Raw genomic sequence first — 144179 nt, 5'->3', positions numbered from 1 at the left:
TGTGGTAGTTAAAAAGAAGCTAACTGAAAGTTTCAAAATAAAAGTCTGCATATTCCTCTCGTGTTAGTGCACCGCCGTAGGCGGTGCAATAATATAAGCTTTTTTTATGTTATTTATTTCTCAGGATAGTGAACTAACATTAGCACAAACATTAGCATTTCACTTTCTTTGACTAGTGTACTAGCACTTTTACCTATAGTTAGCTATTAGCTAATTTTTTCATTTATTAGACATGTTTAGTATAGTGAATGGCGCACATAAAATGAAAACAACATGGTCCTGTTGCTCCACATGCTACTGCCAGCATTTAGGCTAACATTAGCATATTGGCTAATTTTAGCTCATGCATTAATTTTAACATAATGAATGGTACAAGTACAGCTTAGTCAACATGCTTCTGCCTCTCCACAGGTTATTGACTACGTTGCAGCTTTCTTTAGCATTAACGCAAATTTTTAACATCATAACGCTGCGTCCAAGCCGACGGGCACACTTTGGCATGCCCCTTTAAAATTTCTGCAGGAATTTTCTAGTTAGGGCATGCCATAGCAATGCATAAGGAGAGCAGTACTGACTTGCGAAGCAAGTCAGTACTGCCTCCATGCATTGCATGGCAGGCACCTATTGTTCTACACCTAATAGAACGCCTCTTTATTATTAGGGGCATGCCATAGCAATGCATAAGGAGAGCAGTACTGACTTGCGAAGTGCACCGCCGAATGCGGTGCAATAATATTAGCCTTTTTTATGTTATTTATTTCTCAGGATAGTAAACTGCCTTGCGCAGCAAGGCAGTTTATTAACATTAGCACAAACATTAGCATTTGAGCCCTCTTGACTACATGCTTCACACGGTTTTCGGATCACTCTAAAAGATCCTGAATAGGAAGGAGATGTTTGGACTGCTTTGTTCAGATAAATTAACTGCTTCAAACAGAATTCTGTTTCTCTCTTTGTGTCTCACTCACACGATAGTTGAGCTGCTCTTTAGAATTACAATGACTGAAGGTCAGTACTACTCTCAAATAGCACATAGGGCTGAGCTGGCATTTAGACCTACTTGCTGTTTCTGGCTTTATATAGCTGGACTGTTACACATTGGATTAATGTGGCCATTAATCCAATGTGTAACAAAAGTGAAGCTTACTGAAAATTTCAAAATAAAAGCCTTGACATTTTTCACATCAGGTATTTCCTCTTTTGTGCTTTATGTGACTGGTTTAAACAAACTACTGTTACACATTGAATTAGCATAGTCATTAAAATGAAGCTAACTGAAAGTTTCAAAATAAAAGCCTGCATATTCCTCTCGTGTTAGTGCACCGCCGTAGGCAGTGCAATAATATTAGTGTTTTTTATGTTATTTATTTCTCAGGATAGTGAACTGCCTTGCGCAGCAAGGCAGTTCATTAGCATTAGTACAAAAGTTATCATTTCACTGTCTTTGACTAGTGCACTAGCATTTTTACCTAAAGTTAGCTTTTAGCTAATTTTCTCATTAATTAGACATGTTTAGTGTACTGAATGGAGTAGTAAAATTAAAACAACATGGTCCTGTTGCTCCACATGCTACTGCCAGCATTTAAGCTAACATTAGCATATTGGCTAATTTTAGCTCATGCATCAATTTTAACATAATGAATGGTACAACTACAGCTTAGTCAACATGCTTCTTCCTCTCCACAGTTAATTGACTACGTTGCAGCTTTCTTTAGCATTAATGCTAATTTTTAACATCATAACGCTGCGTCAAAGCCGACGGGCACACTTTGGCATGCCCCTTTAAAATTTCTGCAGGAATTTTCTAGTTATTATAACATCTTCTTCCATTACCGTTAATGCGGCTCGTACCGCTGCGTGCCCACCCACAAAAGTGGTATCAAAACGTGCGGCTCGTACCCGAGAAGGGAGCTATTACTTTTATAGGGGATCGGAGTTACGATGGCGACGTAAAAAGCGAAAAACGAGCGAAATTTCCAACTGCCGAAACGTTAGAGTGTAACTGACACCAACTGCCGCTTTTTTAGAGTGAGGAACACAGTGGAATTTGACCCAAAAATAATTTTGAAATCGCTCTCATGGCCGCAAAACTTGTGCTATTGGTATGAAAGTTGGTCAGGAAATAGCACCGCATGTCTGCTCCGGTAAAATGTTTTCAAAATTTCTCTAGGGCTTACGGTTTTCTGTCCAGGTGCTTCAGAGCAAAGTTATGGGACATGACCAACTGACGCTTCATCCCCAGTGTTTTATATAGGTTTTTGAGTTACTACAGATGGAGGGTGAACAGAATGTTATATCTGCAGGCAGGGCAGAGATTTCTTGGCATTATGTCACTGCTTTAACCCAACCACTGTTACACATTGGATTAGTGTGGCCATTTAAAATTAAGCTTACTGAAAATTTTATAATAAAAGCCTGTATATTTATTTGCAGCCTAACTAACTCCTAACTAAAGCCTTGACATTTTTCACATCAGGTCATTACTCTTTTGGCCTTTATGTGACTGGTTTAAACAAACTACTGTAACACTATGATTTGGTGTGGTAGTTAAAATGAAGTTTACTGAAAGTTTCAAAATAAAAGTCTGCATATTCCTCACGTTAGTGCACCGCCGTAGGCGGTGCAATAATACTCAGCTTTTTTTACCTTTTTTTGCTCAGGATAGTGAACTGCCTTGCGTAGCAAGGCAGTTCATTAACATTAGCACAAACATTAGCATTTGACCCGCCATTTTAGTGCACCGCCGTAGGCGGTGCAATAATATTAAAGTTTTTGTTATTTATTTCTCAGGATAGTGAACTGCCTTGCGCAGCAAGGCAGTTTACTGAAATAAATATCAATAAATATCCTGAGAAATAAATATCAGGGAAGACAAAAAGCCCTCTCATACGCTTCAAACAGTTTTTGCATCGGCCATACGGATCTTGTAGGGGAAGGAGTCATTCAGACTGCTTTTTTCATCAAATCTGACTTTGTGTTTACATCAGTCTTATTTAAAATAAGCATTCTAGCAATTTTTAGTAACTTTTTCCTGTCAGTTTAGTACATTTACATCAGTCTTTCTTAAAATGAGCATTTTAAGCAAAGACCCTGTTCCTCCTTCTACTGTAGACAACTCCTGCAGGTAAAAAAAATATTGTTACATCATATAACCCCTAAAGAACAATACTACTGATGCATTTTTGAAATAATAACTTTGTATCTGGAGAAAATTACAATTGATCACAAAAAAAATTAAATTAAATCTTTTTTAAAAAAAATGATTTAATTTAAAAATTACTGAGCTCTGCACACACCATATTTCTCTCATCAGTGCAATTCCTGTGAATGACCTACAGATATGAATCACGGTACTATGGGAGACGACAAATAGCCCTCTCATACGCTTCAAACGGTTTTCGGATCGGCCTTACGGATCTTGAATGGGAAGGGGTCGTTCAGTGTGCTTGTTTTAGTGAAACTGGCTGGCTCAAACAGATAGAATTGTCTCCCCCTGTGTGTCTCTCTTACAGCTGGCACCCTGTGGCCTATTTACCATAGCAACCGAACATGGCAACAGCTCCTGAGTCAGATAGCAAACATTCTATGGCAAACATACAGTTAAAGCAGAGGGCTACTATTTAAGTGGTTTAACACACCCACTGTTAAACATTGGATTAGTGTGGCCATTTACAATGAAGCTTAATAAATTTTTCAAAATAAAAGCCTTGATCATTTTTACATACTGCAATTGCTCTACTGGTGATTTAAAAACTGGTGTTACCAAATTACTGTTACAGACTGGATTAGTGTAGCCATTGATAATGACGCTTACTGAAAATTTCAAAATAAAAGCTTTGGCCATTTTTACATCAAGCAATTGTTCTTTTGGGCCTTACATGACTGGTTTAACCAAACCACTGTTACACATTGAATTAGCATAGTCATTAAAATGAAGCTAACTGAAAGTTTCAAAATAAAAGCCTGCATATTCCTCTCGTGTTAGTGCACTGCCATAGGCAGTGCAATAATATTAGTGTTTTTTATGTTATTTATTTCTCAGGATAGTGAACTGCCTTGTACAAAAGTTATCATTTCACTGTCTTTGACTAGTGCACTAGCATTTTTACCTAAAGTTAGCTTTTAGCTAATTTTCTCATTAATTAGACATGTTTAGTGTACTGAATGGAGTAGTAAAATTAAAACATGGTCCTGTTGCTCCACATGCTACTGCCAGCATTTAAGCTAACATTAGCATATTGGCAAATTTTAGCTCATGCATCAATTTTAACATAATGAATGGTACAACTACAGCTTAGTCAACATGCTTCTGCCTCTCCACACTTAATTGACTACGTTGCAGCTTTCTTTAGCATTAATGCTAATTTTTAACATCATAACGCTGCGTCAAAGCCGACGGGCACACTTTGGCATGCCCCTTTAAAATTTCTGCAGGAATTTTCTAGTTATAAATATAATTTATTATTCTTCCGTTACCGTTAATGCGGCTCGTACCGCTGCGTGCCCACCCACAAAAGTGGTATCAAATCGTGCGGCTCGATGCCGAGATGGGAGCTATTACTTTTATAAGGGATCGGAGTTACGACGGCAACGTAAAAAGCGAAAAACGAGCGAAATTTCCAACTGCCGAAACCTAGAGTGTAACTGAAACCAACTGCCGCTTTTTTAGAGTGAGGAACAGGGTGGAATTTTGACCCAAAAATAATTTTGAAATCGCTCTCATGGCCACAAAACTTGTGCTATTGGTATGAAAGTTGGTCAGGAAATAGCACCGCATGTCTGCTCCGGTAAAATGTTTTCAAAATTTCTCTAGGGCTTACGGTTTTCTGTCCAGGTGCTTCAGAGCAAAGTGATGGGACATGACCAACTGACGCTTCATCCCCAGTGTTTTATATAGGTTTTTGAGTTACTACAGATGGAGGGTGAACAGAATGTTAAATCTACAGGCAGGGCAGAGTTTTCTGGACATTATATCACTGGTTTAACCCAACCACTGTTAAACATTGGATTAGTGTGGCCATTTAAAATTAAGCTTACTGAAAATTTCATAATAAAAGCCTGTATATTTCTTTGCAGCCTAACTAACTCCTAACTAAAGTCTTGACATGTTTCACATCAGGTCATTACTCTTTGGCCTTTATGTGACTGGTTTAAACAAACTACTGTAACACTATGATTTGGTGTGGTAGTTAAAATGAAGTTTACTGAAAGTTTCAAAATAAAAGTCTGCATATTCCTCACGTTAGTGCACCGCCGTAGGTGGTGCAATAATACTCAGCTTTTTTTACCTTTTTTGCTCAGGATAGTGAACTGCCTTGCGTAGCAAGGCAGTTCATTAACATTAGCACAAACATTAGCATTTGACCCACCATTTTAGTGCACCGCCGTAGGCGGTGCAATAATATTAAAGTTTTTGTTATTTATTTCTCAGGATAGTGAACTGCCTTGCGCAGCAAGGCAGTTCTGAAATAATATCAATAAATATCCTGAGAATAATTATTAGGGAGACAAAAAGCCCTCTCATACGTTCAAACAGTTTTGATCGGCCTAGGACTTGTAGGGGAAGGAGTCGTTCAAACTGCTTTTTCACATGACTGGTTATAGTCTTTTAAAATAGCACTAGCATTTTAGTAACTTTTCCTGTCAGTTTAGTCATTACATCAGTCTTCTTAAATGAGCATTAAGAACCTGTTCCTGCTTCCTGGTAAATGTCGTAATTTCTCTATGGCTTAGCGGCTTTTCTGTAGATCTTCAGGCAAATGATCAAATGACCAATGAGCTTCCTCTGTGTTTAATATATTTTTAAAAATTACTGAGCTCTGCACACACCATATTTCTCTCATCATGCAATTCCTGTGAATGACCTACAGATATGAATCACGGTACTATCGGAGACGACAAATAGCCCTCTCATACGCTTCAAACGGTTTTCGGATCGGCCTTACGGATCTTGAATGGGAAGGGTCGTTCAGTGTGCTTGTTTTAGTGAAACTGGCTGGCTCAAACAGATAGAATTGTCTCCCCTGTGTGTCTCTCTTACAGCTGGCACCTGTGGCCTATTTACCATAGCAACGAACATGGCAACAGCTCCTGGTCAGATACAAACACTATGGCAACATACAGTTAAAGCAGAGGGCTACTATTTAAGTGGTTTACACACCCACTGTTAAACATTGGATTAGTGTGGCCATTTACAATGAAGCTTAATAAATTTTTCAAATAAAGCCTTGATCATTTTACATCCTGCAATTGCTCTACTGGTGATTTAAAACTGGTGTTACCAAATTACTGTTACAGACTGGATTAGTGTAGCCATTGATCATGACGCTTACTGAAAATTTCAAATAAAAGCTTTGGCCATTTTTACATCAAGCAATTGTTCTTTTGGGCCTTACATGACTGGTTTAACCAAACCACTGTTACACATTGAATTAGTGTGGTCATTAAATGAAGCTAATTGAAACTTTCAAAATAAAACCTGTATATTCCTCTCACATGAGTGCACCGCCTGCTCAGGATAGTGAATGCCTTGCGCAGCAAAGCAGTTCATAACATTAGCACAACTTTAGCATTTCACCCCCCTTGACTATTGCTTCAACAGTTTTTGGATCACTCTTGCAGTTCCTGAACAGGAGGAGATGTTTGGACTGCTTTGTTCAGAAAAACTAACAGTTAGATCTGTTTCTCTCTTTGTGTCTCACTCACCGATGTTGAGCTGCTCTTTAGAATTACAATGACTGAGGTCAGAACTACTCTCAAATATCACATAGGGATGAGCTGGCATTTAGATCTACTTGCTGTTTTGGTCATTATATTGGTGGAATTACAAACCACAGTTACACATTGGATAAGTGTGGCTAATTGAAATGAAGCTTACTAAAATTTCAAAATAAAAGCCCGACATTTTCACGTTAGGTTATTGGTCTTTTGGCTTTATGGTACTGGTTTAAACAAACCGACTTGCACATTGAATTAGCGTGGTCCTTAAATGAAGCTTACTGAAACTTTCAAATAAAAGCCTGCATACTCCTCTCATGTCAGTGCACTGCCATAGGCGGTTCGAGAACTTTTGTTTTAACCTTTTGGTTCTCAGTATCTTAGCCCACAGAGTAGCACTTCACTGCCCCCTAGTGCATTGCCTTGCGCAGCACACACACAGCAGTTGGCTGAGGATTAATTAATATAGAAGAACTACAACATGGTGGACTCTCAGATACCACACATTAGGGCTGAGCTGGCATTTAGAACTACTTGCTGTTTTGGGCATTATATAGCTGGACTGTTACACATTGGATTAATGTGGCCATTAATCCAATGTGTAACAATTATGAAGCTTACTAAAATTTCAAATAAAGCCTTGACATTTTTCACATCAGTAATTGCTCTTTTGTGCTTTATGCGCATGGTTTAAACAAACTACTGTTACACATTAAATTGGTGAGGTAGTTAAATGAGCTTACTGAAATTTCAATTAAAGTCTGTATATTCCTCAACTTTTAGTGCACCGCCATAGGCGGTGCATAATATTAGTGTTTTTTATGTTATTTATTTCTCAGGATAGTGACAGTTCATTAGCATTAGTACAAAAGTTATCATTTCACTGTCTTTCACTAATACACTAGCATTTTCACCTAAAGTTAGCTTTTAGCAATTTTCTCATTAATTAGACATGTTTAGTGTGCTGAATATAGTAGTAAAATTAAAACACATTGTCCTGTTGCTCCACATGCTACTGCCAGCATTTAAGCTAACATTAGCATATTGGCTAATTTTAGCTCATGCATCAATTTTAACATAATGAATGGTACAACTACAGCTTATTCAACATGCTTCTGCCTCTCCACAGTTAATTGACTACGTTGCAGCTTTCTTTAGCATTAATGCTAATTTTAACATCATAACACTGCGTCAAAGCCGACGGGCACACTTTGGATGCCCCTTTAAAATTCTGCAGGAATTTCTAGTTAGGGGCATGCATAGCAATGCATAAGGAGGCAGTACTGACTTGCGAAGCACGTCAGTACTGCCTCCATGCATTGCATGGCAGGCAACTATTGTTCTACACCCAATAGACTGTCTGTTTATTAGGGGCATGCCATAGCAATGCATAAGGAGAGCAGTACTGACTTGCGAAGCAAGTCAGTACTGCCTCCATGCATTGCATGGCAGGCACCTATTGTTCTACACCTAATAGAATGTCTCTTTATTTCCATATTTTTCTTCCGTTACCGTTAATGCGGCTCGTACCGCTGCGTGCCCACCCACAAAGTGGTATCAAACGTGTGGCTCGACCCCGGCATTGGAGCTATTATTTTTATTGGGGATCGGAGTTACGACGGCGACGTAAAAAGCGAAAAACGAGCGAAATTTCCAACTGCCGAAACGTTAGAGTGTAACTGAAACCAACTGCCGCTTTTTAGAGTGAGGAACAGAGTGGAATTTTGACCCAAAAATAATTTTGAAATCGCTCTCATGGCCGCAAAACTTGTGCTATTGGTATGAAAGTTGGTCAGGAAATAGCACCGCATGTCTGCTCCGGTAAAATGTTTTCAAAACTTTTCTAGGGCTTACGGTTTTCTGTCCAGGTGCTTCAGAGCAAAGTGATGGGACATGACCAACTGACGCTCCTCCTCAGTGTTTAATATAGGTTTTTGAACCTATCCCAGTGTTTTATATAGATTTTTGAAAATTACTCAGCTTAGTGCACACCATAGCAAAGCAAGGCAGTACATTTACATCAGTCTTTCCTACAATGAGCATTTTAGTTATTTTTTTCTCTCAGGTTAGTGGACTGCCTTGCGAAGCAAGGCAGTACATTTACCTCATTTTTAAAAAATGAGCATTATAGCTATTTTTTTCTCTCAGGTTAGTGGACTGCCTTGCGAAGCAAGGCAGTACATTTACCTCATTTTTAAAAAAATGAGCATTATAGCTATTTTTTTCTCTCAGGTTAGTGGACTGCCTTGCGAAGCAAGGCAGTACATTTACCTCATTTTTAAAAAATGAGCATTATAGCTATTTTTTTCTCTCAGGTTAGTACATTTACATCAGTCTTTCTTAAAATAAGAATTTTAGCTATTTTTGCTGTCAATTTACACAGACCACTGAAGTGGACACTAATGCATCATAAATACAATATCAATCACTTGCCATCACCTGCAAATGCAAGAAATTTTTTTTTAAAATCCAATATTGCTGACAGACAAAAAGCATGCTGATTGGTTCTTTCTTCTGCTGAAGACAACTCCTGCAGGTAAAAAAATATTGTTACATTATATAACCCCTAAAGAACAATACTACTGATGCATTTTTGAAATAATAACTTTGTATTTGGGGAAAATTACAATTGATCACAAAAAAAATTAAATTAAATCTTTTTTTAAAAAAAAGATTTAATTTAAAATTACTGAGCTCTGCACACACCATATTTCTCTCATCAGTGCAATTACTGTGAATGACCTACAGATATGAATCACGGTACTATCGGAGACGACAATAGCCCTCTCATACGCTTCAAACGGTTTTCGGATCGGCCTTACGGATCTTGAATGGGAAGTGGTCGTTCAGTGTGCTTGTTTTAGTGAAACTGGCTGGCTCAAACAGATAGAATTGTCTCCCCCTGTGTGTCTCTCTTACAGCTGGCACCCTGTGGCCTATTTACCATAGCAACCGAACATGGCAACAGCTCCTGGGTCAGATAGCAAACATTCTATGGCAAACATACAGTTAAAGCAGAGGGCTACTATTTAAGTGGTTTAACACAACCACTGTTAAACATTGGATTAGTGTGGCCATTTACAATGAAGCTTAATAAATTTTTCAAATAAAAGCCTTGATCATTTTTACATCCCGCAAATTGCTCTACTGGTGATTTAAAAACTGGTGTTACCAAATTACTGTTACAGACTGGATTAGTGTAGCCATTGATAATGACGCTTACTGAAAATTTCAAAATAAAAGCTTTGGCCATTTTTAAATCAAGCAATTGTTCTTTTGGGCCTTACATGACTGGTTTAACCAACCACTGTTACACATTGAATTAGTGTGGTCATTAAAATGAAGCTAACTGAAACTTTCAAAATAAAAACCTGTATATTCCTCTCACATGAGTGTACCGCCGTAGGCGGTGCATTAATTTTTAGCTTTTTTGACCTTTTTATCGCTCAGGATAGTGAACTGCCTTGCGCAGCAAGGCAGTTCAATAACACTAGCACAAACTTTAGCATTTCACCCCCTTGACTATATGCTTCAAACTGTTTTTGGATCACTCTTGCAGTTCCTCAACAGGAAGGAGATGTTTGGACTGCTTTGTTCAGAAAAACTAACTGCTACAAACAGTTAGAAACAGTCTGCATATTCCTCTCAGGATAGTGTACCGCCATAGGCGGTGGAATAATATTTGCATTGTTAAGTTTCCTTTTCTCAGGTTATCGAATTACCTGAGAAAAGGTATATTAACACAAAGAATAGCACTTCACAGCCTAGTGCATTGCCTTGGTCAGCACACACACAGGATTAATTACTATAGAAGAATTACAACATGGCGGAACTCTCAGATACCACACAATAGGGCTGAGCTGGGATTTAGAACTACTTGCTGTTTTGGGCATTATATAGCTGGACTGTTACACGTTGGATTAATGTGGCCATTAATCCAATGTGTAACAATTATGAAGCTTACTAAAAATGTCAAAATAAAAGTCTTGACATTTTTCACATCAGGTAATTGCTCTTTTGTGTTTTATGTGACTGGTTTAAACAAACTACTGTTACACATTGAATTGGTGAGGTTGTTAAAATGAAGCTTACTGAAATTTCAAATTAAAAGTCTGCATATTCCTCAACTTTTAGTGCACCGCCGTAGGCGTTGGAATATATTAGCGTTTTTTTATGTTATTTATTTCTCAGGATAGTGAACTGCCTTGCGCAGCAAGGCAATTCATTAGCATTTGTACAAAAGTTAGCATTTCACTGTCTTTGACTAGTGCACTAGCACTTTTATCTATAGTTAGCTTTTAGCTAATTTTCTCATTAATTAGACATGTTTAGTATACTGAATGGAGTAGTAAAATTAAAACAACATGGTCCTGTTGCTCCACATGCTACTGCCAGCATTTAAGCTAACATTAGCATATTGGCTAATTTTAGCTTATGCATCAGTTTTAACATAAGGAATGGTACAAGTACAGCTTAGTCAACATGCTTCTGCCTCTCCACAGGTTATTGACTACGTTGCAGCTTTCTTTAGCATTAATGCTAATTTTTAGCATAAAACACTGGCTCAAAGCCGACGGGCACACTTTGGCATGCCCCTTTAAAATTTCTGCAGGAATTTTCTAGTTATTATAACATCTTCTTCCATTACCGTTAATGCGGCTCGTACCGCTGCGTGCCCACCCACAAAAGTGGTATCAAACGTGCGGCTCGTACCCAAGAAGGGAGCTATTACTTTTATTGGGGATCGGAGTTAGGATGGCGACGTAAAAAGCGAAAAACGAGCAAAATTTCCAACTGCCGAAACCCTAGAGTGTAACTGAAACCAACTGCCGCTTTTTAGAGTGAGGAACAGGGTGGAATTTTGACCCAAAAATAATTTTGAAATCGCTCTCATGGCCGCAAAACTTGTGCTATTGGTATGAAAGTTGGTCAGGAAATAGCACCGCATGTCTGCTCCGGTAAAATGTTTTCAAAATTTCTCTAGGGCTTACGGTTTTCTGTCCAGGTGCTTCAGAGCAAAGTGATGGGACATGACCAACTGACGCTTCATCCCCAGTGTTTTATATAGGTTTTTGAGTTACTACAGATGGAGGGTGAACAGAATGTTAAATCTACAGGCAGGGCAGAGTTTTCTTGGCATTATATCACTGGTTTAACCCAACCACTGTTACACATTGGATTAGTGTGGCCATTTAAAATTATGCTTACTGAAATTTCATAATAAAAGCCTGTATATTTCTTTGCAGCCTAACTAACTCCTAACTAAAGCCTTGACATTTTTCACATCAGGTCATTACTCTTTTGGCCTTTATGTGACTGGTTTAAACAAACTACTGTAACACTATGATTTGGTGTGGTAGTTAAAATGAAGTTTACTGAAAGTTTCAAAATAAAAGTCTGCATATTCCTCTCACGTTAGTGCACCGCCAAAGGCGGTGCAATAATATTCAGCTTTTTTTACCTTTTTTTTCGCTCAGGATAGTGAACTGCCTTGCGCAGCAAGGCAGTTCATTAACATTACCACAAACATTAGCATTTGACCCACCATATTAGTGCACCGCCATAGGCGGTGCAATAATATTAAAGTTTTTTGTTATTTATTTCTCAGGAAAGTAAACTGCCTTGCTGCGCAAGGCAGTTTACTGAAATAAATATCAATAAATATCTTGAGAAATAATATCAGGGAAGACAAAAGCCATCTCATACGTTTCAAACAGTTCTTGCATCGGCCATACAGATCTTGTAGGGGTAGGGGTCGTTCAGACTGCTTTTTTCATCAAATTTGACTTTGTGTTTACATCAGTCATTCTTAAAATAAGCATTTTACCCATTTTTGCTTTGGTCTCTGGTTAGTATATGTACCTAAGTCTTTCTTAAATGAGCATTTTAAGCTAAGACCCTGTTCCTCCTTCTACTGAAGACAACTCCTGCAGGTAAAAAAATATTGTTACATCATATAACCCCTAAAGAACAATACTACTGATGCATTTTTGAAATAATAACTTTGTATTTAGGGAAAATTACAATTGATCACAAAAAAATTAAATTAAATCTTTTAAAAAAAAAAGATTTAATTTAAAAATTACTGAGCTCTGCACACACCATATTTCTCTCATCAGTGCAATTACTGTGAATGACGTACAGATATGAATCACTGTACTATCGGAGACGACAAATAGCCCTCTCATACGCTTCAAACGGTTTTCGGATCGGCCTTACGGATCTTGAATGGGAAGGGGTCGTTCAGTGTGCTTGTTTTAGTGAAACTGGCTGGCTCAAACAGATAGAATTGTCTCCCCCTGTGTGTCTCTCTTACAGCTGGCACCCTGTGGCCTATTTACCATAGCAACCGAACATGGCAACAGCTCCTGGGTCAGATAGCAAACATTCTATGGCAAACATACAGTTAAAGCAGAGGGCTACTATTTAAGTGGTTTAACACAACCACTGTTAAACATTGGATTAGTGTGGCCATTTACAATGAAGCTTAATAATTTTTTCAAAATAAAAGCCTTGATCATTTTTACATACTGCAATTGCTCTACTGGTGATTTAAAAACTGGTGTTACCAAATTACTGTTACAGACTGGATTAGTGTAGCCATTGATTATGACGCTTACTGAAAATTTCAAAATAAAAGCTTTGGCCATTTTTACATCGAGCAATTGTTCTTTTGGGCCTTACATGACCACAGTTGCACATTGAATTACCATAGTCATTAAAATGAAGCTAACTGAAAGTTTCAAAATAAAAGCCTGCATATTCCTCTCGTGTTAGTGCACCGCCGTAGGCAGTGCAATAATATTAGTGTTTTTTATGTTATTTATTTCTCAGTATAGTGAACTGCCTTGCACAGCAAGGCAGTTCATTAACATTAGCACAAACATTAGCATTTCACTTCCTTTGACTAGTGTACTAGCACTTTTACCTATAGTTAGCTTTTAGCTAATTTTCTCATTAATTAGACATGTTTAGTGTACTGAATGGAGTAGTAAAATTTAAACAACATGGTCCTGTTGCTCCACATGCTACTGCCAGCATTTAAACTAACATTAGCATATTGGCTAATTTTAGCTCATGCATCAATTTTAACATAATGAATGGTACAACTACAGCTTAGTCAACATGCTTCTGCCTCTCCACAGTTAATTGACTACGTTGCAGCTTTCTTTAGCATTAATGCTAATTTTTAACATCATAACGCTGCGTCAAAGCCGACGGGCACACTTTGGCATGCCCCTTTAAAATTTCTGCAGGAATTTTCTAGTTATTATAACATCTTCTTCCATTACCGTTAATGCGGCTCGTACCGCTGCGTGCCCACCCACAAAAGTGGTATCAAAACGTGCGGCTCGTACCCGAGAAGGGAGCTATTACTTTTATTGGGGATCGGAGTTACGATGGCGACGTAAAAAGCGAAAAACGAGCGAAATTTCCAACTGCCGAAACCCTAGAGTGTAACTGAAACCAACTGCCGCTTTTTAGAGTGAGGAACAGAGTGGAATTTTGACCCAAAAATAATTTTGAAATCGCTCTCATGGCTGCAAAACTTGTGCTATTGGTATGAAAGTTGGTCAGGAAATAGCACCGCATGCCTGCTCCGGTGAAATGTTTTCAAAATTTCTCTAGGGCTTACGGTTTTCTGTCCAGGTGCTTCAGAGCAAAGTTATGGGACATGACCAACTGACGCTTCATCCCCAGTGTTTTATATAGGTTTTTGAGTTACTACAGAAGGAGGGTGAACAGAATGTTAAATCTACAGGCAGGGCAGAGTTTTCTGGGCATTATATCACTGCTTTAACCCAACCACTGTTACACATTGGATTAGTGTGGCCATTTAAAATTAAGCTTACTGAAAATTTCATAATAAAAGCCTGTATATATCTTTGCAGCCTAACTAACTCCTAACTAAAGCCTTGACATGTTTCACATCAATTCATTACTCTTTTGGCCTTTATGTGACTGGTTTAAACAAACTACTGTAACACTATGATTTGGTGTGGTAGTTAAATGAAGTTTACTGAAAGTTTCAAAATAAAAGTCTGCATATTCCTCACGTTAGTGCACCGCCGTAGGCGGTGCAATAATATTCAGCTTTTTTTACCTTTTTTCGCTCAGGATAGTGAACTGCCTTGCGCAGCAAGGCAGTTCATTAACATTAGCACAAACATTTGCATTTGACCCGCCATTTTAGTGCACCGCCGTAGGCGGTGCAATAATATTAAACTTTTTGTTATTTATTTGTCAGGATAGTAAACTGCCTTGCGCAGCAAGCCTTGACATTTTTCAATGACTCTTTTGGCCTTTTTGTGACTGGTTTAAACAAACTACTGTTACACATTGAAATGGTAAGGTAGTTAAAATGAAGCTTAATGAAAGTTTCAAAATAAAAGTGCATACTTCCCTGAGGTTAGTGCACCGCCGTAGGCAAAGAATGCCTGCTCCGGTAAAATGTTTTCGAAATTTCTCTAGGGCTTACGGTTTTCTGTCCAGGTGCTTCAGAGCAAAGTGACGGGTCATGACCAACTGACGCTCCTCCTCTGTGTTTAATATAGGTTTTTGAAAAATTACTGAGCTCTGCACACACCATATTTCTCTCATCAGTGCAATTCCTGTGAATGACCTACAGATATGAATCACGGTACTATGGGAGACGACAAATAGCCCTCTCATACGCTTCAAACGGTTTTCGGATCGGCCTTACGGATCTTGAATGGGAAGGGGTCGTTCAGTGTGCTTGTTTTAGTGAAACTGGCTGGCTCAAACAGATAGAATTGTCTCCCCCTGTGTGTCTCTCTTACAGCTGGCACCCTGTGGCCTATTTACCATAGCAACCGAACATGGCAACAGCTCCTGGGTCAGAATACAAACACTATGGCAAACATACAGTTAAAGCAGAGGGCTACTATTTAAGTGGTTTAACACACCCACTGTTAAACATTGGATTAGTGTGGCCATTTACAATGAAGCTTAATAAATTTTTCAAAATAAAAGCCTTGATCATTTTTACATCCTGCAATTGCTCTACTGGTGATTTAAAAACTGGTGTTACCAAATTACTGTTACAGACTGGATTAGTGTAGCCATTGATCATGACGCTTACTGAAAATTTCAAAATAAAAGCTTTGGCCATTTTTACATCAAGCAATTGTTCTTTTGGGCCTTACATGACTGGTTTAACCAAACCACTGTTACACATTGAATTAGTGTGGTCATTAAAATGAAGCTAATTGAAACTTTCAAAATAAAAACCTGTATATTCCTCTCACATGAGTGCACCGCCTGCTCAGGATAGTGAACTGCCTTGCGCAGCAAAGCAGTTCAATAACATTAGCACAAACTTTAGCATTTCACCCCCCTTGACTATATGCTTCAAACAGTTTTTGGATCACTCTTGCAGTTCCTGAACAGGAAGGAGATGTTTGGACTGCTTTGTTCAGAAAAACTAACAGTTAGAATCTGTTTCTCTCTTTGTGTCTCACTCACACGATAGTTGAGCTGCTCTTTAGAATTACAATGACTGAAGGTCAGAACTACTCTCAAATATCACATAGGGATGAGCTGGCATTTAGATCTACTTGCTGTTTTGGTCATTATATTGGTGGAATATACAAACCACAGTTACACATTGGATAAGTGTGGCTAATTGAAATGAAGCTTACTAAAAATTTCAAAATAAAAGCCCCGACATTTTTCACGTTAGGTTATTGGTCTTTTGGGCTTTATGGTACTGGTTTAAACAAACCAGACTTGCACATTGAATTAGCGTGGTCCTTAAAATGAAGCTTACTGAAACTTTCAAAATAAAAGCCTGCATACTCCTCTCATGTCAGTGCACTGCCATAGGCGGTGCAAGAACTTTTTTTTAACCTTTTTTTTCTCAGTATATTAGCACAAAGAGTAGCACTTCACTGCCCCCTAGTGCATTGCCTTGCGCAGCACACACACAGCAGTTGGCTGAGGATTAATTACTATAGAAGAACTACAACATGGTGGAACTCTCAGATACCACACATTAGGGCTGAGCTGGCATTTAGAACTACTTGCTGTTTTGGGCATTATATAGCTGGACTGTTACACATTGGATTAATGTGGCCATTAATCCAATGTGTAACAATTATGAAGCTTACTAAAAATTTCAAAATAAAAGCCTTGACATTTTTCACATCAGGTAATTGCTCTTTTGTGCTTTATGCGCATGGTTTAAACAAACTACTGTTACACATTAAATTGGTGAGGTAGTTAAAATGAAGCTTACTGAAAATTTCAAATTAAAAGTCTGTATATTCCTCAACTTTTAGTGCACCGCCATAGGCGGTGCAATAATATTAGTGTTTTTTATGTTATTTATTTCTCAGGATAGTGACAGTTCATTAGCATTAGTACAAAAGTTATCATTTCACTGTCTTTCACTAATACACTAGCATTTTCACCTAAAGTTAGCTTTTAGCCAATTTTCTCATTAATTAGACATGTTTAGTGTGCTGAATATAGTAGTAAAATTAAAACAACATTGTCCTGTTGCTCCACATGCTACTGCCAGCATTTAAGCTAACATTAGCATATTGGCTAATTTTAGCTCATGCATCAATTTTAACATAATGAATGGTACAACTACAGCTTATTCAACATGCTTCTGCCTCTCCACAGTTAATTGACTACGTTGCAGCTTTCTTTAGCATTAATGCTAATTTTTAACATCATAACACTGCGTCAAAGCCGACGGGCACACTTTGGCATGCCCCTTTAAAATTTCTGCAGGAATTTTCTAGTTAGGGGCATGCCATAGCAATGCATAAGGAGAGCAGTACTGACTTGCGAAGCAAGTCAGTACTGCCTCCATGCATTGCATGGCAGGCACCTATTGTTCTACACCCAATAGAATGTCTGTTTATTAGGGGCATGCCATAGCAATGCATAAGGAGAGCAGTACTGACTTGCGAAGCAAGTCAGTACTGCCTCCATGCATTGCATGGCAGGCACCTATTGTTCTACACCTAATAGAATGTCTCTTTATTAGGGGCATGCCATAGCAATGCATAAGGAGAGCAGTACTGACTTGCGAAGCAAGTCAGTACTGCCTCCATGCATTGCATGGCAGGCACCTATTGTTCTACACCTAATAGAATGTCTCTTTATTATTCCATATTTTTCTTCCGTTACCGTTAATGCGGCTCGTACCGCTGCGTGCCCACCCACAAAAGTGGTATCAAAACGTGTGGCTCGACCCCGGCATTGGAGCTATTATTTTTATTGGGGATCGGAGTTACGACGGCGACGTAAAAAGCGAAAAACGAGCGAAATTTCCAACTGCCGAAACGTTAGAGTGTAACTGAAACCAACTGCCGCTTTTTAGAGTGAGGAACAGAGTGGAATTTTGACCCAAAAATAATTTTGAAATCGCTCTCATGGCCGCAAAACTTGTGCTATTGGTATGAAAGTTGGTCAGGAAATAGCACCGCATGTCTGCTCCGGTAAAATGTTTTCAAAACTTTTCTAGGGCTTACGGTTTTCTGTCCAGGTGCTTCAGAGCAAAGTGATGGGACATGACCAACTGACGCTCCTCCTCAGTGTTTAATATAGGTTTTTGAAACCTATCCCCAGTGTTTTATATAGATTTTTGAAAAATTACTCAGCTTAGTGCACACCATAGCAAAGCAAGGCAGTACATTTACATCAGTCTTTCCTACAATGAGCATTTTAGTTATTTTTTTCTCTCAGGTTAGTGGACTGCCTTGCGAAGCAAGGCAGTACATTTACCTCATTTTTAAAAAATGAGCATTATAGCTATTTTTTTCTCTCAGGTTAGTGGACTGCCTTGCGAAGCAAGGCAGTACATTTACCTCATTTTTAAAAAAATGAGCATTATAGCTATTTTTTTCTCTCAGGTTAGTGGACTGCCTTGCGAAGCAAGGCAGTACATTTACCTCATTTTTAAAAAAATGAGCATTATAGCTATTTTTTTCTCTCAGGTTAGTACATTTACATCAGTCTTTCTTAAAATTTTAGCTATTTTTGCTGTCAATTTACACAGACCACTGAAGTGGACACTAATGCATCATAAAATACAATATCAATCACTTGCCATCACCTGCCAATGCAAGAAATTTTTTTTAAAAATCCAATATTGCTGACAGACAAAAAAGCATGCTGATTGGTTCTTTCTTCTGCTGAAGACAACTCCTGCAGGTAAAAAAAATATTGTTACATTATATAACCCCTAAAGAACAATACTACTGATGCATTTTTGAAATAATAACTTTGTATTTGGGGAAAATTACAATTGATCACAAAAAAAATTAAATTAAATCTTTTTTTAAAAAAAAGATTTAATTTAAAAATTACTGAGCTCTGCACACACCATATTTCTCTCATCAGTGCAATTACTGTGAATGACCTACAGATATGAATCACGGTACTATCGGAGACGACAAATAGCCCTCTCATACGCTTCAAACGGTTTTCGGATCGGCCTTACGGATCTTGAATGGGAAGGGGTCGTTCAGTGTGCTTGTTTTAGTGAAACTGGCTGGCTCAAACAGATAGAATTGTCTCCCCCTGTGTGTCTCTCTTACAGCTGGCACCCTGTGGCCTATTTACCATAGCAACCGAACATGGCAACAGCTCCTGGGTCAGATAGCAAACATTCTATGGCAAACATACAGTTAAAGCAGAGGGCTACTATTTAAGTGGTTTAACACAACCACTGTTAAACATTGGATTAGTGTGGCCATTTACAATGAAGCTTAATAAATTTTTCAAAATAAAAGCCTTGATCATTTTTACATCCCGCAAATTGCTCTACTGGTGATTTAAAAACTGGTGTTACCAAATTACTGTTACAGACTGGATTAGTGTAGCCATTGATAATGACGCTTACTGAAAATTTCAAAATAAAAGCTTTGGCCATTTTTAAATCAAGCAATTGTTCTTTTGGGCCTTACATGACTGGTTTAACCAAACCACTGTTACACATTGAATTAGTGTGGTCATTAAAATGAAGCTAACTGAAACTTTCAAAATAAAAACCTGTATATTCCTCTCACATGAGTGTACCGCCCGCTCAGGATAGTGAACTGCCTTGCGCAGCAAGGCAGTTCAATAACACTAGCACAAACTTTAGCATTTCACCCCCCTTGACTATATGCTTCAAACTGTTTTTGGATCACTCTTGCAGTTCCTCAACAGGAAGGAGATGTTTGGACTGCTTTGTTCAGAAAAACTAACTGCTACAAACAGTTAGAAACAGTCTGCATATTCCTCTCAGGATAGTGTACCGCCATAGGCGGTGGAATAATATTTGCATTGTTAAGTTCCTTTTCTCAGGTTATCGAATTACCTGAGAAAAGGTATATTAACACAAAGAATAGCACTTCACAGCCTAGTGCATTGCCTTGGTCAGCACACACACAGGATTAATTACTATAGAAGAATTACAACATGGCGGAACTCTCAGATACCACACAATAGGGCTGAGCTGGGATTTAGAACTACTTGCTGTTTTGGGCATTATATAGCTGGACTGTTACACGTTGGATTAATGTGGCCATTAATCCAATGTGTAACAATTATGAAGCTTACTAAAAATGTCAAAATAAAAGTCTTGACATTTTTCACATCAGGTAATTGCTCTTTTGTGTTTTATGTGACTGGTTTAAACAAACTACTGTTACACATTGAATTGGTGAGGTTGTTAAAATGAAGCTTACTGAAAATTTCAAATTAAAAGTCTGCATATTCCTCAACTTTTAGTGCACCGCCGTAGGCGTTGGAATAATATTAGCGTTTTTTTATGTTATTTATTTCTCAGGATAGTGAACTGCCTTGCGCAGCAAGGCAATTCATTAGCATTTGTACAAAAGTTAGCATTTCACTGTCTTTGACTAGTGCACTAGCACTTTTATCTATAGTTAGCTTTTAGCTAATTTTCTCATTAATTAGACATGTTTAGTATACTGAATGGAGTAGTAAAATTAAAACAACATGGTCCTGTTGCTCCACATGCTACTGCCAGCATTTAAGCTAACATTAGCATATTGGCTAATTTTAGCTTATGCATCAGTTTTAACATAAGGAATGGTACAAGTACAGCTTAGTCAACATGCTTCTGCCTCTCCACAGGTTATTGACTACGTTGCAGCTTTCTTTAGCATTAATGCTAATTTTTAGCATAAAAACACTGGCTCAAAGCCGACGGGCACACTTTGGCATGCCCCTTTAAAATTTCTGCAGGAATTTTCTAGTTATTCCATATTTTTCTTCCGTTACCGTTAATGCGGCTCGTACCGCTGCGTGCCCACCCACAAAAGTGGTATCAAAACGTGTGGCTCGACCCCGGCATTGGAGCTATTATTTTTATTGGGGATCGGAGTTACGACGGCGACGTAAAAAGCGAAAAACGAGCGAAATTTCCAACTGCCGAAACGTTAGAGTGTAACTGAAACCAACTGCCGCTTTTTAGAGTGAGGAACAGAGTGGAATTTTGACCCAAAAATAATTTTGAAATCGCTCTCATGGCCGCAAAACTTGTGCTATTGGTATGAAAGTTGGTCAGGAAATAGCACCGCATGTCTGCTCCGGTAAAATGTTTTCAAAACTTTTCTAGGGCTTACGGTTTTCTGTCCAGGTGCTTCAGAGCAAAGTGATGGGACATGACCAACTGACGCTCCTCCTCAGTGTTTAATATAGGTTTTTGAAACCTATCCCCAGTGTTTTATATAGATTTTTGAAAAATTACTCAGCTTAGTGCACACCATAGCAAAGCAAGGCAGTACATTTACATCAGTCTTTCCTACAATGAGCATTTTAGTTATTTTTTTCTCTCAGGTTAGTGGACTGCCTTGCGAAGCAAGGCAGTACATTTACCTCATTTTTAAAAAAATGAGCATTATAGCTATTTTTTTCTCTCAGGTTAGTGGACTGCCTTGCGAAGCAAGGCAGTACATTTACCTCATTTTTAAAAAAATGAGCATTATAGCTATTTTTTCTCTCAGGTTAGTGGACTGCCTTGCGAAGCAAGGCAGTACATTTACCTCATTTTTAAAAAAATGAGCATTATAGCTATTTTTTTCTCTCAGGTTAGTACATTTACATCAGTCTTTCTTAAAATAAGAATTTTAGCTATTTTTGCTGTCAATTTACACAGACCACTGAAGTGGACACTAATGCATCATAAAATACAATATCAATCACTTGCCATCACCTGCAAATGCAAGAAATTTTTTTTTAAAAATCCAATATTGCTGACAGACAAAAAAGCATGCTGATTGGTTCTTTCTTCTGCTGAAGACAACTCCTGCAGGTAAAAAAAATATTGTTACATTATATAACCCCTAAAGAACAATACTACTGATGCATTTTTGAAATAATAACTTTGTATTTGGGGAAAATTACAATTGATCACAAAAAAAATTAAATTAAATCTTTTTTTTAAAAAAAAGATTTAATTTAAAAATTACTGAGCTCTGCACACACCATATTTCTCTCATCAGTGCAATTACTGTGAATGACCTACAGATATGAATCACGGTACTATCGGAGACGACAAATAGCCCTCTCATACGCTTCAAACGGTTTTCGGATCGGCCTTACGGATCTTGAATGGGAAGGGGTCGTTCAGTGTGCTTGTTTTAGTGAAACTGGCTGGCTCAAACAGATAGAATTGTCTCCCCCTGTGTGTCTCTCTTACAGCTGGCACCCTGTGGCCTATTTACCATAGCAACCGAACATGGCAACAGCTCCTGGGTCAGATAGCAAACATTCTATGGCAAACATACAGTTAAAGCAGAGGGCTACTATTTAAGTGGTTTAACACAACCACTGTTAAACATTGGATTAGTGTGGCCATTTACAATGAAGCTTAATAAATTTTTCAAAATAAAAGCCTTGATCATTTTTACATCCCGCAAATTGCTCTACTGGTGATTTAAAAACTGGTGTTACCAAATTACTGTTACAGACTGGATTAGTGTAGCCATTGATAATGACGCTTACTGAAAATTTCAAAATAAAAGCTTTGGCCATTTTTAAATCAAGCAATTGTTCTTTTGGGCCTTACATGACTGGTTTAACCAAACCACTGTTACACATTGAATTAGTGTGGTCATTAAAATGAAGCTAACTGAAACTTTCAAAATAAAAACCTGTATATTCCTCTCACATGAGTGTACCGCCGTAGGCGGTGCATTAATTTTTAGCTTTTTTGACCTTTTTATCGCTCAGGATAGTGAACTGCCTTGCGCAGCAAGGCAGTTCAATAACACTAGCACAAACTTTAGCATTTCACCCCCCTTGACTATATGCTTCAAACTGTTTTGGATCACTCTTGCAGTTCCTCAACAGGAAGGAGATGTTTGGACTGCTTTGTTCAGAAAAACTAACTGCTACAAACAGTTAGAAACAGTCTGCATATTCCTCTCAGGATAGTGTACCGCCATAGGCGGTGGAATAATATTTGCATTGTTAAGTTTCCTTTTCTCAGGTTATCGAATTACCTGAGAAAAGGTATATTAACACAAAGAATAGCACTTCACAGCCTAGTGCATTGCCTTGGTCAGCACACACACAGGATTAATTACTATAGAAGAATTACAACATGGCGGAACTCTCAGATACCACACAATAGGGCTGAGCTGGGATTTAGAACTACTTGCTGTTTTGGGCATTATATAGCTGGACTGTTACACGTTGGATTAATGTGGCCATTAATCCAATGTGTAACAATTATGAAGCTTACTAAAAATGTCAAAATAAAAGTCTTGACATTTTTCACATCAGGTAATTGCTCTTTTGTGTTTTATGTGACTGGTTTAAACAAACTACTGTTACACATTGAATTGGTGAGGTTGTTAAAATGAAGCTTACTGAAAATTTCAAATTAAAAGTCTGCATATTCCTCAACTTTTAGTGCACCGCCGTAGGCGTTGGAATAATATTAGCGTTTTTTTATGTTATTTATTTCTCAGGATAGTGAACTGCCTTGCGCAGCAAGGCAATTCATTAGCATTTGTACAAAAGTTAGCATTTCACTGTCTTTGACTAGTGCACTAGCACTTTTATCTATAGTTAGCTTTTAGCTAATTTTCTCATTAATTAGACATGTTTAGTATACTGAATGGAGTAGTAAAATTAAAACAACATGGTCCTGTTGCTCCACATGCTACTGCCAGCATTTAAGCTAACATTAGCATATTGGCTAATTTTAGCTTATGCATCAGTTTTAACATAAGGAATGGTACAAGTACAGCTTAGTCAACATGCTTCTGCCTCTCCACAGGTTATTGACTACGTTGCAGCTTTCTTTAGCATTAATGCTAATTTTTAGCATAAAAACACTGGCTCAAAGCCGACGGGCACACTTTGGCATGCCCCTTTAAAATTTCTGCAGGAATTTTCTAGTTAGGGGCATGCCATAGCAATGCATAAGGAGAGCAGTACTGACTTGCGAAGCAAGTCAGTACTGCCTCCATGCATTGCATGGCAGGCACCTATTGTTCTACACCTAATAGAATGTCTCTTTATTATTCCATATTTTTCTTCCGTTACCGTTAATGCGGCTCGTACCGCTGCGTGCCCACCCACAAAAGTGGTATCAAAACGTGTGGCTCGACCCCGGCATTGGAGCTATTATTTTTATTGGGGATCGGAGTTACGACGGCGACGTAAAAAGCGAAAAACGAGCGAAATTTCCAACTGCCGAAACGTTAGAGTGTAACTGAAACCAACTGCCGCTTTTTAGAGTGAGGAACAGAGTGGAATTTTGACCCAAAATAATTTTGAAATCGCTCTCATGGCCGCAAAACTTGTGCTATTGGTATGAAAGTTGGTCAGGAAATAGCACCGCATGTCTGCTCCGGTAAAATGTTTTCAAAACTTTTCTAGGGCTTACGGTTTTCTGTCCAGGTGCTTCAGAGCAAAGTGATGGGACATGACCAACTGACGCTCCTCCTCAGTGTTTAATATAGGTTTTTGAAACCTATCCCCAGTGTTTTATATAGATTTTTGAAAAATTACTCAGCTTAGTGCACACCATAGCAAAGCAAGGCAGTACATTTACATCAGTCTTTCCTACAATGAGCATTTTAGTTATTTTTTTCTCTCAGGTTAGTGGACTGCCTTGCGAAGCAAGGCAGTACATTTACCTCATTTTTAAAAAAATGAGCATTATAGCTATTTTTTTCTCTCAGGTTAGTGGACTGCCTTGCGAAGCAAGGCAGTACATTTACCTCATTTTTAAAAAAATGAGCATTATAGCTATTTTTTTCTCTCAGGTTAGTGGACTGCCTTGCGAAGCAAGGCAGTACATTTACCTCATTTTTAAAAAAATGAGCATTATAGCTATTTTTTTCTCTCAGGTTAGTACATTTACATCAGTCTTTCTTAAAATAAGAATTTTAGCTATTTTTGCTGTCAATTTACACAGACCACTGAAGTGGACACTAATGCATCATAAAATACAATATCAATCACTTGCCATCACCTGCAAATGCAAGAAATTTTTTTTTAAAAATCCAATATTGCTGACAGACAAAAAAGCATGCTGATTGGTTCTTTCTTCTGCTGAAGACAACTCCTGCAGGTAAAAAAATATTGTTACATCATATAACCCCTAAAGAACAATACTACTGATGCATTTTTGAAATAATAACTTTGTATTTGGGGAAAATTACAATTGATCACAAAAAAAATTAAATTAAATCTTTTTTTTTTAAAAAAAGATTTAATTTAAAAATTACTGAGCTCTGCACACACCATATTTCTCTCATCAGTGCAATTACTGTGAATGACCTACAGATATGAATCACGGTACTATCGGAGACGACAAATAGCCCTCTCATACGCTTCAAACGGTTTTCGGATCGGCCTTACGGATCTTGAATGGGAAGGGGTCGTTCAGTGTGCTTGTTTTAGTGAAACTGGCTGGCTCAAACAGATAGAATTGTCTCCCCCTGTGTGTCTCTCTTACAGCTGGCACCCTGTGGCCTATTTACCATAGCAACCGAACATGGCAACAGCTCCTGGGTCAGATAGCAAACATTCTATGGCAAACATACAGTTAAAGCAGAGGGCTACTATTTAAGTGGTTTAACACAACCACTGTTAAACATTGGATTAGTGTGGCCATTTACAATGAAGCTTAATAAATTTTTCAAAATAAAAGCCTTGATCATTTTTACATCCCGCAAATTGCTCTACTGGTGATTTAAAAACTGGTGTTACCAAATTACTGTTACAGACTGGATTAGTGTAGCCATTGATAATGACGCTTACTGAAAATTTCAAAATAAAAGCTTTGGCCATTTTTAAATCAAGCAATTGTTCTTTTGGGCCTTACATGACTGGTTTAACCAAACCACTGTTACACATTGAATTAGTGTGGTCATTAAAATGAAGCTAACTGAAACTTTCAAAATAAAAACCTGTATATTCCTCTCACATGAGTGTACCGCCGTAGGCGGTGCATTAATTTTTAGCTTTTTTGACCTTTTTATCGCTCAGGATAGTGAACTGCCTTGCGCAGCAAGGCAGTTCAATAACACTAGCACAAACTTTAGCATTTCACCCCCCTTGACTATATGCTTCAAACTGTTTTTGGATCACTCTTGCAGTTCCTCAACAGGAAGGAGATGTTTGGACTGCTTTGTTCAGAAAAACTAACTGCTACAAACAGTTAGAAACAGTCTGCATATTCCTCTCAGGATAGTGTACCGCCATAGGCGGTGGAATAATATTTGCATTGTTAAGTTTCCTTTTCTCAGGTTATCGAATTACCTGAGAAAAGGTATATTAACACAAAGAATAGCACTTCACAGCCTAGTGCATTGCCTTGGTCAGCACACACACAGGATTAATTACTATAGAAGAATTACAACATGGCGGAACTCTCAGATACCACACAATAGGGCTGAGCTGGGATTTAGAACTACTTGCTGTTTTGGGCATTATATAGCTGGACTGTTACACGTTGGATTAATGTGGCCATTAATCCAATGTGTAACAATTATGAAGCTTACTAAAAATGTCAAAATAAAAGTCTTGACATTTTTCACATCAGGTAATTGCTCTTTTGTGTTTTATGTGACTGGTTTAAACAAACTACTGTTACACATTGAATTGGTGAGGTTGTTAAAATGAAGCTTACTGAAAATTTCAAATTAAAAGTCTGCATATTCCTCAACTTTTAGTGCACCGCCGTAGGCGTTGGAATAATATTAGCGTTTTTTTATGTTATTTATTTCTCAGGATAGTGAACTGCCTTGCGCAGCAAGGCAATTCATTAGCATTTGTACAAAAGTTAGCATTTCACTGTCTTTGACTAGTGCACTAGCACTTTTATCTATAGTTAGCTTTTAGCTAATTTTCTCATTAATTAGACATGTTTAGTATACTGAATGGAGTAGTAAAATTAAAACAACATGGTCCTGTTGCTCCACATGCTACTGCCAGCATTTAAGCTAACATTAGCATATTGGCTAATTTTAGCTTATGCATCAGTTTTAACATAAGGAATGGTACAAGTACAGCTTAGTCAACATGCTTCTGCCTCTCCACAGGTTATTGACTACGTTGCAGCTTTCTTTAGCATTAATGCTAATTTTTAGCATAAAAACACTGGCTCAAAGCCGACGGGCACACTTTGGCATGCCCCTTTAAAATTTCTGCAGGAATTTTCTAGTTATTATAACATCTTCTTCCATTACCGTTAATGCGGCTCGTACCGCTGCGTGCCCACCCACAAAAGTGGTATCAAAACGTGCGGCTCGTACCCAAGAAGGGAGCTATTACTTTTATTGGGGATCGGAGTTAGGATGGCGACGTAAAAAGCGAAAAACGAGCAAAATTTCCAACTGCCGAAACCCTAGAGTGTAACTGAAACCAACTGCCGCTTTTTAGAGTGAGGAACAGGGTGGAATTTTGACCCAAAAATAATTTTGAAATCGCTCTCATGGCCGCAAAACTTGTGCTATTGGTATGAAAGTTGGTCAGGAAATAGCACCGCATGTCTGCTCCGGTAAAATGTTTTCAAAATTTCTCTAGGGCTTACGGTTTTCTGTCCAGGTGCTTCAGAGCAAAGTGATGGGACATGACCAACTGACGCTTCATCCCCAGTGTTTTATATAGGTTTTTGAGTTACTACAGATGGAGGGTGAACAGAATGTTAAATCTACAGGCAGGGCAGAGTTTTCTTGGCATTATATCACTGGTTTAACCCAACCACTGTTACACATTGGATTAGTGTGGCCATTTAAAATTAAGCTTACTGAAAATTTCATAATAAAAGCCTGTATATTTCTTTGCAGCCTAACTAACTCCTAACTAAAGCCTTGACATTTTTCACATCAGGTCATTACTCTTTTGGCCTTTATGTGACTGGTTTAAACAAACTACTGTAACACTATGATTTGGTGTGGTAGTTAAAATGAAGTTTACTGAAAGTTTCAAAATAAAAGTCTGCATATTCCTCTCACGTTAGTGCACCGCCAAAGGCGGTGCAATAATATTCAGCTTTTTTTACCTTTTTTTTCGCTCAGGATAGTGAACTGCCTTGCGCAGCAAGGCAGTTCATTAACATTACCACAAACATTAGCATTTGACCCACCATATTAGTGCACCGCCATAGGCGGTGCAATAATATTAAAGTTTTTTGTTATTTATTTCTCAGGAAAGTAAACTGCCTTGCTGCGCAAGGCAGTTTACTGAAATAAATATCAATAAATATCTTGAGAAATAAATATCAGGGAAGACAAAAAGCCATCTCATACGCTTCAAACAGTTTTTGCATCGGCCATACGGATCTTGTAGGGGAAGGGGTCGTTCAGACTGCTTTTTTCATCAAATTTGACTTTGTGTTTACATCAGTCATTCTTAAAATAAGCATTTTACCCATTTTTGCTTTGGTCTCTGGTTAGTATATGTACCTAAGTCTTTCTTAAAATGAGCATTTTAAGCTAAGACCCTGTTCCTCCTTCTACTGAAGACAACTCCTGCAGGTAAAAAAAATATTGTTACATCATATAACCCCTAAAGAACAATACTACTGATGCATTTTTGAAATAATAACTTTGTATTTAGGGAAAATTACAATTGATCACAAAAAAATTAAATTAAATCTTTTTAAAAAAAAAGATTTAATTTAAAAATTACTGAGCTCTGCACACACCATATTTCTCTCATCAGTGCAATTACTGTGAATGACGTACAGATATGAATCACTGTACTATCGGAGACGACAAATAGCCCTCTCATACGCTTCAAACGGTTTTCGGATCGGCCTTACGGATCTTGAATGGGAAGGGGTCGTTCAGTGTGCTTGTTTTAGTGAAACTGGCTGGCTCAAACAGATAGAATTGTCTCCCCCTGTGTGTCTCTCTTACAGCTGGCACCCTGTGGCCTATTTACCATAGCAACCGAACATGGCAACAGCTCCTGGGTCAGATAGCAAACATTCTATGGCAAACATACAGTTAAAGCAGAGGGCTACTATTTAAGTGGTTTAACACAACCACTGTTAAACATTGGATTAGTGTGGCCATTTACAATGAAGCTTAATAATTTTTTCAAAATAAAAGCCTTGATCATTTTTACATACTGCAATTGCTCTACTGGTGATTTAAAAACTGGTGTTACCAAATTACTGTTACAGACTGGATTAGTGTAGCCATTGATTATGACGCTTACTGAAAATTTCAAAATAAAAGCTTTGGCCATTTTTACATCGAGCAATTGTTCTTTTGGGCCTTACATGACCACAGTTGCACATTGAATTACCATAGTCATTAAAATGAAGCTAACTGAAAGTTTCAAAATAAAAGCCTGCATATTCCTCTCGTGTTAGTGCACCGCCGTAGGCAGTGCAATAATATTAGTGTTTTTTATGTTATTTATTTCTCAGTATAGTGAACTGCCTTGCACAGCAAGGCAGTTCATTAACATTAGCACAAACATTAGCATTTCACTTCCTTTGACTAGTGTACTAGCACTTTTACCTATAGTTAGCTTTTAGCTAATTTTCTCATTAATTAGACATGTTTAGTGTACTGAATGGAGTAGTAAAATTTAAACAACATGGTCCTGTTGCTCCACATGCTACTGCCAGCATTTAAACTAACATTAGCATATTGGCTAATTTTAGCTCATGCATCAATTTTAACATAATGAATGGTACAACTACAGCTTAGTCAACATGCTTCTGCCTCTCCACAGTTAATTGACTACGTTGCAGCTTTCTTTAGCATTAATGCTAATTTTTAACATCATAACGCTGCGTCAAAGCCGACGGGCACACTTTGGCATGCCCCTTTAAAATTTCTGCAGGAATTTTCTAGTTAGGGGCATGCCATAGCAATGCATAAGGAGAGCAGTACTGACTTGCGAAGCAAGTCAGTACTGCCTCCATGCATTGCATGGCAGGCACCTATTGTTCTACACCCAATAGAACGCCTCTTTATTAGGGGCATGCCATAGCAATGCATAAGGAGAGCAGTACTGACTTGCGAAGCAAGTCAGTACTGCCTCCATGCATTGCATGGCAGGCACCTATTGTTCTACACCCAATAGAACGCCTCTTTATTATTTATTATTCTTCCATCACCGTTAATGCGGCTCGTACCGCTGCGTGCCCACCCACAAAAGTGGTATCAAATCGTGCGGCTCGAGGCCGGCATTATTGCTATTATTTTTATTGGGGATCGGAGTTAAAATGATTACATAAATTAATAAAACGAAAAAATTTGAGATTTTGTGTCTCACAGAATCAGTAATCTTTCTCTATGAAACACACACACAGGACTGTTTATGGCTGACTCAAAAACCCTTTTTAAATCCCCCTCACAGGCATAAATATCGCCCTATTGGTCTGAAAGTTGGTCATAACATAGATACACATGCATGCTCATGTACAATGTTTACAAAAATTTGCTAGGGCTTATGCTTTTTGTCAGGGTCCTTCAGACTGACGCCTGGTGTCTCCCAAGTATAGAAACTGTGTCTGAAGAGGATTTTCCCGCTCTTTGGCTCTCACAGCTGCAGGGGATTAATTACCATAGCAACAGAAGAACACAGTGTCTGGAACTGCAGCTCCCCAGGACTGCACTGTAGGGTTTACTGGTATTTACAACTGCTTGTGTTTTCAGCATTATACTACTGATTCAAGACTATAACCATTACACATATGTCCCCCATGTTAAAATCTGACATAAATAAGAATAAATAGTTGATTAAAAGTCTATGGACAGAAAATAACGTCGCTGCTCCTTTAAGGAACCAGCGGCACAGACGCAGCGCCTGCGATGCTACAGATCACAAACCTGACAGAGAGAGCAGAAGAGGATTCGTAGGAAAAGAGCGGTGATGCTCAGCAAGGCAGGTCATTAGCATTTGTACAAAAGTTAGCATTTCACTGTCTATGACTAGTGCACTAGCACTTTTACCTAAAGTTAGCTTTTACCTAATTTTCTCATTAATTAGACATGTTTAGTATACTGAATAGAGTAGTAAAATTAAAACAACATGGTCGTGTTGCTCCACATGCTACTGCCAGCATTTAAGCTAACATTAGCATATTGGCTAATTTTAGCTTATGCATCAATTCTAACATAATGAATGGTACAACTACAGTTTATTAAACATGCTTCTGCCTCTCCACAGGTTATTGACTACGTTGCAGCTTTCTTTAGCATTAATGCTAATTTTTAACATCATAGCGCTGCGTCAAAGCCGACGGGCACACTTTGGCATGCCCCTTTAAAATTTCTGCAGGAATTTTCTAGTTATTTATTATTCTTCCATCACCGTTAATGCGGCTCGTACCGCTGCGTGCCCACCCACAAAAGTGGTATCAAATCGTGCGGCTCGAGGCCGGCATTATTGCTATTATTTTTATTGGGGATCGGAGTTAAAATGATTACATAAATTAATAAAAACGAAAAAATTTGAGATTTTGTGTCTCACAGAATCAGTAATCTTTCTCTATGAAACACACACACAGGACTGTTTATGGCTGACTCAAAAACCCTTTTTAAATCCCCCTCACAGGCATAAATATCGCCCTATTGGTCTGAAAGTTGGTCATAACATAGATACACATGCATGCTCATGTACAATGTTTACAAAAATTTGCTAGGGCTTATGCTTTTGTCAGGGTCCTTCAGACTGACGCCTGGTGTCTCCCAAGTATAGAAACTGTGTCTGAAGAGGATTTTCCCGCTCTTTGGCTCTCACAGCTGCAGGGGATTAATTACCATAGCAACAGAAGAACACAGTGTCTGGAACTGCAGCTCCCCAGGACTGCACTGTAGGGTTTACTGGTATTTACAACTGCTTGTGTTTTCAGCATTATACTACTGATTCAAGACTATAACCATTACACATATGTCCCCCCATGTTAAAATCTGACATAAATAAGAATAAATAGTTGATTAAAAGTCTATGGACAGAAAATAACGTCGCTGCTCCTTTAAGGAACCAGCGGCACAGACGCAGCGCCTGCGATGCTACAGATCACAAACCTGACAGAGAGAGCAGAAGAGGATTCGTAGGAAAAGAGCGGTGATGCTCAGCAAGGCAGGTCATTAGCATTTGTACAAAAGTTAGCATTTCACTGTCTATGACTAGTGCACTAGCACTTTTACCTAAAGTTAGCTTTTACCTAATTTTCTCATTAATTAGACATGTTTAGTATACTGAATAGAGTAGTAAAATTAAAACAACATGGTCGTGTTGCTCCACATGCTACTGCCAGCATTTAAGCTAACATTAGCATATTGGCTAATTTTAGCTTATGCATCAATTCTAACATAATGAATGGTACAACTACAGTTTATTAAACATGCTTCTGCCTCTCCACAGGTTATTGACTACGTTGCAGCTTTCTTTAGCATTAATGCTAATTTTTAACATCATAGCGCTGCGTCAAAGCCGACGGGCACACTTTGGCATGCCCCTTTAAAATTTCTGCAGGAATTTTCTAGTTAGGGGCATGCCATAGCAATGCATAAGGAGAGCAGTACTGACTTGCGAAGCAAGTCAGTACTGCCTCCATGCATTGCATGGCAGGCACCTATTGTTCTACACCCAATAGAACGCCTCTTTATTATTTATTATTCTTCCATCACCGTTAATGCGGCTCGTACCGCTGCGTGCCCACCCACAAAAGTGGTATCAAATCGTGCGGCTCGAGGCCGGCATTATTGCTATTATTTTTATTGGGGATCGGAGTTAAAATGATTACATAAATTAATAAAAACGAAAAAATTTGAGATTTTGTGTCTCACAGAATCAGTAATCTTTCTCTATGAAACACACACACAGGACTGTTTATGGCTGACTCAAAAACCCTTTTTAAATCCCCCTCACAGGCATAAATATCGCCCTATTGGTCTGAAAGTTGGTCATAACATAGATACACATGCATGCTCATGTACAATGTTTACAAAAATTTGCTAGGGCTTATGCTTTTTGTCAGGGTCCTTCAGACTGACGCCTGGTGTCTCCCAAGTATAGAAACTGTGTCTGAAGAGGATTTTCCCGCTCTTTGGCTCTCACAGCTGCAGGGGATTAATTACCATAGCAACAGAAGAACACAGTGTCTGGAACTGCAGCTCCCCAGGACTGCACTGTAGGGTTTACTGGTATTTACAACTGCTTGTGTTTTCAGCATTATACTACTGATTCAAGACTATAACCATTACACATATGTCCCCCCATGTTAAAATCTGACATAAATAAGAATAAATAGTTGATTAAAAGTCTATGGACAGAAAATAACGTCGCTGCTCCTTTAAGGAACCAGCGGCACAGACGCAGCGCCTGCGATGCTACAGATCACAAACCTGACAGAGAGAGCAGAAGAGGATTCGTAGGAAAAGAGCGGTGATGCTCAGCAAGGCAGGTCATTAGCATTTGTACAAAAGTTAGCATTTCACTGTCTATGACTAGTGCACTAGCACTTTTACCTAAAGTTAGCTTTTACCTAATTTTCTCATTAATTAGACATGTTTAGTATACTGAATAGAGTAGTAAAATTAAAACAACATGGTCGTGTTGCTCCACATGCTACTGCCAGCATTTAAGCTAACATTAGCATATTGGCTAATTTTAGCTTATGCATCAATTCTAACATAATGAATGGTACAACTACAGTTTATTAAACATGCTTCTGCCTCTCCACAGGTTATTGACTACGTTGCAGCTTTCTTTAGCATTAATGCTAATTTTTAACATCATAGCGCTGCGTCAAAGCCGACGGGCACACTTTGGCATGCCCCTTTAAAATTTCTGCAGGAATTTTCTAGTTATTTATTATTCTTCCATCACCGTTAATGCGGCTCGTACCGCTGCGTGCCCACCCACAAAAGTGGTATCAAATCGTGCGGCTCGAGGCCGGCATTATTGCTATTATTTTTATTGGGGATCGGAGTTAAAATGATTACATAAATTAATAAAAACGAAAAAATTTGAGATTTTGTGTCTCACAGAATCAGTAATCTTTCTCTATGAAACACACACACAGGACTGTTTATGGCTGACTCAAAAACCCTTTTTAAATCCCCCTCACAGGCATAAATATCGCCCTATTGGTCTGAAAGTTGGTCATAACATAGATACACATGCATGCTCATGTACAATGTTTACAAAAATTTGCTAGGGCTTATGCTTTTTGTCAGGGTCCTTCAGACTGACGCCTGGTGTCTCCCAAGTATAGAAACTGTGTCTGAAGAGGATTTTCCCGCTCTTTGGCTCTCACAGCTGCAGGGGATTAATTACCATAGCAACAGAAGAACACAGTGTCTGGAACTGCAGCTCCCCAGGACTGCACTGTAGGGTTTACTGGTATTTACAACTGCTTGTGTTTTCAGCATTATACTACTGATTCAAGACTATAACCATTACACATATGTCCCCCCATGTTAAAATCTGACATAAATAAGAATAAATAGTTGATTAAAAGTCTATGGACAGAAAATAACGTCGCTGCTCCTTTAAGGAACCAGCGGCACAGACGCAGCGCCTGCGATGCTACAGATCACAAACCTGACAGAGAGAGCAGAAGAGGATTCGTAGGAAAAGAGCGGTGATGCTCAGCAAGGCAGGTCATTAGCATTTGTACAAAAGTTAGCATTTCACTGTCTATGACTAGTGCACTAGCACTTTTACCTAAAGTTAGCTTTTACCTAATTTTCTCATTAATTAGACATGTTTAGTATACTGAATAGAGTAGTAAAATTAAAACAACATGGTCGTGTTGCTCCACATGCTACTGCCAGCATTTAAGCTAACATTAGCATATTGGCTAATTTTAGCTTATGCATCAATTCTAACATAATGAATGGTACAACTACAGTTTATTAAACATGCTTCTGCCTCTCCACAGGTTATTGACTACGTTGCAGCTTTCTTTAGCATTAATGCTAATTTTTAACATCATAGCGCTGCGTCAAAGCCGACGGGCACACTTTGGCATGCCCCTTTAAAATTTCTGCAGGAATTTTCTAGTTAGGGGCATGCCATAGCAATGCATAAGGAGAGCAGTACTGACTTGCGAAGCAAGTCAGTACTGCCTCCATGCATTGCATGGCAGGCACCTATTGTTCTACACCCAATAGAATGTCTGTTTATTATTATAACATCTTCTTCCATTACCGTTAATGCGGCTCGTACCGCTGCGTGCCCACCCACAAAAGTGGTATCAAAACGTGCGGCTCGTACCCGAGAAGGGAGCTATTACTTTTATTGGGGATCGGAGTTACGATGGCGACGTAAAAAGCGAAAAACGAGCGAAATTTCCAACTGCCGAAACGTTAGAGTGTAACTGAAACCAACTGCCGCTTTTTAGAGTGAGGAACAGAGTGGAATTTTGACCCAAAAATAATTTTGAAATCGCTCTCATGGCCGCAAAACTTGTGCTATTGGTATGAAAGTTGGTCAGGAAATAGCACCGCATGCCTGCTCCGGTAAAATGTTTTCAAAATTTCTCTAGGGCTTACGGTTTTCTGTCCAGGTGCTTCAGAGCAAAGTTATGGGACATGACCAACTGACGCTTCATCCCCAGTGTTTATATAGGTTTTTGAGTTACTACAGATGGAGGGTGAACAGAATGTTATATCTGCAGGCTGGGCAGAGTTTTCTTGGCATTATATCACTGCTTTAACCCAACCACTGTTACACATTGGATTAGTGTGGCCATTTAAAATTAAGCTTACTGAAAATTTTATAATAAAAGCCTGTATATTTCTTTGCAGCCTAACTAACTCCTAACTAAAGCCTTGACATTTTTCACATCAGGTCATTACTCTTTTGGCCTTTATGTGACTGGTTTAAACAAACTACTGTAACACTATGATTTGGTGTGGTAGTTAAAATGAAGTTTACTGAAAGTTTCAAAATAAAAGTCTGCATATTCCTCACGTTAGTGCACCGCCGTAGGCGGTGCAATAATACTCAGCTTTTTTTACCTTTTTTTCTCAGGATAGTGAACTGCCTTGCGTAGCAAGGCAGTTCATTAACATTAGCACAAACATTAGCATTTGACCCGCCATTTTAGTGCACCGCCGTAGGCGGTGCAATAATATTAAAGTTTTGTTATTTATTTCTCAGGATAAATATCAATAAATATCCTGAGAAATAAATATCAGGGAAGACAAAAAGCCATCTCATACGCTTCAAAAAGTTTTTGCATCGGCCATACGGATCTTGTAGGGGAAGGGGTCGTTCAGACTGCTTTTTCATCAATTCTGACTTTGTGTTTACATCAGTCTTATTTAAAATAAGCATTCTAGCAATTTTTAGTAACTTTTTCCTGTCAGGTTAGTACATTTACATCAGTCATTCTTAAAATAAGCATTTTACCCATTTTTGCTTTGGTCACTGGTTAGTATATGTACCTAAGTCTTTCTTAAAATGAGCATTTTAAGCTAAGACCCTGTTCCTCCTTCTACTGTAGACAACTCCTGCAGGTAACAAAATATTGTTACATCATATAACCCCTAAAGAACAATACTACTGATGCATTTTTGAAATAATAACTTTGTATTTAGGGAAAATTACAATTGATCACAAAAAAAATTAAATTAAATCTTTAAAAAAAAAAAAAGATTTAATTTAAAAATTACTGAGCTCTGCACACACCATATTTCTCTCATCAGTGCAATTCCTGTGAATGACCCACAGATATGAATCACTGTACTTTCGGAGACGACAAGTAGCCCTCTCATACGCTTCAAACCGTTTTCGGATCGGCCTTACGGATCTTGAATGGGAAGGGGTCGTTCAGTGTGCTTGTTTTAGTGAAACTGGCTGGCTCAAACAGATAGAATTGTCTCCCCCTGTGTGTCTCTCTTACAGCTGGCACCCTGTGGCCTATTTACCATAGCAACCGAACATGGCAACAGCTCCTGGGTCAGATAGCAAACATTCTATGGTAAACATACAGTTAAAGCAGAGGGCTATTATTTAAGTGGTTTAACACAACCACTGTTAAACATTGGATTAGTGTGGCCATTTACAATGAAGCTTAATAAATTTTTCAAAATAAAAGCCTTGATCATTTTTACATACTGCAATTGCTCTACTGGTGATTTAAAAACTGGTGTTACCAAATTACTGTTACAGACTGGATTAGTGTAGCCATTGATCATGACGCTTACTGAAAATTTCAAAATAAAAGCTTTGGCCATTTTTACATCAAGCAATTGTTCTTTTGGGCCTTACATGACTGGTTTAAACAAACCACAGTTGCACATTGAATTAGCATAGTCATTAAAATGAAGCTAACTGAAAGTTTCAAAATAAAAGCCTGCATATTCCTCTCGTGTTAGTGCACCGCCGTAGGCAGTGCAATAATATTAGTGTTTTTTATGTTATTTATTTCTCAGGATAGTGATAGTGCGCAGCAAGGCAGTTTATTAGCATTAGTACAAAAGTTATCATTTCACTGTCTTTGACTAGTGCACTAGCATTTTTACCTAAAGTTAGCTTTTAGCTAATTTTCTCATTAATTAGACATGTTTAGTATACTGAATGGAGTAGTAAAATTAAAACAACATGGTCCTGTTGCTCCACATGCTACTGCCAGCATTTAAGCTAACATTAGCATATTGGCAAATTTTAGCTCATGCATCAATTTTAACATAATGAATGGTACAACTACAGCTTAGTCAACATGCTTCTTCCTCTCCACAGTTAATTGACTACGTTGCAGCTTTCTTTAGCATTAATGCTAATTTTTAGCATAAAAACACTGGCTCAAAGCCGACGGGCACACTTTGGCATGCCCCTTTAAAATTTCTGCAGGAATTTTCTAGTTAGGGGCATGCCATAGCAATGCATAAGGAGAGCAGTACTGACTTGCGAAGCAAGTCAGTACTGCCTCCATGCATTGCATGGCAGGCACCTATTGTTCTACACCTAATAGAACGCCTCTTTATTAGGGGCATGCCATAGCAATGCATAAGGAGAGCAGTACTGACTTGCGAAGCAAGTCAGTACTGCCTCCATGCATTGCATGGCAGGCACCTATTGTTCTACACCTAATAGAACGCCTCTTTATTATAGGTTTATTCTTCCGTCACCGTTAATGCGGCTCGTACCGCTGCGTGCCCACCCACAAAAGTGGTATCAAATCGTGCGGCTCGATGCCGAGATGGGAGCTATTACTTTTATAGGGGATCGGAGTTACGACGGCGACGTAAAAAGCGAAAAACGAGCGAAATTTCCAACTGCCGAAACCCTAGAGTGTAACTGAAACCAACTGCCGCTTTTTAGAGTGAGAAACAGAGTGGAATTTTGACCCCAAAATAATTTTGAAATCGCTCTCATGGCCGCAAAACTTGTGCTATAGGTATGAAAGTTAGTCATGAAATAGCACCGCATGTCTGCTCCGGTAAAATGTTTTCAAAATTTCTCTAGGGCTTACGGTTTTCTGTCCAGGTGCTTCAGAGCAAAGTGATGGGACATGACCAACTGACGCTCCCCCTCAGTGTTTAATATAGGTTTTTGAAAAATTACTGAGCTCACCACACACCATTTTTCTCTCATCAGTGCAATTATTGTGAATGACCTACAGATATGAATCACGGGACTATCAGAGACGACAAGTAGCCCTCTCATACGCTTCAAACGGTTTTTGGATCGGCATAACGGTTCCCGAACGGGAAGGGGTCGTTCAGACTGCTTTTTTCATTAAAAGTGACTGGGTGTTCTCAAAGTTGCATGAAGTGTCTCTCACACACACAGCAGTTGGCAGAGGCTTAATCGCTATAGCAACTGCTGGTTTGGCCTACAAGGTCTCTGTAGTTCTAAACATGGTGGAACACCTTAATACAGAGGGCAGAGCAGAAGGTCAGAACTACAACATGGCGGATCATTCAGTTATTACAGAGGAGGGCTGAGCTGGAATGTAGAGCTACTCGCTGTTTTGGGCATTATATTGGTGGATTAACCAAACCACTGTTACACATTGGATTAGTGTGTCTATTTAAAATGAAGCTTACTGAAAATTTCAAAATAAAAGCCCTAACATTTTTCACATCAGGTAATTGGTCTTTTGGGCTTTATGGGACTGGTTTAAACAAACCAGAGTTGCACATTGAATTAGCGTGGTCATTAAAATGAAGCTTACTTAAACTTTCAAAATAAAAGCCTGCATACTCCTCTCAAGGCGGTGCAATAATATGTCGTTTTTTAAAACCTTATATAGCTGGACTTTTACACATTGGATTAATGTGGCCATAAATCCAATGTGAAACAAAAATGAAGCTTACTGAAAGTTTCAAAATAAAAGTCTGCATATTTCTCCCACGTTAGTGCACCGCCGTAGGCGGTGCAATAATATTAGCTTTTTTTATGTTATTTATTTCTCAGGATAGTGAACTGCCTTGCGCAGCAAGGCAGTTCATTAGCATTTGTACAAAAGTTAGCATTTCACTGTCTTTGACTAGTGCAAGAGCACTTTTACCTAAAGTTAGCTTTTAGCTAATTTTCTCATTAATTAGACATGTTTAGTGTACTGAATGGAGTAGTAAAATTAAAACAACATGGTCCTGTTGCTCCACATGTTACTGCCAGCATTTAAGCTAACATTAGCATATTGGCTAATTTTAGCTTATGCATCAATTTTAACATAATGAATGGTACAAGTACAGCTTAGTCAACATGCTTCTGCCTCTCCACAGGTTATTGACTACGTTGCAGCTTTCTTTAGCATTAATGCTAATTTTTAGCATCAAAACGCTGCGTCAAAGCCGACGGGCACACTTTGGCATGCCCCTTTAAAATTTCTGCAGGAATTTTCTAGTTAGGGGCATGCCATAGCAATGCATAAGGAGAGCAGTACTGACTTGCGAAGCAAGTCAGTACTGCCTCCATGCATTGCATGGCAGGCACCTATTGTTCTACACCTAATAGAATGTCTCTTTATTATTCCATATTTTTCTTCCGTTACCGTTAATGCGGCTCGTACCGCTGCGTGCCCACCCACAAAAGTGGTATCAAAACGTGTGGCTCGATCCCGGCATTGGAGCTATTATTTTTATTGGGGATCGGAGTTACGACGGCGACGTAAAAAGCGAAAAACGAGCGAAATTTCCAACTGCCGAACCCCTAGAGTGTAACTGACACCAACTGCCGCTTTTTAGAGTGAGAAACAGGGTGGAATTTTGACCCAAAAATAATTTTGAAATCGCTCTCATGGCCGCAAAACTTGTGCTATTGGTATGAAAGTTGGTCAGGAAATAGCACCGCATGTCTGCTCCGGTAAAATGTTTTCAAATTTCTCTAGGGCTTACGGTTTTCTGTCCAGGTGCTTCAGAGCAAAGTGTTGGGACATGACCAACTGACGCTCCTCCTCAGTGTTTAATATAGGTTTTTGAAACCTATCCCCAGTGTTTTATATAGATTTTTGAAAAATTACTCAGCTTAGTGAACACCATAGCAAAAAGCAAGGCAGTACATTTACATCAGTCTTTCCTACAATGAGCATTTTAGTTATTTTTTTCTCTCAGGTTAGTGGACTGCCTTGCGAAGCAAGGCAGTACATTTACCTCATTTTTTAAAAAATGAGCATTATAGCTATTTTTTTCTCTCAGGTTAGTGGACTGCCTTGCGAAGCAAGGCAGTACATTTACCTCATTTAAAAAAAAAAGAGCATTATAGCTATTTTTTTCTCTCAGGTTAGTGGACTGCCTTGCGAAGCAAGGCAGTACATTTACCTCATTTTTAAAAAAATGAGCATTATAGCTATTTTTTTCTCTCAGGTTAGTGGACTGCCTTGCGAAGCAAGGCAGTACATTTACCTCATTTTTTAAAAAAATGAGCATTATAGCTATTTTTTTCTATCAGGTTAGTACATTTACATCAGTCTTTCTTAAAATGAGAATTTTAGCTATTTTTGCTGTCAATTTACACAGATCACTGAAGTGGACACTAATGCATCATAAAATACAATATCAATCACTTGCCATCACCTGCAAATGCAAGAAAATTTTTTTTAAAAATCCAATATTGCTGGCAGACAAAAAAGCATGCTGATTGGTTCTTTCTTCTGCTGAAGACAACTCCTGCAGGTAAAAAAAACATTGTTACATCATATAACCCCTAAAGAACAATACTACTGAATCATTTTTGAAATACTAACTTTGTATTTGGGGAAAATTACAATTGATCACAAAAAAAATTAAATTAAATCTTTTTTTTAAAAAAAAGATTTAATTTAAAAATTACTGAGCTCTGCACACACCATATTTCTCTCATCAGTGCAATTCCTGTGAATGACCTACAGATATGAATCACGGTACTATCGGAGACGACAAATAGCCCTCTCATACGCTTCAAACGGTTTTCGGATCGGCCTTACGGATCTTGAATGGGAAGGGGTCGTTCAGTGTGCTTGTTTTAGTGAAACTGGCTGGCTCAAACAGATAGAATTGTCTCCCCCTGTGTGTCTCTTACAGCTGGCACCCTGTGGCCTATTTACCATAGCAACCGAACATGGCAACAGCTCCTGAGTCAGATAGCAAACATTCTATGGCAAACATACAGTTAAAGCAGAGGGCTACTATTTAAGTGGTTTAACACACCCACTGTTAAACATTGGATTAGTGTGGCCATTTACAATGAAGCTTAATAAATTTTCAAAATAAAAGCCTTGATCATTTTTACATACTCAATTGCTCTACTGGTGATTTAAAAACTGGTGTTACCAAATTACTGTTACAGACTGGATTAGTGTAGCCATTGATAATGACGCTTACTGAAAATTTCAAAATAAAAGCTTTGGCCATTTTTACATCAAGCAATTGTTCTTTTGGGCCTTACATGACTGGTTTAACCAAACCACTGTTACACATTGAATTAGTGTGGTCATTAAAATGAAGCTAATTGAAACTTTCAAAATAAAAACCTGTATATTCCTCTCACATGAGTGCACCTCCGTAGGCGGTGCATTTATTTAGCTTTTTTGACCTTTTTATCGCTCAGGATAGTGAACTGCCTTGCGCAGCAAGGCAGTTCAATAACACTAGCACAAACTTTAGCATTTCACCCCCCTTGACTATATGCTTCAAACAGTTTTTGGATCACTCTTGCAGTTCCTGAACAGGAATAGATGTTTGGACTGCTTTGTTCAGATAAACTAACTGCTTCAAACCGTTAGAATCTGTTTATCCCTTTGTGTCTCACTCACACGATAGTTGAGCTGCTCTTTAGAACTACAATGACTGAAGGTCAGAACTACAACATGGCGGAACTCTCAAATAGCACATAGTGATGAGCTGGCTCTTAGATCTGCTTGCTGTATGGGGCATTATTTAGCTGGATTAACCAAACCACAGTTACACATTGGATTAGTGTGTAATCCACTGTAAATAAAAAAGCTATTTTAAAGCTATTCTAAATAAAGCTTACTGAAAGTTTCAAAATAAAAGCCTTGACATTTTTCACATCAGGTCATTACTCTTTTGGCCTTTATGTGACTGGTTTAAACAAACTACAGTAACACAATGAATCGGTGTGGTAGTTAAAAAGACGCTAACTGAAAGTTTCAAAATAAAAGTCTGCATATTCCTCTCGTGTTAGTGCACCGCCGTAGGCGGTGCAATAATATAAGCTTTTTTAATGTTATTTATTTCTCAAGATAGTGAACTGCCTTGCGCAGTTCACTATCTGCCTTGCGCAGCAAGGCAGTTCATTAACATTAGCACAAACATTAGCATTTCACTTCCTTTGACTAGTGTACTAGCACTTTTACCTATAGTTAGCTTTTAGCAAATTTTCTCATTAATTAGACATGTTTAGTATACCGAATGGAGTAGTAAAATTAAAACAACATGGTCCTGTTGCTCCACATGCTACTGCCAGCATTTAAGCTAACATTAGCATATTGGCTAATTTTAGCTTATGCATCAATTTTAACATAATGAATGGTACAAGTACAGCTTAGTCAACATGCTTCTTCCTCTCCACAGGTTATTGACTACGTTGCAGCTTTCTTTAGCATTAATGCTAATTTTTAACATCATAACGCTGCATCAAAGCCGACGGGCACACTTTGGCATGCCCCTTTAAAATTTCTGCAGGAATTTTCTAGTTATTATAACATCTTCTTCCATTACCGTTAATGCGGCTCGTACCGCTGCGTGCCCACCCACAAAAGTGGTATCAAAACGTGCGGCTCGTACCCGAGAAGGGAGCTATTACTTTATTGGGGATCGGAGTTAGGATGGCGACGTAAAAAGCGAAAAACGAGCAAAATTTCCAACTGCCGAAACCCTAGAGTGTAACTGAAACCAACTGCCGCTTTTTAGAGTGAGGAACAGGGTGGAATTTTGACCCAAAAATAATTTTGAAATCGCTCTCATGGCCGCAAAACTTGTGCTATTGGTATGAAAGTTGGTCAGGAAATAGCACCGCATGTCTGCTCCGGTAAAATGTTTTCAAAATTTCTCTAGGGCTTACGGTTTTCTGTCCAGGTGCTTCAGAGCAAAGTGATGGGACATGACCAACTGACGCTTCATCCCCAGTGTTTTATATAGGTTTTGAGTTACTACAGATGGAGGGTGAACAGAATGTTAAATCTACAGGCAGGGCAGAGTTTTCTTGGCATTATATCACTGGTTTAACCCAACCACTGTTACACATTGGATTAGTGTGGCCATTTAAAATTAAGCTTACTGAAAATTTCATAATAAAAGCCTGTATATTTCTTTGCAGCCTAACTAACTCCTAACTAAAGCCTTGACATTTTTCACATCAGGTCATTACTCTTTTGGCCTTTATGTGACTGGTTTAAACAAACTACTGTAACACTATGATTTGGTGTGGTAGTTAAAATGAAGTTTACTGAAAGTTTCAAAATAAAAGTCTGCATATTCCTCTCACGTTAGTGCACCGCCAAAGGCGGTGCAATAATATTCAGCTTTTTTTACCTTTTTTTTCGCTCAGGATAGTGAACTGCCTTGCGCAGCAAGGCAGTTCATTAACATTACCACAAACATTAGCATTTGACCCACCATATTAGTGCACCGCCATAGGCGGTGCAATAATATTAAAGTTTTTTGTTATTTATTTCTCAGGAAAGTAAACTGCCTTGCTGCGCAAGGCAGTTTACTGAAATAAATATCAATAAATATCTTGAGAAATAAATATCAGGGAAGACAAAAAGCCATCTCATACGCTTCAAACAGTTTTTGCATCGGCCATACGGATCTTGTAGGGGAAGGGGTCGTTCAGACTGCTTTTTCATCAAATTTGACTTTGTGTTTACATCAGTCATTCTTAAAATAAGCATTTTACCCATTTTTGCTTTGGTCTCTGGTTAGTATATGTACCTAAGTCTTTCTTAATATGAGCATTTTAAGCTAAGACCCTGTTCCTCCTTCTACTGAAGACAACTCCTGCAGGTAAAAAAATATTGTTACATCATATAACCCCTAAAGAACAATACTACTGATGCATTTTTGAAATAATAACTTTGTATTTAGGGAAAATTACAATTGATCACAAAAAAAATTAAATTAAATCTTTTAAAAAAAAAAGATTTAATTTAAAAATTACTGAGCTCTGCACACACCATATTTCTCTCATCAGTGCAATTACTGTGAATGACGTACAGATATGAATCACTGTACTATCGGAGACGACAAATAGCCCTCTCATACGCTTCAAACGGTTTTCGGATCGGCCTTACGGATCTTGAATGGGAAGGGGTCGTTCAGTGTGCTTGTTTTAGTGAAACTGGCTGGCTCAAACAGATAGAATTGTCTCCCCCTGTGTGTCTCTCTTACAGCTGGCACCCTGTGGCCTATTTACCATAGCAACCGAACATGGCAACAGCTCCTGGGTCAGATAGCAAACATTCTATGGCAAACATACAGTTAAAGCAGAGGGCTACTATTTAAGTGGTTTAACACAACCACTGTTAAACATTGGATTAGTGTGGCCATTTACAATGAAGCTTAATAATTTTTTCAAAATAAAAGCCTTGATCATTTTTACATACTGCAATTGCTCTACTGGTGATTTAAAAACTGGTGTTACCAAATTACTGTTACAGACTGGATTAGTGTAGCCATTGATTATGACGCTTACTGAAAATTTCAAAATAAAAGCTTTGGCCATTTTTACATCGAGCAATTGTTCTTTTGGGCCTTACATGACCACAGTTGCACATTGAATTACCATAGTCATTAAAATGAAGCTAACTGAAAGTTTCAAAATAAAAGCCTGCATATTCCTCTCGTGTTAGTGCACCGCCGTAGGCAGTGCAATAATATTAGTGTTTTTTATGTTATTTATTTCTCAGTATAGTGAACTGCCTTGCACAGCAAGGCAGTTCATTAACATTAGCACAAACATTAGCATTTCACTTCCTTTGACTAGTGTACTAGCACTTTTACCTATAGTTAGCTTTTAGCTAATTTTCTCATTAATTAGACATGTTTAGTGTACTGAATGGAGTAGTAAAATTTAAACAACATGGTCCTGTTGCTCCACATGCTACTGCCAGCATTTAAACTAACATTAGCATATTGGCTAATTTTAGCTCATGCATCAATTTTAACATAATGAATGGTACAACTACAGCTTAGTCAACATGCTTCTGCCTCTCCACAGTTAATTGACTACGTTGCAGCTTTCTTTAGCATTAATGCTAATTTTTAACATCATAACGCTGCGTCAAAGCCGACGGGCACACTTTGGCATGCCCCTTTAAAATTTCTGCAGGAATTTTCTAGTTATAACATCTTCTTCCATTACCGTTAATGCGGCTCGTACCGCTGCGTGCCCACCCACAAAAGTGGTATCAAAACGTGCGGCTCGTACCCGAGAAGGGAGCTATTACTTTTATTGGGGATCGGAGTTACGATGGCGACGTAAAAAGCGAAAAACGAGCGAAATTTCCAACTGCCGAAACCCTAGAGTGTAACTGAAACCAACTGCCGCTTTTTAGAGTGAGGAACAGAGTGGAATTTTGACCCAAAAATAATTTTGAAATCGCTCTCATGGCTGCAAAACTTGTGCTATTGGTATGAAAGTTGGTCAGGAAATAGCACCGCATGCCTGCTCCGGTGAAATGTTTTCAAAATTTCTCTAGGGCTTACGGTTTTCTGTCCAGGTGCTTCAGAGCAAAGTTATGGGACATGACCAACTGACGCTTCATCCCCAGTGTTTTATATAGGTTTTTGAGTTACTACAGAAGGAGGGTGAACAGAATGTTAAATCTACAGGCAGGGCAGAGTTTTCTGGGCATTATATCACTGCTTTAACCCAACCACTGTTACACATTGGATTAGTGTGGCCATTTAAAATTAAGCTTACTGAAAATTTTATAATAAAAGCCTGTATATTTCTTTGCAGCCTAACTAACTCCTAACTAAAGCCTTGACATGTTTCACATCAATTCATTACTCTTTTGGCCTTTATGTGACTGGTTTAAACAAACTACTGTAACACTATGATTTGGTGTGGTAGTTAAAATGAAGTTTACTGAAAGTTTCAAAATAAAAGTCTGCATATTCCTCACGTTAGTGCACCGCCGTAGGCGGTGCAATAATATTCAGCTTTTTTTACCTTTTTTCGCTCAGGATAGTGAACTGCCTTGCGCAGCAAGGCAGTTCATTAACATTAGCACAAACATTTGCATTTGACCCGCCATTTTAGTGCACCGCCGTAGGCGGTGCAATAATATTAAACTTTTTTGTTATTTATTTGTCAGGATAGTAAACTGCCTTGCGCAGCAAGCCTTGACATTTTTCAATGACTCTTTTGGCCTTTTTGTGACTGGTTTAAACAAACTACTGTTACACATTGAAATGGTAAGGTAGTTAAAATGAAGCTTAATGAAAGTTTCAAAATAAAAGTGCATACTTCCCTGAGGTTAGTGCACCGCCGTAGGCAAAGAATGCCTGCTCCGGTAAAATGTTTTCGAAATTTCTCTAGGGCTTACGGTTTTCTGTCCAGGTGCTTCAGAGCAAAGTGACGGGTCATGACCAACTGACGCTCCTCCTCTGTGTTTAATATAGGTTTTTGAAAAATTACTGAGCTCTGCACACACCATATTTCTCTCATCAGTGCAATTCCTGTGAATGACCTACAGATATGAATCACGGTACTATGGGAGACGACAAATAGCCCTCTCATACGCTTCAAACGGTTTTCGGATCGGCCTTACGGATCTTGAATGGGAAGGGGTCGTTCAGTGTGCTTGTTTTAGTGAAACTGGCTGGCTCAAACAGATAGAATTGTCTCCCCCTGTGTGTCTCTCTTACAGCTGGCACCCTGTGGCCTATTTACCATAGCAACCGAACATGGCAACAGCTCCTGGGTCAGAATACAAACACTATGGCAAACATACAGTTAAAGCAGAGGGCTACTATTTAAGTGGTTTAACACACCCACTGTTAAACATTGGATTAGTGTGGCCATTTACAATGAAGCTTAATAAATTTTTCAAAATAAAAGCCTTGATCATTTTTACATCCTGCAATTGCTCTACTGGTGATTTAAAAACTGGTGTTACCAAATTACTGTTACAGACTGGATTAGTGTAGCCATTGATCATGACGCTTACTGAAAATTTCAAAATAAAAGCTTTGGCCATTTTTACATCAAGCAATTGTTCTTTTGGGCCTTACATGACTGGTTTAACCAAACCACTGTTACACATTGAATTAGTGTGGTCATTAAAATGAAGCTAATTGAAACTTTCAAAATAAAAACCTGTATATTCCTCTCACATGAGTGCACCGCCTGCTCAGGATAGTGAACTGCCTTGCGCAGCAAAGCAGTTCAATAACATTAGCACAAACTTTAGCATTTCACCCCCCTTGACTATATGCTTCAAACAGTTTTTGGATCACTCTTGCAGTTCCTGAACAGGAAGGAGATGTTTGGACTGCTTTGTTCAGAAAAACTAACAGTTAGAATCTGTTTCTCTCTTTGTGTCTCACTCACACGATAGTTGAGCTGCTCTTTAGAATTACAATGACTGAAGGTCAGAACTACTCTCAAATATCACATAGGGATGAGCTGGCATTTAGATCTACTTGCTGTTTTGGTCATTATATTGGTGGAATATACAAACCACAGTTACACATTGGATAAGTGTGGCTAATTGAAATGAAGCTTACTAAAAATTTCAAAATAAAAGCCCCGACATTTTTCACGTTAGGTTATTGGTCTTTTGGGCTTTATGGTACTGGTTTAAACAAACCAGACTTGCACATTGAATTAGCGTGGTCCTTAAAATGAAGCTTACTGAAACTTTCAAATAAAAGCCTGCATACTCCTCTCATGTCAGTGCACTGCCATAGGCGGTGCAAGAACTTTTTTTTAACCTTTTTTTTCTCAGTATATTAGCACAAAGAGTAGCACTTCACTGCCCCCTAGTGCATTGCCTTGCGCAGCACACACACAGCAGTTGGCTGAGGATTAATTACTATAGAAGAACTACAACATGGTGGAACTCTCAGATACCACACATTAGGGCTGAGCTGGCATTTAGAACTACTTGCTGTTTTGGGCATTATATAGCTGGACTGTTACACATTGGATTAATGTGGCCATTAATCCAATGTGTAACAATTATGAAGCTTACTAAAAATTTCAAAATAAAAGCCTTGACATTTTTCACATCAGGTAATTGCTCTTTTGTGCTTTATGCGCATGGTTTAAACAAACTACTGTTACACATTAAATTGGTGAGGTAGTTAAAATGAAGCTTACTGAAAATTTCAAATTAAAAGTCTGTATATTCCTCAACTTTTAGTGCACCGCCATAGGCGGTGCAATAATATTAGTGTTTTTTATGTTATTTATTTCTCAGGATAGTGACAGTTCATTAGCATTAGTACAAAAGTTATCATTTCACTGTCTTTCACTAATACACTAGCATTTTCACCTAAAGTTAGCTTTTAGCCAATTTTCTCATTAATTAGACATGTTTAGTGTGCTGAATATAGTAGTAAAATTAAAACAACATTGTCCTGTTGCTCCACATGCTACTGCCAGCATTTAAGCTAACATTAGCATATTGGCTAATTTTAGCTCATGCATCAATTTTAACATAATGAATGGTACAACTACAGCTTATTCAACATGCTTCTGCCTCTCCACAGTTAATTGACTACGTTGCAGCTTTCTTTAGCATTAATGCTAATTTTTAACATCATAACACTGCGTCAAAGCCGACGGGCACACTTTGGCATGCCCCTTTAAAATTTCTGCAGGAATTTTCTAGTTATAGGTTTATTCTTCCGTCACCGTTAATGCGGCTCGTACCGCTGCGTGCCCACCCACAAAAGTGGTATCAAATCGTGCGGCTCGATGCCGAGAAGGGAGCTATTACTTTTATAGGGGATCGGAGTTACGACGGCGACGTAAAAAGCGAAAAACGAGCGAAATTTCCAACTGCCGAAACGTTAGAGTGTAACTGAAACCAACTGCCGCTTTTTAGAGTGAGGAACAGGGTGGAATTTTGACCCAAAAATAATTTTGAAATCGCTCTCATGGCCGTAAAACTTGTGCTATTGGTATGAAAGTTGGTCAGGAAATAGCACCGCATGTCTGCTCTGGTAAAATGTTTTCAAAATTTCTCTAGGGCTTACGGTTTTCTGTCCAGGTGCTTCAGAGCAAAGTGATGGGACATGACCAACTGACGCTCCCCCTCAGTGTTTAATATAGGTTTTTGAAAAATTACTGAGCTCACCACACACCATTTTTCTCTCATCAGTGCAATTATTGTGAATAACCTACAGATATGAATCACGGGACTATCAGAGACGACAAGTAGCCCTCTCATATGCTTCAAACGGATTTTGGATCGGCATAACGGTTCCCGAACGGGAAGGGGTCGTTCAGACTGCTTTTTTCATGAAAAGTGACTGGGTGTTCTCAAAGTTGCATGAAGTGTCTCTCACACACACAGCAGTTGGCAGAGGCTTGATCGCTATGGCAACTGCTGGTTTGGACTACAAGGTCTCTGTAGTTCTAAACATGGTGAAACACCTTAATACAGAGGGCAGAGCAGAAGGTCAGAACTACAACATGGCGGATCATTCAGTTATTACAGAGGAGGGCTGAGCTGGAATGTAGAGCTACTTGCTGTTTTGGGCATTATATTGGTGGATTAACCAAACCACTGTTACACATTGGATTAGTGTGTCTATTTAAAATGAAGCTTACTGAAAATTTCAAAATAAAAGCCCTGACATTTTTCACATCAGGTTATTGGTCTTTTGGGCTTTATGGGACTGGTTTAAACAAACCAGAGTTGCACATTGAATTAGCGTGGTCATTAAAATAAGGCTTACTGATACTTTCAAAATAAAAGCCTGCATATTCCTCTCACGTCAGTGCACCGCCGTAGGCGGTGCAATAATATTAGCCTTTTTATGTTATTTATTTCTCAGGATAGTGAACTGCCCTGCGCAGCAAGGCAGTTCATTAACATTAGCACAAACATTAGCATTTGAGCCCCCTTGACTATATGCTTCACACAGTTTTCGGATCACTCTAAAAGATCCTGAATAGGATGGAGATGTTTGGACTGCTTTGTTCAGATAAACTAACTGCTTCAAACCGTTAGAATCTGTTTATCCCTTTGTGTCTCACTCACACGATAGTTGAGCTGCTCTTTAGAACTACAATGACTGAAGGTCAGAACTACAACATGGCGTAACTCTCAAATAGCACATAGGGATGAGCTGGCGTTTAGATCTACTTGCTGTTTTGGTCATTATATAGCTGGACTGTTACATGTTGGAATAATGTGGCCATTAATCCAATGTGTAACAAAAGTGAAGCTTACTGAAAATTTCAAAATAAAAGCCTTGACATTTTTCACATCAGGTATTTCCTCTTTTGTGCTTTAGGTGACTGGTTTAAACAAACTACTGTTACACATTGAATTGGTGTGGTAGTTAAAAAAAAGCTAACTGAAAGTTTCAAAATAAAAGTCTGCATATTACTCACGTGTTAGTGCACCGCCGTAGGCGGTGCAATAATATTAGCTTTTTTTATGTTATTTACTTCTCAGGATAGTGAACTGCCTTGCGCAGCAAGGCAGTTCATTAGCATTTGTACAAAAGTTAGCATTTCACTGTCTTTGACTAGTGCACTAGCACTTTTACCTAAAGTTAGCTTTTAGCTAATTTTCTCATTAATTAGACATGTTTAGTATACTGAATGGAGTAGTAAAATTAAAACAACATGGTCCTGTTGCTCCACATGCTACTGCCAGCATTAAGCTAACATTAGCATATTGGCTAATTTTAGCTTATGCATCAATTTTAACATAATGAATGGTACAAGTACAGATTATTCTACATGCTTCTGCCTCTCCACAGGTTATTGACTACGTTGCAGCTTTCTTTAGCATTAATGCTAATTTTTAGCATAAAAACACTGGCTCAAAGCCGACGGGCACACTTTGGCATGCCCCTTTAAAATTTCTGCAGGAATTTTCTAGTTATATATTTATTCTTCCGTCACCGTTAATGCGGCTCGTACCGCTGCGTGCCCACCCACAAAAGTGGTATCAAATCGTGCGGCTCGATGCCGAGAAGGGAGCTATTACTTTTATAGGGGATCGGAGTTACGACGGCGACGTAAAAAGCGAAAAACGAGCGAAATTTCCAACTGCCGAAACGTTAGAGTGTAACTGAAACCAACTGCCGCTTTTTAGAGTGAGAAACAGAGTGGAATTTTGACCCAAAAATAATTTTGAAATCGTTCTCATGGCCGTAAAACTTGTGCTATTGGTATGAAAGTTGGTCAGGAGATAGCACCGCATGTCTGCTCCGGTAAAATGTTTTCGAAATTTCTCTAGGGCTTACGGTTTTCTGCCCAGGTGCTTCAGAGCAAAGTGATGGGACATGACCAACTGACGCTCCTCCTCAGTGTTTAATATAGGTTTTTGAAAAATTACTGAGCTCACCACACACCATTTTTCTCTCATCAGTGCAATTACTGTGAATGACCTACAGATATGAATCACGGGACCATCAGAGACGACAAGTAGCCCTCTCATACGCTTCAAACGGCTTTTGGATCGGCCTAACGGTTCCCGAACGGGAAGGGGTCGTTCAGACTGCTTTTTTCATTAAAAGTGACTGGGTGTTCTCAAAGTTGCATGAAGTGTCTCTCACACACACACAGCAGTTGGCAGAGGCTTGATCGCTATGGCAACTGCTGGTTTGGCCTACAAGGTCTCTGTAGTTCTAAACATGGTGAAACACCTTAATACAGTGGGCAGAGCAGAAGGTCAGAACTACAACATGGCGGATCATTCAGTTATTACAGAGGAGGGCTGAGCTGGAATGTAGAGCTACTTGCTGTTTTGGGCATTATATTGGTGGATTAACCAAACCACTGTTACACATTGGATTAGTGTGTCTATTTAAAATGAAGCTTACTGAAAATTTCAAAATAAAAGCCCTGACATTTTTCACATCAGGTTATTGGTCTTCTGGGCTTTATGGGACTGGTTTAAACAAACCAGAGTTGCACATTGAATTAGCGTGGTCATTAAAATAAGGCTTACTGATACTTTCAAAATAAAAGCCTGCATATTCCTCTCACGTCAGTGCACCGCCGAAGGCGGTGCAATAATATTAGCCTTTTTTATGTTATTTATTTCTCAGGATAGTAAACTGCCTTGCGCAGCAAGGCAGTTTATTAACATTAGCACAAACATTAGCATTTGAGACCTCTTGACTACATGCTTCACACGGTTTTCGGATCACTCTAAAAGATCCTGAATAGGAAGGAGATGTTTGGACTGCTTTGTTCAGATAAATGAACTGCTTCAAACAGAATTCTGTTTCTCTCTTTGTGTCTCACTCACACGATAGTTGAGCTGCTCTTTAGAAGTACAATGACTGAAGGTCAGTACTACTCTCAAATAGCACATAGGGCTGAGCTGGCATTTAGACCTACTTGCTGTTTTGGGCTTTATATAGCTGGACTGTTACACATTGGATTAATGTGGCCATTAATCCAATGTGTAACAAAAGTGAAGCTTACTGAAAATTTCAAAATAAAAGCCTTGACATTTTTCACATCAGGTATTTCCTCTTTTGTGCTTTATGTGACTGGTTTAAACAAACCACAGTTGCACATTGAATTAGCATAGTCATTAAAATGAAGCTAACTGAAAATTTCAAATTAAAAGTCTGCATATTCCTCACGTGTTAGTGCACCGCCGTAGGCGGTGCAATAATATTAGCTTTTTCTATGTTATTTATTTCTCAGGATAGTGAACTACCTTGCGCAGCAAGGCAGTTCATTAGCACTTGTACAAAAGTTAGCATTTCACTGTCTTTGACTAGTGCACTAGCACTTTTACCTAAAGTTAGGTGTTAGCTAATTTTCTCATTAATTAGACATGTTTAGTATACTGAATGGAGTAGCAAAATTAAAACAACATGGTCTTGTTGCTCCACATGCTACTGCCAGCATTTGAGCTAACATTAGCATATTGGCTAATTTTAGCTAATGCATCAATTTTAACATAATGAATGGTACAACTAAAGCTTAGTCAACATGCTTCTGCCTCTCCACAGTTTATTGACTACGTTGCAGCTTTCTTTAGCATTAATGCTAATTTTTAACATCATAACGCTGCGTCAAAGCCGACGGGCACACTTTGGCATGCCCCTTTAAAATTTCTGCAGGAATTTTCTAGTTAGGGGCATGCCATAGCAATGCATAAGGAGAGCAGTACTGACTTGCGAAGCAAGTCAGTACTGCCTCCATGCATTGCATGGCAGGCACCTATTGTTCTACACCCAATAGAATGTCTCTTTATTATTATAAAAATAATTTATTATTCTTCCGTTACCGTTAATGCGGCTCGTACCGCTGCATGCCGACCCACAAAAGTGGTATCAAAACGTGCGGCTCAATCCCGGCAAGTGAGCTATTATTTTTATTGGGGATCGGAGTTACGATGGCGACGTAAAAAGCGAAAAACGAGCGAAATTTCCAACTGCCGAAGCGCAGAGTGTAACTGACACCAACTGCCGCTTTTTTAGAGTGAGAAACAGAGTGGAATTTTGACCCAAAAACAATTTTGAAATCGCTCTCATGGCCGCAAAACTTGTGCTATTGGTATGAAAGTTGGTCAGGAAATAGCACCGCATGTCTGCTCCGGTAAAATGTTTTCAAAATTTTTCTAGGGCTTACGGTTTTCTGTCCAGGTGCTTCAGAGCAAAGTGATGGGACATGACCAACTGACGCTCCTCCTCAGTGTTTAATATAGGTTTTTGAAAAATTACTGAGCTCACCACACACCATTTTTCTCTCATCAGTGCAATTATTGTGAATGACCTACAGATATGAATCACAGGACTATCAGAGACGACAAGTAGCCCTCTCATACGCTTCAAACGGTTTTTGGATCGGCATAACGGTTCCCGAACTGGAAGGGGTCGTTCAGACTGCTTTTTTCATGAAAAGTGACTGGGTGTTCTCAAAGTTGCATGAAGTGTCTCTCACACACACACAGCAGTTGGCAGAGGCTTGATCGCTATGGCAACTGCTGGTTTGGACTACAAGGTCTCTGTAGTTCTAAACATGGTGAAACACCTTAATACAGAGGGCAGAGCAGAAGGTCAGAACTACAACATGGCGGATCATTCAGTTATTACAGAGGAGGGCTGAGCTGGAATGTAGAGCTACTTGCTGTTTTGGGCATTATATTGGTGGATTAACCAAACCACTGTTACACATTGATTAGTGTGTCTATTTAAAATGAAGCTTACTGAAAATTTCAAAATAAAAGCCCTGACATTTTTCACATCAGGTTATTGGTCTTTTGGGCTTTATGGGACTGGTTTAAACAAACCAGAGTTGCACATTGAATTAGCGTGGTCATTAAAATGAAGCTTACTGAAAGTTTCAAATTAAAAGTCTGCCTATTCCTCTAGTGTTAGTGCACCGCCGAAGGCGGTGCAATAATATTAACCTTTTTTATGTTATTTATTTCTCAGGATAGTGAACTGCCTTGCGCAGCAAGGCAGTTCATTAACATTAGCACAAACATTAGCATTTGAGCCCCCTTGACTATATGCTTCACACGGTTTTCGGATCACTCTAAAAGATCCTGAATAGGATGGAGATGTTTGGACTGCTTTGTTCAGATAAACTAACTGCTTCAAACCGTTAGAATCTGTTTATCCCTTTGTGTCTCACTCACACGATAGTTGAGCTGCTCTTTAGAACTACAATGACTGAAGGTCAGAACTACAACATGGCGGAACTCTCAAATAGCACATAGGGATGAGCTGGTGTTTAGATCTGCTTGCTGTATGGGGCATTATATAGCTGGATTAACCAAACCACAGTTACACATTGGATTAGTGTGTAATCCACTGTAAATAAAAAAGCTATTGTAAAGCTATTGTAAATAAAGCTTACTGAAAGTTTCAAAATAAAAGCCTTGACATTTTTCACATCAGGTCATTACTCTTTTGGCCTTTATGTGACTGGTTTAAACAAACTACTGTAACACAATGAATTGGTGTGGTAGTTAAAATGAAGTTTACTGAAAGTTTCAAAATAAAAGACTTGGCATTTTTCACATCAGATATTTCCTCTTTTGTGCTTTATGTGACTGGTTTAAACAAACTAATGTAACACTATGATTTGGTGTGGTAGTTAAAATGAAGTTTACTGAAAGTTTCAAAATAAAAGTCTGCATATTCCTCTCACGTTAGTGCACCGCCGTAGGCGGTGCAATAATATTCAGCTTTTTTACCTTTTTTTTCACTCAGGATAGTGAACTGCCTTGCGCAGCAAGGCAGTTCATTAACATTAGCACAAACATTAGCATTTGACCCACCATTTTAGTGCACCGCCGTAGGCGGTGCAATAATATTAAAGTTTTTGTTATTTATTTCTCAGGATAGTGTACTGCCTTGCGCAGCAAGGCAGTTTACTGAAATAAATATCAATAAATATCCTGAGAAATAAATATCAGGGAAGACAAAAAGCCCTCTCATACGCTTCAAACAGTTTTTGCATCGGCCTTACGGATCTTGTAGGGGAAGGGGTCGTTCAGACTGCTTTTTTCATCAAATCTGACTTTGTGTTTACATCAGTCTTATTTAAAATAAGCATTCTAGCAATTTTTAGTAACTTTTTCCTGTCAGGTTAGTACATTTACATCAGTCTTTCTTAAAATAAGCATTTTACCCATTTTTGCTTTGGTCTCTGGTTAGTATATGTACCTAAGTCTTTCTTAAAATGAGCATTTTAAGCTAAGACCCTGTTCCTCCTTCTACTGTAGACAACTCCTGCAGGTAAAAAAATATTGTTATATCATATAACCCCTAAAGAACAATACTACTGATGCATTTTTGAAATAATAACTTTGTATTTAGGGAAAATTACAATTGATCACAAAAAAAATTAAATTAAATCTTTTAAAAAAAAAAAAGATTTAATTTAAAAATTACTGAGCTCTGCACACACCATATTTCTCTCATCAGTGCAATTACTGTGAATGACCTACAGATATGAATCACTGTACTATCGGAGACGACAAATAGCCCTCTCATACGCTTCAAACGGTTTTCGGATCGGCCTTACGGATCTTGAATGGGAAAGGGTCGTTCAGTGTGCTTGTTTTAGTGAAACTGGCTGGCTCAAACAGATAGAATTGTCTCCCCCTTGTCTCTCTTACAGCTGGCACCCTGTGGCCTATTTACCATAGCAACCGAACATGGCAACAGCTCCTGGGTCAGAATACAAACACTATGGCAAACATTCAGTTAATAAGGCAGAGGGCTATTAATTAAGTGGTTTAACAAAACCACTGTTAAACATTGGATTAGTGTGGCCATTTACAATGAAGCTTAATAAATTTTTCAAAATAAAAGCCTTGATCATTTTTACATCCTGCAATTGCTCTACTGGTGATTTAAAAACTGGTGTTACCAAATTACTGTTACAGACTGGATTAGTGTAGCCATTGATCATGACGCTTACTGAAAATTTCAAAATAAAAGCTTTGGCCATTTTTGCATCAAGCAATTGTTCTTTTGGGCCTTACATGACTGGTTTAAACAAACCACAGTTGCACATTGAATTAGCATAGTCATTAAAATGAAGCTAACTGAAAGTTTCAAAATAAAAGCCTGCATATTCCTCTCGTGTTAGTGCACCGCTCTAGGCAGTGCAATAATATTAGTGTTTTTTATGTTATTTATTTCTCAGGATATTGAACTGCCTTGCGCAGCAAGGCAGTTCATTAGCATTAGTACAAAAGTTATCATTTCACTGTCTTTGACTAGTGCACTAGCATTTTTACCTAAAGTTAGCTTTTAGCTAATTTTCTCAATAATTAGACATGTTTAGTATACTGAATGGTGTAGTAAAATTAAAACAACATGGTCCTGTTGCTCCACATGCTACTGCCAGCATTTAAGCTAACATTAGCATATTGGCTAATTTGAGCTCATGCATCAATTTTAACATAATGAATGGTACAACTACAGCTTAGTCAACATGCTTCTGCCTCTCCACAGTTAATTGACTACGTTGCAGCTTTCTTTAGCATTAATGCTAATTTTTAACATCATAACACTGCGTCAAAGCCGACGGGCACACTTTGGCATGCCCCTTTAAAATTTCTGCAGGAATTTTCTAGTTATAAATATAATTTATTATTCTTCCGTTACCGTTAATGCGGCTCGTACCGCTGCATGCTGACCCACAAAAGTGGTATCAAAACGTGCGGCTCAATCCCGGCAAGTGAGCTATTACTTTTATTGGGGATTGGAGTTAAAATGATTACATAAATTAATAAAAACGAAAAAATTTGAGATTTTGTGTCTCACAGAATCAGTAATCTTTCTCTATGAAACACACACACAGGACTGTTTATGGCTGACTCAAAAACCCTTTTTAAATCCCCCTCACAGGCATAAATATCGCCCTATTGGTCTGAAAGTTGGTCATAACATAGATACACATGCCTGCTCATGTACAATGTTTACAAAAATTTGCTAGGGCTTATGCTTTTTGTCAGGGTCCTTCAGACTGACGCCTGGTGTCTCCCAAGTATAGAAACTGTGTCTGAAGAGGATTTTCCCGCTCTTTGGCTCTCACAGCTGCAGGGATTAATTACCATAGCAACAGAAGAACAGAGTGTCTGGAACTGCAGCTCCCCAGGACTGCACTGTAGGGTTTACTGGTATTTACAACTGCTTGTGTTTTCAGCATTATACTACTGATTCAAGACTATAACCATTACACATATGTCCCCCCATGTTAAAATCTGACATAAATAAGAATAAATAGCTGATTAAAAGTCTATGGACAGAAAATAACGTCGCTGCTCCTTTAAGGAACCAGCGGCACAGACGCAGCGCCTGCGATGCTACAGATCACAAACCTGACAGAGAGCGGAAGAGGATTCGTAGGAAAAGAGCGGTGATGCTCAGCAAGGCAGGTCATTAGCATTTGTACAAAAGTTAGCATTTCACTGTCTATGACTAGTGCACTAGCACTTTTACCTAAAGTTAGCTTTTACCTAATTTTCTCATTAATTAGAAATGTTTAGTATACTGAATAGAGTAGTAAAATTAAAACAACATGGTCGTGTTGCTCCACATCCTACTGCCAGCATTTGAGCTAACATTAGCATATTGGCTAATTTTAGCATATGCATCAATTTTAACATAATGAATGGTACAAGTACAGATTATTCTACATGCTTCTGCCTCTCCACAGGTTATTGACTACGTTGCAGCTTTCTTTAGCATTAATGCTAATTTTTAGTATAAAAACACTGGCTCAAAGCCGACGGGCACACTTTGGCATGCCCCTTTAAAATTTCTGCAGGAATTTTCTAGTTTGTTATCGTTATGTTGTGTTTTAATGTACAGCACTTTGTACTGGCTATGGTTGTTTTAAAGTGCTTTATAAATAAAGTTGGTATGGTATGGTATTTAAGGCCCCTATAAATGGTTGAATTGCAACACAGACCATAAAGCTAAACCTGTAGTATTCACTTATTGAGAATAATAATGCTATTAAATTGTATTTCAGGCATTCAGCAGAGAAGAAATAAAAAAATAAAAAGTACATTTAGGATTTAATTAGGAAGTGTACTTTGTGAAAGTTTAAAGAATCAGTTTGATTGATTGTTGTGTTACCATGGCTACAATACTGTGTAATCTTTGTGTTTGATCTCTCAACGCCCCGTTTACACGACAACGATTTCGGGGGAAAACGGAAGAGTTTTGTTGCGTTTGTAGTGTGCATTTACACGAAACCACCGAATGTTTTCTCTAACAACGGCACAGATTGAAAACGGGTTCCAGACCAGCTCATGCATAGTATGACGCAAAACATAGCTGCTTCCTACAATCCACAGAAGAAGAAGAAACTACTCACAATGCTGGTGTTACTGTTTCCCCATCAGATGGTTCCCTCAGCATCTCTTCACCGCTCCGCACCGCCCAGGTGGCAAAATACACGGCTGCTTGTTCAGCGCTCTTATCTAGAGAACTACGGACCAGGACCAGCCCCGGCTCCAGACGAGTTTAACAGGAGGGGCACCGACTTATTTTGGGGGGCAAAATGAGTCTACGTAGCTGAACATAGACAACAACACCAGCAGCCTACAGGCTACTTGTTAACAAGCTTAACGTGCTGTGTTGATATTAGCCAGTCATCTTTTAGCTATCATCCCCTGCATCCAACAGCTTTATCAACTCAGTCGGTTAGTTCGGGGGAAAAACTGTGCCAAGTTATTTACGTTTTGCTGGTTTGCTGCCATGATTCTAACACACACCTGCGCAGCAGCAGCAGGTCTCCTTCGCTGCCTCACAGGTGTAAACCCAGCGCAAACGACTCAGCGTTCATGTTGCGTTTGAAGGCGGCTCGGAAAAACAGGTTACGACTTGTTAGCGACGGATAAAACTGTTTTAACTGCTGAAAAAGGTAACAGAGGACACGGATATGGGACGTGCGGGAACTCCTATTTTATCAAATTGATATAGGAATAACAGACTGTTGGCCATTCCAAGGTAAAAACAATAAACAGCTTCCAGTCCGGGCCGCTACAGACACCGTGAAAGCTCAAACAAGGTTTTTCGGCAAAGTTATCCCACTTTTTCCAACTGCATGCGCCCTAATCAGACGCACACAATGCGTGTTCTCTCACGGAAATCCACATGCCTTCAAGTACAACTTTTTTTTAAACACATGCGCACTTTCAAAGTTTCAAAGAACCTAGCACCAACTAGGCGCAGCAAGAGCATTACACGTTTTCGATGTGCACCGTTACTGTGTAAACACAGATCGTAATCAGAACGTTATCGTGTAAACGATCCAACAAAAACGGAACAAAAGTGCCGTTTTTGTTGGATCGTTGTCGTGTAAACGCCCCCTTAAGAAGTGCCTATTTGTGAAGTGGAAGGAAAACATAAACGTAAAATTGTCCGAAGAACCTGCTACTTGAAAATTGTTGTTCATAGATGCTCTAACTGAGCTTGAGATTTTTAGCAAATCTAATTGTGCAAAAATGTACATTCATAGCTGTAATTGTTGTGAAAGGTTGCTCACCAAAGTGTTTTCTTACTTTACGTTCAAATTTTCAGTTCTTTATTTGCACAACATGTTGCTCTATCAGGTAAGGTCCCAAAAAGTATTCTTAAGCCAAACAAGTCTTATAAACCACTTAGAACATATCATCCCACATACTCAAACAGAGGACAAGTTGTTTTCTAGAATTTTGAAAATATTTCATGTTTTGTCAGTGCTTCTGGTAGATGAGGAGTTTCAAAATTAACTTATGTCATCGCATGACTTATAGTCAAAATACCGTGCATTTCACTGTTCATAGATATTTTAATTTCTACCTAACCAACATGTGAGGGGATATGGCAAAAATGATTAAAGATAAAGGAGCATTACTAGGTGAAATTTGCTTTGGATTATGACAAATCCTCACCCTCACAAAAGGTGAGTTGTATTTGCATTTCAAAACAGATTGATATTCCATTAAAGTTAAAGTTCTTAAAACTGTCACTATGTCAAGACAACATGAGACAATCTATGGAAAAAAAAACTTTCATTTCCCCACCCCCTCCCTGTGCTGCTTTTGCAGTCTGAAAAAACGCACAACTTCTGGTCAAAAATAACCAATCAGAGCCAGGAGGAGGATCTTAGAGCTGTCAATCAATCTTGCATACTTGCTGCTAAGTGTGCTAATGGTGGAAAAACAACTCACCGTTACAGGAAAACCATTAATCCACTAAGATTGGTGACCATGCTAATTAGCCTGAGCACTGGGAGAAGGCAGTAGAGCTCGCCTCTCATTACCTCACTACAGATAAGAGTGTAAGAAAATGGATGGATGAATGCATACTGCAATTATAAGTACGCCTGCGGGTGCATTTTAAGCTATGCTTCACTGATATTTACTTGAAAAGCAAATATAAATCCATTCTAGATGTTTTGTATTTTTTATTACATTGATGCAAATCTCAAAAAGTAATAATATTTGCATTAGGTACAGTGATTGAAATTATATTTACAGGTTACAGTTATTAGCAGTGTCACTCTGCCCATAGAAATGGCAACTCTGCAAAGTTTGTACATTCTAATTAAAATGAGGTTTTATGTCCATCACAGTGTTTTGCAAATATTAAAGAGGTGCATTTTCTGAACACACAATGAGTTTAAGTAAAGTTTCAGGTTTACTCCCATTTCTTCGGAATTGGACAGGTCATACCTTTCAGTTAAACAAATATACAAAAAACACACTATATATATATATATATATATATATATATATATATAAAACTCTGAAAGCAATTCCTCAATTGGTTAAAACAGCTATTATTAAAAAATGTGTTTCACTATAAACTAACAGTTAACCACAACATATAGAAAGCAGTTGTTACATTAGTGTGTGATGAAGAAAACAGAGCGAACTGGACGGAAATCTTGGAGAAGGTATAAGTTACCTTATAATCTAGCTGTTTCAAACTAAATACAGCTAAATTCCAGAGACAAATTTGTTTGACTAGAACATGTAGAAGCCAAGGCTAAACTGTTGAAAACAACTTGGGAAAATGATCCCAGTTACTTCCGTCCGTCATTTCAGATGTCCATCATGGCGCCTCAAAGTTATTAGGTACCGTAATTGCAAAAGGTCAGTATCCTCTTATAATATGTCTTTCAGCCTATATTATCCAGTGGTATTAGTTTATTTCTTCTGTGGTTCAGCTTGGTCAGCTTCATTGTCACTTGAACCTAAATCCTGGAGTTCTCCAGTCATCTGAGCTGTAGATGTTGCTGTGCCACCTGGACCTGTGGTCTCTGCTCCCAGAGCTATCCCCACTGCTGTCCCTAATGCTATTCCAAGTATTATTGGCACGGTTGTTTCTCTTTCTCTCATTAATTTTATTCCACCACCAAGAAATGCACCTAAAAGTGCCCCTCCTGAAATCCCTGTCACCTTTAACAAGATGTTTTCAGTGACAACACTTTTAGCCCTTTGCGTAACCTCAGCAGGGGACAGATTCGGAAACGCTTGTCTTAAACTGTCTTTCTCATCGTTAATATTTCTGTTGGCCATCTGCAGCATCTCTGTGGTATAATAACCTCCATTGTTTGCCTCAAAAATGTTGTTCATGGTGCTCAGAAGCTCTTTCACCTGGACAGAGTTGCTCCTGTATTCGTCCTGGGTTCCCTTCCAGTATTTGTTATCAAGGACGTTGCATCTGTTCCCACACCTCTTTACCAGGTTTCTCAGCTCTTCACTTTCATTAACAAACTGATCAATATGTTTTTCCTCTCCCAGTTGGTCTCCATGAGTGAACAGCACTGTGGCAAACCTGAGAGCTTCATCTGAGAAGTAGTCGGTTAACTTCTTTATGACTTGGTTCTCATGTTCTGTGAATTTCTCCACTTTTAGCACGATGATAAACACATGAGGACCAGGAGCACACTCAGTGATGCAGCTTACTATCTCAGCCTTCATGTCTTCTTCAGATCTGTCAGTGTCGAAACAACCGGGAGTATCGACTAGAAGCAAATTTTTCCCATCGACTGTTTTTAACTCTGCCTTACATATTCTGGTTCCAGATTTGGCAGTATGATTTATTTTAAATGCATTCTCTCCAGACAAGGTGTTTAAAACACTGCTTTTCCCAGCTCCAGTCTTTCCCAAAACCACAATTCTCATATTTTCTGGAAGAGAAAAAAAGAAGAAGTTCATATGAGGACATGGATAATTTTATTTGTATTAATTTGTATGTCAAAGTATTTTTATGACGTAGAAAGCAGAATGGGAATTAAATGTGTTAAGGGAAATGTTTCACAACTAGTCCAAAAATATTCACATCCCAAGTTAGAAATTATTTAAGGTGGCACTTTTATTTTACTGGCATAATTCCCCTAGCTGGACATGATATTGTTGACAAATTTTCTATCAGAAACAAACAGATTGACTGAAAAATAAAAATTGAGCCAAATTAAAGGCGAGTTTAAATGTAAACACAAACATACAAACTCAGAAAATGTGTGACAAAACCATCTGAATTAAATAACATTTTTGTGTACAGAGTTAAACATACTCACAGCGAAAACTTAAACTGAAACATTACTTAAATTCTTGCTTCTTTTTTTTTTGTTTTTTTTTTGTAGGAAACATTTTTTTACAAGTTTGAAAAAAATAAGTAAATAACTGCACGCTTTGACCAAAAACATGATTATCTGTAAAACATTGTAGCCAAAAATGTACATTTTAAATGAATTATATACAGATTTACCTTCCATGCTGTGATGCTGCTACGGAGACTCAGATCCCCAAACCTTTATCTTTTCCTTGAGCTTTTGTGTCACCTGTTTGAGTTGTTTGTTTAATGAGCTTTCTATTTTTACCATCTGGGAGTTAAGCATAGCGGCGGCTGAACAGACCAATTGAAAAGTTTCATAAGAAACTTGATGGACTTGTCTTCCTTACTGGGGTTGATTACCTACCAGCTGCACCCTGTTAGGGACATTGTTTAAGCCAAAAGAACAAACACAGAAAGGAAAAGTGTAAATGATCACGAAAATACACATTGAAGAGGCTGCCGTGAATATGATGTGTAGTAATACTCATTGCCACCTGGTCATGTTATAGTTAATAATAATAACATTTGTTAACCCTTTTTCTAAGATTTCTTAGGTTTTTAGCCTAAGACTTTATTCTTAAGCTAATTAGTGGGAAAATGAGATGTCAGGTATGATCCTTCAACCTTATGGGGTATTTTTTTATTCATAATGGAATAATCATGTGCATGTATTCATATATTCACCTCAGCAAACTTCCAACTGCAATAAATAATAATTTTTTTAAAAATCACAGCAAAATCCAGAGAGCAATCAAACTTTTATTAAACCTGCATGTAGATCTCAAAAGCTTGTAAATTGGTCAAAATGTCCAGAAAGCATAGACTGACATTTAAATAGAGAATCATTTGATTGAGTAAGTTTTGTTTTTGTGAACATCAATTGTTGTAAAAACATACATAAGCTCACTTTGGCACAAATTATAAACACATTTTAGGCTACATTGTACATTTAAGACGAATTTCCCAAAATCCCATGTAGAACACGGTAATGATTTTGAAATGTTGCGGACAATCAGATATCTTTGTCACTTAATAAACAACATCAGGAAATAATTATGCTGTTTATTGTTTTCCTTTTTCCTAACAAATTTAAACTACACAATGTGTATTAAAATGTATATTAAAAAAAAGAGTATTTTTAATTTCAGCAGAAATAAGCAATACTTTTGATGATACTTAGTTTTACACTCGAAATGTAAGAAAGATATTAAGATTAAAGTCAACACACTAGTACTCCAACAGCATAATGTTCTCTAATAATCTCTTAAATGTATAAAAACCCTTAGCTAAACATTATGAAATAGTAGTTAATTACAAGTGGGATCCCAAAAGTCATAGTTTACTCTGCTTCACATATTGTCAAAAAATAAATAGCAATTTCCATTTCATGGACTGATTCCTCCATCTTCCCTTGCTTTGTATCTTTTAATAAACATGGCCCCATGTTGTTTCCTATTCATATTTTGTGCTCCATCTCTGCTTCCATTGCATTGTTTTATGATAGTGTTGAGCTCCACAAAGCTGCACGCTGGTGCACCAAAAACTGATTTGATGTAATTGCGCATTGTGTTTCGATCATTCCAAGAGCTTGCTGCCTGGAAACAAGTCAAACAGGAAGAAAGATAACAAAGCAGGCAAGTCAGAGCAAAAGAACAAGCCTCTGAGCTTAGACGTTTCATCGTTTCTTCATGTAATTCTCTCTGCGACAACATGAACGGTAAGGTGTGCTGACGTTTCCAAGTTTACCACTCTTAACGTTAAATATATATAGATATACAGTGATTTAATGTGCAATATTTAAGCTAACTTTTTTTAGTTAATTTAGAATGTAATTGATGCATTTGTTAGTGTGACAAACTCAATTTTGGTTGCAAGGGTCTTACAGTATAAACACCAAGCAGTCTGTAAATTGATTATTCTTGTTTTCCTCCAGGGTCAGCCACATTCAGGATTGTCCTGCTGGGGAAGAGCGGAAATGGCAAGAGCAGCCTGGCTAACACCATTTTTGGAGAAGCAATTTTTCAAGTAAAAAAAATTAACGACACAAACTCTTTTGCTTCCCACTCAAAAACCAAAAGTATCAATGGCAAAACCCTCACTTTGATTGACACTCCCGGTTTGTTCGACTCGGGCAGGAGGTCTCAGAAGGAGGTCAAGTCTGCGTGGGAGACGTGTATCATAGAGTGCGCTCCGGGGCCTCATGTCTTTCTGATTCTTCTCAAGGTGGAGAGATACACAGAGCAGGAGAAGGCTGTAGTCACCAAAATATTAGAGAAATTCTCAGATGAAGCCTTGAAGTACGCAGTGGTGATCTTCACCCACGGTGACCAGCTGCCTGAAGGGATGAAAATAGAAGAGTATGTGGACCAGAGTGACGGTCTGAGGGAACTGGTGGAGAAGTGTGGTGGTCGCTGCCATGTCTTTGATAACAGATATTGGAAGAACAACCAGGAAGATGATTACAGAAGCAACAAGTTCCAGGTGGCAGAGCTGCTCAGTACCATAGACAAGATGTTGATGGAGAACAGAGGAGGGCTCTACACGAATGTAGAGCTGAATGAGGTGGAGAGAAAAATACAAGAAGAGGCAAAGCTGATCAAGATGTCATCAGAAAACCTGTCAGAGGATGAGATCAGACAACGGGCAATTGTCAAAATCCACAAGAAGTCTTTGGAGACAGGAACACAAATACCCATTAAAGTCATCATCGGTGTGGCAATCTCAGGAATAATTGTAGCCATCTCCGCTTGGTTCATCAAATCTAGGTTAGAACAGACATTAGCAGAGATAACACTATCCAGCAGCATGATACCAAGTCATGGTGCTGAAGAATTGATGGTTGAAACTTTAGAGGAAGTGGGGAAGGAAATTACAGCTGTAAGCGTACCAACCCCAGCCATCCCCATAGGCCAGGAAGTTGAGCTGGAATCAGCAGACGGAGTGGAAGGTATACTGGAGTGGCTTACAAATTTGTTTGAAGGAACATATGATCCATTTAATCCATTTGAATAAACAGTAAAGGAGATTTGAATGTTAAAACTAGGATTCTTCCTCAGCATTGTCGTTTTTGTGCTATGTATTCATGAAACTGGTGTTTTGGGTTCACTTTATATGTAAATTCAGCAAATTGAGTAATTTTACAGTTTGGAGTGTTGTGCAGTCTAATCTTCTTTGGAAATGTTTTCACTGTATATTGATTTTAAGGTAAAGCAATCATTTCCCCAGATATATTTTAACATATTTCAACACTGACATTTATGGTACTTTTCTGTATGATAAACTATCTGTGTTTTTTTGTTTAGTCACATTTTTTTTGTCATTATAGCAAAATAAAACAAGTTGTTGGCATCGTGTCTCTTGTATAAATACTTCTGCATCTCACTTCAAGCTCACTTTCGCAAGCGTAGCTTAAAAGCCAAGCTGGTGTTACTTAGTGTACGAGTTTAGTTTTTCATCGGTCAAATATAAAACATAACAATAAAAAAATGCTTTAAATGAACATAAAATGTCAGGTCAGTATCAGAATAACTGACCAGCTGACATAGAACTGAGAAAATAGGGGGGAAAGATGTTACATAGGGAACATGTTAAACAAGTAAAAACTACAAAAACACACATCTAAATACTCAAACACCCTACAATCATGACAGTAACAATTTTAAACTTGCACAGTTCATAAAGAAAATCCAAAAGATTTTTTGGGCTAGGAACCCAGCTTAGTTGGGTTTGAAGTTCTTTCCAAAGTAGAATAATTATTGCTGTTTACGGCTCGCTCCAGAGCTCTTCAACTTTTTTTTTTAATGCATACCTCATTTATGTTGTTTCTAACAGAAGATTATGGTGCTTGATTAATATATTCTTTTTGCTGCTGAAGATCACTAGTCACTACTTGTGACTAGTATCCATCTTTTCTTCAGAGGACCACAACAGAAAGTCCTAGTACCACTTTGTATCAATATGTAGCTGAGTTTCCACTATAAATGTGTGCAACACTTGGTCTATAATCTACTGTCAAAAAACAAACAATATAAAAAAAAATGCAAAGGTGTTTCCATTAAATAAGAAATTCAATTAAAGTCACACATGAGTAAGGTTATTCATCGTTAATTAAAAATCATGGCAGTGATGAATATAAACAGTTGCATGAAATGTGTTCATAATTCAGCCATCAGATATCAGTATCTTATTCATGCACTGGAGCAACAAGCCCTTTACACTTGAAGAGCGGGTTTTTATGCGGCATTTTGGGGAAATTGTAGTCAGCAATTTTACAGAAGCAGTATGAATTCAACATGTTGGAATGACACACAACTTTTTATGAACTGTGCGATGCTGTGGGAGCTCTGGTGGAGCCAGCTGCACAATGTCCAAAACACCCCAAAACAAACCATCATCCTCTTACCATTTCCTGTCGTCTTCTTCAATGTGAAGAACTGACTCCTGTGATGTAAAAAAAAGTTTTTCTATTTCAGTTTTGCGAAATACATCTGTTTCTATACAGATGAAAAAAACACCTCATCCTAGCACAAAAAAAAAACATTTTTTTTAATCAAAAAACATGAGTTGTTACAGAATTGACATGTTTCTATTCAGCCAATTTATTTTCCTAATATCGATTTGAGCAATTCTATGATGAATGGGAATGCAGCTTTTGTAAAGTATGGTTTTAGTGCATTAGCTTTTCTACAAAGCCACATAAAATAATTTCCATAAGAAAAAACTTAAGTCAGACTTTTCCCTTACTGATTGCCATTTGAGGTTGGGGGGCCAGAAGAAACAATCAGCCCTCTGGTTGGAGCCTGGGCTGTGGATGACCTTTGGGCCTCAGGATACGGTTGGGGACAGGGCCAGCAATTCTGTTCCCCTGGGATCTGTCAGATTTTTGATTATGGTGGCTGACCCTTTGGTTGGGGTGGCTGCCAGATTCCAGTGACAGTCGGCCTGGTGTGGTGTTGGAGATGGGGGTGTGCTGTCTGGGAAGGGTGCACTGTCGGCATGTTTAGTTGTTGACAGTACATATAAAACATATTTTCATGAAAGGTACACACTGTAGCTTTGCCGTCTCATCTATCGGTAGCACTGAAAACATGCCAGCCTTTTGGTGACATGAAAAGACTGTAAACACTTTTGTTCTGAGGTCTCTGCTGGCTGGTATTGGGTTACACCTCACACAAAAATGTCCTTTCAGTTAGTTTCCTGTCACATGAAGATGCAACCCTTTGAAGCTATGAAAAGATGCCACCATTGTCCTCCTATTCTCACATGAGACATTCTTCAACATTATTAACATGTTCCTTTTGCTTATTGTTTTTAGACTTTTCATTAACTGCTTCATTGAAAGGAATAGAATGAACTCATTTAAAACCGGCACCACCCTGAAAAGCTGAAAGATATCATTGTTATCCTCCTCTTACTGACGTGCAGGTTCCACCGGTACTTTTTAATTAAGCAAAATAAATAAATAAAATTATACATTATTTTATAATTAAACAAAATAGCATTACACAATTGTACAACTTTATTCAAAGATAGAGGAAAAAAATAATGTTTTTTCACTTCAAAATTGGTTATTCTTTGTTCTGATGTGCTACATCTTAAAATTACACATTGCAAATTGACTTTTATGATGCTAATAAAATGTCTATGAATGACCAAAGCTTACAATAGCATACAGCGGCTTGCAGAAGTATTTGTATCCTTTGAACATTTTCATATTTTGTCACATTACAACCAAAAGCCTAAGTATATTTCATTTTAATTTTAGCCAGGAAACACAGATGAGTGACGAGCGTGGCTGGAAAACATGACATAGCAATGACTGAGTATGACAAGCATCTGGTGAAGAATGGAGGAGAAAGGATAGACTAAATACACAGGGGATAACAAGGGACAAATGGAAACAATCAAGGTCAAAACACGAACACACGGGGACTAAATTAATCAAAAATGCAGAGAAAACCCACAACATCGCACTTGGACAAAATGGGGCTGAACTCTTTTGCACAGCACACTTTTCAGTTTTAGATTTGTAAAAAAAAGGTTTTGAATCATTGTTTCATTTTTGTTCTACTTCACAATTGTACAACACTTTGTGTCGGTCTTTCACATAAAATTCCAATGAAATATATTCATGTTAGTGGTTGTAATGTGGAAAAAATATGGAAAGTTCAACGGGTATGAATGCTTTTGCAAGCCACTGCAATGTGGCATCACTAGACAATATGTCTTTATCCTCATAGTATTACACATCTGTTGCTTGGAACAAATGTGGCCACATAAGATTACAAAGAATCATTTTTTCTGACAATAGACCACCACTTTAATGCATGGAAAAAATCATGTCTGTTTGACAACAGTGACTTTAGCAAATCTGTTGCTTACATAAAAGTAATGACCTTTGTGGATAAATTCAAGATATATTTCTAGTCTGCACTCTAACAATAAATCATGGTGTGTTTTATAGACTTTCCATTGTTGCACCAACAATGTGACATTGTTCCACTGCCTCAACCAACTAGGTAAACCAGAATATACAACAGTCACACGCTGCTGTAGAAAAACAACAGCAGTGACCAAAGTTCCCAGACAACACTTTCCTTACGTGGAAGAGCAGCTGATCAGTCTTCAGGTGGCTTTGCTGTGATCTCTTTTCTGTCAGCATGGAAGGTCAGTTTTTCTTTCTTTCTATCTGTTCCTGCTGTGAACATCATGTTTTGCATTTGATTGATTAAACATTGATCAGCTTGGTTGGGTTCTATGTTGACTTTTATGGTCTTGACTGACAGATTTAAAACTGTTGGAGGCACAGTGAAGGCATTTGCCTGCAATCAGCTGAATATGGTGCTACATTGTAATGCACTGGTTTGTCAAATTTTCACTGACTTCTTTTTAGGCTTTTAATGTTTTTAAATTAATAATAATAAAATAAATCTTTGTCTTATCTTTGTATATAATTCCTGTTTGAAGTGTGTTTTTATGAGAGCGTGATTTCACTTCTGTTTGTATTTATTTATTTTCATTTCCTGGTGTTGTAATCCCTTCAAAGTTGGCTGTTTTATTGTTTACCAGTAAGTGGAGATTTTCTTTTTATGTTCTGAATGTGTTTTTATGAGAAAGAATTAAACATTATATCCAAGTGTGAAAATGTGTGAAAATGTTTGCTGAGGATTTATCAGAGCACAGTATTTGGACTACTCCCATGCTAGGGTAACATCTCCCCATATCCCAAGAAAAACAAAATAATCCCAAGAAAAATAAAATATCCACTTTTTCAAGTTTAAAAAAAACTGCAACCTTTCTCAGTTCAAAGATCACTAGATTCATCAACTGTCATTTTGTATTTCTTAAACTCAGACGTTTACTGAGCAGTGGGTTAATTGAAAAACTTCAATTCAAATATGCTTCTCTTGCACTTATCTTGTCTTCCAGTGCCGGACTCAAAGAGAATTGTCCTTCTGGGGAAAACTGGATGCGGCAAAAGCAGCTTGGGAAACACCATATTTGGAGAGGAAGTCTTCAAGATCAGCCACTTGCCCGTTTCTGAGCTACGTCTGTCTCGAGGGGAAACCAGACCTGTTAATGGCAGGAACCTCACTCTGATTGACAGTCCCAGTCTTTTTGACACCTGTGACTCTGAAGTCATGCTTAGGGAAAAGATCCTGAGGTGCATCACAGAGTGCGCTCCCGGACCTCACGCTTTCCTCATCGTTCTTAAAGTGGAGAAATTCACAAAGCAGGAGAAAGACGTCATCAGAGAAATATGCAGACACTTCTCTGAAGAGGCTCTGAAATTTGCTTCAGTTGTCTTCACCCATGGAGATCAGCTCCCAGAGGGAAGGAAGATCGAGGACTTTGTCCAACACAACGAAGAACTGAGTGACCTAGTGAAAAACTGTGGAGGCAGGTGCCATGTTGTAGACAATAAATACTGGAACCGTAATACAGGAGACAATTATAGGAACAACAAGCTCCAAGTGGCAGAAATACTGAGTACAATTGATAAGATTAGTGAAGCAAATGATGGCAAGTTCTACACCAATGAAATGCTGCAAGCAGTGATAAACCAAATAGAGGTAGAGGAGGCAATTATGAAGCACTCATCAACTAACCAATCATCAGAGGAAACTAGAAACAAAGTTAAAAGAAGTGTGTTTAATTTGTTATTGTGTCAGCTAGTGGGTACTGCTACAGGTGCATTGTTAGGAGCATTCCTTGGTGTGACCAAGCACATTAAACTCTTTTTTAGTGGGTCAGAACATTCAAATGTTCCACCACAAGCATCTGTCCAAAGCCCGACATTGCTTTCTGAGGCTGCTATAAGTGAAGCCATGAGGGGAGTCTGGACAGGATACAATGCAGGTGCAGAAGCAGAGACTGTACGGGAGGCATTTGGTGAAGCCATGAAAGCTGTTTGGCATCAGAGTCCCAAGACGGACTCAAGTGTAAAAAGAGAACAAAAGGAGAAAGACTCGGAGAGTAAAGGAAAGGCAGAAACAGATTAATTGTATCTGTTAGAACATGTTAAATGTGAATACAAGTATAAAACCTTCTGATTTTATCTCTTGAGAGAATAATATATGCTGCAAAGTTGAAAATAATAATCTGTGAAAATCATGGGAAATAATATGTTGCAATAATATTTACTTTTTATTTGATTCCGTTTACCTAACGAGGTCCACTGATAAACTGTTGTAGACATACTTAGCCACTAGGGGGAGCGAAAGCGCATGAAAAGCCTGGGGGTAAAGAGAGAAAGAACAAGGAGTCTGGGCTGCTCTGTTGTTGTTTATGACCTGCAGATATAAAGCCATGCTAGAGAAAATAATTTGTTGTGTGAATTTTGAAAAACCAGACTAATCAAAGAGGAAAAGTGTTTTAAAATACAACTGTTAGGGAGTTTGCTGATATGTACATACAAATATGACACATTTTGCAGCTTCTCTTTTGAAATGATTATGGAAACATTGTGATATTATTTCTCATCTGTGGAATTTCTCAATTTTGCACTAATTTGAGAAATATTTTCTTTTTATTTGTTTGAAACAAACATTAGAATGTGCTTAACAATTTTATAAAATTTCCCTTTATATTTGACATGAGAAAATAATGGGGGTGGGGGGGCTCATGTTTTTCTTCACTGTTTTTATCTTCTAGAATAAAATATAAACCTTAAACTGAAGTTTCATTTTGAATCTGTCTTATTTGCTGTACAGCCTTTATATACCATAAGAACTGAAAACCAAATTTTTAATCATAAGTCAGAAATAACATCGGAATGTCAACATCCCAGACAGAAACATTATTGAATTCACAAGAATTGTCTATTTTGAAAATCAATAAATATTAAATGAAAAAATATATATATATATTTTTAGCTTTTTTTGTGGCCAAATAAAATACATATTTTATATATATTTTCAGAAAATGTAAATATAAAGGCTGTACACTGTAAACGGTACAGCTTAAAAATAAGTCATGTTTTATTTGAACCTCCCGTATATCTCTGCAGTGTTTAAAATCCATCAAGTTTATATGATTCGCAGGGGAAAGACAAAGTTTACAGAGTAAACAGCGCCTCCTACAGTCTATAGATAATGGTTGCAGAAGTAGGTGCACTTTTACAGAATGTGAAAGCCTTTGCGTCTTTTTTTATTTCTCTGAGTTAGAGAAGTTGTATTTAATATATCAAATATGAAATCAAATTTAAATAAAATAAAATTTGTCATTCAGTTTTGGCCACAAAACACTTCTCTCCAGAGATACATCATGGACAGGTTGCTAGCATCGAAGCAATGGAGAGACAAAGAACAGACAGCAATGCATGCAATTGTATCAGAGGGGAAGTTAAAGAAACTAATTTATCTAACAATCATGTTTTTGAACTTTTGGAGGAAGTCGGAATCTCTAGACCAGGATTCAAACCAAACACACTCTTGCTGCACAGCAGCGTTGCTAGCAACTGCAACCACTGTGCAGCCCAAAATACAATACAATGTTCAGAATTAATATTCAGGGAAAAGAAAGACTGAAAAGTTTCTTCTTGTTGTTTTGTTTACAAAGGAAGGTGCTTTGTGATAACAGTGTCACAAAGCTTCTCTTCAGAGCTGTTCCACTCATTTACCTAATCAGATTGGCCACAGCTTGGAAAGTTAATAAAACAGAATTTGCCTCGCAAGCTACAGCTCATGTGATTGTCACCTTGTTGACAATAAATACAGGAACTGTGGAGCGGAACAGCAGCATCAGAATCCTGAAAATAGCTGATAAATGTGGGACATTACCTAATATGCAAACGTGTTGCTATTTCAACAGATTCTACAGGGAGCATATTTCACAGTATAAACTTCAAAAACCTGTTGAATAAAATCAATATTGTGTGCAGCTGCGAGGCCAGAATAGAGTTCATACAGAATATATATAAAAAATAAAATAAAAAATTCCCTTCTCACCCTCCGCGGGTGGTCTGTTTCATCCTCTGAACTCGGGTCCTCTACCAGAGGCCTGGGAGCTTGAGGGTTCTGCGCAGTATCTTGGCTGTGCCTAGAACTGCACATTTCTGGACTGAGATGTCTGATGTTGTTCCTGGGATCTGTTTGAGCCACTGCTCCAGTTTGGGGGTGACTGCCCCGAGGGCCCCGATGACCACAGGCACCACTGTGGTCTTCACCTTCCAGGTCTTTTCCAGTTCCTCCCTGAGGCCCTGGTATTTCTCCAATTTCTCTTGTTTCTTTTTCCTGATGTTGTAGTCACTTGGTATTGCTACATCCACCACAACGGCTTTCCTCTGTTCTCTATCCACCACCACAATGTCCGGTTGGTTCGCCATTACCATCTTGTCTGTCTGGATCTGGAGGTCCCTACCAACACCATAACCAATGAGCTGATATATATATATATATATATATATATATATATATATATATATATATCTATATATATATATATATATATATATATATATATATATATATATATATATATATATATATATATATATATATATATATATATATATATATGTATATATGTAACATTTACATGCAAATAACTTTATTATCAAAAATGTTATATTATCCCTAATTTGTGATTATGAAGTGATGTGAATTTATATATTTATTACACTATGACATATTCAGAATTTTTAAAACTTACAAAAAATTATCCACTTTATTGTAAAACAATATTTCCCAGCCAGCTACAGCAATGTGCAAACACTAGACATGGTGGAGTACTTCAGTGGGTTATGTATGTATATAATACAGCTACACCTCATCTCCCACGGCGCGCGTCTGCAAATCAGATTATTCTATAGATCAATGCGCTGTTTCATTAAAACAATATGCTTGCAACATGCACTTCATGCTTCCTTCTGCTGGAAGGGTTTATGGAGATTCTGGTTTCATTTTCCAGCAGGTTACTGCCAAAAGATGTGAGATGCTGACTCAATGACCATGGTGTTACTGTGCTCTAAAGGGCAGCAAACCGACCTGACCTGATTGTCAAGAAGAATTTGAGTCGGCAAACCCATTATGCAGATTACCTAAAGGTTATCAAAACAACCTGGGTTTTCAGTTCGTAGCCATGACACGCCGCATGACTGCAATAATTCATGTGAAAGGAGTCCTGCCCAACTAGAGTTTATAGAACTGAATATAGTTTTCAGAAGCCTGACATTTCTCTTTGAAGTACCTGTTTTTATTGATCTTATGTAAGATTGTTGTTATAAATGTGTGGATGTGCCAGAACTTTCTCCAGCTGAACAGAAACAAAACTGAAGTTATTATCTTTGGACCTGAAAAGGAGCGATCTAGAGTCAATGCACAGCTTCAGTTATTACAACTAAAACCAGTGATCAGATCCAAAATCTCAAGAGTAGTGATGGACTCTGACCTGAACCTTCAGAACCACATTAAGTCAGTCACAAAGTCGGCCTTCTATCACCTGAAGAACAGTAGAGGACTGATGTCTCAGCGAGATCTAGAGAAACTAATCCATGCATTTATCTTTAGTCGAATGGATTACTGCAACAGGGCATTTACAGGTTTGCCTAAAAAATCTATCAGACAGCTACATCTGACCAAGAATGCTGCTGTTCAGGTTCTCACTAAAACCAGGAAGATAGAGCACATCACACCAGTTTTAAAGTCCCTACACCGTAAACCTCCCTGTAGCTCAGAGGATAGACTTTAAAATACTGTTTAGAACCACAATACATTAAAGATCTGCTGTTGTTGTATCAACCTTCCAGACCTCTCAGATTTTCTGGTTCTGGTTCTGCTCTGCATCCCCAGAACCAGAACCAAACATGGAGAAGCAGCATTCAGCTTCTATGCACCATATGGAAACTCTTAGTTGAGCAAGATATTTTGAAAGTCTTTTATTAGAAATATTTCGGGGTTGGTTTCCTCCTGCGACATTCCGATTAAGGGTTATTTAGAAAAAGAAGAAAAAAAAAGGTTTACTGATATAACCGCTGTGACGCCTCTCTGCCTCAGTTATCTTCACTGTTGCCACTAGGGGGCGGAGCTCTGGAGTACATTTCAGACGTCTCGTCGTCTCATAAGGGAGTGCTTTACTGTCAGGGATTCGAACCTGAAACCATTACTATGGCGGACAATTACCAGTTCCCCGTTTTTTTCGAGGTTCACGGGCTTCTTTCGGAGAAGAACAAAAAGAAAACCGAGAGGTTTTTCCGTGTTCACAGACGGTCCGGCGGAGGAGACTGCGGTCCATTAACGAAAGAGGCTGATAATGTCTACAGCATAGCGTTCAAACATCAGAAAGGTACAGAAACATAAGATTTTCTTTTGCTGTTTGTTTTGTGACTTTGCTTTTAGAAGCATAGGAGACCTGTCCTTCAAAACGTACACGACTATGTGAAAAAAATAAAATGCTGAAACTTATTATTTTTATTGTTGTGTTATTATTAATGTTGCTATTAATATTGTAGTAGCATACAGTCTGTATATTCGTTGACTTTGACGAATGGAAACGGGAAATTTATCTGAAAAGTGACTTAAGTCAAGCTGCCAAACGCCATAAAGAGCAGCTGAAAAACTGACAGTGGCAAAGAGTGTACTGTAAAAGATAATAGATGTACTAAAAGATAATCTAAAACAAACACAGTTACACTGTTATAAAGCTTAGTAAAATGTGTTTTTTCACATAAGGAAAACTACTGCATAACCCGACTGATTTAGAATGATACTGAAATACAAGTAGGAATGTAAATGATCAAGCTGGAGCAAATATTAAAATATACTGAGTCTTGTTGGGATATTACTCATTGCATGTCCACACAGGTGCTAACTAAAAGGTAGAAATTTAGGAATAGTAACCACAATTTTGTTTATGCAGGTGTCACCACTAAAGAGGTACAGTCGATTATTAGAAATAAAGGTATATTCTAATGTCCTAAAATGCTTAGCAGTTTAAAGTATTGTACAACCTTATGATCATTTCAGTTTCTACACACAGCAAAATTCTGTTATGTAACTAAAAGAAGACAAACCCAAAGAGTGAGTTGTCAGGCAGAGTACTGTAATATAGCTTAGTAATCATTAAGCCAATGTAACTAAAGCATAGAGGTAATCTCGGTTTCAGTAATTAGTTTTAAAGGGATAGTTCAAGATTTTTTGTAAGTGGAGCTCTGGGTAAAGGTAATAAACTGTAAAATCTAACATATAATCTCCTTGTTAGCATAGATAAAGATTACTTGTTGCTGGACGTGGACTCTGATACTTATGTGACCAATTACTTGGTCACATAAGGATCAAGTAATTGGTCCTCATGTGACTTAGAGCAGGTCTGAAACTAAATTATATTTCAACCATGAAACCATCTTGGTCTCTGGAGTTTCACTTGAAACTCAGCACTGCTTCCCTATTTGCATTTCATGGTTATTTCCCTATAGAACTTCCGTGATTATTTACACAGAAGTCTGAGCTCTTCCGAGATCCAAAATAATATAATTTCATTACACAAGCATGCACACGTGCACAGACAGACATGAATAGAATTTTGTATGCATGCATGAATTTATGATGCATTGTGCTGTAGATCAACAGGAAGTGTTGAAGAGATCTAAGCATGTCGTTGAGCTCACTGACGGTCGTCTGGTGTTCAGTGTCAGGGGCAACTTGTCACCTCCCAGCTCGTCACATGACACCACCGCTGCAGCGCCAGCAGAGGTCAGCACAGCAATTCCTTCTGGGTTTCTAATTCGACAAAACAAACATGAAAGGGGGCCTGCAGGGATGTCTTATGATCTGCTTAATGTCTGATCCACATCTCAATTCCTCATCTTTTTCTTTCAGGAGGTGTTAAAAATAAATAGCATGTCAGTTTTGAAAAATACAGTCGATTAGACTGATGTTTGATAAGCATTAAATAAGTAGCATTTTGCTTTAGCAAAGAGACGTCTAAATAGTTAACACACTTGAACTTTGAGCATGATAAATGGCCAAGCTGAAGGCCAGCTTATTTCTTTAAATCCATCCATCCATCCATCCATCCATCCATCCATCCATCCATCCATCCATCCATCCATCCATCCATCCATCCATCCATCCATCCATCCATCCATCCATCCATCCATCCATCCATCGTACTAAGAAATAAGCTTGGCCTGAAAAGATGACCCAAGAAAGTAATCTTCAACATTTACTGTGGAACTCCCATAGACTAATATTTACCAACCTATTGACTGATGGCGTAAAAGCCTGGGTGAAGGCCTTGTGTTAGGAGTTTGCTGTATTTTAGTTGTTTAGTGATAGAAAAGTAAAATGGGAAGAAGAATGACAAAGAAAGTTGTTAATGTTCAAAGAAAAGACTTTTAGGATGCTAAAGTATTATTCCAGTTTTATATATAACTTGAAAATCTAGTTATATATCTGCTTTGATTTTTACATGGGACCCTTCCTGAATCTATTTACTTTGTAAATTCTGCTATTGTTATGCTTTCAACAGAGCCAGCAGTCCATTCCTGACATAAATGATGCTGTGGGTGAAGCTAGTGGCTGGAAAGGAGAGGAAGACCAACAGTGTGATGGTACTCTGGCCCATTTTGTTGCAAATCCAGATGAGGTTGAAGCTCAATACTACAGAGGAGAAGACAGCAGATTGAGGACCTCAGGTGTGGGAGGTACTCTGGTGAATGCAGAGTTGTTGGATGTAGATGAGGAGCCACATTTTGGTGAGAGCTCTGGAAAGGTTGTGAGGGCCATGCAAAAAGAATGTGACAAGTGGCTTCTGGGGCAAAGTGCTGGTAGCGAAGATACGCTTGGAAGGGAGTTTGATTCTGCTGGACAAAATGTAGCCAGAGGAGCCACAGCTGGAGCTCCCAAAGGTCTCGTCCAGGTTGAGATTGTTCAGGGGACCATTGAAAGCCAGCAGGTGAGAATTAATGTTAAAAAGTTTCTTGTCTCTTAAGAGAATTGATAATTGAAGTGGTACAGCACTGATGGCAGTCAGCTATTTTAGCACATGCCAATTTGTAACCTTTGGTTTTGAACTGTTTTTAGACAGATGCAGTGGTATCTCCAATGGTCTTCAACGATCCTCTGTCTACTCGTGTTGGAAACATTCTCAGTAAAGCAATTGGTCCTCGTGTGACTAAAACGATTATAGGGAAGTCAGAAGGTGAAATGGGGCCTGGTGACTTCATACTAGAGGAAAATCTGACTGGAGTTCCTTTTGGTGCCGTGTTCTTCCTCAACCTTGTTCAGTGGGATGGAGAAGACAATGGAACCGCGGTTCAGGTGAGACAACTGAGCATTTTTACTACAATTAATCTCTCTGGATCAGTTAAAAATAATGTTCTGCTTGTTTCTAATACTAATTTTTGCAGGTTCTCCGACTGGGCATCAACCAAATTCTGACTTCCTGTGAGAGCAAAGGGTTTGGATCTGTAGCAATACCTGCACTTGGGGCTGGCATTGCTCTGTGTTTCCCAATCACTGTAGTAGCCAGGGTTTTACTGGAGGAGATCTCTAAATTTGAACAGGAGAGAACCACCAGCGCACCACTTCAAGTTCTCCTTGTTCTACCAGATCAAGAGGGTTGGGAGGTAAAGCACAATAAAAATGTTTTTTTCTTAAGTAATTCATAACAGAAGGGTTGTTAACTGTTAAAAAAATAAAATATTAGCTAATGCATAGTTATGTTTTATTTATTATATATATATAATTATTTTTTGCTGATCATATCTAAGACAATGCTCGCCCTTCTTGTCTGATCACACAATTGATTTGGTGTAAGAACATTCAAACATTTCTGTAGACACGTCTAACCACTGTAGACAGCGTTTCTGAAAAAACTGAGATGGTTGTTGCTGAATAAAGGTGGGCCAAATTATTTTGGAACCTTTGAAATAAAAGTTGGATGTCATTTGGCTTAGGTGTGTGTAAGTGAAAATTATTATAATTTCAGCAATAAAGATTATGTCTGTAGAGGTGGAGAGGTGGATGCTACATGTTGTTACTTGTACTAAATTTAAATATCTTGTCCCTAAAGATCTTCAAGTGTGTACAAGAAGGTATGAAGTACAACAGATCTACTGAAAATGATCAGGGTGGGTAAAGAACTGTAAGATTTAAATTAAATTTGTTTTCAGTCATGATGATAAAATAAATAGTAGAAAGCAAGAAAATAAATGACAGTACTGATAGGTTCGGAAATATATTCTGTATTCATATCCTCAATCTCAATCTTTTCTCCAGACTCCAGTCCAACAAGGATCGTTCTGCTGGGGAAAACTGGAATTGGGAAAAGCCACCTAGCTAACACCATCTTGGGGGAGGAAGTTTTTACTTCATGCCATTCACCTAATGCTGGAACAAGAAGATGTCAATCAGAGACCAGAGCCGTCAATGGCAGATGCCTCACTTTGATTGACACGCCTGGTTTCTTCGACACCGACAGGTCGGAAGAGGAGCTGAAGCCGGAGATAATGCGTTGCCTCACAGAATGCGCACCTGGACCGCACGTCTTCCTCATTTTACTTAAAGTTGACAAATTCACAAAGCATGAGCAACAGGTTATCACAAAAATATGCGATCATTTCTCAGAGGATGCTCTGAAATACGCTGTAATCGTGTTCACTCATGGCGAGCAGCTCCAAGAAGGGATGAAAATCGAAGAGTTTGTCAGTAAGAATAAGAATCTGAGTAATCTGGTGAAGAAGTGCAGAGGTCGGTGTCATGTCTTTGATAATAAACACTGGAACGGAGAAGGGCAAGATGATTACAGGAACAACCATGTCCAGTTGGAGGCGTTCCTTCAGACAGTAGACAAGATGATGGTAGAAAAAAACGGATCCTACTACACCAATGAGGTTCTGCAGCACGTAGAAGAAAAGATCCAGAAGGAAGAAAAGCAGATTAGAGAGAGGGAGGAGTATTTACCCCCACAGGAGATCAGAAAGCGGGCTAAAACTTCTGTGTCTAATGAATTTCTGATCCAGTTAGTGGGTACCGCCACCGGTGCTTTGTTGGGGGCATTTTTCGGAGTGGCAGCGCTATTGGAAGTTGTAATGAAAGTTGTGAAAAATCCCACCGAAGTGATGAAGCACGTGAAAACCCTAAAAACGATGGTACCTGCAGCGGTCGAAAGGGAGGCGGCAGTCGTGGCTGGTGGTGTGGTGGCAGGTGTTGCTGTGTTAGCTGCAGCTACTTTAGGGGGAATTCAAGGTGGTGCTATTGGATGTGAAGCTTCTAACGAAGTGAAAACGCCGATGGAGGCAATTGAGAAGAGTTATGAGGCCGTTAAGAAGGAAAGACATAAGTTCAAGATGCTGTCACAAAATTAATATTGTGGAAGCATATCAATCTCCTAACGATTGCATTGGTAGAGATTAGGAAATTTAAGGATTTTTAAATTTTTTTTGCTTCGCAATTACCGTAAATGTACAATATTTTGTGTAATCAGCTGCAGCATTTTGAGTGTCCTTTTAACCTTGGAAGTCACAGCATCAATATGCAGCTAACAGGTGCATTTTGCTAACAGACACTGGAATGTCAAAGCAATGTTTCATGCAAGCTTCTTGTGCCGGTAAGAGAATAGGCGATATTTTTTAGAACCAACACTATTCAAACATCTGGTTAATGCTGCTGATCATTTTTGTCAAAAATACTTTACATGTTTCTATGTAAAAAAAATCTATTTTTGAACTAAATTAGCAAGATTTCAGTACTACGGGCCCCTAGTTCTTCTATTGCTTCACTTATCTTTTTAAATTTCTTCTTTTGTAAAGGCACTTTGTTTTGTCAGATAGTTCATAGTACTGCTTGTTTTTGACAGACTGTCATTCTGCTGCATATTCACAGTATACATATTGAGCAAAATTTTGTTGCAAGGTTCCCAACAGAAAAAAAAGTTAAAAAAGAAGACAGTGTAAGTATATACCACAATAATAAAAGGACCAGTAGGAGTTTGGCAGTCTTGCGGCATGGGCGCTTTAGCTGTTAAGGAACGCGGTTCTGCGTTGGAAACTGCTGTACATTTTGTCGGACGGTAGGATGGAGAATGGTAGGATGGTGAAGGAGGATATTTTACACATTTGAAAGGTTTTACTTTTCTTGAAGACTTGAAGGCTTTTTCTTTTATTTCTTTGTAAAATTAAACTGTCGATTCTCTACCTCCACTTTTTTAGTGAGTGCTTCAAGCTTTTGTTTTTTTTTTTCCAATGAGATTGACTTAAAAAATTAAGCATTTGTCGAGAAATTCTCAAAGCAGGAGAAAGACGTCATCAAAGAAATATGTAAATATTTCAGGTTCCCACGCCGGACTCAAGTGTAAAAAGTGAGAAAGAGGAGAAAGACTCTGAGAGTAAAAGAAAGGCAGAAACAGATTAATTTTGTCTGTTTGATATGTACAGACATAAAATATTTTGCAGCTTCTCTTATAAAACGATTATTGAAACATTGTGATATTATTTCTCATCTGTGGAATTTCTCAATTTTGCACTGATTTACGAAAGTTTTTTTATTTGTTTGACACAAACCTTAGAATTGTGCTTAACAATTTTTACAAAATTATTTCCCTTAATATTTGACATGAGATAATGTTTTCTTCATGTTGTTTTTCACTGTTTTTATCTTCCACAATAAAATATGAACCTTAAACTGAGGTTTCATTTTGAATCTGTCCTAGTACAGCCTTTTTATACCATAAGAACTGAAAACCAAATTTTTAATACAGAATAAACAGCGCCTCCTAGAGTTTGTCGTTGCAGAAGTAGGTGCATTTTTACAGAACGTTAAAGTCTTATATTATATTCAGAGTGAGTGCATTATTAGAAAACTGTCTGTGCATGCAGCTAGGCAATTTTGTTTCATTTTTGACATTTTGTCTGTTGTAACTTTATTATCGAAGAAAAAAAATATTACTCTCCCTAATTTGTGATTATGAAATTATGCAAATTTATTCATTTATTTATTTATTACACTATGACTAGGATTTTTAAAACATACAGAAATTGATCCACTTTATTGTAAAAAAAATAAAATAAAATTCCCAGCTAACTAAAGCAATTTGCGAAACTAGATGTAGTGGAGTACTTCAGAGGGTTATGTTTAAAATAGTACCTCACCTCCGACAGCGCGCGTATGCAATTCAGATTGTTCAATCAAGTTTCAATCAATCAATTTATTTGTAAAGCACAATTCAGTAACAAGACAGTTCAACGCGATTTTCATCATAAATAGACACTCACATACACACAAAAAATAAAAAGTTACAGAACACACAATTACACATCAAAATGTTAACACATCAAAATTAAATTCTATAGATCAATGCGCGGGTTCATCAAAACAATATGCGGTAGGGGCGGGGTTTTCCATAACCGCGCTTGTCCAATTATACAATTATGTTGAGTTCAGAACAAAGAAAGACAATTATATAAGATGCTTTCTTATTGGTTATCCTTGCCACAAACTTAAGCATTATTTCCGAGCAGGTGAGAAGCACCAATAGGATAGCTCTAGCGGCTTCCCGTTTCCTGATACTTAAGAAAAGCCCGCGCGCTTCTCAATTAGCTACGCACGCAAGATTCTTTCAAGATGGCGGAGAACCCGCCGGAGCCTGGAGTTGATTTGGACCAGAGCCAGTTCTGTTGTTCGGTGTGTTTGGACCTGTTCAGGGAGCCTGTCACCGTCCCCTGCGGACACAGCTACTGCAGGTGCTGCATTGAAACCTGCTGGCAGCGCGACGAGGAGGCGGAGGGCCGATACAAGTGCCCGCAGTGCAGAGACGTTTTCCAGCCTCGACCCGTGTTGAGGAAAAACATCACTCTAGCTGAGGTGACACACTTGCATTTAAACAACTGTTTTCTCTGAGACGAAACGGTTTGAAATTGACTCGCTAAAGTTAAGTTTAGCGACTCAATTTGGATAAATTTATCCAGAACTCGTGGACGGAATTCTGTGTCCACGTGAGCAAAAAACATGAAATGCGGTTTAATTGGCCAAGCTGCGTGTAACGAGGGACATAATTTCATCTCCTGCTGAGTTTATAAATTTACCTCGGTAGATAAGTTTTTTTTTACTTTTAAAGCAAAATTCTGAAACCTGCCAGGCTTGTAATACACTGGGAGAAACCCTGAAATATCAACTCTATGGGGAAGTGTCAATTCTTTGCAATTGGAAAATGTATATGCTGCCAGTTAAAATGCTAGTTATGTCTGTTGGAAAATATAGGTGACATTTACCATTTGATTACTTAAGTCATTCACAATTTTATTTATTTATTTTTTGTCTCCTCTCTTAACCGACGATCTGATTCAGGTTGTGGGGAAGCTGAAGGTGACGGGGACCAAGGAAACTCCTCTCTTTGTTGAGTTTACCTGTGCTGGCCCAGACGATGTTGCCTGTGATTTCTGCTGCGAGTCCAGAAGACACAAGGCCTCCATGTCCTGTCTGACGTGCCTGGCGTCGTACTGCAGTTTTCACCTGGCGTCTCACTACACAGTTCCTGCACTGGAGACGCACCAACTGGTGTCCGTCACGGTCCCGCTGAAGGAGAAGATGTGCAAGAAGCACAAGAAGCTGCTGGAGGTGTACTGTCAGTCTGACAAGCGCTGTATCTGCTACCTGTGCATAATAGACGAACACCGGGGACACTTCACTGTTCCAGCCTCAGCACAACGAGCCACAGAGCAGGTAGGACAGAGAAACTCTGCAGAGAGCACACAGCAGGCGGGTGCAAAGAAGTTAAAAATCTTAATGCAGGTCAAAGGTTCTTGACTCAAAGTTTTTCTTTTTTGTTTTTTTTATTTATTTGTAGATTCTGTTGAATATGTATCAAATCGGTGTCCAAAGGAGTCTGCAGAACAGAGAACATGAGCTGAAGGAGTTGGGCAAAGCTCTGGAGGATTTCAAGGTGGGGGAGGAAAATCAAGACGATTTAAGCTTTATGTAGTGACTTGCAGTGACATTTATTTTTTATTTTTTTTTTGAGAACTGCTTCCACTTGAAAAGGGACAAATGGTGCAATGACTTCTCATTATCTCTATGGAAAAAAAATTGTTTAAAGAGATTCTTTCTGTTCCCATGTGATCTCCAGCAGTGGCATTCTCTCACTTAATGTGCTTAAGAATAAAATGCAGGTTTGTTTCTAACTTTTTGGGGGTCTTATGTGAGATGTCGTTAGGGTCCCCATTTTGTACTGCTATGATGGTTGGGAGTTTTGACAGCGTCATTGCCACTGTTTTTAAAAAAAAACACACTTGATTAAAACTAAGTCAAAATGACTACAAAATCAACTAAATATGCCCTTGGTGGTTGCCATGTCGCCCATATCAGAAATCCCTTTAATCTAAAAGGCTGAACATTTTGAGAAAAAAATACTTTTATTTATCCAAAAGAAATGTTGATCAATTTTCATAATGGAAGAAATATATTGGCACTACTGCAGTCAAACCCTTGTGAACTGCTAACTGTTTACTTGTTTCTACTTCTGTCTTGACAGTTTTTTTTTTCTTTTAATATTGGGTGAGGAGCTCAAAATCTGAGATCAGAAGTTTAATGTCCTGCTCTGTCAATTCTGAAGTGTCTTCCTCAGAATTGTAAAATTGTCAAAAGTGTGGTAAAAATTTATTTCTAAATTTGCCAGCAAGAAAAATTTTGCACTTAACTTTATGCATTTGATCTCTTTGTTTTCACTAATTTATCTTGTAAAGGAGCGGAATGCATATGAGGGCATATTTTTAGGCTGTTCCTTTCCAACCTTAATGCAAAGAGGAGCATCAATGACTTTAGTTTCAACAGGTTTGTAGCAGGACTGCAGTGGACAACGTTGACAAGATCATCAACATGTTGATTTCCTCCATCCAAATGAGAGGCATTATGGCAAAGCAGATGATCGACATGAGAGAGAAACTGGCGGTTGCCGAGGCTGAAAAGCTGCAACTCCAGCTACAGGAAGAGATCACCAAGCTGATGAAACGAAACGGTGACCTTCAGAAGCTCTCTCTCTCCAGCGACCACATTTATTTCCTTCAGGTACCTCAAGTTTGAGTTTAATGCGGCTGTCCAATGCAAAGTAGCATAAGTTTGAACTTTTCATCTTATAACAATCTGCATGGAACACAATACATTTATAATCGGATTTTATATTTATTTCTCAGTAATTGATCATCATTAAGGTTCACACTGTGAACTGCAGAGGCTGTAGTAAATTGTGAAATTGCACTTTAACATTTGATGTCCTGGTTGGGCATATTTTGATCATCTGATCTCCTTCCTCCAGACTTTCCCAGCTCTCTCCACTTCCTGTGAATCTCCAGACCTGCCACCCGGTGCTGTTGTTCGCCCTCGTGAGTCAATGGCAGCTGCATCTCGCTTTTTAGATGACCTGAAAAATAAAGTGACTGGTATTCTGGAGGACTCCTGGTCCAACTTTTCTGCCACGGGTACATCACTGTTGCATAAGAATCATGATTTATATCTAGACTGTGGGATTGAGGATTTTCTTTCTGTTTGCAGTGTCTGCTGTCAATGTTGTGTTGCCACCTGTGCCAAAAACCAGAGAGCAGTTTTTACTCTGTAAGCAAAGTGCTTAGCTCTCATCAGATGGCAGACATTTCATTTAAAGTCTTGCTAGAAATCAGGAGTATTAATGTTCATGTTTGGGTTTTTGCAGATAGCCGTGTCCTCACCCTTGACATCCAAACCGCCCACAAGTGTTTGTCCATCTCCAAGGAGCAACAGCAAGAAGTTGGTGTGTCCCGCTACGCCCCTTACTACGTTAGTCGCTCAGACATGTTTGAGAGTGTGAAGCAGGTTCTGTGCTGCGAGGCTCTGTCAGAGCGCTGCTACTGGGAGGTCACCTGGGAAGGTTCCTTTTGCGCAGTAGCCGTGGCGTACAAAGACATCGGAAGATCATCGGCCGACTCAGAGTTTGGTTGCAATGACAAATCGTGGAGCTTGGAGTGCTCCAAGGATTCTTACGTTTTCCGACACTGTTGTCAGAAGAAAGTTTTGTCAGGCCCTCTGACCTCCTGGATCGGGGTGTACCTGGATTACAGGTCGGGTACTCTGGCTTTTTACAGCATCTCTAAAGAGATGGTACTGCTCCACAGAGAGAAGACCATGTTCTGTAAACCCCTTTATCCTGGCCTTGGGCTGAAGGACGATGTTCAAGCAAAACTGATGAAGTTATGGTGAGGACGTTTTCATGCTGATGCTGAGCAGCTTTTTTTTTTTCCCCTTTTTTTTTTTTTTTTTTTAAACGAGCAAAACTAAAATGCTGTTTGAATAAAGTTCAAGTAATTAACCTTTTTTTTTTATTTTTTTTTTATTTTTTTTTTTTTTATACTTGAAATTTGCTAGAAAATCCGAATAAATCATGACACCCGACAATTTTACCATCTTTACTTTGAACTACTCCAGCAGTGTTATTTCAAGATAATCGTTTTTTACCAAGCATATGTCAACATCTTCACATGTTGGGTTGAGGCTGGGACTTTCAGGACTGCTTCAGATTCAACTTGGATGGTAAATTCTTCAATTAATGCATGTTAAAATATAGTTTTGTTTATCCCATACAATATAACTTTTTTGCTGCACACTGGAAACTAGAAAATAAAATGGTACCTCTTAACTCATGTCACTCCCTGATCCTTTATTTACCTTTGGTTTCCTGTGACACTAAATGGTCAATCTGGGCCAGCAGGCTACACAATCATGTGGAAGACTGTCAACTGGACAAATGTTTAAAAAATCGTCACATGGAGGGTAGGCTGTAAAAGGTGATTGCTGAAGATGCATGTTTTGTGAGTGCTGTATCCAAGCATATTTATAGAAAGTTGAGTGAAAGTCCAAAGTATGATGGGGAAATGAGGAAAAGTGATAAAGGATTGGATGGAAAAATGTATCCAAGGAGTGGTGGGTTTTCTTTGCCTGGATTGAAGTTGGTTCAACCTCAACTGCCATGGAAGTCATGATCAATTGGATGTTACTGGCACAAACCACAAAGACAACAGGTTGGAGAACAATGGCTGGGCATATTCAACTTATTGCATGAATCAACTTATGAGTGATTTTATGTTTACTTGATGGAAACCCTGCAATTGCAAAATTTTGACAGTGGAATATTAAAGTTTTGCGTACATTTGTAACGTCTAGTGAATCAAAAACTACACACAGACTAATCCTACACATGGACAACAAGCATATTAGGTGGACTGAGAATCATTCAGTGGTCCAAAAACCTTTTCTCAAATGCAACCATAGTTATTTCATTTGGAATTCAATGTCAGTCTGGAGGAAGAGTAGAGAGGCACATTGCTTGAAACCCAAAGTGAACTGTTCAGGTGGCAATGACTTTGGGTACCATGTCATCTCTTAGTATTGGTTGCCTGTGTTTTCTGAAGTCCAGTTAATGCAGGAAAGGTTCTGTGGAGATACTGGTTTCATTTTCCAACAGGACCCTGCTGAAAGATGTGAAATGCTGACTCGATGACCAATTTGTTACTGTGCTCTAAAGGGCAGCAAACTGGCCTGACCTGATTGTCAAAAGGAAGGTGAGTCACAAGACTCGCCTTCAGACTTGCCTCCCTCAACCTTTAGGTTCATAGCAACCATAAGGTTGCTATGAAAACAACCTGGGTTGTTTTCAGTACGCAGCCACCATGACACGACTGCAATTATTCACTTGAAAGGAGTCCGAACCAAGAATAGAGTGCATAGAAATGAAACATTTTTTTATTGATTTTATATAGTACTTATATTTTCTGAGAAACTGAATTATGGGTTTTCACTACAATTATTGTTTAAATTACAATACAAAGAGGCTTGGAATGTTTCACTTTTTCACCCACAAAAGCAAGACATTCATCAGGACACCCAGGTCTGAGCAAACAAGCATTTTTACAGAAATCTGTTAAAAAGTGGTTCAATCGCACTATAATTTCCATCGACAGCCAATGTGTTTCTTTTGTTTTCAAGGACTGTTTTGTATCTATTACAACATATTTCTAAAATACACATTTCACTGTCATTTTTTTAGTATGTGGGTTCATTTTAGAAGAGGACCTGAAGAATCCAGACTTCTGCATCCATAACCTCACGAGGTTTTAACCCCAACTTTTAGGAACACCTCTTTTTAACTTTCACTTGGATCCAGAGCTTTTACTGAACCGTTAAGATAACAATACAATATATTATGAAAGTGCTATGGTGGAAATAACCAAATATTGTTTGACTTTTGGATTAAGGCTTAGAAAAAAAGAAAAAAAGTGGATTGACGTGACAGCTGTGACGCCTCTCTGCCTCAGTTATCTTCATTGTTGACACTAGGGGGCGCAGCTCTGAAGTATATTGAAAACGCCTCGTCGTGTCTCAAAGAAGTGCATACTGTTATGTCTGACGTTCGGGCGTGAAGCGAGAACTATGGGGGACAGTTATAAATACCCCGTTTATTTCGAGTGCCAGAAGCTTCTTGAGGAAAAGAACAGAAAGAAAACTGAGAGCCACTTCCGTGTTCACAGACGGTCCGGCGGAGGAGACTGCGGTCCATTAACGAGAGAGGCTGATAATGTCTACAGCATAGCGTTCAAACATCAGAAAGGTACAGAAACATAAGACTTTGTTTTGCTGTTTGTGTTGTGACATAGACACTTTACTTTAAGAAGTCTGAGTGACCTGCATATTTAAACTCTCCTTCAAAACACGCACGTCCATAAAAGTATTTAAACTATTATTATTTATTATTATTATTATTATTATTATTATTATTATTATTATTATTATTATTATTTATTAATAATGGTGTTATTAATAATTATGATGTTATAGCCGATAGCCTGTATGCACATCAATATTGACAAATGGAAACGGGAAATTTCTCTGGAAAGTGAAACTTAAGTCAGGCTGCCAAACGCCATGAAGAGCAGCTGAAAAACTGACAGTGGAAAGAGCAATGCGCTGTGAAAGATCATAAAAAACGCAGTTATGCTGTTATGAAGCTTGGTAAATTCATTTGTTGGTCTTTATTAGTGTTGTCCGGTGGTATAATGTAATAAAGCTGGGGAATCACTGTCAGTATAATTCAAACACATAAGTTATCTCAGTTTCGCTTCCCAATCGTCAGCCTCAGATAGTTCAGGAATTTGTATAGGTGGAGCTCTGGGTAAAGGTAGCAGGCTGTAAAATCTGCCACACAGATGTTAACAGCTCATTGTTTGCATAAATAAAGATGAGCTGTTGCTAGAGGTGGAGTCTGGTTACAATCTTGGTCTCCAGATTTTCACATGAAACTCAGCCCTGGTGCCCTTTTCTCATTGGATGGTTATTTCCATAAAACTATCTTGATTATTTGAACAGATGTTTGAGCTGGTCCAAGATTGACAATAAAAGCCAAATTCACATATATTGTATTATGTATATATGCATATATATTCATATGCTAACCTCTGTTATGCATTGTGCTGTAGATCAACAGGAAGTGTTGAGGAGATCTAAGCATGTGGTTGAGCTCACTGACGGTCCTCTGGTGTTCAGTGTCAGGGGCAGCCTGTCACCTCCCAGCTCGTCACATGACGCAACCGCTGCAGCGCCAGCAGAGGTCAGCACAACATTTCCTTCTGGGTTTCTAAAACAAACAGGCAACAGGGCCTGCAGGGATGTCTGATTATCTGCTAAATGTCTGGTCCACGTCTCAATTCTTCATGTCTTTCTTTCAGAAGGTGTTGAAAAATAACAGCGATTTCGAAAGATACAGACTGTCTATATGCTTTATGAGGACTTTTCTTTGCTCATGTAGCATAGTATTTTGCATTACTAAAGTGAAACCTAAGCTGAAAGCAAGACAGGCTGGCTTCTTTAGTGCCAATCATGAAGAAGCTCATTTTGCAGAAAAACATCAAGGTACATTGCCTAAAGAAATAAAAGTAGGCAAAATTTGATTTAAATTCAAAACAAATACTAAGCTAATATGTGATCATGACAACCTGAAAAAGGTGATCTAAAAAAGTGATCTTTGACATTTACTGTAGAAGAATCCTAAACTAATAAACGTTTATTTATTTCTAGTCAGACTGATTGCTGTGTCTACACAGGTCTGCCTAAAAACAAAAATCAAACACCTGCTGCTGATCCAAAACGCTGCTGCTCACATTCTCACTAAAACCAGGAAGACGGGGCACATCACCCGAGTTCTGAAATCATCAGTGCATATGGTGCATAGAAGCTGAATGCTGCTTCTCCATGTTTGGTTCTGGTTCTGCTCTGCATCCCCAGAACCAGAACCAAACATGGAGAAGCAGCATTCAGCTTCTACGCACCACAAATATGGAACAAACTTCCAGAAAACTGCAAAAAAGTGGAAACACTGAGTTCCTTTAAGTCAAGACTAAACCCTACATGTTTAGAGTTGCTTGTGAACCACAATAGATGGAACATTCACCAACATATTTGATGTGTATCAATGATTTGATAAAATGATGTTTTTGTGTTGTCATGATGTAAAGCACTTTGAATTGCCTTGTTGCTGAAATGCACTATACAAATAAACTTGATTGATTGATTGTTAATAATTACCAACCTGTTGAGTAATGCTGTAAAAGCCTGTATTAGTGGTTTGCTGTATTTTTACTGTCTTCTGCAGAATGTCGATAGAAAAGTGAAATGGAAAGAAGGTAAAAGGAAGCTGTTAACAAAGAAAATACCTCATAGATACATACATACATAGAATATTATACCTGTTTTAGTTTTAAATATTTTCTCTCTCTCTCTCATTGAAAGCAAATTCAGAAAATGAGGAACCAGCTAAGATTTTAACATGTTACCTTTATAAATGTTTGTAAAATCTGTTATTGTTGTGCTTTTACCAGAACCAGCGGTCCATTCCTGAGCTGACTGCCCCACTGAGTGGTAAAGAAGTTGAAGAACTACCAGAAGAACAAAAACTTCCTGTGCTATCTGATTCCCCTGATGCTGAGAAACTGCTCACCTCTGGTTTTTACTCTGCTGAGCATTACCAAAAGGAGGAAGAGATGTTAGTGAGAAGATTATCTCAAACTGACACTGTGGGTGAAGGAGAGGAGGACCAACAGTGTCGTGGTTCTCCAGACCTCTCTCATAAAGATCTGCATGAGGTTGCAGCACAACAGTACAAAGATGAAGTCAGCAGAGCGAGGACAGCAGTTGTGGCAGGTACTCTGGTGAAATCAGAGATGTTAGATATAGAGGATAAGCCATGTTTAAGTGAGAGTTTGGGAGCTTTGCAGTTGGCTGAAAAAACTGCAGTAGCCACTTACAACCTTACTGATGATCTTCAGCTGATGGTGTATCAGGGAGACATCACCACGTTTGGGGCTGATGCCCTGGTGAACTCTTCCAATGAGGATCTGAATCATTGCGAAGGCATCGCTGCTGCCCTGAGTCAGGCTGGGGGTCCTGACGTGCAGTTTGAGATCGACTCTTTAAGGAAACATGAAGGACAAATCCCTACTGGTGAAGTTGTAGTGACCATTGGGGGTAATTTACCTTGCAAAAGACTGCTGCATGCTGTTGGACCTGTGGCTGGAAAAGCAGCTGGTAAGGAGAGGGTGTTACTGGAAAGAACTGTTCGGCGTGCTCTGAGTTTGGCAGAATTGATGAAATTTAAGTCCATCGCCATGCCGTGTATCGGCTCAGGAGTGTTTGGCATTCCTGTCACAGTTTGCTCTGACGCCATTGTGTGTGCTGTCAAGGAATTCTGTAGTCAGGGTGAAAGGAGTCTTAAGACAATTTGCCTGATAGATGACAAAGGAGAGGTGGTGAGGGCCATGCAAGAATCATGTGACAAGCATCTTCTGGGGCAAAGTGCTGCCTACAGTACAGGAAGCGAAGATTCACTTGGAAAGGAGTTTGATTCTGCTGGACAAATTGTAGCCAGAGGAGCCACAGCTGGAGCTCCCAAAGGTCTCGTCCAGGTTGAGATTGTTCAGGGGACCATTGAAAGCCAGCAGGTGAGAATTCCTTAATTTTAAGTTTATTTTTCTAAAGTGGATTAATTATTGCAGTGTTATAGCATTGTTAATACGCTGTTATTTTACCTGTCAACATAAGCAAGTTGATAACCTTTGGTTTTGAACTGTTTTTAGACAGATGCAGTGGTATCTCCAATGGTCTTCAACGATCCTCTGTCTACTCGTGTTGGAAACATTCTCAGTAAAGCAATTGGTCCTCGAGTGACTAAAACGATTATAGGGAAGTCAGAAGGTGAAATGGGGCCTGGTGACTTCATACTAGAAGAAAATCTGACTGGAGTTCCTTTTGGTGCCGTGTTCTTCCTCAACCTTGTTCAGTGGGATGGAGAAGACAATGGAACCGCGGTTCAGGTGAGACAACTGAGCATTTTTACTACAATTAATCTCTCTGGATCAGTTAAAAATAATGTTCTGCTTATTTCTAATACTAATTTTTGCAGGTTCTCCGACTGGGCATCAACCAAATTCTGACTTCCTGTGAGAGCAAAGGGTTTGGATCTGTAGCAATACCTGCACTTGGGGCTGGCATTGCTCTGTGTTTCCCAATCACTGTAGTAGCCAGGGTTTTACTGGAGGAGATCTCTAAATTTGAACAGGAGAGAACCACCAGCGCACCACTTCAAGTTCTCCTTGTTCTTTCAGATGAAAAGGCTGTAGAGGTAAAGTACAATAAAAATATTTTTGTCTTGAGTGATTTACAACAAAAGGGTTTTTTAACTTTTAAAATTGGACATATAGAGTCCAATATAGAGCTATATAGAGTAATATTTTTAGCAATTTTATATTTCTTGTCAGCCACATTCTTTGAGTCCTAACCACAGTGGAACAACATCTATCCGCAGTTCAGTATTTGTGAATTCACCTATTCACAGATTTTTATGTGGAACATAACTCCAAATTATTCATGAAAATCCTGCCTATTTGTAGATTTTTATGGTTTATTCGCACAGCATATCTGAAATAACGCTCACCTTCCTGTCCAACATCAGTGTCTGATCTAACAAATTGGTGTATAAATAGTAAAAAAAAAAAAAAATCCCATAAATGCACATTGTAGACAGCCTTGGAAGAACAAAAGTTTGTTTTTCTTTTTCTACAAAAGGAGGGGCAACAGTTTTTGCAACCTTTGTAATAAAAATAGGATGTAATTTGGGTGTGTTTAAATGCAACTGACCAAATTAGTTTCGACAATTTATTATATATCTGTATTGAAGTGGTGAATCCTTAGACTTGTATTAAACTTCAAATATTACCTCTACAGGTCTTCAAATGTGTCCAAGAAGATAAAAAGTTCAACAGATGTACTGAAAACGATCTGGAGAGCAATCGAGATCAGGGTCAGTATAGACAATAGGAAACCTGTAAAATTGAAATGAAATTGTGCTATTGTGTCCTTCCTTCTGTGAAAATATGCCAAAATAATTTCTTAGAAAAAAACGGAAAACTTAACTGCACTAAAATTTCCAAAATTTAATTCCACATTAATTTCTTCAATCTGAATCTTTCCAGACTCCAGTCCAACAAGGATCGTTCTACTGGGGAAAACTGGAGCTGGGAAAAGCCACCTAGCTAACACCATCCTGGGGGAGGAAGTTTTTGCTTCATACCATTCTCCTAACTCTGGAACTAATAAATGTCAGTCAGAGACCAGAGCCGTCAATGGCAGACGCCTCACTTTGATTGACACGCCTGGTTTCTTCGACACAGACAGGTCGGAAGAGGAGCTGAAGCCGGAGATAATGCGTTGCCTCACAGAGTGCGCACCTGGACCACACGTCTTCCTCATTTTACTTAGAGTTGACAAATTCACAAAGCATGAGCAACAGGTTATCACAAAAATATGCGATCATTTCTCAGAGGATGCTCTGAAATACGCTGTAATCGTGTTCACTCATGGCGAGCAGCTCCAAGAAGGGATGAAAATCGAAGAGTTTGTCAGTAAGAATAAGAATCTGAGTAATCTGGTGAAGAAGTGCGGAGGTCGGTGCCATGTCTTTGATAATAAACACTGGAACGGAGAAGGGCAAGATGATTACAGGAACAACCAGGTCCAGTTGGAGGCGTTCCTTCAGACAGTAGACAAGATGATGGTAGAAAAAAACGGATCCTACTACACCAATGAGGTTCTGCAGCACGTAGAAGAAAGGATCCAGAAGGAAGAAAAGCAGATTAGAGAGAGGGAGGAGTATTTACCCCCACAGGAGGTCAGGAAGCGGGCTAAAACTTCTGTGTCTAATGAATTTCTAATCCAGTTAGCGGGTACTGCCACCGGTGTTTTGATGGGGGCATTTTTCGGAGTGGCAGCGCTATTGGAAGTTGTAATGAAAGTTGTGAAAAATCCCACCGAAGTGATGAAGCGTGTGAAAACCTTAACAACGATGGCACCTGCAGCGGCTGTAGCAGGAAGTGAGGTGGCAGTCGTGGCCGCCGGAGTGGTGGCAGGCATCGCCACTGTAACCGCAGCTGCCGCAGGAGGAGTACGAGGTTGTGCTCTGGGTCAGGAAGCATCTAAGGAAGCGAAAAGTCCGATGGAGGCAATTGAGAAGAGTTTTGACGCTGTTATGAAGGGAAGAAGTACATTTAGGATGCTTCCACCAAATTAAGGGTGTGTTGACACCAGCTATTGTTTAGTGACTGACTGTAGTTTATTTGTCTAGAAAGTCTGGTAAGTTTGGGGAGGTGAGAATCCACAATTGAACTTAGGACCAAAAAAACTGGTCTGCCTAAAACCTAGGTCTTGGTTTGGTTAAAGTGAACTCTGGTGCGGTTTGAATTGGACCAGAGATGGCTCCAAAAGCAGGAAGCAAATTATAACGCAGGGCATTTTGGGTCAATAGAGCAAAAACAAATGGGCAAGTACAAGGAGAAATGGCTCATGGTCTCCTACCAGACACAAGAGAGAAATCCTACAACCACTAAAATCTGATGTCGTTCCATTTTGGTTCACATCTTGTGAAGAATGTAGGTGCACTGGTTTTCTTCTAAGGTTTTTGTGCCATTTCCTTCAGTGACTCTTGGTGCAGTGCCACCCACCACAGGAAGGGGGGGGACAGGTTCTTCAAAGCGTTTGGATCATTTGACACAGCAATGTGAAAGCAAACTGCACCAGCTGAAAATGTAACACATGGTGCAATCGAACTATCAGGTGTGAAAACAACCTAACATTTATCATCGACAATCGTAAAGCTTGACGTTTTGAGGAATGTTTTTATTCTTTGCACTTATCTTAAATATTGAGGGTTTTTTTGTGCCATCACTTGCCCTGTTGAGACATTTTGAGTGGATTCTAACCATGGAAATTACAGCATCAATGTGTAGCTGGCAGATCTGCAGAAATGATCATGTTAGACACAGAACAGCAAAGGAATGTTTCATATGAGCTACATAGCATCTTGTGGAACCAGTGCTGATAAGAGACAACATTATTTTTAGAACAAACTCTACACAAACACCTGATTTGTTTGTGCTGCTGCACATAGGAATTGTTACTCTTAACCTGTATTGGCAAGCTTTGGGCACTAGGGTTTTTTTTCAACATTTTATTTTTAATTTTTTTTTTAAATTCCTGTCTTGTTAAGGTACTCTACAAATCCTACAGCCACTTTTTCTAAATACTCTTTACATTCTAATTGTTGATGCACTTTTGGTGATAGTGTTACTCGTTTTAACGGGACATCCTTTTAAAGACGGACAAGGTTTATTGTCACTGTTACCTTGTTTGAAGACTTATAGGCATGTTATTTAATTTCTTTGTTAAAAATGACACTTGGTGTGAGTTCTCTTGCCTAATTTATTAAGCAATTCAAGCTGCTGTTACTTTTTATTTGCAATGAGATTATGACATTGAAAGCACAACATTCGTATCTCAACCAAAACTTTATGGTAAGACTATTTGAAAAATATGAACCAGCAATTTGAGTAAGCACTAAATTTATGTATTTTAAGAGAGACAAAAAGCCCTATTGATGTAATGCTTTTATCACTAATAGTAATAAAAGCATTACATGATATAAGAACAATACGTGTAATAATCTCTGTTTTGCATATTATGTTTTGTTGTGTAAAATGATCTTAATTTTACATAATATAAAAGTCCTTGACTTGGTGTTTTGCACATTTATTCCATGTTTGTTGACTTTGACAAAATGACATAAGGTACATACCTTTTAATATATTGGAATAAAGTTTTTAAAAATAAAAGCATACCATGCGTCTGCTTCACTGTTTAACTACAATCAATCTTGAAGGTTCTTTGTGACAGATAATGCTTCTTAAGCTTGTTTAACTTATTCAGAAGTGTGGTGTTGTTTTTCTGAAAAGGGAATTTAATATTTATTTTACTCAAACTGAACGTGAGCAGGCTTTCTACTTCAATGTAGTCGGTGGAAATAAATATCACGCCTTCCTAAAATAATGACCTTTTGGCAAAAAGTCATTTTTTGCCAAAAGGGGCTTTGGGGAGGGGGGAACAAAAAAAAAACCGTATGTATAACTCATGTTACCCTAATTAGGTGTAAAACGGGTAACTCTAATCAGCTTTCCGTTTGTTACAAGTTCAAGTCCGAGAAACATTTTTTAATAAGTTTCTTTACACTGATTAGACCAGAGTTACACAACCATTTCGAAAACATTCTCCAAATATTTTTAAAGTATTACGATGGAAATGACACATTCATATTTCTTAATCCTCCCGGGAGCTTTGGATCAAGGGTTGACGACAGTATAATTGATAATACAATCATTCACCGTGTCACGTTCGACCTATTCTGGACATTTAAAAAAAAATAAGTGCAATAACAAAACTTATGAAAAGTTTTGTACTCTTCTTTAACAAAATAACTATTTCATAATTGGTCTGAACACTTTACAAAATCTGTCAAATGATGTGGAAAGCAGCCCAGATTTGAACAACCCGCCCCAAGCAGTTTGTTTTATTTTTTCATTCAAACATGTTCAAATATAATTTTAATGTACTGCTGCTATGCGTAATAGTATCTCCACCCATTGGGCGGAAACCCGCCCATGTTGGCAACACTGATTTTTCTTCGGTCCTGCGCAGGAGGCTGCGGTTCATTCAGTGACAAAAGTGGCTGCTGACGTTTCCAGCATAGCATTCAAACATCAGGAAGGTACAGTAAGATGCGGCTTTATTTTGCTTTTTCTTGTTTGTGTTGCGACAGACACTTTGTGTAAGAAGCTTGAGTGACGTAAGTGAACTTACAGTTTCGTTTTAAAACATGCACGACTATAAAAAAGGAAAAGTACCAGAAGAAACTATGATTGTGCATAGTGCTGTTATTGGGGATTATTGGCGTGCGGTCTGTGTGTAAGTGAATTTTGACAAATGGAAACGTGAAATTTCTCTGGAAAGTGAAACTTAACTCTAGTGTATGAGGGGCCGTTTAGGACAAAATCTGTTTAGTCTCTCACACACTACAAGAAACTCACGCACACTCCAAAAAAACATCACGCACACTCCAAAAAAACATCACGCACACTCAAAAAAACATCACGCACACTCAAAAAAACATCACGCACACTCTAAAAAACATCACGCACACTCAAAAAATACTAGTGTGTATGTGTGCGAGAAAGATAGCATTTGTGTGCGTGTGCGAGTTGTTAGTACAGTGTATGTGTGCGAGAAAGATAAAATGTGTGTGCGTGAGACATTTTAGTAGTATGTATACGTAATTTGAGTATTTTTTGAGTGTGCGTGATGTTTTTTTGAGTGTGCGTGATGTTTTTTTGAGTGTGCGTGAGTTTCTTGTAGTGTGTGAGAGACTAAACATAGATTTTGTCCTAAACGGCCCCTCATACTAGTGGCCAAATAGCATAAAGAGCATCTGACAAGCTCAACGAAGAGCAATCCGTCCACAAATGCACACTGCGGTTCCTTATTGTGCTGCTAGAACAAAAGTTTCTGCATAACATCTTGAAGATTGACTGTAGAACTAGAGAATGATGCTGAATGAATGGCTTTAACATCAAAGTTGTAGTACTAAGACTAGATCCATAGAGCCGTGTGTGATCAGTTATTAAGCTGGGACAAATGTTAAAATATACTTTATTATCCGTTTGAGTGATATTGGTGTATTACTCAGAAGTACACTTTTGGAAATGTCCAGTCTACTTAACACACAACATAGTCACTGCTTTGAAATAAATGTACATTGCCTAGATACTGTCAAAGTTTTTATTTTTTGCACTTTAAAACATTGTATAGCTCATAACGCCCTCTTCAATCACAAAACACATTAAACTTCTGGTCCTGTTGTTTTACTATAAGAAAACAAAGGAATTTACTGTAATAATGGGAATTCACTTTCCTATCCTGAGCTTTAAAGGGATAGTTCAGGATTTTTTTTCGTAGGTGGCGCTCTGTGTAAAGTTAGCAGGCTGTGAAATCGACCATAGATGTTTTTGTTGTTTTGCATAAAGTTGCCCAAATGAGACACAAATTTCCTGGGAAATAAACTACCGGTAAAAGAATGAGAAGTTTGCTTCATTCCCATCATTTAAAGACTCCACGTTTTCTAGCGATGTCTTACACATTTTCTTCAATGCCATTTGAATTTTGTTAAAAAACTTATGCTGAACAAAAAAATCACATTTCCCTTGAGCACATATAAACCAAAACAGGTGTCTAGTTTGGGATGCCTTCAAGCAATTTGTCAGCATTTAAATTTCAGAACTGTGAATCAACAAGTTGCTTATAGATTAAAAATAGAAAAAGCATTTCAGAATCTGTTTGGTCATGCAGAATCAGAAAATCAGGACACTTTACTGTCTCAACTTTATGAAGGCCCACTACTATGCTATTTGCTCTATGTATCTCCCCAGAAGTCGTTTATGATCAACATGATCTCAGACTGATTACTCTTGCAAAAGTAATCAGTCTTTTGCTTCCATCAGCCCAGCACACTTTACCAGCCCAAGCAGTTATTGCAGTTTGGACTTTGAAACCTCTCTACTCGTCGCCACGTGTTCATTTATTTCTCTATCTATTCAAAAACCTCTCTGATCCGTTCCTCTTGTGTTGCTATCTTTTTAACTAGATGGCCGGTAAGGAGGAAAATCTGCAGGACAATCAGTACGGAGTCACTCTGGACCGTGAGCAGTTCTGCTGCTCGGTTTGTCTGGATCTGCTGAAGGAGCCCGTCACCATCCACTGCGGACACAGTTACTGCCGAAGCTGCATCGAGAGCTGCTGGGACAGGCAGGGTGAGAGGGAGGAATACAGCTGCCCCCAGTGCAGGGAGACCTTCCATCCCAGGCCTGTCCTGAAGAGAAACAACATGCTGGCTGAGGTGAGGGGGGCCTCAGCTCTAGGGTCGGTGCCGTCTAAATCAGGGATATCCAAAGTTCTCTCCTAGGGCCATTTGCAGCCTCTGGGTTGATTTTGATTCCTGATTACAATTCATAACAAGTACTATGGCATGACACCACAGGTGAACTATACAGACTATGACAGAAATTTATAACAGAAATTTTCAAATTGTCTAAGGAAAATGTTAAGTACAACACAAAGTATTCATCTTCTAGCAACCAAGCTTTTTGAATTATCTTCACTTTCATAGCGAATAGAAGCACATCTTTCCAGTGACTCTTATTCAAAGATAGACTTTGCTGTGCATGCTAAAATAGGCTTTTAACTAATTTATTAAATTGGTGTAAATACAGTACGTTTTTCCAAACAGTTACCCAAATTGTGTTTTTGTTGCTGAAAATATAATTTTTCTATGTTCTCAATCTGATCTAAACTGGATTTCTCTCTTTTAATCAGGAAAATTGGGAAAACACAGTTTTTCTAGTTTCGGATCTACGACATACTTTTAACTTTAACAAACAGTTTGGACTCCACTGCTCTGAATAGATCTTACGTAGGTCTCTTTGGGGTACCTTAAGAATCAAATTTTCTCACTGGTTCAAACTGACTCCCCTTCCTTCTTCTCCAGGTTGTGAAGAACATGAAGATGAGAAATCCCCAACCACCGCCTCCGTCTCTGACCCTGGCCGCCCCGCCTGACGTCGCCTGCGACTTTTGCAGTCTCGGACGGAACAAAGCCACCAAGTCTTGCTTGACGTGCTTGGCGTCCTACTGCGACGAGCATGTAGAGCCTCACTACACTGTCCCCGTGTTGCAGAAGCATGAACTGATCTCAGCTACGATGCCAGTAGGGGACAAGGTGTGCACCGAGCATCGGAAGTTGATGGATCTCTGCTGCCAGACGGACGAGCAGCTCATCTGCACCGAGTGCACGGTGGACAAACATAAAGGTCACATGTTTGTGTCTATTTTGGAGTTAAAGGAGACAACAAAGGTAAAAACAAATGATGTGATTAAAGAGTCACAGTCCAATTAAAAAGGTACTCAATGGGAGCCTTCTGGTTTTTTAGGAACGCCTGGAGAAAGTTCGAAAGCAAGTGCAAGAGAAAGTACAGCAAAGAGAAGAAGAGCTGGAGACGATCATACAGGCAGAGAACAATGTTAAGGTATAGCCTAATAAAAAAAACCAAAACAATTAAAATAGACTTTCTGATTTTATGTCCATAGGTATAATCAGTAAAACTGAATGTACTGTTAAATAACTGGAACAAAAGACTGATCTTTATTGTGAAATGTGAGGATCAAAGATCTAACAGCATGTCTCTCCCGGACGTGACTCACTGATATATTGCTGAAAACTTTCATCTGGAACATAACTAAGTAATTAGTTTGTCTGATATGGTGCCAGACCTCCATCCGAGTCTTATGGGTAACAATTTCTTCCCTCCACCACTTGATGGCAGCAGAGAGAAATCATGCATGGTTGGAGTTACATTTTGGGAGCTGAAAAACTTTCAAAATTCTTCTGAAACGTAACAATTTATAGACTCTGATGTAATCACTAAGTCGATCCAACCTGCTAGCCAATTTGAGTTTTAAAGAATTGCAACTTTAACTCATTTATTAAAGCAAACCTAAGCCTTAACGTTGGGCTCATGAAATATTTGCTGGCAAAAGAGAAAAACCATCAAAGCCTGTTTTTATCTTTTAAGTGTCATTTTAATTTGAACACGAAAGAACCACATGTTTGATTGAATCCCCCTGAAGGGAATCCATTTTAGCTCTTATAAGTGTAACCACGCTTTAATAAGAGCTGCGTTTGTTCCCACAGAGCAGTGCCCAGACCTCAAAGGCAGACTGTGGCAAGGCGTTCTCCGAGCTGATCTCGTCCGTGCAGAACAGACGCAGTAAGCTGGAGCAGCTGATCGAAGCCCAGGAGAAGAGCGCCCTGGCTCAGGCCGGGGAGCTGAAGCAGCGGCTGGAGGAGGAGCTCGGCGAGCTGAGAGGGAGGGACGCTCAACTGCTGCGGCTTTCGAGCAGCGATGACGTTGTTTACCTGGCGCAGGTATAGACGGCGTTTGGACTTGTGTGCACTTGCTGAAGATCCTTTTTCCTTCTGACTTGAATAAAGCCGGGTTACCATCAAACTCCCAGCATCGCGCCGTGCTCCGTTGATGTCAAATCATTTGAAAGAATTTAGGCCTCCTTTATGCTTCCCTGGTTTGTTTGTTTGTTACTTTCTAATGCCACTTTAGCATTTTAATATTTTCTAATGCCACCAAACCATTTTGTGCAAATTAAAGGGTGAGAAATCAGAAAAGAAGGATTTTCTCCACAACAAAGACACCTGGAAGACAAGTAACTACTTGTTTTGAAGCGGCAGAACCAGAACCTTGACTTAAATCTGGTGGAGAATATGTGCTGAAAGGTAAAGATTAGGGTGATGGCAAGGATGCCTTCCAACTTTAAAGACTTGTATCAAACAAAGACGCACATCAAAAAATATAAGTGAAAAAATGAACAAACTGGTCAGAAATTGGGGTCTGGTTACAAAAATAACCAGATTTTTTTTTTCATTGCTAATCAAAAGGGATACATGTCATCTTTTAGATTCTATTTCTTATTTTTAAAGTGCCAGTAAATAAAAATGATACCTCTGTGATTACATTGAACACACACAATGAGTGTTGACGTTTTCAAATAATATTATTTCCTCCCTAAGGATATAAAAGAGCAATTGTTTTAACTTATAGCCTGGCCATTTCTGCCCTACACAATTCTGTTTGATTCTAATTTCCTCTCACTGCTCTGTCTGGGCTTTCTCCCATGGTGCTGGATTTCTCTGGCAGAATTTCTAGAGAACAGAAGGAGAAGTTGTCAACAACGTCATCAGTTTTCTGCGCTGTTTTTGATTTGTAGTCTGCCTATAGCTTGACAATGGCGAGAGATGAAGTGAAGGAAGCCCTTAAGTCCATGCTGGCCACTCTTCCAAATATTGAATTAACATTAACAGCCATCTTATTCGACTCAGTATGTTTCAATTCAAAGCAGAGGATAGTTGCTTACTGTAAGCTTGATAGCGTCGAACTGGCGCATTACATACATCATGTTAGCAATTAGGTAAGATTTAAGACAGAAACAGGCATGGACAACAGAGTCCAGGCCTCCAGCTAGGATTCGTTTCTCAGTCACCGAGGATCCAGACTCTCTGTACGAGGCAAAGCATAGAACAAGAGGCTGGTTTTTACCTGGATAGTATTAACTACTTTCTCTATATATTTTTCAGCTTAACTCCATTTCCGCTGAATTTCAAGACTTTGCGCCGGGTGCCGGTCCTCCACGTTCTTTCACAGATGTGACTGCCTGTGTGACTGAGCTGAAAGCTAAAGCAGACATTTTGCTGAACAAGACATGGCCCAAGATCTCAACTACGGGTAAGTAGAGTTTCTGTGTGTATCCTAGGATTTGCTTTCTTACAGAGGCTCTTAAAAATGACTGCTGTGTCTTCTCACAGTCTCTTACGTTGACTTCTCCCTACCGCCTGCACCCAACAGCAGAGAGGAGTTTTTACGTTGTAAGAAATCAAACTACAGATATCTTTCTTTCATGGTATATTGTCAGAATTATTACTGTGGTGACTCTGTTTCTGCTTTGCTTGGCAGATTGGCGTCCCCTTACATTGGATGACACGTCAAACTACCCTAACCTCAACCTGATGAACAACTGTAAAATAAGGCCTTCACCAATCCCATATGCTTCTCATCCAAACAGATTCACAAAGTTCCCACAGGTTCTCTGCAAAGAGGCTTTAACAGAGCGGAGTTACTGGGAGGTGGAGTGGCACGCTCGCACCCTCTCTGCGGCTGTAGCTTACAAAGACGCCAACCGAACATCGGACGAGTCAGAGTTTGGGAGAAACGACAAGTCTTGGACTCTAGAATGCTCAGGAGACACCCTAAAGTTTCGACACAATGATGTCGATATGAAAGTACCAGGCTCTTGTTCCAAAAAGATCGGCGTGTTCCTGGATTACCAGGCAGGAATTCTGAGTTTTTATCAGGTTTCTGACCAGATGCTGAAAATCTTTGAAGTCCGAACCACGTTCACTAAGCCTCTTCATCCTGGTATTGGTTTGAACTATGAGTGGTACGATACTGGAGTATTTGCACAGCTGGCCATATTGAAATAGTACAAGGACATGAAATGGTACAGAAATAGAACCACCGCAGTAATGATTCTGACAATGTTTGTGAGTAGCGCTTTGCAGGTGTGGCAAAAACAATTATGTGTAACAGAATTTCTGTCAAGAACTTGGAAAGTTTCCAAAGATAAAGGTGAAAGGGAAAGAGTAATTAAACTCTGTGGAGGAGGGAAATTACAAGGAAGTACTTTCACTTGGTTTGATGTGTTTTGAATTCGCCAACATGTCCTCGATTTGTTGTGTTTTTTCTCGCAAAATCCATCTTCATCAGAATCAGCAACTCCCCTTGTATTTGTGAAATCATTTTTGTTTTGCATCGGTCGATGGTGGAACCAACTCACACTCCATCAGAGAAATGCACAGAACAGATTTTCTGGCGTTGGATTTTCTACTTTTGTAGTTTTGAACAGAAATGGACAAAGTCAAGTTTCTCAAGCTGTTGGATATGTAAAATTTGATCTTGGGGAAATAAATATCTTTTTAGCAAATTTGTAATTTGTTATGTAATCATGATTTATACTAATGCATTAGTGCTGGTTGCGATCAGAAACATTTCACCTAATTAACATTTTCTGTCTGAGGAGAAAGTGACAGAGTAAGACAAGATAGAAGCAAACAGTTGTTCACATCAGCCCAGTTTTACATATTGATACAATATTAAAAATGACTCAAATCAGCTGATACTGATATTAATACTTGCATATTGTGCATTCCTAGAAATTATTGCTATTATTACATCTGTCCAGTGACTATTATAATTTCCAGAGACTTTAAAGTAACTTGTCTGCTTGGTGTTGATCTTGATAGAAATTAAAGTTGGGGTATGTAGGATTCATAAAAAAAAAGATTTACATAGTTATTAAAATTATCACTGTGTCATGGTAGCAGAATGGTATGAGAAAGATAATGTGTGAAAAAATCTGAGCTCCTCTACCTTCTCCCAGTGCTAACTAGAGAAATACGCAGCTCAGTCAGAAACAACCAATAAGAGCCAGGAGGAGGGTCTTATCCCTCTCAATCACGCTTGTATAGGTGCTGCTCACACCCTCTCACTTGCTTTCTTTTATGCTGCAGCTTCTTTCCATCAAAAGTCTGCCATGAATGCTATGGCTAGTTAGCGTAGAAACCCATGACGACAGATAAGTTTTCCTGAAACTGTAAGTTGTTTGTCTGCCATTAGCAATGCTAGTAGCCTGTACACAAAGTTGATGGACAGCACTAAGACCCGCCTCCTGGCTCTGATTGGTTTTGATAGGAGCAATTCTGCAGACGGCAATAGTAACACTGAGGAGGTGAAGGAGCTTGATCTTTTCACAGATTATCTGTCTCAAACTGAACAGATATGTAAAATAAGCATTTTATTTATTTTTTATATTGCTATTAAAGTTACATACCCCAGTTTAAGTACACAGAGCATGATGGAAGTGTTTCGGGACTGGGGCAAGGGTCCTCTATTTTTTGGAAATCAAAACATGGTCACCCTGATGCTGTCACATCTAAACCTTAGATGTAAGAACCGGTGGAACCGTGAGAGTATCAGGTTTCATGATCCAAATGACAGGAGGGATTCCAGGTAACTGTTAAATCACGGCTTCGAACAGTTAACTGGAGAAATATGTTCACATGCATGTATAAACATTATCTAACTGTCAAGGCAGACAGAAGCAGCCCAGGTTACTACGGACACACCCATCCTCTGTTAAAACGTGTCGAAGCAAGAAGAGCAAACCTATGGCGTGAGACACGGGGAGAAAAGAACGGAGAGGACGTGGGTGGGTTGGAAAGCGTGGGCAAAGGGAAAGGTAAAAAGGAGAGGAGGAAAAGTGTCCCACCTGAAGGGGAACCAGTCGTGCTTCACCTGTACTCATGGAGTCCTCTCACTCGGTGAGTTTACGTCCGTTTTTCTTGAGTTTTCACGTGTGATAAGAATCTGAGGTGTGCTCAGGTTGCTCGAGCGCACACGAACTCTGTTATACTACGGACTATGAATGCTGTAATACTTTTAAATAAATGTCAAAGTTCATTTTTGATTGCGCAACAATTTGGTATTTGATGCTTTATGAAGAACTTATAAAAAAAAAGAAAAAGAAAAAGAAACAAATCGAAACAAATCCTGTCCAGCTAAATCTGTGTTGCTATGTTCTGCACGTGAGGTGTAGTTTCAGGTAAGGGTAGTTTTTTTTTCCTCCATAGGTGCAGCAGCTGTCATTCTGAAGGCATGTCTTTGTGTCACATTGTACACAAACACACCTTCTGAGTCATTCGGGTCGCAATCTTTGGTCGGAATTGTTTGTACAACTGATGGCGGGGAAACGACAAGGAGCAGCAAGTGTGCTTTAGGGTTGACAGGAATAGAAGCGGGACGGATAACTGCGACAGAGCCAGGTTTCACTCAACAGACTTTCTGTTGTCACTCGTCACGTGAAACTTTACTTTAACTCCGAAAAATCCTATTTGAACGTGTGCATGCTGCAGGGACTTGTGTTAAAAGTTGAAAATGAATTGCAATAAATCTCTCTCGGGCGCATTTGCATCTCTGAATGCACTTGAAATGCACTCGTCTGTCTTTAAAACCAACAACACAGTGATTTGATCCCACGATCATTTGTGACAATGGAGATTTATCAGAAAATCAACGAAGCCGGAGATTTTGGTTAGAACTGGCAGAAAAAAAAAAAACTGCTGGTGGAGCTTGAGTGATGGAAATGATAGAGAAAGTAAAAACCTGATGCAGGAACTTTTGCAGGTAGACAGAATGACTTTATCCTAAAGAAAGACTCCAATGCTGGCTAAAATCCCCCTCAAAGACCTTGAGGGGGATTTATATACATACATATATTTCTTTTGACTTGTAAATTCCAATCAGTGTTGGCCTAAGTTGGAGTTTTAGAAGATTTAGCTCAGAAAAAAAGAAGTGAGACCAAGTAGTTGCACATCCAAATCACCAAAAGAATCACTGGATGAGTTGTTTAAAAAAAAAAGGGTTCCGGAATTCCCTAATTAGTGGTTACAACTATGTTTAATTAAAAAATAATTAAAAATATTTTAAAAATCTGTGTGCTCACGTGAAGAGCGCGGTAAGATCTGATTGATTTGAAGAACTTCTGGAAATATTGTCAAGTCTGGATGTGGCATGTACCAGACCGAGTGCTGAGAATGAATCAAAGTTGGTTTTTCCCCCGCCTTTAACATATTTACTTGTTCTAGTTGAATTTTAAAAATATAAAGCGGTTTTTTATTTTTCTAATCAGCTGCACGTTTTTTTTTTTAAATCTGAGTATGGTAGTTTTCTGCCGTATATTTCTTATGCTGCAATTAAGTTTTTATTATTATTATTATTATTAAATTTTTTGTTTTTAATTTACATTTTGTGCAAGTCTGCACTATTCCAGCACTTTGCTGCTGATCAACGGTGAAGGATTATTCTATTCTGTTCTACATATTGTTTTTTTCCTGCACTTTGTCAAAAAAGACTTCATACATTTGCATGACATCCCTAAATGAATAAGAATAAGAATGAAGACATGGTATTGTGACGATAGTATTATGACTCTGAAAATATAATCAACTCATGACTTAATTTTTGTAATTTTATTGCTTTAAATTTTCTTAGCGTGGCCATAACACTCAGTCGTAGTTTGCTGCCTGTCTCTGCCCTGAAGACTGTTCTTCAGCAAATTCCCAGTAAATCACTGCAGGTTGAGTTTTTTCAGACTGAGTTGACTTATGGCCAAATGTGACTGCTGATCTAAGTGTAACCATTAGTGCTTTGCACATGCATGTCGGATTGAGAAACAGCAGCTCCTGAGTCAACAAGTCGGCTGGAAAACTTGTCAATTGACATGAAATGTAAAATGAAATGTAAAATCTCAACAGAAGTGAAAACTAAAAGGCAGTCAGTGAGTCTGGTTACTCGAAAACAATAAATATGGAGATTATGGAACTAATTACGATGGAAAGAAGCTCTTAGGCTCTTAGGCTGCTCTAACAGGTTATTCCTGTTTTATATGAAGAAGTGTATAACTTATCTAAAGCGGTCTCATTAAATAACTGTTCATTTTAAGCCACAGGTTTTATCTGCTCATATGGCAGCTTTCTACTATTGGAGTTTCTATTTGCTTTTTATGCTTGAACATCAGATTTCAGTCACATGAGGAAAATGGATATTTGCTGAGGTATACAGCTTCCAAAAGTATTCATACCCTTTACACAATACAACCACAAACATAAATATATTTCATTGGAATTTAAAGTGAAAGACCGATACAAGTGTGAAGTGGAGAGAAAAATATGCAAGATTCAAAATGTTATTTACAAAAAAAAAAAAAACACTGAAAAGTGTGGTGTGGAAAAGTGTTCAAGCCCCTTTTCTCTAGTTGCCTTCAGAAGTTGCTTGACGACTGCTACAAATCTAGCTGCTCTGTGACGCCTCAGAGTTTGAGAGAATATTGGGAAGCAAATGGCATCATGGAGACCAAGGAACAAACCAGACAGGTCAGGGAGAAAGATGTGGATACGTTTAAAGCAGGTTTGGGCTATAAAAAGATTTCCCGAGGTTTGAACAGAGCTCTGTTCAGACCATCGTCCAGAGACGGAAAGAGTGCAGCCTGACAGTAAACCGACCAAGACAAGGCCGTCCAGCTAAACTTCCAGGCTGAACAAGGAAATCCCTGATCAGACATGCAGCCAAGAGGGTCACGGTGACTCTGGACCAGATCCAGAGATCCAGAGCTCTTTGGAAATTCACAGCAAATCTGTGAACAGATTTCAGAACAGATTTCCTGTGAATCTGTTCACAGGAAAACTATTAGACATGCGCTGCACAAATGTGGTCTATATGGAAGAGTGGCTAGAAGAAAACCAAGATGGTCGGTGCTGATGGGAAGATGAATGGAGCCAAATACAGGGCAATCATGGAAGAATACCAATTTGAGTCTGTTTAAAACAAAACATAATCATGTGTAAGAATGGCCCAGCCAAAGTCCAGACCTAAACCTAATTGAGAATCGGTAGCAAGATCTGAAAACTGCTGTTTACAAACGCTCTTCATGCAATCTGACTGAGCCTGAGCTGCTTAGCAAAGAAGAATGAACAAAAATTTCAGTCACTGGGCGTGCAAACTAGACAAAAACTGAAAGAGTTGAAGCTGGAATTGAAGCAAAAGGTGGTTTAACAGATTACTGACTCAGGCAGGCTGAACACTTTTACACACCACTGTTTTCAGTTTCTTATTTGTAAAACGTCTTTAGAATCATGTATAACTTTCTTTCCACTTCACAGTTGTATCAGGGCCTCTCACATACAATTCCAGAGAAACATATTCACGTTTGTGGTTTTAATGTGAGAAAATATGGAAAGTTCAAAAGGTATGAATACTTTTGCAAGCCACTGTAACTAACTTTATTGTTGCAGTTTGTAAATAAGCCAATCATTTAGCTACTTTATTCTTGTCAGAATGCATGCAGCAGTGTAGTGTCCTCTACAACTTAATCTCATGAACGTAGGAAAATCAGCCTGAACAGTTCCACAGAACATGCATCATTAGAAGATCTCAAAATTATGCAGAGGTGCTCTTTTCCATTTTTGCAGGATGAGATATTGTCATATTCCACGGTGTTGCTTCATATTTTTAAGGACGTAGAAAGTTTTGCCCCATCAGGCATGCAAATAAAAAACCTTGTTGTAAATCATCTCTCCAGTCCCGAAAGCAGCTGTTGCTAAGCGGTGCGCTCTGCTCATGTCTGGTCTCGTCGTTCAGGAATTAAGAGTCCCGGTTAAAACCCGTCACACTTGTGCCGCTCTAATACGCGTCAGCGCAAGCAGTTCATACCTGTGAATCTCACACCCACACCAGGAAAAACATTGAGGTCCTGTTCTTCTATCAGGCAATCTTGAAAAGGTGTTTGTTTTAGAACGACACTATAGAATTAAAGAACCTTCCCACTCTTGCGGTTGCTAATTTGTGGTTCTTTTTTTATGGGAAAGGAATAAATGCAACAACGCTGAATACAAATTACTCTCCAATGCTTCCTCTTTACCAGGGAATGCAGATGCCCCCCAATAGCAGCAGCTGTATCATCAATGATAGCATTGTAAGTACGCCAGCTGCCACAGTGACGGGCACGCTCATCCTCTCTGCCGTGTTTCTGCTGGGATTTCCCGGAAACCTCTTCGTCATCTGGAGCATCCTGGCGCGGGCCCGAAAGCAATCCGTCACGACCCTTCTCATCCTCAACCTAGCCATTGCGGACGGCTCCCTGATGGCTCTCACCCCGTTCTTCATCGCCTACCTGGCTATGATGGACTGGAAAATGGGGACTGTGATGTGCAAGGTTCTGTTCTACCTCTGCTTGGCTAACATGTACGCCTCCATCCACCTGATCATGCTGATGAGCATTTACAGGTTGGTGTCGGTGGTGTGGCCCCAGCGCATCAGCGTGATCACCGGCAAGAGGACGATCATGCGAGTGCTGGCGGTCATGTGGTTGCTCGTCATGGTCGCCTCAATTCCTGCGCTGATCTATCGAGATGCGAGGCTTAATAAAGATAGGAATAAAACGGTTTGTGATTCATTCCACGACAAAGACCCAGATGTAAGTTTGGACAATCCCTTCTTTCTTGTTAGTTCTCTGGACACATATGAACTTTCTCTAATTCTTCCCTTCTTTTGCTCCCTGTATCCCAGGCGGTTCTGCAGTACATGCTGGAGATTGTGTTGGGCTTCGTGGTACCTTACGGAGTCATTTTAGTCAGTTACATTTGCATCCTGCGCCGGATTCGGCAGACCAAATTCCGCCGCCGGATCCGCAGCGAAAAGCTCATTCTGGCCATCGTGGTGACCTTCTGCGTGTTTTGGTTACCCTACCACATCATCAACATGGTGCAAGTACGTCACGTTTCTTCTGAGTTCATTTTTGAGTCAGCAGATTGTTAGTCATCATGTCGTTTTTGTATTCCCCTCAGGTTGCATCGGCTTTGCTTCCAGAATGTTCACCAAAAAGAGAGTTGTAAGTGATTCCCCGTCCGCAAACGCACTCAGCTTAGAATAAAAAGGAAAAAACAACTCAAACAAGCACTGAGCTATCTTCCTCCAACGTTAAATTAACACTTTTTGGTACCAATGAATGGTCTGAGGACAGAGACAGAAACTGACTGGCTTAAAGAGCGGCTCTCACTAACTGAAACTCCAGTCCTTTGGTTCAGGGTATTGAGCCATTAAAAATATTCAGATTGTTTGACAAAATTACAGAGAGCAACAAGTGCCGTATAGAAGCCTGGTTGTCAGTTTTATAATAATTTGTTCTTTCCCAACTCTCACTCGTCTGTTTATGTCTTGTCTGACAAGGTTGGAGAGAATATGGAAGAAATTCCGTGCCGTTACCTCCACCATCGCCTTCATCAGCAGCTGTGCCAACCCGGTGCTCTACTTCTTCGCAGGAAAGTCTTACATCAGACGGGAGGGTCTGGCGTTCATGGCTCGCTTGTTTGAGGGCACGGGCTTGGACTCCACCAGGAAGAGCCGAATGAACAGCCAGAACAGCCGGGACAAGGACAAAGACGCGGAAGTCGTGCTGCAAGACAAAGACGTAGACTCGTCCACAAACTCAAACTCTATCATCAAATCAACAAAAATGGCAAAATAGAAGTGAACATCCTCTCCGGTCTGTAAATCTTTCTTCCGTCCAATCGTAAAAAAAAATAAAAAAAGGTTTTACAAAGACTTAAGACTCTACACCACCAAGTAAGACTCATCGGATCGCCGAAGAGGTACTCTTGGATACATTTGCAGACAAAAGCCTGTTAAAATGGTGATGCTACATGTATTTAGTTTTTTTATTCATATGTTTATTGATATTTTTGCATATGGAACAAAGGTGTTTACAAATTCCAGGGTGTTAGAATGCTGGCATAAACAAACTGTTTACACCATTGACTTTAAGATGCATGTTTTCAAGAACAAAGAACACCTCCAATAGTAAAACAGTGAAATAAAACTAATAGTAAAAACACACAAAAAAAACAAACAAAAAAGGAAAGCTGGGTACGTGGGGTTACATTTCTACATTGAAGCAACAAACTCAATAAATGGTTGCCATTTAGGGTAGAATTTGTTCAAGTTTCCAGTTTTTGTATATCTAATTTTCTCAACTTTCAAAAAGGACATGACCTCATTTATCCAGATTGTGCTGGATGGAGCTCTAGTTGATTTCCAGTTACAGAGAAGGTGGCGCCTAGCGATCACAGAGGTAAAAGCTATCACTTCCAACTCTCTTACGGAGTACTGACTATATTGCTCTGGGAGACCAAAGATACAAGTATGAGCTGAAATATCAATAGTTCTCGAAAGTACAACACACATGGTGTGAAAGTAAATTTGCCAGAAATTTGTGAGGCCCAGCATGTGAAAAACATATGTGCAAGATTGCAGGGCGAGCTTCCACAGTGGTTGCAAATATCTACCACATTTGGGTAGATCTGTGCCAACCTAGTTTTTGAATAATGACATCTGAATACTACTTTGAACTGTATCAAGTTCAGGCTGGCACATATAGAAGTTTTGTGAATGGCTGTCAGGGCAGCCTCCCACCAATGATCATCAAAAACCAGCCCCAGTTCACGCTCCCAAGCTCCCTTAGTGTTCGTAGTTAAAAATACTTCATATGATTGAATCGAGTTATAAATCTTTCAAATGACAGACCTTTGCAGGGGGTTGAGTTGTATAAGTTCACCCCATGGCTGCTCAGGTGGCCGGTGAGGGAAGTTGGAAAATAAGGATTTTGCACAGGCCCTTATCTGGAAGTATCTAAACAAATGGGAGGGTGGGAGATTGAATTCAGAAGCCAAATCACTAAAAGAGCAAAACAACCCTTCCCTATATAAATCCTTGAAACATTTTAGTCCCTTATCCTTCCATAAGGAGAAGGTCAGGTCAGTAAGAGCAGGTGCGAACACTGGGTTTTTTAAAAGTGGGGTCAAGACTATGGGGTCTGTAAATTTAAACTGTTTCCTAAACTGAAACCATATTCTCAAGGTATCTACAACTATGAGGTTATTGGTTTGGCCAGAAGGATTCACAGAGGTTGGACTTGTAAGCAAAGCCAAAAGTGAGGCTGAGGGACATGAATGTGCTTCTAGTTGACATCAGGGTATATCAACTGGATTAGACCAGAAAGCAATTTTAGTTATGTTAGCTGCCCAGTAATAAAACTCAAAATTGGGTAGGCAGAGACCACCATAAAACTTACAATTCTGAAGTATTTTTTGTCTTACTCTGGGTGTTTTGCCATTCCACAAAAAATGACAGCCGAATCTAGTAATTAAAAAAAACTTCTTGGTAAAAATACAGGTAGACATGTAAAAAGAAAAATACATTTTGGCAGAATGTTCATTTTAACAGTACTTATTCTCCCAAACACTGAGAGTGGGAGAGACCCCCATTTTTGAAAGTCTTTTTTAATGTCCACCAAGAGTGGGAGAAAATTTTCAGAGTACAGAGACTTAAAAGATCTGGTTATGCTGACCCCAAGATACTGAAAACCTAAAGGGCACAACTTAAAAGGAACATCAGATTGGGAGAGCTGCAGGGCTAGATGGTAAACAGGATAACATTTACTCTTGGCGACATTAACTTTATACCCTGAGAACTGGCCGAATCTGTGAAAGAACTATGCTACATGTATATAGAAATAATTGAAAATAGGCTTTACACCCATATGGAAGATCAGACAAAATGAGGATCACAGCCAGGGATGCTTAGACTTCTCAGAGGTCTAGTTCAAGTCCTCTAACTTTGTACATTCTGAATAGTAGCTAAGTTTCCACATGCTTTTCAATGCATTACTTGCTATTAACTTGCTTGCTGATGTCTTTCCCCTGGGACACTGTCTTTTATTATCTTTGCACAATAGCATTTTTAGGCATCATTGAACTACATGTGAATTTTTACAGCACAACAAATAATTCCACCTTTGTGTAAAACAAAAACTATTGTGTGCTTTATAATATCGAAACATTGAAAGAGAGTACTGGTTTCACTTTAGCGTCCTTCTCGTGTTTGCACTATATTGCTGTTCCTATCATGATTGTGCATTTCCCTCTCCAGGACTAAAATGTTTAGTTTCACAATACCTGCCACTAGATGTCACAGTTTTCCACCTGCTGAACCTTTATTTCATTTTATTATTTTTTTTACATCTAATTGTTTTCTGGCAATTTGAGAGAGAGAAAAAAAGAGCAATCAGTCTTGTATGGCAAAAACTAAAACACAAGACTAAATTGTCTCCTCACCTACTATGTTCAAGAATGCTGTTATTTTTTTCTTCACATACCACATCCAAAGTAGAGTTTTATAGAAGTGAAATGTGGATTTTACTTTCAAAAACTTGTCAGAAGATGTGATTTTGAATTTATGTCTGTATGGAACAGGGGTATACAATACATCTCGTAAATGGACAAAGCAACATTTTTACTATTATGCATCCTCATAATTTTTTTTTCAATGACTTCTGTACTATTCTACAGAATATACTACTCACAACTAGATATGTTGAATTTTGTGCAGTATTTTTTCCCCCGTCATCATCAAAACTAAACGGCACACATAAAACACAAAACACAAAATGTATGAGTTGTCTGTAATAATGAGCAGTGTATATCTCAAAATCCTCGAAATTTGAATGTCAGGAATCAATTTTCAACATCACTGGCAAATTTTTGAAATATAGAGATATTTTGGGAGCAGATATATTGACGCCAAATAGATAAAAGATTAAATAACCATTCAGACATTAACATTTTGTGTTGGTCATATGGCTTCTGTTCTCCAAAAATGCTTCGACATTAGACAATAAAAAATAAGACCACAAAAGTGATCTGTCATGGCTATTGTGACGTTAGCAGCACTTCCTGTGAATCCATGTATTGGCCATCCGGTGAAACTTTGTGATTTCTACCATGGATGCTCAGTCTATTTTGTGCTTTGCCGTAACTTCATAACTCATGGTGCCAGTTCCTCATTCCTTCTAACAAACTGCTAAATCTTTTGGACGTCCACCAATTGCTTCCATTCAATAATCTGTTGTTTTATAACATCGTCACTTGCGTATAGAATGTCAGTCAACATAAACTACATTTCTGAACGAAGAGTCGTTCTCTATAAAACTAGCAATCCTTTTATTTTTCTAGGCATTGCAAACAAACATGTGGCATTAATGAACATCTGTGAATTTAATTGATTTCTTTATCATTTTTTCCTAGAAAATGTCTTTCAAATTCTCACAGCTTTCACTGTTTTTTAGCTATGCACTACAGCTTTAGCCAAAGTGTGTTTGTTGTACATAAGATTGTACTTTGCTTTTGCACAATTTTGTGAAAAAATTAAAATAGAAAAAAAAAATGCAATAAAAATGTGAAGCATATATATATTTAGTCCCTGGTATTCATTTAAATGGAAACGATCTGCAGCTGTGCTAGTGGTGTATGGTTTTGTCTTGAATATTTACAGGCAGCACCACACAAGATCTGATTCTACTGCGTTGAATACACCAACAGAGTTACATGTCATCGTGAAACCGTGATAAAGTAATTCTTGCTTACAGACAATGGCGTCATGACTTCTCATTTTGACGATGCTCTCATTGACATGAATGTACTTGCCTTTTAGGAATGATCAGCAAGTGTCGTGGTGTTTTCAGGTCATCAGCTACAGTAAAGAAATGAACAGTGGAAATGCTCATGGAGATGTTAGAAATGCACCAAAGTCACTGAAAAACTGTACCGAGTCATGGATTTCCATCTAGAGAAATATTTCCCTGAAACTGATCTCCAGAACATGTTTTTTTTATTCTTATTATTTGTGTTGCAATACACCGACATCCTTCATGTTCCAAAGTATTTTTGCAATGTAGTTGAGCCACAGCCAGAAATCTCCTTTGGCAATCTTTTTTATTTCCTTATTTCCTTGTGAGCTATCTAGCTAGATATCAATATAGCTGGATGTCCAGATAGCTGATATCGAGCTGTCTTGAAATCCAACAAGATAGCTAGCTGGCAAATATCAAGATAGATATATTAGGCTCTGTGAGAAGTGGAAGCAGAACACAGTTGAACATTTTTGGCATTATTCATGTGTAAACCATCACTTGTGTTCACAAAAACCTTGAAGCGGTGCTCTTCGCTGGGACCCGTCTCCATATATGGCAGCCTACGGCTATGGAATGTGAGGATGTCGCACATTTCTCAGTAGGTCAGTCCAAACACGAAACTTCTTAACATAGATGTGTTAATGAGTAATGATGATGGTTTGACAATGGTAATTTTTTTCTGGTGATATTTTAAAAACATTTAGACTGCTGTCAGTTTTGAATTAAATAATTATCTGGTCATATGGGAGGGTAGAGTGAATGACAACCCTACGACTTTAACCACTTAGCTCTCTGTTAACAAAACAAATATTAGTAATTTTATTTGATTAATTTTATTCTTTTTTTTTCCTATTGTGAATCAGTGCTGGTTTCAAATATTTAAACATTCTGTGTTGCATTATGTTTCTTTTATTTCTTTTCTGATTTTGGGGTAGCTAAAAAGACATAGAGTAAAGAAATCAAGAGGAACACATACATACATAGCAAATGGTCTGTGGCAGGAAGTTTACTGTGAAGGCCCTGGCCACTCTTGGTTCAAACCAGGTTTTGCCGTCGCTAAACTTCTTGGCCCAGTTTCACCTCACTTACTGTAAACCCCCCACCCCCAAGAGTCGTGATTCCGTTTGAGCTGACCTGAGTGCTTTTCTGCTGAATTTTACCTAGCAGTATGTAGCCTACAACTCGCTCGATATTCTGTAGACCAATTACTACTGGAATTTAATTACTGGTGAACAATAACATGAGCTCGATGTTATCCAACGACGTGTTGTAAAGTAAATGAAGTTACACACAGGTTTGCATGTGTCTGATAACGACAATCCCCACTTATTTCGGAGGCGGCACTTTCGTCAATGCTAACGCAGCTAGAGCTGGGGTACATTGGGGCCAGAGCGACTGTAGTTCGGCGGTTTAGCGTTAATAACTATTTCATTTATGTAAAAAAAAAAGAGAAAGAAAGCTAAACCAAAAGTTATGACAAAGTAAAGGGTGTAAAACAGTGTTTGTATGAACTGTGACAAGCATTCTTGGACTTTAACGTGACAGAAATCCTCTTCACTCTCGGCCCAGTTTGACAAGAAGTTGGTTGTAGCAGGTGAGATATTGTCTATTGCCTTTCAAAGAAAAACAACAAAAACAAAAAAACAGTTAAGACCAAACCAGTTTTACAACACATACAACACGTTTGAGGGCGTGCGCAAATTTAAAAGCCTAATGCCATTTAAGTTGAACCGAAACGATCTTTACTGAGTTAACACTCTTAATTTGGTAGTAGGAAGAATTATTTTCCAATTAATATATGCATTTGACTTGTCTAAAAAAATTACTTTCAGCGGTTTTTTAAAAAAAAAAAAACAACTGAGCAGTTTCTGGCAGAAAAGTAGATCATATGATGACACAATTGACGCCGATGCTTATGAAACTGAATACATCCTGTCCATCGGCTTGACACAGATGTGGAAAGAAGAAGGTGCCGTAAAAAAAAAAAAAAAAAAAAAAAAAAAAGGTGTGTTGCAACAGCAAAAAAAAAAAACAAAAAAACTATGCTCCGTTATACAAACTCGTGTACGAACAAGAGTAAGTCAGTTACTGGAATATCCACTTCTGTCATTTATTTTTTCCCCCAAATGATGAAATCTCAAGCTGGTCATTCCCATTCTACCATAAACGGAGAACGCTAATGGTTTTTAGGCATGTTGAAGCATTCTTTTACTTTTATAGAATTCAACTATGGGGGATGGAGTGGGAAGTAACTTAAACCAGACTGGAATTAATTAATTAATTTTTTTTTTATTATGATTGCACTTTTTTCCTCTTTGCGTCATACAGGCACTGCTTCACAGAGACCTACTTCTTTCGCATGCCTACATTCTGGTGTTGTTGACACTATCGGGTATCAAGTGTATCTTCCTGCAAAAAGCCAAAATGTCACAGCAAAATGAAAAGAGGAGGAGGAGGAAGAGCAGGGACTACCTTGAAATCCACTTAGGTTTTCTCTTGTCTTTCTGTAGTCAATGGTTTTCCCCTCTCCGTCACGTGACCAACATTTCGCAATGCGCTTGGTTGGCTCATCACAGAAACGGTAGTCAGAGAGAGCAACAAAGTTCACGCAAGTTGGAGAATACGAAGAAATACAGTGGAGTAATGGTGGCGAATTGAATAGAGGAGATCATTTTCAGGTGAGTTTCATACTGTTGATACTTTGACCTTTCGGTTGAAATGCAGAGAATTATTTGATTAATATTGCCTTGTTTCATCAAGACTGAAGACTGTATCTTCAGTCTTGAAGATTTGAGAAAGGAATTAAAAATGTTGGGCTGTACAAGTTTGCTATTGTTATTCATTCAACATATAATATGGAGTTTTTTAAATGAAAGCTTTACCATGTGTGTTATTTTATTTTGTTCTATCCTATTTTATTTTATTGAACTTTTTGAACAACCTGTGATGTTTTGGTAGTGGGCTGGAATAATTTCATTGTTTCTTTTTTCTTTTTCTTAATTTCATTAATTTTAATGCCTTAAAGCAAACTGAGTGTTCCTGAATAGATTAAAAAGCGCATTGCTCAACTATTTCAACATTTACTGCACTACACAACACAAACTCTTACCAAATAGTTTAGTTTATTTTCTGTACCTTAAATAAGACAAAACTGACTTATGAGTAACTGTTAAGCAAGACATAGGAGATAAATATTGATTAAAAAAAAGATTAATATGCTTGTCTCCACTGGCAGATTATTTCACTTTGAACAAAACACATTCCCCATGTTATAAGTGAAATTATCTGCCAGTGGAAGTGGTTTGTTTTTCTACTCAATATTACCAAACCAAACCAATTTTATTTATAAAGCACTTTAAAACAACCACAGCTGAGACAAAGTGCTGTACATTAAAACACAACATAATAATAATAAAATAAAATAAAAAATTATACACAATTATTCACTTTTAATAATCTCCTATATCTTGCTAAAAAGTTACTTGTACGTTTTATTTCAAGAAATGTGCACTAGAAACTAGACAAAAAAAATACTTGGTAACATTCTGTGTTTTTGCAGTGAGGATAAACAGCATACCATGTTTCCTCCCCTTCCTCCCTTTCTGACAGGTTTGGCAGTTTCATGCTAGCTGAATCCAAATTCACATTCTTAAGATGAATTATTCTTTGGGATCCAGCATGAACACCACAACCGCCGTCCCCCTCTCGCCTCCTCCCAAAAACATCTCGGCTCACATTGGCATCGCCATCTTGACCCTGGCGTTCCTGCTGGGTTTCCCTGGTAACATGTTCGTCGTTTGGTCTGTGCTCTGCCGGGTGAAAAAGCGCTCGGTGACGTGCTTGTTGGTGCTGAACCTGGCCTTGGCCGACGGCTTCGTGCTGCTCAGCGCCCCACTGTTCATTCGGTTCCTGACGGCAGTACGAGGCTGGGAGTTTGGCTCGGCGGCGTGCAAGCTGGTGCATTACCTGTCGAGCGTGAACATGTACGTGTCCATCTACCTGATCTGTCTCATGAGCATGGACCGCTGGCTGGCCGTCACGAGGCCCTTCGTGTCTCAGAGGATGAGGACCAAGCGCTCCCTGCTGGTCCTCCTGTTTGGGGTCTGGGTGTTGGCTTTCCTCCTGTCACTGCCAATGCCGTTCTACCGCAGGTAAGACCAACACGGACAAATTCGTGGAAATATTTTCCAAGGGTTTAAGAAACTAATCAGACTTCCAAGTAGTTTAGTCTCTAAAATCCTAGAGACTAAATTACAAAAGGGTAGTTTAGTCTCTAGGGTCTCTAGAGTTTAGTCTCTAAACTAGTCTTTAGTCTCTGGAGACTAAACTAGGGTAACCCTAGAGACTAACTAAGCTAGAGACTAAACCCTGTTTTAGAAACAGGGTTTTAGGAAAGAGGGTTTTACAAACCTTCTTTCGGAACCTTGTTTTAGAAACCAATTGGAAACCCTCTTTTTGGGTTTTGGAAACCCTTGGAGACAGGGTTTCCAAGGGTTGATTAAAAAAACCTTGGTTGCATTTTGACAAAAAGCAATTAAGTCAATTGATTACTTTTTATCATGCATGTTTTCTTTGCAGGGGTATAGGAACTAGAATTTCCTTCAGGTTTAGACCTTTTATCCACGTTCATTGGGCAGGTTCACATACTCCACATGTGAACTTTAACCAACCAGTCCAGTGAATACATAGAGCTTAATGGGACATAGTGAATTGTATTGAGCTACAGCAAAGAACTAAGATTTGATGTGCAGTAGAAATGGAAATTATCACACCCCTGGGAGATTTATGCTTAGTATTTTCATTTTACCACCAGATTTTCTTTTGACTGACGGTATTATTAATATTTTTGGAGAGGCAAAGCCAGAGTTGTAATATCAATCTGAAGAAAATGTTGAGGGAGCTAAACATTAGGATGATGTCAACCTTAAAAACTTGGACTTCGTCATCAAAGACCAATGGTCAAAATGTAGTATGATAAATTTTATACAGATTGAATCAAAAAAAGTATTTTTACAACTTCAAATAACAGAAAAGGGAACAGTGACAATGACATGACTCAAAATTGCGCAATATTCCAACAAAAACAAAACAAAAAATATTGCATAATTTGCCCTACTTTTGTCTTTCAGACTTGAGTCAACAGCGCATGATCATTGGTCTTCTGTTGTAGAGTTAAGATTTTGTTTGAATTAAATGTTTTCTATGAATGAAAACTATTTAGTTTCATACAGTTATTTCATGACTCAAACAAATCTGTAGATTTCATTGTACTTTCACAAGCTTGGATGAACTTCTCCATTAGTTTTATTTTACTGGCCTAATTGTAAAAGTTTTTAATTTTCTCAACAAGTTGCATCACAAATTACCTCTGATTACCTTTGTTCACTTTCTTTGATGGAATAAGTCAAGAACTCTACAAAAATGGTTTCCACAGCCTGCTTATTTTTTTTTTTAGCTTTTGTTGACTTAAATGGAAAGCTCTTTCTTAGCTTGAGGCAAGTTCCCACATCAGGAACTTTTGCCAGGAAAAAAAGTTCCTGGTTAAAGCCCAGGATTAAGCCCAGTGCAGAAACAAAACTCCTCAGAAACCGGCCTTGGCAGCGAGGGAAAAATAATTGAGATCTGAATCTTTGGGGCGGAGCTTCCTGCATTTCTAATTAGTTGATTATTTTTGGCACCGTATTCCAACTTTATTCATTTACACTGCCTCACAGTTCTGATTTCGTTTTTTAATTTGAATCTTAAAGATGTCATGTTATTTTTGCTTCCAGCTTTTTGCATATGGGAAGGAAATGCAGTCATCTTCAATAAATTAGAACGTCGGTACCTCTTAAAAATAACTGTTTCAAGCAATTAATGAACATACTTTTTCTCTAAAGATACATTTCTGTATTACATTTTTTTATTAGCCTGATGTATCGTAATGTTAAATGTGTTTTTATTAGATGTAATCAGCAAATTATCACAATTAATACAACTTCAGTCTGAGTGCCTAATCTATACAATGTATTTCACTTAGTGAATTGAGTTAGGGAAATAAATGAACTTTCAAACCATATTTATTGAATATAACTCTAGATCCCCAATGTGTTTATATTTCGAGGCACAAGAAAAGTAACAAGTAAAAAATCTTAAGTCTTAAAGAGGTAAGGCAGGTTCATTTTTAGCTGCATGTTTTTGTTGCTTTATTAACCAGCTGTCAATGATAGATGTTTTTCTAGGTTTAGAAAGATTTCAATGCTTCATGAAATGTTTTTTGAAAACTTCTCATATAGTTTTGACTTCACAAAAAAAATTGGAGTCTACCCTTTGTGAAACAATCACTGATTATAGTATTTATCAACAGTGGCACAAGAATATAACCAGTAACTGAATGTTGCATCCAGTGTTTAATTGTTGTTATACTTCATACATAGCCTATGTATACGGTATCCAGACTCCTTTCTTCTACACTCCTACTGTATTTCAATACCTCTAATGTAAAGCAGAGGATTACATGCAACACAACAAACAGAAAGAAATGGCAATCTTTTTTATTTACTCAAGGTCTGTTACTTGTCTTGATTTTTTTTCTGAAGTCTGACTTTTTTGAAAAGTTTCTAAGGATTTTTTTTGACGTTGGCTCAACTTGCTGAATTTACCCATTTTCATCTGTTGCTTATTTTATTGCAAGTGACTTTAAAACTACCATTAATGACTTTGTTTGATGGCGTATGAATGCATTTTGTATTTGTAGTCTAATAATACTGAAAGTATTTAACAGTATTAAAGTATTCATTTCCACAAAGCCTGACTTTTATCATGTGGACAGTGATTTCATCTCTGCCTCATTTCTCTCTCCTGTCTTTTCTACAGTATTATAAAGAAGCATAAAAACAACATCACCGTGAACATTTGCATGCCTTATCACTGGGGGAGCGTGGGCCACCCGGTCTTCCAGTACCTGTTTGAGACCGTCATGGGCTGCTTGGTTCCCTTCTCACTCATCAGCACCTGCTACTCCTCCGTCATATGCAGACTGCAAAGTGCCAAGTTCCAGCGCAGAGGACAAGGCAGTCGTCTCATCCTGCTGATCATCATCACCTTTGCTATTTTCTGGCTTCCCTATCACACCGTCAACATTGTTGAGGTGATTCTGCTAATGCCATTGTTAGTAGTAGTATCTGAAACTTTGTATAACGTTTATTTCTGTTTAATTTTGGCTTTGAATGCTATATACATCCAAAACAAAAGAAATTTGATGTTGCATCATAGCCCTCTCTGACACACTGGAACTGGCCTCTGTCTCTGAACCTCCCAGCCCTTTCCAGCACTCCCCCCCTCAGGTTGTCATCACAACGATGCTCCTCCATGCCGTCCATTGATGCCATTTACAATCGTTCTTAGGAGCGTTGCAGTTTGTCTGATCAAAGCAGGTGTGCAGTTCCACCAGGTGTTTGCATATTCGCCTCCAGCCCAGTGGTGAATTTGGTGCCGCTAGTCTGGAGGAGATGGGTGGGGCATGAATATGCCTCCTACAGAGTTCCTCCCACAGAGTTCTCCTCTGTGAGAGGAGAACTCAACTGGGAGCTGAAACTCCTAGAGTCAAAGATAAGGTAATGACATTATGATGTGACATGAAGCTAAAAAAAGTTCCAACATACTCCAGCCGAACAGACGGTGGAGGGCCATTTGTTTTCACACACACCTTAAACACAACGCTGCAGACCATCTGGGGAAAAAGACCTCCTGCTTTATTTCAGCAGGGATTCCCCTCAATTTCCATCTTGTAGTCTTACTTCCACAGTAGGAGTTTAGTGAAGAACTATACAAATTTACTTAATTTCTCACCCTGTCAGATAAACATTCCTCAGAGGTATTGATGCCTTTTGTGGATACGAAATCCGGAGAGTGGAAGAGGACTACGTTAAAAAGGAATATCAACATTACTGTCTGAGCACATCATATAAAACACTTGGTGCAAAGCTCTATTGAGTGCAGGATGCCTCTCATCAAACACAATGACGCAATTTCCGTCTTGCGTCTATGTCAATGACAGACGATTTTGGCACTTCGGTTGAAGTAAGTGTGAGCCTTAACTATGCCCAGGATATTCTTCTTGGAGTTGCTATATAGGTCATTTTAATTTCACAGCCATCTGCTGATTGGCATTACAGAACCATTAACTGGAATTCTTCACGAACAATTTCCTAAATATGGAAGAAACACCGTCCGAAGTACTGTAGCTGAGGATGAAGACCCAAACTTCTTCATAGAAACCCACTTTTATAAAAATCCACATCCTCCTGTTGTCATGGATTATTTGAGAAATGTCTCTCTTCTCACTTCCTCAGGTGGCTTGTTTACTGAAGAACGAGAAGACGGGGAAAGGCTGCACTCCCAGCGCTCGGTCCACCGTCGTAGCCTTCGCCTACTTCAGCAGCGCAGTGAACCCTATCCTCTACGTGTTCGCCGGCAGCTCCCACATCCGCCAGGCCGGGCTCAGCTTCATGGGCCGGCTCTTCGAGGCCACCAACTCGGAGAGCAGGACCACGTCCACCATCGCCCGCAGCGGCCGCAGCGGCTCTTCGCCGGACGAGAGCTCCGTCCTGTACACGCTGTCGACCAAAATTGGGAAGCCTTTCAAAGGAAAGGGTAAGGAGAGAAGCAGCAGCTTGGCAGGCAAGGAAGCTAACGAGCCAGAGCTCAAAACTCTCGCCATGGTTGAACAGATAGACTAGCACTCGAGCCGTTTTATATATACTACAAAGAGGAAAGTAGCTTTAAAAAAAAAAAGCCTTCTGTTTTTGAGTTTTATTGTTTTTTGTTAAAACTGGGAAATATTACTGTGCCTGAAACAGCATAAGTTATAATCTATTTAAATCCTGTTATAAACATTAATGCTGTAGTGAAGTTTTTTGTGCATTAGCAACAGGATTTCATGTGAAATAGCGTTAATAGAGCAGCAGATTCAAACTTTGAATGTATATTTCTTTTTTTAATCATAATTGTGTACATAATAGTGAATTTACTTTTATTTAAAAAGAAAAACATTTTTGATATTAAACTATCATCCCAACACCTTATTGTATGTATTTATTATTGTAATTTGAACATCATAACTTTTCTGTTGTATATTCTTCCAATTCTTGAGTTGATCTTGCATATTTTTAAAGGGGAAAAAATGAAAAGCTACATGTTTTATTGATTTTAAACACATTTAAATAGTAATAATACTAATAAATCTGTCTTGATTTTTTTTATGGGTGACTCCGGATTTTTTTATACCTTACAATCTATTTACGCATCTACATTTGTAAGAGTCCAATTGATACACGATGTTCATACTGACGGATGTTCTGCAACACAAACAGAACATTGCACAAGAAACGTTTCGCCAATCATCCTTCCTGTAATCGTTTTGATGCATCGCTCTTCCCTCCGTTTCTCAATACAAGTGAAATGTTCGTTTTGCCTACACCTTGTGGTTAAACTCTGCTGAAGTTCAGAGCTGCTGTCAGATTGTGGTGGTGGACTCGTTGACATAGATGTAAAAATGGAGCAACTTCACAGGAAACATGAGTCATATTCGTGAAGCGGACTCAAAAACCCAACTCATTTCAAGTGTTGATTAAGTATTAAAGGTTAGAAATACATCTGACACAGAAAAATGAAGATAAAAATGATTTATGGTATCAGTCATGCTTGTTGATGACAGAGAAAGCAGGAATATTTTTGCTTCCGGGGGTTACCGGTTCAGACGTGAACCTTATCAGCTGACGATTGGAAACTTTTCCAAAGAAGACTTTTCAGCTTTTTTATTAGAAGGCTGCCTTTAGTTGTTTGTCAAAAATATCTCCATTTTCAATTTATTTCTGATTATGCTTTTAAGATTTTAAAATCATGTATTCTTTGTCTGTTAGGATCCTGAGTTGTTTTGATGTTTGTTTTTTCTGTATTCCTTAGTTTCCTTTTTATTAGACAGATGTTTCTTCTGTTTTATTTTAGTTCAATTCTTCCTTAGTGATTAGTGTACTACGTTTATTTTTTATGTTTAGCTATACTTTGTTTTTCTTCTTAGGTCTAGTTATTCTTTAGTTTTAGATTGATTTCTTAGTCCCTCGAATCTGTTTCTCTCCCCTCAAACCTGCAACTCATTTCTAATCAGCCGTCTGTTCATTGTTCAGTTACTCATTCTCAGTTCCTTCTTGCTGGATCCTCCTGTCTAATGCTGTTTTATCACATTAAACCTCATCATCTCCTTGTTGATTTCCTGTTTTGCTCCTGGATTCCTGTTTTTGTTCTACTCTGGCTCCCTGTGTTCCCTCTAGGTTTTTTTTTTATAGTTTTTTTTTTCATAATTTTTGGTCATTAAACATTCTTCGTCTTCAAGCTGCCTGCATTTTCTACATTTTGATCCTCCATCACAACATATATCATGACAGAGTATTTTGTGTTGGCTCTGTTACATAAAATCCTAATAAAATACATTAAAGTTTGTCGTTTGCTGTTGGGCTCTGGTGGCTCAGGTCTTAGGAGTTCAACCGGTGGGTTGCAGGTTCCAACCTGCAACCCAGGTTCCAACCTGCAATCCACCGGTTCACTAAGGACAGTCGCCATGTCCTTGGTCAAGACACTTCAGCCATTTTTCTGATTGTATGGCAGCCTTGCTTCTATTAGCCTCCCCCAGGGTAGGTGTGGCTTCAGTTTCCCACCATCAGCAATGAATGCACGTTGCGTAAAGCGCTTTGGAGTCACCGTACAAGTAGATGCCGTCTGCTATCTTTACCATCTGTGGTATTCGCACGGCAACACATCAAAAGGTTGTGCTGTGGTTGAAGAGATGTGAGCAGGAGATAATACGAATCAGCTGTTAGCCACCTCTAATTCAAAAATAAATTAAATCCGCCAAAACCAGGGAGTGTGTAAAGAGCGCTAAGTGGGGACAGGGTTTTGAAAGGTCGCCACGGATACACTGGCTTGAAGAGTTAATGGCCTGGCATGATTTGACGACATCATTTGGTTTTAGCTGCAGGGCAAACTGTCACGCAAGCTACAGACACAACAGATGAGATGATTGTGATACTGACTGCAAAGTACTCCTCCATTCCTTGCCCTATATTGCTCTGTGCTGTTATCAGTAGAAAACAATGACATTCTGTTTTCGAGTCTCTGTCTACAAAGTCTGGAAGACCAGATATTTCCTGCAGCCGTATGACTCGCCAAAAAAGAAGAATTTGTCAATTACTTTAATATCGTCCATGGCCTGATGAGTGAATCTCTTTCTTTTTTGCTAAAACATTTTTGGTATTAACTCATCAGCTGCAGGGAAACTGGGGTCTTATTAGTTGGATTAGTTTTGGGTGTATCTGTTCCTCTATTTAAACATCTTATCATAATAATAAAAGTCATACATATGATGCACTTCTTCTATGTAAATGTGCCATTTATATGTCTCTAAATACTAGTTTAGAGACATAAACTAGTATTATGTTTATGTATTGGATACATATAATTTTATTGTTGCGCAACCGTGAGCTTTTAATAGTAAATAGCTTTAAGCTAAGTCAGAAATTTGGCTCACTAATTCCCTCTCAGTTTTTATTGCATAAACTTGCACACTGATTCATCTAATACCAAATTAATTCATTTATTCAGAAAGAGCCAGTATATTAATACATCATAATGTGCATTGTATTATAAAAATAATTAATCACAGACAAACTCATAGCAGCCACTTCATGTTTTAGTGATTATCTTCTGATGTGTTGAGTCAGAGGTAATCTCATGAATCCTCGCTGGGCCATTTAGGAGTTCATAGCGAACAACAGGAATCTTTCATGTCATGTTATAGTTTGTAGAAGAAATAATGACAAGTTTTATGCAATTTATGCATAAAAGAAGAAATAAAACTATTGCTTCTGTGAGATGTAAGAGGGACAGTTGCATCCAGCAATGGTCTGACAAAGTTTAAGCAGACAAAAACATATCTCTCTATGTGTGAATGTGCCAGTTTCAAATAAAGTGTGGAAAGTTAATGGTGGAACAGTTAGGAAGAGAAAACCTTTTTTTTTGTTTGTTTGTTTTGGACGGTTGGTATGGAAAAGACTGAGCCAAAAAAAAAACAAAACAGCATGACCTAGTTTTTGAATTTACATCCAGTACCAAATACAAAGTTCTTTCCACTCATTTCAGAATTTCATTTGTAAACCATTTAAAGAAATGTATCCATCTCCCTTATACTTCACAATAGATATAAGGGAAAGTCATGAAAGTCGCAGTCGTTAACACTGTTGCAAGATCATGTAGTTCCTTGTTCTCTTTTGAGTTATTACCAAATAAACTGAACTGAAATCAAATTTCATATACACTCTATGTTTCTTAATGTTTCCCCCGTTAGTCAATTTTAAAAAGTTTTTTTTTTCTTTGTGACCGGTATAAAGATGCTTACAAGTTAGTTTTTTAACGTAGTATTTGGACTTCTGTAAACAATACCTGATCAAGAATTATTTCTAAGTCAAAATAGTATGGCTCCTAGTACAGCCATGGTAGTAAGTACACTTTGGTGAATAGTTATGTATTTACCAAACTTATTCAAATCTGAGCGCATCCACAAAGCCTCAGGGCTCAGATTCAAACGCGTTGTTAGAAAAGACGAAACGCATGAAAATACAGGAAATCGACAGATTTTACTGATAATGTCAAGAGAATTTAGAAAGGTGGTTTTTGAGTGACATACGTTCATATTTGCACGTCACTTTTCAATTTAACAATTGAGGAAATACTTTTTGACCCTTAAAAGTCAAAATAAATAAATCAATGAAAAATTCTGACCAAAATGCAGATCAGTTTCTGTCTGACATATGTTTTGAAAAGAAAAGACAAAGAAAAAAAAAGAATAAGAAGTGAATGGCCAGCATTTACATTATGTGAAGAATGAAAATGTTTTTTTTTTTTAAAGATCAACATATTGTTTTCAAGCCAGCAGACATCTACTAGTCACAACAGGACAGGACGCTGCTTAGCACAGTTCAATAAATAGGTCATAGCACACATGCAAAACAGTACAAACAAAAAAAAATCATAGTGGTTTGTCTGATCTCATTTAGCAGCATTCACAGGAAGTGGTTGGACTTTTAGAAAGCTTACTACACTAAAGTGATGATGTTCTTAGAATTTCCTTAGATTTTCACACTCAGGTATTTTTTTATGTTATAAGCTCTTATTTCAAAAAAAAAAAAAATTTGCCATCATATTGCATGCAATAATCCTAATATATTCCAGTATTGTTCATAGCTTAAACTTTTAACAATTTCCAAAATAGAAAACACTTGAGATTCTTGAAACTTTGCATTAGTTTTGAGACCGTTTCAGAAATTTCTATTTGAGTAAAATGTAACGATTTCATAAAAAGCGCTTGGTTCTGAAAATAAGTGGCTCAATGAATGAGAACATTTCTTTTTATTATTTCAGAAATTGAATAATTTTAGTCATTAAATTTCTGAATTGAATTAATATTCCAAAGATATGGTTCTCTTAGTTTACACAATTCTGGAATACAATGAGTGAGAACATAGTTTAGGTTGTTAGATATTTGGAATGTAGCATAAGATTATTTAAGGGTCCAGCAGACATTTAAAGAAACATTTTTTCCCCTTACTGTCGTCACTGCTGACTGTTATTTTCCTCAAGTGGCTTGAAAAATGTTTTCCATTCATGATTGTGGTTGTCATAATACAACCCACTTGTTTTCCTAAAGGGACAGCACCAACTGTCTCAGTTAGGGTGTCTTACAAATTTGTGACAAAGATCAAACCTTAGATGTACCAAATTATGCCAACAAGGCATAATATTATGACCACTTCATTGAGAAGTGAAACGAATAATACTTTTAATTTGTCCATTTTAGAATTATACAGTAAATTGGGCACTAATTGAACATTTCTGTCTTCTAAGCTGATGTGTTATAACAAGAAAAGGGTTTTAAGAACAGTCAAATTTTGATGCTGAATGACGTAGCATCTCCAAAGCTTAGGGTCTCGTAACACCTGTTAGCCGAAAGACTCGGTTTGATTGGGAACCAAAATTCCAACCTTTACATTTTCAGGTGTTGGGGTTCACTTTGTCAGACAATTCAAAACCTTTGAAAAACCTGTTCACCCCTCGCCTGTGGTGGTGCTGCACAAATAATACTGAAAGAAATGACAGGAAAACCTCTGAAGAAGACACTCAGTACATCATCCATTCTCATAAGATGTAACAAAAATTTCGTAGTGTCCGATTTTAGTTGGTGTAGGATTTCTCTTTTGTGGTTGATAAAAGACCACGAGACATGTCTTCCGCCAGCCGTAGATCCTCGCGTTTGCTTTGTTTTTATTTACTCAGAATGCCCTGCACTATAGTTTGCTTCCTAGCTGACAGTCTGTGACTGATGCATTCGAACACTGCTAAAGTTCACTTCCATCGAACTGAGACCAAAGTTTTTAAAGAGAGAGAGTTTTTTTTTTTGCATTCACAATTCCCCAAACAAACCGGACTATCTATGCTAACAAGCCAGAGTTCAGTTAAAGTGGACTCAACAGGGCTGGTGTGAATGCAGCCTTAAGCTCTCTTGTTCTGTTTAGGTGGTTTATGAAAATAACAGTGATGGATGTTGAAGCCTCAGAGATGAGTGTGGGGGTTAAAGACTCACCTTTAGTTTAACAGCTCAATGTTTTAGCTCAATTTGCTGAAAGAGCATAGGGGCACCAGTCATGTTGGAAAACCCACATAGGAAAAGTGGTCTGGCCCAGTTCTGGCCCACAAAGTACACTTGCACTCAGCAGACATACCGCGAAGAAAACAGTTCTCTGATGGCCTAGATCTGCTTTTCCGCTGGGCCAACCCAGAACAGTTTCAGCACGGGAGCCAGATGTCAGTCAGGTGTGCACCTTAATGAAGCCATTTAATCAATTTTTAACAATCACTGTTACGGTTGTAAAAATGTTTATTTGCAATCGAATAGTCAGCTATAACAGCAAAATTGTAAATGGTGCTGTTTAGTGAACTGACGTTCACAAGCAATCCAATTCTTTTGATCAGCTGTTTACGCTAAACAACAGGACTTGAGTATCGATTAGCTCTACACACTGCAGCAGCTCTTCTTATTCAATTTAAGCAAAAAATTTATTTTTTCAATCAGTGAATTAATGAAATAGACGAAAGAACATAGAAAAAAGGGCTTGATGAGCAAATAGAGAACATTCTAGCAGCTACCTGTGTGTTTTCGTCATGTGTCATGGCAGCTATGTGCGGAACCTGATTGTTTCTGTCATCCTGCGGTTATTCACTTAATACGGATTATTCAACTTTTTTTTGCGAACTTCACCCACAAAAACCATTAAAATAAAACAGTGTTATGGATAACATGGCTTGTTCTCAGAAAACACATGTACATTTTCAAAAATGGATCACGTGGACGGCTCCTTGAAGTGAGCGCATCCTGAAGATTCAGTTCTCTTCAAAGAGCCATAAGTCCCATCACTACTTCTATTTATTTTATGCAACAACCTGTAACAGTCTAGGTTAGCATGTAATGAAACAACCCTCAGGCACTGGAGGAATTAGGTTTGCAGTGTTTCCTACAGATTTTAAAAGGAGCGACGTTCATTCACAAAGCTGCTTTGTCAGTTAGCGTGTCACGATAAGCCTGGGAGTAAACATAAACCAGTCAGATAATCTAACAGTGAAACGACTGACTAACAAAAGAAAATGTAGACATGAGTAAATAAACAGCTGGGAAGACGGATCTAAAATAAAGCAAGGGTGGCAGGAACAGGGAACAAAATAACTAACAATAAATAAATAACAGACGGACATTTGATCAAGTTGCACAGCCCACAATCGACCCACATAAGGCACACACACATTAAATTCAAGTAAACTAAACCATTATAGGGTCCCTTGTGGTATGCCTTCTTATAATCGGTGCCATCAGTGCCAGAACTTGCCCAGTTCCAGTTGAAATACCGATTGCCATGGCAGCAGTGCCGTCCTGATGTTAGATCCAGCCCAGACCTGCTACATGGAGTATTTAGTCTAATATTTAACTTTCATAGGGGCAGCATCATGTCAAATTAACTTTTTTGAGCTTTACATCATGTTCTTGTGTTATTCTCTCTTTAAACACACACCTGGGGTGTTGCTTTGATTCTTTCATGCATGTTTGAGAAATCCTTTAGTCTTCCTCTGCAACCATTCAGCTGTGCAAAATGCCCGAGTGGACCTAGCCCCGCCTTCAAGGACGAATCTCCTCCTCTTTTCTAGAAGAAGCTCCTCCATGGAGCAGCAGTTTCCAAGCTTCCGCCTCACAGAGCAGCCCTCCTCCACAACTCCCCAGTCACTTCCTTCAGACTAGCCAGCAGCAATTAGCAAACATCTGGCAGAACTGCACATCTGCTCATATATCATACGAGCTACTTCTCTGGTAAAAACATTTGCTAATGGGCTCACAGAGGAAGACAGAGGTGATGACTTTCCGAAGGTGGAGTTTGAGAAAGAGTAATGGCTTCGTAAAAAGACAGAGGCTCAATTTCAAGGCGATAGATTTGACCGTTCAGTATGACTGCAGCATGACCACAGACCATCGCGTCCAGAGGGCGAGTCGACCTGCGGGGGAAGACGACAATGTAAACTGAAAACGAATCAGCGTCTTACAACTGTGAAATAATCATTATTCTTTCATTGACAAAATGTCTTGCATGACACAAGGTAGTGAGTTTTATCTATGGACCATTTTCCTCCTTTGACTGCTTAGCAGTTCCCCCTAGAGGCTCATGAGCTACATAACAAGATGGAGGTAAAGTTTTATGTTCTGTATATGAGCCTAGATAAACTCCAACGTTTTTCCTTTTTTATCCAGCAGTTCTAACTATAATAAAATCTTTCCTGCTTGGCATGATGAACAGTTGATCATTGTGCTTGATTTACTGTCATGTGGAGTGCATGGAGTGGTTGTTGGGTCCATTTTGGATAGCAACTGATGCACCAAAAGCTTGGCACCAACTCACTTTGAGTGCCACCGGAGTGAGAGCCAGAATACAGCTGAAACCATCTCATCCTAGTGCAAAAACTTCTTTATCAAAAAATGTGATTGTTTTTCTCAAAATGGGCATGTTTCCATTCAGCACATTTATTTGTATAACTCCAGTTTGTGCAATTTTGAGGTTTAGTTCTACCTATTGTCAATGCCTTCTGGAAATAAATAAGACTTGTGTGCACTATGTGAGCCAGCAGGTCCACAAAACGGCTTGGTCAATTGATGCAGCTTTTTAAAGCATGCACCATCCAAATAATTCCCACAAATTTATCAAGGTGCTAATAAAGCACATCTGACATGTATCCCTGTGCAGATTTGTATGGTATTTTATGCACCTCCAGGTGTTTTCCTCAGGACTGTAAAACTCCACATCGTCTGTGTATTGGCTGTCGTCGTAGTTACCACCCAAAACAAAAACCTTTGCGTCAAGGCAGACCGCTGCAGAGTAGTCCCTTGGGAAAAACATGTCAGGTAGTTCCTCCCATTTCCACTGCGTCAGGTCTAGCCTGTGGAAAAAAACCAAACAGATAATTATACTATGTTTCATTCTTCGTTCATCATTCATAGATTCCTTATGAAAGCAGGTCGGATTAGAAGAATCTTGTCTCATTTTTAACACAATTTCCCCACCCCCCCAAAAAAATTTAATGTTAAAAAGATTGAAACGGCAATGAATATATTTAACAACAACCCTCTAAATTTAGGTAATTTTGGACAACTGTCAGTTTTCCTTATTGGAAGTGCGAATTACATCATTTTACACAGAAGCCATTTTAACAGAAATATAAAAAAAATGTTTTAAATATTTTTTTTGTCCACATGTAGCAATTAAGTCTGAATAAATAGCATTAACTGTCTATGAGTGCGGACAGTCTCACACAGAGAAAGCTGCAGTATTTTGGAAACAGGCAAATCAAAAATAGCTACCATAGCTTAGCTGGCAATAGGCTTGAACCATTTAGCATGAGGGTAAATGAGCATAACATTTAGTCTGTTTCAATAAATATTTATGTATTTTAGTGAGGGAAGAAAAAACTATAAAACTTACGTCAAGACTGAACAGACTTATCAGTCATAAAAGTACAAAACTAATGTTTATACCAGGATTCATGGTCTGCTTCCATTCAAGGAGTTAAAGAATTACACCCTACAAAACACCACAAAACCCCACTGTGATATCACACAGACAATACTTAGAACATTTCATCCTAATTTATAAGGAGTTCCAAAGAACAGTGGAAAGACGGAAAGCAGCCAGTGGATGGGATTATGTTTACTACTGCAGCGTTTGCTTAAATATTCTTTCACTGGAATTCTGCTTAACCTGATTTTGTCTACAAGACCATGATTTTCTTAACTTTTCAAATGTTGCTTAATGATGTGTATTCAAACTTCTCTACTCCATTCAAACACTGATTCCTGTTTGGATTTTTTTAAGTACAAAGGTAGTTTCTATTGACGTATAATGCATTCACTATTGCTGTTGTAGTTTCACCTTTTTTTCGTTGTGTTTTTCAAGGTGACTGTCAATGAGAATATTTTCATGGTTTTTCTTCAATTAAATTAATAGTAACAACAATAATAATAATTCATAATAATTCATAATATTAATAACTATCTTTATGATAATAATAACAAATATTACTGTTATTAATATTTTAATATTGCAATGCAGTTATATAATTACATTTATTATTTAATGATTAAAATAATTATTAATTAAATAATATTTAAAAATTAAAATAATTTAAATCATTTTATTATTATTAAATACAATAATAGATTTATTATATTTAATAATTATTATTAAAGATTATTGATAATAATAACAATAATAATATTATTACAAGTCTAGCAAAGGAATAATTTGCAATGACTTTAGTTTGTCAATTCATTTTGCAATCAGAAATTCACTTTCTTAAATTATGTTTTTATGAATGTACGAAATTACATTAAAGGTAATTATGCATTCTGGGAGTAATAAATTGCTTCAACACCAGTCAAAACTATAAGGTTCAGAAAAAAAGAGAAAAAGGTGTTCATTTTACCTCCACATATGTCTATATATAAACAGTTTCTCTTCTCCTTAGATCTATTCTTTAAAAGTACAGCAGATGATTCATTATTTCTGTTGTTGACAGGCTGTTTGGTCAGTTCAGGGAAATATTCATAGAACGTTTTCTCCGAAAGGCATTCCTGCGTTATTAGTTTGCAAAACCATGACACACCATTTGGGTGGAAAATGTCAGAAATAACTGAGGCTTGTGTTGATGTCTGACACTACTTTTTTCTGACAACCAGGATGGGTCACAGGTGATGTCCCATTCTGGGAAAAGGATTCTGGTAAAAATGTCAGGAAGAAGTACACAACTTATAACTGGAAGATGCATCATCTTACCTGAATATCTCTCTCCAGTATCTGCTTGTATTATTATATCACATCCTAATCCTTTTCCCCACATGTCCTTGATCATCGCCAAGCTCTTGTCTTTCCCCTCCGAAGCAGAGGTTGTGATCGTTTGTGTGAGCCCCTTCCTCAGCCGATCCATTTGTAGATAATCACAGGCATTCAGGACCTCCACCATCTCTTCTTCAAGGTGGTCCACAGCCACCAGTCCGCAATATGCAAACTCCAGAACAGCCCCGAATCCAAGTGGAGTCAGGAAATCTGAAATCTCTTTCATTCCAAATCCAGAGATTGGTTTTGCACCAAAAAATAAATGTGGGCATTCACTGGCAGATGCAAGCACTACACTATGGGAGCGGAAAGTGTTGCCTTCAATGCAAAGACTGAAGTCCAGGAGAAGCTCTTCCTCTCAAAGGCTTTTAAAGTTATTAAAGAGGATGTCAGAGTATGATGGGAGGATGTAGAGATCTGTTTGCTGAGGCTGAGTTGAAGAATGATGGAGAAGACGATGGACAGTAGAGTCTTGGGCATGCTTTGATTCTTCACCTAGAGTTTTGCTTTGAGGGAAATGTTTGGGTACAACTTTTCTTTGGACATCCCCTAAAGGTTCTGTGTCTTTCCATTGGTAGCTGCAGAGCCTACCATCCTCTGGGCCAGCAACGAAGACAGGCAGGCATTTATATGGAAACTACAGCGAGAAATCTAGGGAGACAAAACAAGGAAAAAGAAGGGATGGAGCAGCAGTAGAGTTCTTGGAAATGTCACAAACACAATCACCGAACTCCGTGACATCAGACACACCAATACATCTTGTGACCACTGAAGAGTCTTACTTTGTAAATATTGGCACAGATGGAGAACAACTGGTCAACAATGCAAGTAAAAATATTTCTCACACTGAAATGTATTAGTGCGTGAAATGTAAAAAAAAAATGCCCCCAGGATCACAAGAGTTCATCAACAGTTGAGTTCAGCAAAGATTCCCTTAATGTCTAGACAAACGTCCAACCAGTAACCTCACCTCTAAGTGACATTGAAAGTAGTCAGAGAAAATGAAAGCGAGAGAGAAACTCTACTATGTTGCTTCTGTAGAAGATTTAATTTAGGCAGTTAAATATAAAACTTTGGAAAGCTTCAAAGAGAATACAGTATAATATCAGATTTGTGTAAGAATAACATGTCGATTGTCTTTTATCTTCCTGGAGTTTATTTAGAAATCCCGCATTAATTCGTCCCTCCCAGGTGAGCATTTTCCTCAGAATCAATAATCAAGTAATTTCTCATTCAGTTCGGTGACAATGTTTGTTCTTCAGTCAGTGGTGCTCAGGAATGCATCACAATCCTGATCTGGTGAGCTCTGGAAAACAGGAGTTAAAGTGTTTTCATCCAGCTCTAGTCACAGCGCCAATTTATGTTAAAACAGGGTTATTAAATCTACTTTCATAATTAATTTCATTAATTATGTTTTAATGAAATTTTGTTTTTGTGGTGAAATTGTCTCCATGCACTAAAACCTTTTTCTCTTAGAGCATCTTTGGTAGAAGATTACTGGTTCTTGTAAACAGCCAGTTAAAACCCAGCTCTAGCACCAGGCCTGGTTAGGAACTTGAATCTTCTTGTTAGATTAGACCAAAGTTAAATAGTAATGTGTAACATAGCCTGTACTTGCATGGCGCTTCATCAAGTCCAGAGGACTCCAAAGCTCTTCACTTTACATTCAGTCATTCACACATTTACAGGCAGATGGGCGGAAGCTCATTCCTTATTGACCAGGCTGGTGTCCTGCTAGTTTTAGTTGTCACAGCTCCAACAAAGATGATTCAAAGGGTCCAACTACCTCCTCAGCATGTCAAAGTTCTACTGAGACCCGCTAAGGAATCGAAATTTTGATCAGTTTATGAGGAATCCAGGGGAAGAGCTAAAGTATGCAGAATACCAGACCTTGAGGGCTGGAGTGGAAGAAGAGCAGAGCAGAGCACACTGCCTTTACTAAACAAGACAACAAGCTAGCGCTAACCACTGCTCACCAACAGGAAACTGACTTATGATGTGGGATGTGTGAATCCACTTGCTTTGTTTGGACCTTTATGGCCCTTGTTGTCATAAAGGTTTGGTTCAGGGTAATGAGCCAAGCTTTCATGAACAAACACATCAACAACAGACAAGTCGAGAGCCCAGGGAGTGCAGCGTGAGTCAGAGAGCGTGGGAGAAACTGTAAAAGGATGATTAAAAGAAACTCACTGTAAAGTAAGATGTTTTGGAATTAACTGGAAGGTTTCCCGCTGGCCCCCGCCCCCCAACTCAATTCTACACTCGCGCTTTGTACGCATGAAGATGTCTGCAGCGGACAGATGCGCGGCTGTACGACGCCCCATCTTTGACCCAGAAGCAGAAGAAGTGGAGACTCCTGCACAACCATCAAAGATGCAACAAGTGTTTTTGTTTTATTGTTTTTATTGTAAGTCAACAACAAAACACTTCCAATCATGAAATGAACTCTTCCAGAGTCTGCACTGGAGACATAGAAATAGACTCAGCCTGACAGATTACATGCCTCTGTTTGAACCTTTCAGCCTGAATGCACTAAAGAAAAGAGGAGACAAAGACAAGTAAATGACCATACACTTAAAACTAAAGACTTGCTAAATTTGTTTTAGCTTAACGTAGCAAACCAGCCATTCAATTTGTTTTGTTTATAGGTCAGGTCTTCAAAAATGGCAGCTGAGAAAGAAACTGGCACAGCACAACCACAAGCAGTACCAATGAAATGACTCCATGTGTTACGATTTAACTCAGTGACATACTTCAATAAGCCGATATGCTAAATGTAGTTAGATAAGTAATGAGGACCTTCATTACACTCTGCCTTAAAAATGGTCTATTCAGCACAGGATAAGAAAAGATTTAACAAAGAAGGAAAGTAATGCTTTATCAATGGAATATTAATTCAGTTTTTGTATCCACTGCCACTGCCAAGCAAAACTGACCTTTTCAAAAATCTGGGCTGCACCTGAATGTCTGCAATGTCTGCAGACTCCAGTGGGTGGCTACCAAAAATAAAGTCACGCAGGCCTTGTAGTTGAGACTAGAACTTTTATGGAAACATTCTCATCATCATGTCAGTATTTCAAACCGTTCCAGCAAAGTTCAAGTTTCAAAACTTACACAAAAATGAAAACACATTCTGTTCTTACCTTTTGCACCAAGCAGAACATAAAAGGTTGATATTTCAATTTTGGATCACTGAAGACGTACCTGACTTTATCTTTTTTTTTCCTGCAGCGTGGGTGCAGTGAGGGGCTTCAGCTGGAGCACAAAGGCTTTGTGTGCAAGTCGGGTATTCAACGCCTCAGGGAGTCTAATTATAACAGGGCTATTTTGAACACACTGCAAAAAAAGTGAAAACAAATCTCCACCTTTTAATGGACACTCAAAGTTATTGTTTTTTTTAGTTAGTTAGTTAGTTGGGCATTTTTTACCAAAACCTCTTTGTTAAAGGACAGTAAGGAACATTAGCCACAATGCAAACTCAAGCAGCTATGTGTTTTTGCTTCAGTGTATCTGCAATCAGTCATTCTTGGTTTCCTGTAACACCTACAACTCTAGCACATTGTTGAAATCTTACATATTAGCTGGTTTTTGAATAGAAATTGATCAGTGTGGTTTTTGGCATCATTCTGATGGAATTTGGCTGACATTAATGAAATCAATTTTTGCTTGGACTAAAATGGAATAGAGAGGCATAGGGGGCCCTGATACTATTTTTACTAATGGTCAGTGACAATGCAGAGGAGGATCTTTGTGTTTATTATTGATGTAGAAAACACTGCAAGGCCATGTATTGTCAACAGTTCTGGAAAAAAAATAAACAACGTTGAGTTATGGTTTAACTCCTTATAACAGGGGTGTCCAAAGTCGGTCCTCGAGGGCCGACATCCAGCATGTTTTCATTTTCTCCTTGGGGGTAGTAGCAAACTTTTCAGCAAGTCAATGTTCATCTTGGCCTTCTGAGCCATCATTTGATCCAGGTGTGTTAAACCAGGGAGAGAACTAAAAAAACATTCTGTCATGAAATGCAGTTAGAGGTGGTGAGAAAGACGCTGAGGATCCAAGTTGGAATGAAAGAATGATGTTTTAATGAAGAAAAAGCACAAATAATCCAAAGTCCAGGCAGCACAGAATGAGAGAAGGCTAAAGCTAAAAAAATTGGCAGCAACTGGAAGCTAAATAGATGGCAGCAACAGACGTATACCAGACAGGATGACATGACAGCAGGGTTTCCCCCAGAAAAGTTGTTAAGTCCGGTGGTGGGGATGCTGAGGCGGTCCACCGTGTTTTTAAAAGACGTTACATAGACAGGACATGTAAAAATATTACTGGTTAATTATATGTTATGGGAAAACATCACCAAATGCTATTTAAACCCACAACTAGACTTAAAAACAACAAATCAAAAAATACAATTAAAATGAATATCAAGTATTTGCACTTCTGTTTAATACAAATTAAGTCAGCAGCTCCATCAGGGCTCCCAGGGCTTCAGCGGCCCATAAATGCTCATATTTTAAACACAGACCACATTTATTTATTGATATTATCAATGCTGCTAAATTTGACTTAATTTAGCACAATCTTATGTAAGATTTTAGTCTTACATTTAAAATATATATGTAAGATTTTAAGGAGCTGGCAAGTTAACTTTATAAAAGTTCAAAGTACAGTAGTCAGAGTTAAACTGTTTTATTACCATAGCAACAATCTGATGCTGTGAGTTTAATCTTTGAGTTTGAGCTCCGTTATAATAAAACTAGTAAACTGCAATTATAGCTTATTGCTTTTTATGTTGCCCATTTAAACTACTCTCTTCTCTCAGATTAATTCAAACAAAGAAGCAGATAGTGGTGCTGATGTTTTTAGTAACAAATTCTGCTCAAGGCCTCATGCAGCCTTGGACCGGCCTTGCATGAGTTGAATCCGCTGCACTACTCTGAGATGTACAACAAACAGGAGATTTAACTTAATGCTGCTAAGTTAATCCTTTCATGCATAACTTATGATCCTTTGTGTCAGGATTTTTTTCAAAATTTGTTTTTATTTTCTTAAGGCATAAAAAATGGTAGGAAATTTGTTTTGTAAAAAATAATTTTTTTAAATTTTATTTTCTGTAATTTTCTCCAAATACAAAGTTGTTATTTGAAAAGTACATCAGTAGTATTGTTCTTTAGGGGTTATTTGATGTCATATATATATATATATATATATATATATATATATATATATATATATATATATATATATAAGAGTCGTCTGCAGTAGAAGGAGGGACCGGGTCGGTTGGAATGTTTTTTGTCTTTCAGCCATATTGGATTTAACAAAAATAATTTCTTGTGTTTGCAACTGATGGCCAGTAGTTGATAATGTATTTTATGACGCATTAGTGTCCACTTTAGTGGTCTGTGTGCAAGAAGCACAAAAAAATAGCCATTAGCCATTTAGCTGTCCGCTAGTGACCACCATGCATGAAAGGGTTAAGTTAAATCTTAAGTAGCTCTTTCATTTTGTGTCTGTTGAGTTTTTAAACAAGGGGACACACAAACTATTTTGGTTGGTTCCGTTTATTGGACGAGTTTCTCAAAATTTCCGCGCACATTAACTCTGGCTACATGGACAAAGCATATATGGTTTGGTGCACCGTGTAACCCGGAAAAAAATATACTAAAAATAACAACAAAATAATGTAAAACCAGCGTGAAACGCGACCACGAGGAGAGCGTGAAAGCTCCTCACAGGGGTGAACTTTCATGGTCAGGTTAGCTCTGGTTCGTTAACCAACTAACGCTCCGACCAAACGGGACCACAGGCATAAACCTTTATCAGCACAGACAGAGCCGGGCGCTGTGCAACGTGTTGAGATGGAAAAGACGCAAAAAACTATTTGTCCACAAATATAAATCATTCTCACCGCTCACTCAATGCAAGTTGAAAGTGCGACTACGAGTTATTCGTGCGGTTCACGTAGCTGCGCAACCAGAGCTAACGCGGTGGGGTTTGAACTCCTATCTTGATCAAAAACTCATAATTCCTGACGGGGTTGTTGTAAATATCCATACAGGTCAGCCTGTGTGCAGTTTGAGTTAAAGGAGGCGCGCGGGATCCGCGCAGAGGTTAACTTAATCCAGCTACTGCAGCGCGCGAGGCAACGCGCAGAGGGGCCAGTGATGTGATTGGTCCAGCTTTAAATACATCTTCTATAAACTATATGCATATCTTTTAGGAATAAATCTGATCCACCAGTGAAGCGCTCAGAGCAATAGAGACGCTTGCAATCCATATAAAAAAAACGTTATTATTATTATTATTATTATTATTATTATTATTATTTCCCTAAAACCATTAACAAGAAAGGCTTAGCCTGGCAGTGGGGCTAGTAAAGCATGGCGGGCCGCCAGGGCACAGGCCTATAATACACTGGGTGAAATCCTGAGACAGATATGACAAGGGATTCGAGCAACGAGGCACACCTGGGAAGAATCAAGGGGTTGACAGGACAACGGACACAGAAACCTAAAATAAACACACAGAGAAACTCAAATCCTCACACATGCACAATGTCGGTCCTTGAGGACAGACTGTGGACACTATCGCCTTATATGGACTCATTTTAAAAAGTTTCTACAAGTTTGAATTTCAAACTGGTTTTCAAAATTAAAAGTAAAGAACATCTCCATCTGAAATGGAAAAAAAAAAATCTAAATATGGGATAATGTTGTGCAGCTCTGTTTTTTGTGGCATTCGTACACAGCTTAGGTAAATGTAAAATTTCAGATAAACAAATTTTGGAGAAAAAAAAGTTGATCGATTTCACTTTGGGTAGCAACATAAACAAGTCGTATTAATCTTTCAAAGCCACCATGGCAACTTAGCACCCGCTTGTTCTCCCTGTTTACTCTAATAACTTTGCCGCTACCAAATCAGCGGCTCACGCTTCCATTGTTTTGTGTCTAAAGCTCACATTTCCAAACACCAAATTCCAGAAACTAGATGTCACATCCATAAAGCCATTGTAGAACCGAATTTGCATATGTGTGATTGTGTACGCACATACCTTTCCGTGTGCATGCTTCTTTCTGGGTGTTATTTGAAGACAGAATGAGTGTGATTATGTATGTGTGTCTCTTTCTGAGGGGGAGGAAAGTGCATGGAGTAAATGGGAGGGACGTAACCTGCCTTACCAAGGTATAAATTGCAAGAGTTTTGCGGTGCGTTGATAAAAGATGAATGTTTGATCTGGGCACAGATCAAGCAGCTCTTTCATCAGCTACATAATCACTTGTGAGTATAAGATTTATTCTCTTTCTTTCAACTTTTTATTTGACATTAGAGCGAATAACTCCTTTTCAGAGTCAAAAAATGGAACGTGGATTAAAATTTGTTCTTTGCTTCTCATTTGGGAGAGACTTCAGATTTCATAATGTCTTAAATTTGTGTTTGCCAGAATTTGTCATATTGTTATTACCAAGTATGATGCGAGTAAAACGTCACGTTGCTGGGGGAGTTCACACCAAAATAATATATCATAAAGCATATACAAATTTCACTTATTTTGTGCACTTAGACAATGTACAGTAAGTCAGAAAATGAAAACTACACTATGTGCAATGTGGACTCTTCATAGATGATGCCAAAAAGATTCAAAACTAAAGAAAATATCAATATCTGCTCCATATTGTTTATTTTTTGGCATTACAAAGTTATATTTACATTCTTATCAAATTAGGAAAATTTGCAGTGTTTTTTTTTTTTTTAGGTTTTTTTTTACTCTCGAAAGTCTTGCATGCTGATTAAAAATATATATAAAAAAGTGAATTTCTTAATTTAGTGTATTCTAGTTAAATGACTTAGTATTTCTCTGTATCACTCCACAGGAAGCACAAAGACGCGCTGATGGGGCAGTTTGCGTCCAAACGTAACTTAACTGCCGGGGGGGCGCACTCTTCCACCAATGAGGAGGGACCTCCCAGGTACTCCTCACACCACTTTGATGGCAGCTCCGTGAATGGAGGCAATGGGCTCCGAATCCCTCCCACCATCGTCGTCTCCGATGAGGAGTCCAGGTTGGTGCCGTCATTAAGAGTTCATTTTCACATTTTGGACAGGCTTTTTTTTGTCAATAGGAAGAGCACTTTTGCTTTTGAATTGGGTTAGGAATGGATAACAAATTGCCCGTCCTC

General features: G+C 38.5%; 10 protein-coding genes across 13 annotated transcripts in view; 9 read left to right on the top strand and 1 right to left on the bottom strand.

Moving 5' to 3' along the window:
* Positions 1–62036: 62036 nt before the first annotated feature.
* LOC103480314 (GTPase IMAP family member 9-like) lies at positions 62037–64142 on the bottom strand. Its single transcript, XM_008435202.2, has 2 exons — positions 63996–64142; positions 62037–63414 (listed from the first exon to the last, which is right to left on the bottom strand). Exons 1-2 carry the CDS (start codon positions 64000–64002, stop codon positions 62429–62431), a joined length of 993 nt encoding a protein of 330 aa, XP_008433424.1. The 5' UTR covers positions 64003–64142; the 3' UTR covers positions 62037–62428.
* A 1303-nt stretch (positions 64143–65445) lies between these two features.
* On the top strand, positions 65446–67149 carry LOC103480270 (GTPase IMAP family member 7-like). The gene is made up of 2 exons (XM_008435161.2): positions 65446–65559; positions 65776–67149. Exons 1-2 carry the CDS (start codon positions 65553–65555, stop codon positions 66852–66854), a joined length of 1086 nt encoding a protein of 361 aa, XP_008433383.1. The 5' UTR covers positions 65446–65552; the 3' UTR covers positions 66855–67149.
* A 3254-nt stretch (positions 67150–70403) lies between these two features.
* LOC103480315 (GTPase IMAP family member 7-like) lies at positions 70404–73083 on the top strand. The gene is made up of 2 exons (XM_017310317.2): positions 70404–70508; positions 71271–73083. The coding sequence occupies exons 1-2, from the start codon at positions 70502–70504 to the stop codon at positions 72341–72343; spliced, it is 1080 nt and encodes a 359-aa protein (XP_017165806.1). The 5' UTR covers positions 70404–70501; the 3' UTR covers positions 72344–73083.
* A 1911-nt stretch (positions 73084–74994) lies between these two features.
* LOC103480273 (uncharacterized) lies at positions 74995–82195 on the top strand. Its single transcript, XM_008435164.3, has 7 exons — positions 74995–76625; positions 77901–78031; positions 78810–79235; positions 79364–79600; positions 79690–79908; positions 80355–80412; positions 80561–82195. Exons 1-7 carry the CDS (start codon positions 76448–76450, stop codon positions 81646–81648), a joined length of 2337 nt encoding a protein of 778 aa, XP_008433386.2. The 5' UTR covers positions 74995–76447; the 3' UTR covers positions 81649–82195.
* Positions 82196–83625: 1430 nt separating this feature from the next.
* On the top strand, positions 83626–87941 carry LOC103480271 (E3 ubiquitin/ISG15 ligase TRIM25-like). Of its 2 annotated transcripts, none has more exons than XM_008435162.3 (7): positions 83626–84142; positions 84626–85000; positions 85125–85220; positions 86099–86341; positions 86589–86751; positions 86825–86884; positions 86982–87941. In XM_008435162.3, the coding sequence occupies exons 1-7, from the start codon at positions 83903–83905 to the stop codon at positions 87503–87505; spliced, it is 1701 nt and encodes a 566-aa protein (XP_008433384.1). In that variant the 5' UTR covers positions 83626–83902; the 3' UTR covers positions 87506–87941. The 2 variants fall into 2 exon arrangements, with proteins under 2 accessions (XP_008433384.1, XP_008433385.1); XM_008435163.3 differs by having other exon boundaries at positions 83628–84142; positions 86108–86341.
* Positions 87942–88034: 93 nt separating this feature from the next.
* Positions 88035–97515, top strand: LOC103480316 (uncharacterized). The gene is made up of 7 exons (XM_008435205.3): positions 88035–89909; positions 90775–90905; positions 92173–93291; positions 93427–93663; positions 93753–93971; positions 94574–94649; positions 94822–97515. The coding sequence occupies exons 1-7, from the start codon at positions 89732–89734 to the stop codon at positions 95913–95915; spliced, it is 3054 nt and encodes a 1017-aa protein (XP_008433427.2). The 5' UTR covers positions 88035–89731; the 3' UTR covers positions 95916–97515.
* Positions 97516–98323: 808 nt separating this feature from the next.
* On the top strand, positions 98324–105331 carry LOC103480274 (E3 ubiquitin/ISG15 ligase TRIM25-like). Of its 3 annotated transcripts, none has more exons than XM_081599859.1 (8): positions 98324–98441; positions 100371–100622; positions 101271–101636; positions 101713–101808; positions 102474–102707; positions 103929–104076; positions 104157–104216; positions 104305–105331. In XM_081599859.1, the coding sequence occupies exons 2-8, from the start codon at positions 100371–100373 to the stop codon at positions 104829–104831; spliced, it is 1683 nt and encodes a 560-aa protein (XP_081455985.1). In that variant the 5' UTR covers positions 98324–98441; the 3' UTR covers positions 104832–105331. The 3 variants fall into 3 exon arrangements, with proteins under 3 accessions (XP_081455985.1, XP_081455988.1, XP_081455986.1); XM_081599862.1 differs by having other exon boundaries at positions 98362–98446; XM_081599860.1 differs by having other exon boundaries at positions 98434–98519.
* Positions 105332–106527: 1196 nt separating this feature from the next.
* On the top strand, positions 106528–116260 carry ltb4r2a (leukotriene B4 receptor 2a). Its single transcript, XM_008435167.2, has 5 exons — positions 106528–106727; positions 110885–111436; positions 111529–111729; positions 111807–111850; positions 112189–116260. Exons 1-5 carry the CDS (start codon positions 106710–106712, stop codon positions 112484–112486), a joined length of 1113 nt encoding a protein of 370 aa, XP_008433389.1. The 5' UTR covers positions 106528–106709; the 3' UTR covers positions 112487–116260.
* Positions 116261–118633: 2373 nt separating this feature from the next.
* On the top strand, positions 118634–126733 carry ltb4r (leukotriene B4 receptor). The gene is made up of 4 exons (XM_008435168.3): positions 118634–119163; positions 120095–120636; positions 123341–123614; positions 124819–126733. Exons 2-4 carry the CDS (start codon positions 120140–120142, stop codon positions 125203–125205), a joined length of 1158 nt encoding a protein of 385 aa, XP_008433390.2. The 5' UTR covers positions 118634–119163; positions 120095–120139; the 3' UTR covers positions 125206–126733.
* A 16367-nt stretch (positions 126734–143100) lies between these two features.
* Positions 143101–144179, top strand: part of LOC103480278 (solute carrier family 12 member 3-like) — a 19306-nt gene continuing 18227 nt past the window's right edge. Inside the window, exons 1-2 of the mRNA XM_008435171.3 lie at positions 143101–143280; positions 143874–144062. Coding sequence (XP_008433393.2) covers positions 143893–144062 — 170 coding nt within the window. The 5' untranslated portion in view covers positions 143101–143280; positions 143874–143892. The remainder of the gene's footprint in view (positions 143281–143873; positions 144063–144179) is intronic.

This window comes from Poecilia reticulata, chromosome 18 (genome assembly GCF_904066995.2).
Source record: "Poecilia reticulata chromosome 18, P_reticulata-male-v2, whole genome shotgun sequence".
In the NCBI taxonomy this organism is placed as follows: domain Eukaryota; kingdom Metazoa; phylum Chordata; class Actinopteri; order Cyprinodontiformes; family Poeciliidae; genus Poecilia; species Poecilia reticulata.
This window is presented reverse-complemented; position numbering and strand designations above follow the sequence as displayed.

Coding starts and splice junctions, on each gene's coding strand:
- LOC103480273 (XM_008435164.3), top strand. CDS start 76,448: ATGGCGGACAATTACCAGTTCCCCGTTTTTTTCGAGGTTCACGGGCTT. Junction 79,236..79,363: donor GGACCATTGAAAGCCAGCAG/GTGAGAATTAAT, acceptor AACTGTTTTTAG/ACAGATGCAGTGGTATCTCC. Junction 79,601..79,689: donor ACAATGGAACCGCGGTTCAG/GTGAGACAACTG, acceptor TAATTTTTGCAG/GTTCTCCGACTGGGCATCAA.
- LOC103480271 (XM_008435162.3), top strand. CDS start 83,903: ATGGCGGAGAACCCGCCGGAGCCTGGAGTTGATTTGGACCAGAGCCAG. Junction 84,143..84,625: donor AAAACATCACTCTAGCTGAG/GTGACACACTTG, acceptor GATCTGATTCAG/GTTGTGGGGAAGCTGAAGGT. Junction 86,342..86,588: donor ACCACATTTATTTCCTTCAG/GTACCTCAAGTT, acceptor TCCTTCCTCCAG/ACTTTCCCAGCTCTCTCCAC.
- LOC103480316 (XM_008435205.3), top strand. CDS start 89,732: ATGGGGGACAGTTATAAATACCCCGTTTATTTCGAGTGCCAGAAGCTT. Junction 93,292..93,426: donor GGACCATTGAAAGCCAGCAG/GTGAGAATTCCT, acceptor AACTGTTTTTAG/ACAGATGCAGTGGTATCTCC. Junction 93,972..94,573: donor CAGATGAAAAGGCTGTAGAG/GTAAAGTACAAT, acceptor TTACCTCTACAG/GTCTTCAAATGTGTCCAAGA.
- LOC103480274 (XM_081599859.1), top strand. CDS start 100,371: ATGGCCGGTAAGGAGGAAAATCTGCAGGACAATCAGTACGGAGTCACT. Junction 101,637..101,712: donor AGTTAAAGGAGACAACAAAG/GTAAAAACAAAT, acceptor CTGGTTTTTTAG/GAACGCCTGGAGAAAGTTCG. Junction 104,217..104,304: donor CAGAGAGGAGTTTTTACGTT/GTAAGAAATCAA, acceptor TTTGCTTGGCAG/ATTGGCGTCCCCTTACATTG.
- ltb4r2a (XM_008435167.2), top strand. Junction 111,437..111,528: donor TCCACGACAAAGACCCAGAT/GTAAGTTTGGAC, acceptor CCTGTATCCCAG/GCGGTTCTGCAGTACATGCT. Junction 111,730..111,806: donor ACATCATCAACATGGTGCAA/GTACGTCACGTT, acceptor TATTCCCCTCAG/GTTGCATCGGCTTTGCTTCC.
- ltb4r (XM_008435168.3), top strand. CDS start 120,140: ATGAATTATTCTTTGGGATCCAGCATGAACACCACAACCGCCGTCCCC. Junction 120,637..123,340: donor CCAATGCCGTTCTACCGCAG/GTAAGACCAACA, acceptor TCTTTTCTACAG/TATTATAAAGAAGCATAAAA. Junction 123,615..124,818: donor ACACCGTCAACATTGTTGAG/GTGATTCTGCTA, acceptor TCACTTCCTCAG/GTGGCTTGTTTACTGAAGAA.